This window comes from Lepisma saccharinum, chromosome 25, assembly GCF_977018435.1.
Source record: "Lepisma saccharinum chromosome 25, izLepSacc3.1, whole genome shotgun sequence".
NCBI classification, from domain to species: domain Eukaryota; kingdom Metazoa; phylum Arthropoda; class Insecta; order Zygentoma; family Lepismatidae; genus Lepisma; species Lepisma saccharinum.
In genome coordinates this window covers 35929507-36073685 of record NC_139253.1, presented here as the reverse complement: position 1 = coordinate 36073685, position 144179 = coordinate 35929507, and the positions used below count along the sequence as shown (strand labels likewise).

At 37.9% G+C, this 144179-nt stretch overlaps 4 protein-coding genes across 5 annotated transcripts in view; 2 read left to right on the top strand and 2 right to left on the bottom strand.

Moving 5' to 3' along the window:
- Window positions 1–41810, top strand: part of LOC145978833 (heterogeneous nuclear ribonucleoprotein U-like protein 1) — a 69765-nt gene extending 27955 nt beyond the window's left edge. Inside the window, exons 8-17 of the mRNA XM_083111711.1 lie at window positions 465–725; window positions 11613–11735; window positions 12847–12975; window positions 28978–29146; window positions 29661–29882; window positions 30415–30484; window positions 31149–31314; window positions 35218–35383; window positions 39030–39241; window positions 41185–41810. Of these exons, the coding sequence (XP_082967837.1) occupies window positions 465–725; window positions 11613–11735; window positions 12847–12975; window positions 28978–29146; window positions 29661–29882; window positions 30415–30484; window positions 31149–31314; window positions 35218–35383; window positions 39030–39241; window positions 41185–41298 (1632 nt within the window). The 3' untranslated portion in view covers window positions 41299–41810. The remainder of the gene's footprint in view (window positions 1–464; window positions 726–11612; window positions 11736–12846; window positions 12976–28977; window positions 29147–29660; window positions 29883–30414; window positions 30485–31148; window positions 31315–35217; window positions 35384–39029; window positions 39242–41184) is intronic.
- A 13924-nt stretch (window positions 41811–55734) lies between these two features.
- Dcps (Decapping enzyme, scavenger) lies at window positions 55735–78054 on the bottom strand. The gene is made up of 6 exons (XM_083111337.1): window positions 77709–78054; window positions 69988–70133; window positions 65065–65289; window positions 61386–61503; window positions 60742–60879; window positions 55735–55919 (listed from the first exon to the last, which is right to left on the bottom strand). The coding sequence occupies exons 1-6, from the start codon at window positions 78052–78054 to the stop codon at window positions 55882–55884; spliced, it is 1011 nt and encodes a 336-aa protein (XP_082967463.1). The 3' UTR covers window positions 55735–55881.
- Window positions 78055–98429: 20375 nt separating this feature from the next.
- LOC145979020 (transmembrane channel-like protein 7) lies at window positions 98430–143346 on the top strand. Of its 2 annotated transcripts, none has more exons than XM_083112089.1 (5): window positions 98430–98590; window positions 123024–123199; window positions 128083–128220; window positions 135735–135835; window positions 139157–143346. In XM_083112089.1, the coding sequence occupies exons 2-5, from the start codon at window positions 123025–123027 to the stop codon at window positions 141080–141082; spliced, it is 2340 nt and encodes a 779-aa protein (XP_082968215.1). In that variant the 5' UTR covers window positions 98430–98590; window position 123024; the 3' UTR covers window positions 141083–143346. The 2 variants fall into 2 exon arrangements, with proteins under 2 accessions (XP_082968215.1, XP_082968214.1); XM_083112088.1 differs by lacking the exon at window positions 98430–98590 and adding an exon at window positions 99085–99198.
- A 46-nt stretch (window positions 143347–143392) lies between these two features.
- LOC145978744 (histone-lysine N-methyltransferase SETMAR-like) lies at window positions 143393–143827 on the bottom strand. Its single transcript, XM_083111552.1, has one exon. It carries the CDS (start codon window positions 143825–143827, stop codon window positions 143393–143395), a length of 435 nt encoding a protein of 144 aa, XP_082967678.1.
- Window positions 143828–144179: the final 352 nt, after the last annotated feature.

Genomic DNA, 144179 nt, shown 5'->3' with positions numbered 1-144179 from the left:
CCAGAAAGTTGGTGTTGCTCCTGTTGATATTTCTCCACAGACATGGGTTGATGTAAAATAGTGTGAAATACATTAAACAAGTATAAAAATGCAAGTAAAATCTTAAGTGCTGCCTAGAATTTGTGACCTGTCCATCCCTGATAATATACAAGTTTGCGATTTACCATCCATAGGGTGTTGCAACAGATGCAATGGCACCAGTTGAATTCTAAAATTTGGTATGTGAAGAACTTTAGCACTTGTAGCAAAGAAATAAGTACAAATAAAGATACCTGAAGCTGCTTGTGATATTCATGTGTAAATTCATGTTTGCAAATCACCATGGTAGTATAAAAAATGTAAAATTGACGTTCCACCACACTTAATGTTGATTAAATAAAATATATTCCATAGAAGAAACATTTGATAATTCATGTTAAAATGCATTCACTATTTTATTACAAATTCTATAACTTCTCCCACAGGATTTAAGCAGCAATCCCATCATACTGAGCTACACTTTGAATGGCCAACCCCAGGGAGTCGCATATGAGATTTCACGAGAGGAACTTCAAGACAAGGCATTATTTCCCCACATCTTAACAAAGAACTGCAAATTCCAGTGCAATTTTGGTCAGGAGGAACCTTGGTTTCAACCACTGCCAGATTACTTATTTGTTGCGCATGTTCCATTGGAAGAACGGGTACCTGGTCCAAGACGTCCAGCAAAGAGAGAGGATTGTGAGGTTAGTATCTTTTATGCGAGTTTGGAGACATTCTATGAAAATAAAGTACTTTGGTAATTTACATGCATTTTAAAATTTTTTTATATATATATATATATATATATATATATATATATGTATATATATAAAAATCAAATAAGGTAAAAGGAAACACTCACCGGACAGTAGGAAAATTCAAAATTTTCGCTAATTTATAGCATCATCGGTGTGAGAAGAAACAGAAGACGGAACCGGAAGTTGGGGTCCTGCAGAGTTGCCAGGTCCCCATTGAAGAAGAAGCGGTGCGTAGAACGAAAAAAACACTGTTTCGTCACCAGGCTCGTCGTAAACTGTGAGTGTGTAGGATGAGTTGGGAGGGAGGGCGGGAGGGTGGGTGAGGGTTGGGCATTACTGGGTGGCCTTGTTCAGGCCAGGTGGAGTGGTTGCAGTCATGGCCGATATATAGGCCCTCTCCCATCTTTTGCGAACAGAGGTGTTGGCTGGTTGGGGTAGGAGGTGGATGATCGCTACCCGGAAGCAGTCGTTGAAACTGATGTTGTGGTGGTTGGTGTGGACGGCGACAGTGAAGTCCAGGTTGTGGGTGGAGGAGCGGTGGTTATTGATGCGGAGGTTGAGGGCCGTAGATGTTTCCCCCAGGTAAAAATCACCACAGATGTTGCAGGTGAGGATGTAGATAAGGTTTGAGGCATGGCAGGTCCCTTTGGGATGGAGGGTAAATTTGCCAGTGGCCGTGTGCACCTGGAGGGTGTGAGAAGTGATGAGGATGGGACAGGTCTTGCACCTGGGTCGGTTGCATTTATGGGCAGGGGGGTGTTGGATGTGTGGTGAAGGAGTGTTGTGGACCAGGATGTTTTGGAGGTTAGGGGGGCGTTTGAAAACCACCCTGGGTTTGTCGGGAAATATGTTTTTGGTTTCGGGATCACTGTGGAGGATTGGGAGAAGAGAGTGCAGTGTGTGCCTGATTTTGTTGAGGTGGGGATGATATTGGGTGATGAGTGCAGGTGGGTTGGTGGCAGCAGGTTTCTTGGTGGTAGTGGTATGTGAGGCAGCTCGTGATATTTGCTTGGTGACCAGGATGGAGGGATATCCACGGTTAACCAGGGCCTGGTGTAGGCGGAGGTTATAATTCTGGCGGGAGGTGGGTGAGGTGTTCAGGCGCTGTCCCCTGAGGGCCAGAGAGAATGGAATTGCTTTTTTGGTGTGGAACGGGTGGGAGCTGGAGAAGTGTAGGTATTGCATGTGGTTAGTGGGTTTTATGTGGATGGAGGTAGTCAGGTGTCAGGTAGTCAGGTGTCCTCCCTCGATGATTTTTATATATATATATATATATAAAAATCAAATAAGGTAAAAGGAAATATTCACCGGACAGTAGGAAAATTCAAAATTTTCGCTAATTTATAGCATCATCGGTGTGAGAAGAAACAGAAGACGGAACCGGAAGTTGGGGTCCTGCAGAGTTGCCAGAAGTTGGGAAGAACGGAAGTTCCGGTTCCGTCTTCTGTTTCTTCTCACACCGATGATGCTATAAATTAGCGAAAATTTTGAATTTTCCTACTGTCCGGTGAGTGTTTCCTTTTACCTTATTTGATTTTTACTTAGCCCTTTTGGCCCTCCTTGCTTTTATCCATATATATATATGGATATGCTAATTTATAGCATCATCGGTGTGAGAAGAAACAGAAGACGGAACCGGAAGTTGGGGTCCTGCATAGTTGCCAGGTCCCCATTGAAGAAGAAGCGGTGCGTAGAACGAAAAAAACACTGTTTCGTCACCAGGCTCGTCGTAAACTGTGAGTGTGTAGGATGAGTTGGGAGGGTGGGTGAGGGTTGGGCATTACTGGGTGGCCTTGTTCAGGCCAGGTGGAGTGGTTGCACTCATGGCCGATATATAGGCCCTCTCCCATCTTTTGCGAACAGAGGTGTTGGCTGGTTGGGGTAGGAGGTGGATGATCGCTACCCGGAAGCAGTCGTTGAAACTGATGTTGTGGTGGTTGGTGTGGACGGCGACAGTGAAGTCCAGGTTGTGGGTGGAGGAGCGGTGGTTATTGATGCGGAGGTTGAGGGCCGTTGATGTTTCCCCCAGGTAAAAATCACCACAGATGTTGCAGGTGAGGATGTAGATAAGGTTTGAGGCATGGCAGGTCCCTTTGGGATGAAGGGTAAATTTGCCAGTGGCCGTCTGCACCTGGAGGGTGTGAGAAGTGATGTCCTCCCTCGATGTGCATGTCCACATCCAGGAAGGTGATCTGGTTGGGGGAGTGGGTCCAGGTGAATTTTAGGGAACGGAAGTGGTTAAGTTGGTCCAGGAAGGCTGACAAGGATGGTTCTCCATGTGTCCAGAGCATGAGATGTCGTCGATGAAGCGGAGCCAGAGGAGGGGTTGGGTAGCCAAAAACTCTTGCTCAAGTTGGCCCATGAAGAGGTTTGCATAGGATGGGGCCATTCTGGTACCGTTTGAAAACCAAAATTTCCTACAGATCCGAGGTACAGCCATGGGTACCAGAATGGCCCCATCCTATGCAAACCTCTTCATGGGCCAACTTGAGCAAGAGTTTTTGGCTACCCAACCCCTCCTCTGGCTCCGCTTCATCGACGACATCTTCATGCTCTGGACACATGGAGAACCATCCTTGTCAGCCTTCCTGGACCAACTTAACCACTTCCGTTCCCTAAAATTCACCTGGACCCACTCCCCCAACCAGATCACCTTCCTGGATGTGGACGTGCACATCGAGGGAGGACACCTGACTACCTCCATCCACATAAAACCCACTAACCACATGCAATACCTACACTTCTCAAGCTCCCACCCGTTCCACACCAAAAAAGCAATTCCATTCTCTCTGGCCCTCAGGGGACAGCGCCTGAACACCTCACCCACCTCCCGCCAGAATTATAACCTCCGCCTACACCAGGCCCTGGTTAACCGTGGATATCCCTCCATCCTGGTCACCAAGCAAATATCACGAGCTGCCTCACATACCACTACCACCAAGAAACCTGCTGCCACCAACCCACCTGCACTCATCACTCAATATCATCCCCACCTCAACAAAATCAGGCACACACTGCACTCTCTTCTCCCAATCCTCCACAGTGATCCCGAAACCAAAACATATTTCCCGACAAACCCAGGGTGGTTTTCAAACGCCCCCCTAACCTCCAAAACATCCTGGTCCACAACACTCCTTCACCACACATCCAACACCCCCCTGCCCATAAATGCAACCGACCCAGAAATGTTCTGGGCCAAAAATCCCTCACTCCAAACTACTACCAGTGAAACCCCACCGAGCCTCCTTCAATTTAGCCCCCCCTCCTCCCAAGATCCACCCCCCCTGCCCACCAACCACCCCTTGGAAAGATACATCACTGCCCTCATTTCCACCACCTCTGACAGCTCATTCTTAAATAACTTTCACAACCAACCTAACCTCAATCCCCCCCAACAGAAAGCTCTCGGAGACCTCCGCAACAACCACAACATCAAAATCCTCCCAGCTGACAAGGGGTCCACCACGGTGGTCTTGAACTCTCAAGACTACCTGGCGGAAGCCAACCGCCAGCTGGCTGACCCCTCCACCTACAAACCCACCACAGTTGACCTATCCGCCGAACACCTCACCAAAATCGGGGACTTCATCCACACCCGTGGCCCACCTGAAGGCCTAACAGCTCGTACCACCGCCATGTTAATACCCGACAATCCCCGCACCCCCACCTTCTATCTATTGCCCAAAATCCACAAACCTGGCAACCCTGGCAGACCCATTGTGTCCAGCTATAACTCACCTACAGAACGAATCTCAGCCTTTGTTGACTCCCATCTTCAGCCTCTTGTGAAAGCTCTGCCCTCCTACCTCCGTGACACCAACCACTTCCTCCAGAAAATCAGCACCCTCCCACCATTGGCCCCAAATACCATCCTTGCCACCATTGATGTCACTTCCCTCTACACCAACATACCTCACTCCCATGGCCTCCGCTCCATAGAATTCTATCTCAATAGCAGACCCAAACCTCACAACCCCAGAACCCCAGCACCAACTTCCTGACCCACCTAGCCCACCTTGTCCTCACTTGCAACAACTTCACCTTTGAAAACCAAAATTTCCTACAGATCCGAGGTACAGCCATGGGTACCAGAATGGCCCCGTTCTATGCAAACCTCTTCATGGGCCAACTTGAGCAAGAGTTTTTGGCTACCCAACCCCTCCAACCCCTCCTCTGGCTCCGCTTCATCGACGACATCTTCATGCTCTGGACACATGGAGAACCATCCTTGTCAGCCTTCCTGGACCAACTTAACCACTTCCGCTCCCTAAAATTCACCTGGACCCACTCCCCCAACCAGATCACCTTCCTGGATGTGGACGTGCACATCGAGGGAGGACACCTGACTACCTCCATCCACATAAAACCCACTAACCACATGCAATACCTACACTTCTCCAGCTCCCACCCGTTCCACACCAAAAAAGCAATTCCATTCTCTCTGGCCCTCAGGGGACAGCGCCTGAACACCTCACCCACCTCCCGCCAGAATTATAACCTCCGCCTACACCAGGCCCTGGTTAACCGTGGATATCCCTCCATCCTGGTCACCAAGCAAATATCACGAGCTGCCTCACATACCACTACCACCAAGAAACCTGCTGCCACCAACCCACCTGCACTCATCACCCAATATCATCCCCACCTCAACAAAATCAGGCACACACTGCACTCTCTTCTCCCAATCCTCCACAGTGATCCCGAAACCAAAAACATATTTCCCGACAAACCCAGGGTGGTTTTCAAACGCCCCCCTAACCTCCAAAACATCCTGGTCCACAACACTCCTTCACCACACATCCAACACCCCCCTGCCCATAAATGCAACCGACCCAGGTGCAAGACCTGTCCCATCCTCATCACTTCTCACACCCTCCAGGTGCACACGGCCACTGGCAAATTTACCCTCCATCCCAAAGGGACCTGCCATGCCTCAAACCTTATCTACATCCTCACCTGCAACATCTGTGGTGATTTTTACCTGGGGGAAACATCTACGGCCCTCAACCTCCGCATCAATAACCACCGCTCCTCCACCCACAACCTGGACTTCACTGTCGCCGTCCACACCAACCACCACAACATCAGTTTCAACGACTGCTTCCGGGTAGCGATCATCCACCTCCTACCCCAACCAGCCAACACCTCTGTTCGCAAAAGATGGGAGAGGGCCTATATATCGGCCATGAGTGCAACCACTCCACCTGGCCTGAACAAGGCCACCCAGTAATGCCCAACCCTCACCCACCCTCCCGCCCTCCCTCCCAACTCATCCTACACACTCACAGTTTACGACGAGCCTGGTGACGAAACAGTGTTTTTTTCGTTCTACGCACCGCTTCTTCTTCAATGGGGACCTGGCAACTCTGCAGGACCCCAACTTCCGGTTCCGTCTTCTGTTTCTTCTCACACCGATGATGCTATAAATTAGCGAAAATTTTGAATTTTCCTACTGTCCGGTGAGTGTTTCCTTTTACCTTATTTGATTTTTACTTAGCCCTTTTGGCCCTCCTTGCTTTTATCCATTATATATATATATATATATATATATACAAATAATGAAGGAGACAGTAAACACTTACCACACGATTGGAAATAATTCAATATTTCGCGATCTGAGTCGCATTTTGAAGAAGGTAGATAAAAGATCGACGACACTGTGAGTAGAGGCACAGAATAATGACCGTAGCGTCTCTACGGTCAGTGTTGCCAGAAACAGTTGAAAGGAAACACGAAATACTTTAGCCAGTGTTTACTGTAAGGTGGGTGGGTAGTTTCGGGGAGGAGAGGAAAGAGTTACTGGTTGGCTAGGTTGAGTCCGGGGGGTATAGTGGCGTGCATGCCTGCTATATAGGCCCTTTCCCATCGCCTGCGGAAAGATGTGTCAGAGCGGGGGGGTAAAAGGTGGATGATGGCAACACGGAAGCAGTTATTGAAGGTGGTGTTATGGCTGTTGGTGTGGATGGCAACTGTGAAATCGGAGTTTTGAGTGGAGGAACGGTGATTATTTATCCTTAGATTCAAGGGGGTGGAGGTTTCGCCTAATACACTGCTCCACAAAACTTAAGCAACTCGAACGAAGTAGAACTAAATGAAAAGAAAATGTCAATTCACCAAGTTTAATGAACATAAGGAAGGTACAGATGCACAATGCAACACAAATGAACACCAACAATGCAGATATGGTGTACAGGGTGGCCAGAAAGTTCAACACCACTATAACCCTACATGAAAAGCTTGCATCTGAGAGGGCACAGGCTGTTAATACGGTGTGTAACCACCTCGAACAGACACACAGGCATGACATCTGTCCTCCATTCTGTGGATCAGAGTGGTTATCAAGTCTTGGGGAAGACGGGGCTATTCCTCTAAGCGGGCTGTCTGCAGTTCAGGAATTGTTCTGGTTGTGGATTACACTGCACTATTCTTCGCCCAAGAGCATCCCAAACATACTCGATTGGATTAAGGTCCAGCGAGTATGCAGGACATTCAATACGGGCAATGTCTTCTGTCTCCAGGTAATCGGACACAATATATGCACGGTGTGGGCGTGCATTGTGATCCAAAAAAAATAAGTTCAGACCAAATGCTCCATGGAAGTTGCAAACACGTGAATGGAGAATTTCATCCCGATAACGTTGAGCCGTCGAAGGTCCATGTTCCAAAATATGGAGGTCGGTTTTCCTATCCAGCATGATACCACCTCCAAAGGACGGCCTTCAACAATGAACTTAGGGTGATATCGTGTTCCTGGTTCTCTCCACACGAATATCGGACCAGAATCAGACGATAGGCTGTATCGAGACTCATCAGAGAACATTAGTAGTGCCCACTGGTCTTCTCCCCATTTGACATGTTCCTGACAGCATGTGTATTGCACACGTTTGTGCTCCCGTTTCAATGGAACACACAGCACAGGCCTCCTGGCATACAGTCCTGCTTTATTCAGCCGCCTACGGACAGTTTCACGACTAACACGTCGTCCCGTAGCTTGAAACAAATCATTTGCCAGTTGAGAGCAGGACTCTTGGAGGTTAAGTCTGGCAGTGATTGTGAGGAATCGGTCATGAGCTGCTGATGTCGTTCTCGGATGGCCTCCTTCATCACGTCTACTGAGAGTAGGACCATTTTGGAAGTAAAGCCACGACCTGACACGACACTTTTATTCACATTGAATTCACGTGTCACTTCCACTTGGGACTGACCCATTTCCAGTCGTCCAATTATTCGACCTCGGTCAACGTCACTCAAATGATGTCTACGATTCATTTCAAGGTGTCTACACTTGATATCCCACTCACGAACCACCACTTCACTGATTGAGGACTGGGACAATACTAGGCTGTGGTTTGCGCTGGCAGGCACAAGCTGTTAATCTTGGTTTATAAGATGCTGCTCACGCATTATAGAGGGTACTCGCACTGCCTGTGCTTCTTTATGTTTGTACATGTCTCATACAAGTGTTGAATGGGCACCACATCTCACCTATCCCACGTTGTACAGAGTTGCTTAAGTTTTGTGGAGCAGTGTATAATATGGTTCTTTCGCCTGGCTTGTCGAAAACTGAGTGGGGGGGGGGGTTGGTTTGGAAAAGGTGGTGGTGAGGATAGGGGTTGAGGGGCGTTACTGGGTGACCTTGTTCAGGCCTGGAGGTGTGGTTTCATTCATGGTCGATATGTAGGCCCTCTCCCATCTTCTACGTATTGAGGTGTTGGTGGATTGGGGCAAGGAGTGGACGATCGCTACCTGGAAGAAGTCATTAAAAGGAATATTGGGGTGATTGGTGTGAATGGTAACAGCAAAGTCCAGGTTTTGGGTAGAGGAGCGGTGGTTGTTGATGCGGAGGTTCAGGGCTGTGGATGTTTCCCCCAGGTAGAAGCTCCCATAGATGTTGCACGTGAGGATATAAATTAGGTTAGAGCTGTTGCAGGTTCCTTTGTGGTAGAGGGTGAATTTGCCGTTGGCAGTGTGGATCTGGAGGGTGCGGGAAGTGACAAATATGGGGCAGGTTTTGCACCTTGGCCGGTTGCATTTGTGGGCAGGTGCGAGTTGATTGTGGTGGACCAGGATCTTTGGAGATTGGGAGGGCGTTTGAAGACAACTCTGGGCTTGTCGGGGAAGATATTTCTGGTGTCAGGATCACTGTGCAGGATGGGAAGGAGGGAACATAGAGTGTGTCTGATTTTGTTGAGGGGGGTTTGGGTGATATTTGGTGACAAGTGCAGGGGGATTGGTGGCAGGTTTCTTGGTGGGAGTGTATGAAGCAGCTCGGGATATTTGTTTGGTGACCAGGGTGGAAGGATATCCATGGTTGGTCAAGGCTTGGTGTAAGCAGAGGTTATAGTTCTGTCGGGAGGTGGCTGAGGTGTTGAGGCGTTGACCTCTGAGTTCCAGGGAGAATGGGATGGCTTTCTTGGTGTGGAACGGATGGGAGCTGGAGAAGTGTGGGTATTGCATATGGTTGGTAGGTTTGATGTGGATGGAGGTTTCCAAATGTCCTCCTTTCATGTGCACATCCACATCCAGGAAGGTGATTTGGTTGGTGGAGTGAGTCCAGGTAAAATTGATGGAGCTGAAGTGGTTAAGTTTGTCTAGGAAGGTGGTCAGGGAAGGTTCTCCATGCATCCAAAGCATGAAGATGTCATCGATGAAACGGAGCCAGAGGAGAGGTTTGACAGAATGGGTCTCCAGGAACTCTTTTTCAAATTTGCCCATGAACAGGTTGGCATAGGATGGGGCCATTCTGGTACCCATGTCTGTGCTCCGGATTTGGAGATAGTGCTTGTCCTTGAAGGTGAAGTTGTTGCACGTGTGGACAAGGTGAGCTAGATGGGTCAGGAAATTAGTGCTGGGGTTGTGGGGTTTTGGTCTGTTGTGGAGGAAGGATTCTGTGGAGCAGAGTCCATGGGAGTGAGGTATGTTCGTGTAGAGAGAAGTAACATAATGGTGGCAAGGATAGTGTTGGCAGGTAATGGTGGGAGAGTGTTAATTTTCTGAAGGAAGTGGCTAGTGTCCCGGAGGTAGGAGGGCAGAGCTTTAACAAGAGGCTGGAGGTGGGAGTCGACAAAGGCTGAGATTCTTTCAGAAGGTGAATTGTAACTGGACACGATGGGTCTGCAGGGTTGCCAGGTTTATGGATCTTGGGCAGCAGGTAAAAACTGGGGGTGCGGGGGTTGTCTGGGATGAGCATGGATATGGTGGAGGCTGTCAGGCCCTCCGGGGGACCTCGGGTGTGGATAAAGTCCTGGATTCTGTTGAGGTGTGTGGCTGAAAGGTCGACTGTGGTGGTTTTGTAGGTGGAGGAGTCGGCCAGCTGGCGAGTGGCTTCCACCAGGTAATCTTGAGAGTTCATGACCACCGTGGTGGATCCCTTGTCAGCTGGGAGGATTTTGATGTGGTGGTTCTGGCAGAGATCTTGAAGGGCTTTATCTAGAGAGGGATTGAAGTTGGGTTTGTTGTGGAGGTTGTCAAGAAAATAAGCTGTCAGTGATAGTGGAGATTATGGCAGTGATGTATTTTTCCAGGGGGTGGTTGGTGGGCAGTTTTTTTTTTGTGGTACTGTCAACATTTTTTTTTTTTCTTTTCGGGACCAAGCAACCCTCCCCCACCACTCACAGTTTTTGACAAGCCAGGCGAAAACCATTTTTTTTTGTGGTACTGTCAACCCTTTTTTTTCCTTCGGGACCTGGCAACACTGCAGGTCATGCTTACTCTTCCCTCTAGTCACTTAATTATACAACGTCTCTCTACTCCTGAAGATGTGATATACCATCATGAAAATTTGAATTTTTTCTTTGTTTGGTGAGTGTTTCCTCTCTCCTCTTTTACTTTTTCTTTAGCCCTTGTGGCCCTCCTTCCTTTTATCCTATATATATATATAAAGCAAGGAGGCCCAAAAGGGCTAAATAAAAATCAAAGAAGGAGAAAGGAGACACTTACCGGGCAGTGGTAAAATTCAAAATTTTCGCTAGCTTAGTAGCATTATCTGTGTGTGATGAAAGAGACTGAACCGGAAGTTGGGGCCCTGCAGAGTTGCCACGTCCCCATCGAAGAAGAAGCGTTGCGTAGAACGAAAAAACACTGTTTTGTCACCAGGCTCGTCGAAAACTGTGAGTATGTGGGATGGGTTGGGAGGGATGGGATGGCTTGGGAGGGAGGGTGAGGGATGTGTGTTACTGGGTGGCCGTGTTCAGGCCAGGTGGATTGGTTGCCATAGTTCTGACGAAGTGAAAATAGTATAGGTACATGGGCTTGCTTTGGGATCAAATAACACTTGTTAGTTTGCTGAAATCTATTGACAATAATATTGGCAATTCTTGAGGAAATACATTTGATCAATGGGCCTATAGAAATTTTTCAGATAACACAATAAGTAAGATTCTATTTGATGAAATGATGAAAAATTATTTTTGTTCTTGCTGAACTAAATTTTCTTCTGTACCTCATTCCAAGGGTTCCATTATTTTATGCCTGATTTTCAAACATATCTAGGCACTCTTGATGACATACTGGTACAGATCCCACTTTAAACTGGAGGTCCAGTTCCGATTAGCATATCTGTCCATAAAGTGGACTTAAATATAAAAAAAAGAAGAAACCTCACCTGGATTGCTGTAATGAAACAAGAAATTTAGATCCTTCTTAACCATTGGAAACTTGTGAAAACACACAATACCGTGCGCCTGAATGCAATAAAATACAATGTTTTGGATTTATTCAGAAAAATTACAGGAATATTATCGTACCTGAATTTCATTGTAGAAAATAATTTGAAAGTTTTATTTTTTATAAACTGCATATTTGAATGTTTCTATATTTCTTCTTCTTTTTCAGATTATGATGATGTGTGGTTTACCTGGTGCAGGAAAGACAGTATGGGCTAATGAATGGTCTCAGAAAAATCCCGAAAAGAAGTACACGGTCTTGGGAACAAACAACTTCATTGATAAAATGAAGGTAATTATTTTCCTGTTTCATATTTAAAAGAATTATTGTCATATGTAATAATAAAATTAATTCATTGTGCAGACTATGAATCTTGATGGATACCTTTTATGTTCAGTTTGTTTTATGAGAACATGATGTTATTAATTTTAGTGATAGTTAGGGTTTTTTTGTCCTGAATTTGAAATTTAACCAATAGTTCTTTTATTTCATCAAAACCTGCTTTTACCATATAAATTTGTAACTTTTGGTAAAAAGGTAGAAAAAATCAGTGTTCCCACTGGATTAGAAAAGTCCAGGTAACCATGCGTTGACGATATTTTAGTACAAAAGAACCAAATATTTGTTACAGATGAGTAATAACTGATAAGGGGTAAAAATATCTACATCGATATATCGTACAGCCCAACTTCTGGGATGTTTGCCTTAATCGTTAACTTCACTTTGCAATTATTTGAGAACTACTTGATGTATTACTCCATTCTTAATAAATTTTTCCCTAATTTCAATTTCACTAATAATAATATTGGGTCTGTCCATTTTTTTAAAAAAAAACTTGTTTGTGTTGAAAATCATACTTCCTGACATAGTTGAATGTATTGTCCACTAATTTCATGAGCCGCTGTCATGTCTTTATATCTGCAAAAATAGTTTTTCAATATTTTTTGTTCACTAAATATTTCCGGTGCTAATTTTAGGTGACTCACCCTGTATACTAGAATGTATTGCATAGTGATTCATGCTGTTACCATTCGAGTCTTGTTTAAGAATGACACTCCAGCATAAGAATGAATTCATTTTAATCCAATCTTATTCATAATTGGATATTAATTAATCTTATGTCAAGTGCTTTTTAGGGAAAGCTGCCTCCTGAGAAAAAGGGGCTGATATCTGAAATATTTTTAGTTTTGTCTACCTCTATGATGGCACGAATGTGCATTGAATAAAGTTCATTCTGTTTACTAGCAAGTGTTATTCAACGCCAAGAACTTTAACATGTTAGTGCAGTGAATTTGAAATGCTCTGGAAAAATAAGAAAGTTGGTTTTGTCAAAATGAGAGGGAAATGTATTATTTAGCATCCCTTAGTGTCATTTTTTAATCGTAATTTTTTATTTGTTTAGGTTATGGGTCTGCCAAGAAAACGAAATTATGCTGGTCGCTGGGATGTTCTTATTGACAAATGTACAAAGTGCTTGAACAAGCTGCTTGATATGGGTGGTCGTCGGAGGAGAAATTATATTTTGGATCAGGTAAAGTAATTCACAATCCAATAGTGTGGAGGTGGATATGTTCAGCCTTCATAAATTGCTCGTCTTCTCATTATTGTTCCCAAATGACTTCATTGTCCATTTAGGTGAATTTTCATTTTTATGCATAGGTCCAAGGTTGGATTACCTATTATGTCTACATCTGGTTGATCATAAAAATATTGCAAGTAATAGTTTAAATGGTAATTCACCTAAAGAAATAAGTTTAAATAAAACTCTTTAGTATATACATTTTATTAATATGGGGTAGTTACTAACATATATATAGTATTTTTATGGTTTGTCTAGTAAATTTATGGCCAACTTTATGGTAATGAATGTAGTTTTCTGGAATAGCAATTTTTGTGAGAATTCTATCTATGCAAGAAAGTTTACCATTTACTTTGGTAAGTTTGTGTGCTGGTTTCTAGTTTTAATATAAATTCTAATGAAAATAAAGTAGTTATATATTTGTAATGGGTATAAGAAAATGAAAATACATATATGTAGGGAGACATGGAGAATTTTGATATTTTTTAGTTATAAGGGTACTTTTGTTATACTTAAAAAATATAATAGCATGTAAGTAATGGCAAAACAATCACAGTTTTTTAAAATATTTTTAATACATATTCAACTGTTTTAATTGTTTAGTTTTAAGGTCTTTGTTTTTCATTTGCTTAATTCAACAGTGTGCATAGTCATTAATCACAGAATAAGGGTATTTGTCGTACATTTTAACATTCGCTGTCTCTCGCAATTAAAATTTGGGCAGCTCGCTAAGTGCATTTAAACGTTCCTTTGAGATGAATTGATGGCATTATATTCAGGTTTATAATATATAATTATACGTAGATGGAGCATAAGAAAAAAGGTGGTACATTTTGTCTACAAAATCAGTGTGCTTACATCTTAACTAGTCAGGTGATCTTACTTATATATATGGTAGACATACCTTAGTATCAGGATGCCGTACCAACCGGTGTGCAATCACAGCGCACAACGGTTATTTTGACAAAATCCTGTTTCCCTGTTGGCTGGGTCAGGGAGGAGCGATTGGAAACTGCAGGCCTAATTGGCTGTTAACAGCAGGTCACTGCCATAAAGGCAGTCCCATGCTGGATCCTAGACTGTTTTGGGAATAATAATTTCATATATTTTTAGCTGATTCTGGATGGGAAGATTGGTATAATATTAAAAAGGATTCATCTGTGAAAAATGTATGAAAATACCCTGGTGGTCAAAGGAGACTACATATAATGAAAGTGAACTATAGACTAGTCTGATCATCGGGTTTGATTTAGAACAGTACTTTTTTTATTTTCTGAACGAGATCTATTCCTTCAGTACCATCCATTAGGCCAGTTGCTTAACATGGGAGACATATTTCCCTTTCCAATATGAACCAGTCATTCCAGTATCTAAGCTTGGTGGTTTCAGTTTATTTAGAATAGACAAAACCATATATTCAAAGTTGTCAGTTATTTATTAGAAAATCATGTTCCAGAGTGAAATCAATATTTTAAAGTATATGCACATATAAAATAGATTTTACTCCACTGGCAGTCCTGCTTGTGAAAGTTGTGTTTGTGTGTTTTGCGTGCTTCCTCTTGTTCTTGATTTCTAATCATCAGTCATCTTGCTTCAATTGACATTAAGATGCATATTTGCCAAAGTATTATTGCCTGTATGATGTGCTTCAGTTTTTGTCAATGTCCTGTCTGATATGCAGAATGCCTTTTCTTGCAAGATTTGGTTTGAAATTTAAAATAATACAGTAATTGATAATTTTTGTGGAGATGCCTTAGGAAAAAAAAATCAAGGAAATTTAGTATTCTCGTTGCAATATAATTTAAACATGTTCTGCTAAATTTCAAAATATATACGTTAATTAAAACAATTTTATTGAACCTGATAACATTTTTTTTTCCCTTGTGGCTCAATTTCCTTGTGTGCATTTTATCAGTCCGGATAAATATAACACCATTGAAAGATTTTGCTCAAATTTTAATGTGCAGATATGTTTTTCTTTATTTTAATACTGCAATTCATGCCTCTTGTATCTGGCGATGCCCCAAAGTTGGATTTCCTCTACTTTGACAGGAGTGCTGGACAAAAGATTGAAAGTAATGGCTTGGAAATTGATGACCTAAAAACTGTTGTTCCTCTTGAAATGAAAGCATGTTTTTTCTTCACAAATTGCAAGAGTAGTTGAACAATTCGGTAAAAGCAACTGGTTTGTGGTGTTTGGAAGCATATGGAAAAATAAAACAATTAAGTGCTAATATTATTTTTTACTCAAAAATGATACAAGAAATTGCAAAAAAATTGGCCACAAATATAGAAAAATACTCTAAAAGAAACCTGGAAAATCCCAAAAGAAGAATGCAAAATAGAAGCAAAGTTTTCTGGTTTTAACTGAAGGGAAACTGACTACTTAGAGGTTTATAGTGTCTACTTCGAATTAAGCGAAACCAATTTTGCAGAAGGGTCTTGTAAACAACTTTGTATTAAAAATTATCCGTATTGAAATACATTATAAATCCTATGTTATCGGCTGGGGAATGGGAAGAACTTCGTATTAACGAGGTTTTCCTGTAAATATTTATTCACTAGTTCCGATTCCTTACCTTCTACTTCCTCCTTTAAATGTACTTTTGTTGCGAATGTAAGTTGCTTGGTCGTAGTGAAGTTCAATTTATCGCTTTTTTTCTTCAAAACTGACAATCTCTTTTTGAGAGTGCATAGAGTAGAAGGAAAAGGAACCAAACACCCCATTTTTTAAAAGCCAATTGAAATTATATTTAAGAAATAAATACGACAATTTTCACTACTTTAAAGTACTTTGCTGCAGAACCACGGCACATCAACACTAATCTTCTTAACACAATCTTCAGTGATATTGTCAAAATTTATAGAATCTAACAGGAATGTAACAAATGCTTAATTAATCATTTCTATTTTCATCAATGTTTTCATTTCGTGGATATCTATGATGCACCACCACCATTAAAAAACACGTCAATAACCCAAAGGATTGTGAAATATTTTTTCATCTTTTCCAATAAAGGCCTCAGGCGACCCTTCTCAGTACCTTTTCAGTGAACACTTCAGAATGTCATGTCCTTAAATCAGCTATGGCACTTCCTTAGTTCCCCTCACAGGGCCGTAGAAACATCGCCTGTGTATTTTTCACTCTCACGTGCTCTCCTGCATTTCAGTTTGATTTTTAAATGTTCTTTTTTCCTCATTTTTATTAATTGTGAAATACAATAAAGATGTTCAAAATTTATACAATCAGTTTAACCAATAAAGGGATTATTAAACGAATGCTTTAATGTAATTATAATTTGGACTTACGAAGTAATTTTGCTTCTCTGTAATATGTACACAGCGTGACCCTTTGGTAAAAATTTTAGGGAGAGTGCTGATGAAAGTTTTGGAGTGTCGGGGAATGTTGGGGGCAGGGGCATTTGAATAAATCACTGTTACACTGCACTACTGCTATATCAGGGTGGCAACAGACCTGGAAAACCGGGAAAAGTCAGGGAATTTGAGGTGTCAAAAAAAGTCTGGGAATTTCGCCTCCATTGACTTCGAACACACTTTTGACGAAAATTGTTATAACTCGGGCACTATGGGAGCAATCTACTTCGGATAACTTTTGTTTTGCAACTAAAACATCAGCGCATGCAACGGTGTACAATTTAGAACATCGGACCGAGGAAGGGGGGCATGTCCCCCGATAAAACAAAAATCTGGAGTTTGCCCCCTCTTCTCCCGCTATTTTGGGGAGAAGGCGCGAACTTTAGTATCCTTTTCAAAGAATGGACATTTCTCAAGAGAATGAAACATGTTTTATGTTCTTGGGTGCAATACAAGTTTAATAATAAGCCTAAATGTGAATTTTTTTTTACGGAAAAATAGGTAATTTGCATTTTTGGAGGATAATTGTTATAACTTGGGCGCTAAGGGAGAAATCTACTTCGGATATGTTTTGTTTTATAGATAAAACATCATAGCATGAAACCGTGTACAATTCAGAACGCCGAACCTTGGAAGAGGGGTTTGGGGGTGCAACCCCCGAATTTCAATGGAAAAACAAAAATCTGGAGTATGCTACATTCTTTTCAAAGAACGAACATTTCTCAAGAGAATGAAACATGTTCCATGTTCTTGGGTGCCTTACAAGTTGAATAATAAGCCAAAATGTGAAACTGGTTTTTTACGAAAAATAGGTAATTTGCATTTTTGGAGGATAATTGTTATAACTTGGGCACTATGGGAGCAATCTACTTCGGATAAGTTTTGTTTTCCTAAAACACCAGAGCATGCAACTGTGTACAATTCAGAATGCCGAACCAAGGAAAGGGGGTTTGGGGGTAGCGGCTACCGAATTTCAATGGAAAAAAATATATAAAAATCTGGAGTTTACCCCCTCTTCTCCCGCTATTTGGGAAGAAGGTGCAAACTTTAGTATTCTTTTCAAAGAATGGACATTTCTCAAGAGAATGAAACATGTTTCATGTTCTTTGGTGCCATACAAGTTGAATAATATGCCAAAATGTGATTTATTATATATATATTTTTTTTTTACGAAAAATAGGTAGGCCTAATTTGCATTTTTGGAGGATAATTGTTATAACTCTGGTACTATGGGAGCAATCTACTTCGGATAAGTTTTGTTTTGCAGCTAAAACATCAGAGCATGCAACCGTGTACAATTCAGAATGCCAAACTGAGGAAGGGGTGTTGGGGGGCGCGACTACCGAATTTCAATGAAAAAAACAACATAAAAATTTGGAGTTTACCTCCTCTTCTCCCGCTATTTTGTGGAGAAGGCGCAAACCTTAGTATTCTCTTCAAAGAATGGACGTTTCCAAAGAGATTGAAACATGTTTCATGTGCCTGGGTACCATACAAGTTGAATAATGAGCGAAAATGTGAAACTCTGTTCGGAAATGTGGCATGGATATGTTGCGGGGGGGGGTCATCAATATGAATTTCCCAGGCTTGCTCCAGACCTGTGTCAGAGTTTCCACCCAAACATAAGAGTATGAAGTTCCGAAAAGCATATTTATTTCATAATCAGCACCATGATACCATATGGTATCATCGGGCCAGTACGACCTTACTCTGATGATACCATATGGTTGGTATCATCGGAGGAGTAAAGGTTAAGCCTCTAAATATTACGTGGAAAATGCATTGAATTATCATTTTTTCTTGTCCGTATGGGAGTATTAAGGGGACTTGTCAACAGATGGAGTGGGTAAGACCAGGTGGCGCCATCCGATAGTTGTCGGATATCGTAGTAAGGCATTTTGTTGGGCAAACAGAAAGGAAAAAAATTAGCAAGTGCATGCTCCCAACCTCAAATTTACTGCAACACTAGTATTGCAATGAAATTAACGCCACTCTGTGTCCTGTCTGTTTAAACTCATGAGAGATAGTCATTAATCTCTCACTGAGTAAGGTTGATGTCCAATACTATGAAATAAAATACTAATAATAAATCCGTAAATATTTTAATATCATATTTACTCGAATCATTCAATCATAACAGCAAATCACTTCCTTCAAGAATTGACTTTTCTCTGCCAGCCCTGCTAAATTTTCACTTTCCATCTACTGATTTATACGAGGGGTGGCCAGAAAGTAATTTCCAATTAGTAGGTACATTGATTTTTCGCAAACACCAAAACCGTGAATAATGGTAATTGCTGCGAGATTATGTTTAGGAATGTGCAGTGATGTCGGGACACATTTTTTGCCCATTCGAAATGTCGAAATAATGCGAATTTGGCAAAAATGCGAATTGTTGGCGTTTTTAGCAATTTTTTTAAAAGAAATGTCCTGAAACAACGAAAAATTCCATGAAATCCAACATCCTTGTCTTTCCTAGGCCATGTTTGTGTACATAGAACATGCAAGTTTTCCAACATTTTACTGAAGAGTAAACTATAGAGTTATACGTACGTGGAATAATTCCGACAGCCACATTAAATCATTTATTTCCCACGATTTTTTCAACTTCTATCAAAACCATTTGCATCACAGAGCAAAGTGGCAGGGTTCTAACAGGAGATCGAGTGCGTATCTACCGTCACACGGGAGCCACATCTTTGTATTGTCGCACGAGATATGTTTTGAATTACCAAGCTAAGTGCGCACTATCGGCATTTCTCGAGCGAGTAATAATATAGCTCAGTCCTTAGGGCATCTGACTACTATGTGAGAGACCCGGGGTCGATCCCCTGCAGGGGAGAACCGGCATATTTTCCACCTATTCAAATTGCTCCGGCGCTCACCCAGCATCATATGAAGCTGGTACCTTGAGGAAACTTTAAGGGATAAAGTTAGCCAGGAGTGTGGTGCTGATCACATCACCCCCTCCTTCAGCCGTGATCAAGAAAGTGTGGGGCCCTAACTCCACACCAAAATTCCGTTATCTAAAATCTTTACCTTAAAATTAATAAAGGGGTATGGAAAATAACTTTCCCAAAATAACTTTCAAGATATCAAACTCTCGCGAAGAGGCGTAAGCCATGTGACTTACAATTTGAAACAGTAGTTTAAAAACACGATGAAGGTATAATTTCAGATATTTGCCAGAAAATGCGCTAAAATGAAAATGTGAATTTTGGGAAAAATAACACCATATAGTAAAAAATAAAAAATAAGAAAATACAGCAATTTGAATAAAAAAATATCAAGGGCCCTACCGATTAGGCATAAATAAAACAAGAATATCAGTTGTAATTTATTGCATTAGTAACAGTGAGTCCTAACCAAATTTTCGGCATAATCACCACCGTTGTTCTGGCATGTGTTGTAGCATGGCACAAAATTTTGTATGTCCATTGTATATGTGTGTGACAGCAAAGAGTGGAACTATCTCTACCGCAATGTAGCTGTCAAATCCTTGCCCTGCCAGAAACCTCTTCAGTTAAACAAAGAGATGAAAGTCGGTACATTCAAGTGCCACTTCTTCCTGCCTGCATGTGTTTGTGTGTCGCTCTCCGACCACTAGTGCTGCGTATAAGCACCATTGGAGCTTTTTTCATGATGCCCCTCATATATGAAGTTTCAGAAGCTTTTATTATTAGAGTGTACCTGTTTTAATGTGTTGGTTAGCTAAATCAGGTACGTATACAATGCAATTCTATAAATTCCTTGCGTTAAATTTCTAATACTTGCATACCCTTTTCGTCAGCATTAATGGTATAACGCATGTCAGTTTCACAGCACTTCACTTGGATATACTGTACTGAAGCAGAAATCCCATTGATAATGTAAGGAAATATGACACTTCCTTTGTTCGATTCAGTTGTTTCACTTATATGCAAGAGTTAAGTTGTTTTTACAGAGTAGAAGCTTTATGCATTGAAAAATGAGTCCGCACTCATAGTTTTTGCAAGCAGAGGGTTCCAAACCTCAGTGGAAATATCAACATATAATACGGAGAATGTATAAGGAGGCTGATAAATTACAAATTGTATTTCTTAATCAATCACTCTTCACTCTTATCTCATTTAGTCGTAACTTTAAAAATAATCCAGTATTTTATTTTAAACTTACTGCATATGACAAAATTCCATAATCCTTCCTTAGCTTGTGAATTGTAATAATTTTCCAAATTCACTATTTTGCAGTTTGAATTCAAATCATAGAGAATAGAGAAATTCAGTCATTTTCATAGAAGATAATATTGGCACTTAACAAAACCATACGTGGATCTGTATGAGTTTATTATTTCTATTTGCAAAAACATCGATTTAGTTTAGTTTGTAATTGTCAGGGAAAAATGCAAATTTTATCCTGGAAAACCTGGAAAAGTCAGGGAATTTCATTTCTGCTTGTTTGTAGCCACCCTGTGTATGTATTTAGCATCAGCTGATACCTCCCATTCCACAGAGTGTGCACATGTTACCACCTTTGATTCATGGTTGCAAGGTAACACATTAACAGGAGCACACGTTCATACACATACAAGCTACATTTTTCAATATTTAGCAAAACTTTTCTAACACACAATTTTCACAATACTTTAAAGTGTCTTTTGCTTTAGAAATTGATGTGGGAAATTGCAGCGAAAGTTATGTTAACTCAAAATAACTTTTGTATTTTCAAGTCAAAAATAAAAACACTATATTTTACTTTAATCAAATATGTGGAATTTTTCTGTGTATTTTTGAGTAGTTGAGTCTACCTAGCACATTATTGTCCAGCGGAAAAAATATTGCTACAAGAAGTCTTAAAAATGTGTACAAAATATAGTCCGAAAATTCCATTTACACAAACTGCCATTTTGATGCCCGAAAACAAGATGAAATGACTGATTTATTTTTGCTGACTTTTTTGGCATTCTGCATCACCGTCCAGTGCCTTCACTGTTTAATCCTCATGATTTGTGTATTTACATTAATGATTTAGAACAAATTAGTACAATACAGCAAACTTCAGTGCATTCTGCATTTATGCGTATGTAGCATTAGTGTGCATTTTTCCATTATTATTTTTTGCCCAAAAAACTGTTGTGCAATATGTGGAATAATTCCGACAGCTAACATGAAACAATGCATGTTTTTCACTGACACTGCATAGAATATGTATATATCAAGAGCCGTAAATGCAAATTATGCCCACAAGTTTGTCAATGTTTCCAAGAAAATATAGTTCACAACTTAATTAAAGACTTGTGATTATTTGCCTTAAATTGGAATTTTTTGTGTAACAGCAAAGCAGTGCCATTCTTGCAGTGATCACGTGCACACTTCTCATCACAGAGGAGACGAATCATTGGCATTTGTGGTATGATAATTAATGGACTGTAACTTCCTCAAAAATTGTGTCCAGGTTGGATACTATATCAAACAGATGCCGGATATTCCTGGACACTGTACAACATGCATATATAAACAAAGGTAAATACAAATTACACCCAAGGATTTGTCAATGTTTCTAGGCTGACCTGGTAGCTCAGTGGTAAAGCAATGTCACGTTATGCCAGAGACCCGGATTCGAGTCCTGGTCGAGCCTGCATTTTTCGCTGAAAAATTCTATGAGTACATCTCCTGTGTGTGCCTAATTTAAAGAAATAACATCTCTGCAGGAAAATATTGTAAACAACTTCATTAAAAAATCTATTCCGCAGTGTGTATGTGTGGTTTTTTTTCCTTCTATTAGAACGTTTTGCATCACCAAACAAAGCAGTGCCATTCTGGCAGTGATCAAGCACACGCCTCCTGCCACACGGGAGTCAAATCATTGGTATTTTTTGTGTAAGAAATAATGGAAAATAACTTCCTAAAAAATTGTTTCCATGTTAAGAAACATGTCACGAATGGAAGATAGTGATCACAAACAGATGCTAGCGATTCCTAGTCACTGCATATAACCCGTATTACTAGCAGATATAAATACAAATTACACCCACAGGGTTTTCAATGTTTGCAGGAAAATATCATAAACAACTCCATTAGAATTCTTTCCACGGCGTAAAACATTTACTGTCATGTGTGTCCATTTTTTATATCCTTGTGGGTGTATGTAGGCTAGGCAGCCAGGTTGTATTTCTTTAGCATTAATAATTTTTAAAGAAACGTATAAGGGTGAAGTTACTGTTTATAAATATGGAAGGTTTGGAATGCTAAACATAGAGAGGGCAGGAGCTTGCGTGAATGTGCACACTTGTTATTGATAATTTTCACAGGAAGAAAATATTGTCTATTGTAAATTTAAAAAAAAACCTTGACTCAAAAATACTGGTACATTTCTATCTTACCTTGAACTGCTGGCTACCGTGCGAGTACATAATCTTCTTATTGTGTATCTAAAGGAGATTTTACACTGAAGCAACAAATGACACAACAAGACTTTAGCCACATAGTGTCGAGATTTCACACCAAAGCGTGGCTTGTCGCGTTCCTTCTGAAAGTTGGTTTCCAAGACTTGTCACTTGTTGCTTTGGTCTGAATCCGTATTTAATGCGTACAACTCCACATCCATATCACTTGTTGACAAACCAGCTCTTCTTACAATTTTGCATACCTTAACTCTTGTCGGAGGGTAAATGTACACCACATGAAATGTCAAATTTCTCATGATTTCTGTGTTGAGTGTTGACTGGTGCGAAGCAGTATTTCCCTTTCTGGGCCGTGCATTCTCAACATACAAGTGACCTCCCCGATGGTGCAGTGGTAGCGTCGTCGCCTTGTAGTCAAGGGGTCCCGGGTTCGATACCCGGTGGAGGCACATCGGATCCCACTTTAAACTGTAGATCCAGTTCCGATTAGCCTTGATGTGCATAAAGTGGACTTAAAACACCAAATCAATCAATTAACATACGAGTGTCAAAACATGTCATTGTCCATCACCATCTACAGGAAACACAAATTCACCCCCTCGTGACCCCCCCCCCTTTATCATTCCATTAGCACTTTTCTGTGAAAAGGAAACTGAGGACCCTGCAGGATATTTTCCTTGGTAAAACTTGTTTTCAAACACAAGAATTCAGAAAAGAATAATGTCAAAATTCTTGGAAAGATACCTAAAAAAATTGTAGATTGTTTAAAAACTGCCCCCCCCCCCCTGCCTGCCTGTCTGTCTGGCAGTATATTATGCTAGTAGCTACCCTTGAATGACTGGTTCAATTTTAACCTGAAGGGGCATTTTATACAATTGAAAGGAGAATTAAAATGTGTACTATTTGGAATTTTTCTCTGTTCCTGATTTACTAGCTGCATCAAGATACATATATTTATTTAATATCAGCTTGTTTCTAATGGCTACTTCAGCCTAGACCAGTATTTCTGCATGTTGCGTTTAAGTCTTTTTGAGGCTGAGATATGTCTGTAAATGCTGTTTAAATGTAAATTAATTTTAAAATAAGCTTTATTTATTTGAATATCAAGGTTAAATGTCGTATTAAGGTTTTGATTTTACATGCTTAATTGTGGTGACCTTACTCCCCGATTAGGATGAAAACAGTCTTTAATTCCTAATACATATTTCAATAAGTTTAATTATTTAATAACTGGAGATTACATCATTTATATGGAGTAGATTATAATTTAATGGTATTTTACAAATATATTTTAGGACCAGCACTTTGTATGTAAACTCACCATAAGGTACTTCATGTACTTATATAGATAGAAGTTAGATATTAGAAATACTCTCTTTAGATCTAGCATTCTTTCTTTCCAACTAATTGGTGAAGGAAAACTTAATTTTTCTCTAGGCTAGCTTATAGTTTTAGTCAAACTGCAACTTTCAGCACTTACGAGCTTATATTTAAGAATTTCTAATATAGTTAATGAAAATGTATGTTAAATTTTACACTAGTTGCTTGGTTTCTGATTAATAAAAAATGAACAAATTGCAATTAAAATTGCTCTTGAGGGGTATGTTTCAAAGGGATAGAACATAAGTTAAATTAAAGTTACTATGTGTAAATTTCAGCGTAAGGTAAAGTTATTATGTTTCGATTTGTTGTTGTGTATATATATTAGGAATAATTTTTATTCTAACCTAATATGAAACTAAGTTTGATATTGAAGGGTACAAAATCTGTTCTAGATAGAAGCTGGTCTTTTAAGAAACAGTTAACTTGTATGTTTGTATTTGAAAATAACTAGTTGGTCTGAGTAGTCAAGGAGTGAACACAAGACAAAGTGTTTAATCTATTTTGTGTGGTGTTTGCAGAGATAAATAGATTACATATAATAACTAATAAGCACTGAATTAATTTGCATTAAGTTCTTAATGCTAAGTAAGTCAATAAGGTCTATGTTACTTGCACTTTCTAGTGTGATTTATTAAACAAGTTTAGTCACTGATTTTTGTTTATTCTTGTTTTGCTTTATTGTATGTTTAGCTCGGATAGTCATTGTGGGAACATAATGAGTGGACAGCATTATAACATGTTAATAATAGTTATAATATGCAAGCAAGAAGAGTTCATAAACTGAAAAAATGTAGTATTTATTTAATGTTTCAAATATTTTGCTTGTTTTTCTATAGTGTAGTTTTAACAAATAATGTAAGGCTCTTTTCCTTGTCAGCCTTTGTTCCTTCATCTGTTGGGCATTTTCTTTTACATCTCATAATATAAAATAATAATCCGGTGCGTAACAGCCCATGAAGGGCCTTGGCTTGGCTGCCGGTCTCCCTCCCATGCTTTCCCTCATCACCTCTAAGCGTGGAGATCTTCAACCAGGATTGGAATAGTCGGGGGTCAGCCCAACGTATCCCCGGCCGTTGTAGTAGGTCTACGCGACTGGATTACGCTTACTCATTTGAAGCTCCCCAATTTCCTCACGATGGTGGGTTGCCACCGTCCCGCAGCCACCGTCCAAAGCAAGGTGCCTTCGACCACACGGCCATGGAGGAGGACTTAAATCTCATAGGTTGTTCAAACTGCTCTCTGCTTGTGATAAAGGAGTGTTGCATTGTCCTTTCATCTTCAGTCATAACGTAAATGGGTATACAGGTTTAACATAATACATTGAAACTGATGTATCACTTAATCACAGATTCCAAAATTTGCCTCAGTATCGTTGAAAGGGGGAAATCCCTTCATTATATCTTTCACCCATTCGTAAATAGCTACATGGCGATGGCTATTACAACAAATATACAGAAATTTCAAATACAGTTATTCATTCGACTAAATCTTTTTTTATTTATTTATTATTTTTTTTCAATGTATATTTTAATCCTGTTGAATTTCGGTAATATAAATTTAAAAGATCTAAAGCCAGTGGATCACAGCTCAGTTGAAAGTGACAGATATACATCCTTAAAGGCCCAATCATGGAAAATGGAAGGCACACTATACGTTTTTTTACAGCTTAAAATTGGGGTACACAAGAATATTTGATAATGATTTTGGTTTGTGTAATGATTTTCACAAGTTGCACAGAATGATAAGAATCGTGTTGAATGCTGAAAGTGTGTGGAATTATGTTTAAAGTTGAGATAAGTTAATTTGAGCATTTTAAAGGTGAAGAAATTATTAATTTGTGAGGAATTGTGTCTGGAAAAGTAGTCTGTGCGACATACCATGGTGGCTGAACATTCTTTTCTCAGGGAGAACATTGTATACATGTATTGGGGTAACCTACTTAAAAGATGTAAAGAGTAGCAGTGTAAGCCTGTAATAGTGTAATTACTATGCTATGAACACAACCTGTTCCGCTTCATCTACTCACATAAGCATGTAGGAAACCTGTTCAGTATTTGCTTGCAGACATGTCAAGAATTCAATTCATGTAGAAAACAATTTTTACAATATTTAGCTTACTCAATGAGAACGTGAGCCAAGTGTTTTACAGTAAAATTTATTTCCAAACATTTTAATGGAATTCTCATGATGTGTACCTAATTGACCGAGCAGAGTTGGCTCCTTCGTGGCACCACAGTTACATTGTCTCCTCTGGGCCCCTTCAGATTTATCGTTTAGCATACATGAGTCCTTCTGGACGAGAAATTTTCAGGTGTACAATTTTCAATTTTGACGTGATGTACAAAGAAAATTATAGCAAGAGAACTAATTGTTATAAAGAAATTAATTTTTCCCCTAGGGATGATCGGATTATTATCGTAGGTGAAATTTATACATTATATCTTCCAATAATGATAGTTTAGGTTAGAAGAAAATCCAAGTTTTACACAAATTCGTATTCAGCGTGTCCCTGTTGCCACCACAATAGGCCAAAGTGAATGGAAAAATGTATTTAGCAGTGGTACATTCCTACAACCATGCAAAATTGCATTTAGAATTCGCAAATACTACTTGGAGGGGGAAAAAAGACTGTATAAGGCATGCTGTGCCTTACAGGATGGCAAAACTCTCTTTGAGGACATGTAGTTCTCGTTCCCCAATGTTGGAAAAATAGAAACAGAAAATATGCAAAATTTTAGGAAAATCTTAATTTTTGGGTATTTTGAAAATTAGAAGTCTCCCACTGGACCCCTAATTACCACAGAGTAGCAGTATGACCATTACAATAGTGTTGGAATTAATATACGTAAAGATTTCTCTGGCAGTGTTAGTATTTGACAATCAAAGGAATATCATAAGAGTTTGGTACATCTGGTAATATTAGTGAATTGGAGCAAAACAAAACTTTCCGAGGGAGCACAGACTTCAAAATTGTGGAAATGTTTTATTTTGAATTATTTGAAAAGCATATAACATTTATGGACTCAAATTAAAATTTTCACTACTTGTTTTCTACTGTTCCACAACAGTTCATTTGCAGACCCATATTAACAGAGATGTTTTAACTTCGGCTAATTCATACTTTTCACCCTCACAGTTTGGACCATCACTTATGAATCACTCTGTATAATATACTTCAAATGTTACATGAAAATAGTTTTGTACTACTTATCCTGCATGTGCAGGTAGACAAATCTGATTATCTTTCCATTTTTGTCCAAGAATAACTAAAGTTTATGAATATTCCACTGGCCCGTCAAAGAACCTAATTGTGCACATTCATCTTCATTGCCATAATTAATGGAGACAAGTACTAAAGTAACAAAAAACTAAAATACAACAGTGCACAAGGTTTTCAGGCTAATGAAATATGAATGCCCGAGTGACGCCTGAATTAGGATCGCTGCTTTATTCCTCTTTGTACTTCAGCTGGCTTTCAGGTTGTTCCTTAGTCGTGAACATTTTCTATTCCTTGTTAGCTGTTCTCTTACAAGATGATATATTGCTCAAACTACATTCGGAACTGACCATTGGCATGCTTTAAATTATAACACCTAGTAGAATTAGGAATAACTGAACTCTTCTTGCTTTGTGAATTTCCTAGCATATTTTGTTAAAATGAAAGGTAAGATTTATTTGAGCACTTTGCAGCAATGACAAGAAGTGATAAAGTGGTGAGTACTTGAAGAGTTCATGTTCAAGGTTGAGAGAGCTGTCTGCAAGGTAAGTAAAATTTTTACTTTATATTCGAGGCAGATGACCGCAAGTGGAAAGTACAGTGTGAAGGTAAGTTTTAGGTGAAAGCCAATAGCAATAAGTAGCTAGCAGACAAAAGTAAGGAAATCGATTAGGTTTGTTAGCAAAATATGTACAAACATACTTCTACTGTACTGGAGGTTATTTTTAATAAGCATTCGTAAAATGAACAGGAAAATAAGGCCATGGGCAATTGTAGGATGTAATTTTAATGTTAGGGAAAAATGTAAATGGAATCCAAGATTTTTAGATATATATGTATAAAAACCTATTCTGCTCAAGAAGACTGAAGATACTATGGACATTTTGTGGAGTGCTCAGGAAAATATCATGGATAAATACTATGGATAGGAGGAAGACGTGGTTTCTGCACTGGAAGATTATCACCAGAGGATCTATATGCAGGATGTACTTCACGTGCATCTAGGATAGAGATTTATGTAATAAGACCATACTCCTGTAGTTTGAATATAGGTAGGTGATGTTACATGGATATATTTTGTACGTTTTGTGTAGGAGTGGATTGTGGAAGGAATTGTCGTCTACTTGGATCATAAGCAACAGCCTAGCAGCTTTAAAATGTAGCCAAAGAAATGGATGGTACATAGTACAATACGAAACTTATTCTTAGTAATAATTTAGGGTAATATCTCCCATGACGTTACAGATTGCAGTCACCACTGCTTTTATAATATTAGCTTGTAAGTGAACGAATACTAATTATAAAATCTTCCATTTCAATAAAGTATTATAAAAGGATTTCCAGACCAGGTAGGTTTAAGCTAGTCATAGTGTAAGATAAGGGTTGGGTGGGATGTGGGATAGGAGAGATAACGGCAAAAGAGAGCATGTCTCTCAGACACGTACTAAACATATGTTTAAGCCCTTATCATTACAGAGTTTGTTCTGAGCTGTTTCGCTGTTTAAGATGTGTAGAAGCAGTGCTGGGTCCTGGTGGCCCATGCACTACATAGTAGTCACCAACTTGGGACATTTATCATATCTACAATCCTATACAGACGAATGTCTATCCATCGGCCCAAAGACGCAAAATGAGGGGGTTTGAGGGCTTCATACGACGTGCAGTTGTAGTAGTACCAACAGATGAGGAGTTCAAGATACGCGTTGCCAAGCGTGAAAAGGAGGAGGGGAAAGATGTACCAGAATCGGCCGTTCTTGAAATGAAAGGTAACTATGGTGTATTTTCATGTGCTTGTGTCTTTTTTGTTGTTACTTGTTATTCTCACTTCTTACAGGGAGGCTGTCCCAAGGTTTATGCATGGGTTAGCCTAGTTGAATGTTCTGATTACTTGCTTTGATAAAGCATCACATAAGTAGCAAATTCTTTTGAAGGAAAGTTTTACATTCAAAGAGAAAAAAAAGTAGCATTCTGATGTCCATTTCCTCCTTAATCACTAAAATTAATTTTCTTGTGTACATGTTATCTAACACTTCCAGCTCATGATTTATTGTTTACTGATGTCTCAGGTGCTACAATATATTATGAGCTTATATGTTCAAATCCTTCGTTTGTATGTACGTGTCTGCATCAGTGCGTAACCTATTCCAATTTTGACAGGATGGATTTTGGTTCTCTTCCTGAAATTAATAAAAACTCAAGCGCAGCACTGATACAAACATAAATCTAGTTTTACCTGCAGCAAATGTAACTTTAAATTCAACTGTGCTGTTAATTTTATAGCAAACTTCAAGGTTCCTGAAGTTGGAGAGATATTCACTGAGGTGATGTATGTTGAGTTGCCAGAGAAGGAAGCAAGAGCTCTTGTAGAACAGTACAATAAAGAGGGCAAGGATGCAGGATACGGTCAGCAGCAATTCAAAAGGTTTAAGAGTGACAGCAGAGATGGCAAAGACAGTAGAGAAAGGAGTGGAAGCTTTAGAGGAGGATTCAGAGGTGGAAGAGGTAAATTATCAAATAATTATTATTATTAATTAATGGGAAAAGCATTTTCTTTTTCCCTCATGCTTAGATATGCAAATGCTCTTTTAAGCAAAACATTATACATTAACGTTAAACATTATAACCTAAACAAAACTAGGTATCAATTGTAACTTTAGGAAAGTACATAATTTCAAATTTCACACTTAAAGAAAGGCCAGGCATTAATCCATAATTTCATAGGTACTAAAATTTTACATGCTTCAGAAATACATACAAGTATGAAATTTTCTTTGGATAAACGTTTTACTTTTTTTTTGTTTTGCATGTGGTTTGTTTTCCAGTTTTTTTTAGTGTTAATTCTGACAAACCTGTAATAAGCAAATGCTGTTGATTACCCATAGCCTCTCATAGAACAATGAAAGATCATACTGTGTATTGTTATTATTTTTAAATTTAATTTACACAATTTTCAAGCTTGGCATAATTCCATGTTTATTTTTACATGGAAAGGTCATGAGAGACATTACACTTTCATTCTTTACCTTTATTTCAGGTGGATTGGACAACAGATCTCGTGGTGGCTGGCAGCCAAGAGGAGGTGGTGGTGGTGGTTGGCGAGATAGGTATGTACATTTCTTGGATTTTTTTTTTAAACATATACAATGTAATCTTGATGTTATGTTATATGTGGCTAAACAGCATTTTGTGCTGTACATTATTGTTTTTAAAGGTAATTAAGAAAAATGAAATATTCTTCATTCTGTTTGATTTGCCTTGACATTTAACGTGGAATTACAAAATCTTTGAAAAAATGTGAAATCCAAAATGTAATAAGGCCACAAAAAATGAATAATTTGGTGTGCACATTTTGGGATCAACAACAGTATGTAAAATAACATTTGGGTGTTAAAATGGTGGATACAATCCTAAATTTGATTTAGAAACTATTCTTACTGTACAAAATAAACATTTCTTTTCTAATAGCACCTTTATGTAGTTAGTATTTATGGTTATTCCTGTATAAAGTAGTGCATTAATGCAAATTTTACAGGAGAATTATAAAATTTTTCCATGATTTTGCATAACTAGCAGGATAAATCAGACTTCATAGTTGTCTGTAATTTTGTGTTGGAAGTTTATTTTGCAGTTCATTTCACATCATCTCCTGACTAAACATGGCAGGAAAACATACCTCATACCCTCCAAAAACATGAAATATGAACAATTCAGCATGTTATTGCACACTTCATGTTGTGATGGTCTTTTATGCTTTTTCCTTTTCTGCAGGTCTTACTCAGGTGGCTCACAGAACTACCGTGGAGGTTCCCAGGGAAGTTGGGGAAGAGGACGTGGTGGCCGTTCTGATTCTCGGGGATCTGGAGGATATGATTCAAGAGGTTCCGGTGGATATGACAGAAACCGCTCTGGTGGAAGGAACCAATCAGGAAGTAAAGTAAGTAGTCGTTACAATATTGAGTTGCATCTGTTGATTGGATAGCTTCAATTGTGAGAAGATAATCTTTTGTTGTCATCTTGAGACCATAAAAATTGGAACAGATAGACATCAGCAACCAGTAAAATTAAACCTGGAAAGGGCTATTGATAGTCACATATTTTTGGTAAATAAAAAGCAATATTTCGGCACAAAAACTGAGTCAATTTCGGGTTCGAAAGCGGTAAATAAAATAAAATATCGGTGTTATAGCAGTGAAAAATTGGATGAAAAGTGGTATATAAAAATACATTTTGGTTTTAAAATTGTGAATATAATCCTAAATTTGATTTATAAACTACACTTATTCCACAGAATTAACATTTCACTTTTAATAGCACATTTATGTAGTTATCAGAGTATTAAGTTTATTTCTGTGTAAAGGAGTCCATTTTTGCTTCTCCGATATTAACAGCAGAATTATTCAATTTTCCGGGAATTGCATAACTCTCAGGATAATTCAGACCTCAGAAGGTGTCGCGTCGGTGAATAAACACTACATTTCGTGTTTAAGAGTTAATTTCGCTTCTTGCAGTTCATTTCGCATTATTTCGTGACAAAACATGGTCACAAAATGCATCTCAAACCATTCAAAAACATGAAAAATTAACACTACAATGTGTTTTTTTTTTTTCAAATTTCGTTTTTTCGTCAAAAACTAAATATGCATGCCCCTAGCTATTGAAGTTTCCAGTTGAACAATCAGTTCTGCTAATTTTTTCACCTGACTGAGACCTTGTTATTCTGTCTTATGGTGTTTATAAGGTAAGACTATTTTGAGTGCATACTTACTTCACTGCAATGTGAAAGCTAACTTGAATTATTGTGAGGATGATGACAATGGAGGAAAATATTTATGCTGAGTTTATGTACAGATTACCATGCAGAGTAGTGGGTCTCCCTGCTGGATCATGTGCACCATATTTTTTATGCAGCAAAGGTCTTTCTGATTGTAGGTTATAAAACTGTTGCTAAGTCAATAAAAAGCAATATACATGTGTATCAAATGAGTCGCTCGTTGCTGTGTGGACCAAGATGGAATATCGTCTTGTGAATACAAGTCACCAATCTATGCAGCCCGTCCTTCTATCCACTATGTTTAGCATCTGAAATTTTTCACTTTTGTAACCACCTTGCTTATTCTGTAGTAGAAAAAAGCAAGGTCTGTACTCCTTTCAAATTAGAAGTTTTGCTGTATGCGTAGGAAAATGTCAACAGGATTGCAGTTCGAAATTTTGATGATGAGAGAAGCAAATGTAAGAGAATGGCAGAAGCAAGAAGAAAAGTTAGTAGCTCCATCCAGAAATGGTCTTTATGTGGGAAGCATTGCAAATATCCAGAAGTGGAGCAGGAGCTATATAACTTCGTCATAAATTTGAATCTCTTTGAAAGTTTTTTTCCATTATTTCTTGGGTGACATGCCAATCAATTTGGCTCCGGTGTGATAGGAGGTGTGCACCACCAGAATGGTGTCTGTTTTTTAATTAGTAATACTAAAAAATCCAACCTGGTTTGTAGAAATACCTGATAGTAAAGGTTTTAGTGGAAGCAATTTTTTAATGAAATTGTTACATTGTTTACCTGCACATATTGAAAAACCCATGGTGACCACAAACGGCAAGAAACTTCTGCCAGAAGCCTTCATAAATATTCCCCTCCCTTCCATGCGAAAGTCGATGCACCGGGCTTCTGAACAGGTTCTTTTGCCTGTGGTCCCAATATAGCACCTGTTTGTGATGAGTTTCTAAAGTGGAAACTATTTTTGAGGAAGTTATTTCACACACAAAAAAAATACTATGATTTGGCTCCTTTATGACAGGTGCTTGATGTAAAACGTTCTGATAGAAGGCAAACAAAAAATACTACCATTGAAGCAATTTTTAACAAAGTTTACAATATTTTCCTGTCAGCGTTGGCCAAACTTGTGGGTGTAATTTGTATTTATACTATTCAGTGTGCAGGAGTCTAGCATCTGTTCGTAACACGTTTCTAACTGAAATGATTTTTGAGGATTTTTTCCATTATTTCTTATGCAAAAAATACCGATTATTCGTTTTCCGTGTGAACGAAGGTACACTCAGTCACTGCCAGAATGCAACACTGCTTGGTGACTCAATAAGTTGGCTACATTGTTTACAATATTTTCCTGCGACCGTTTACAAACTCGAAGGCGTAATTTGTATTTACGCCTGTTGATATATATATATGTGATACATGCAGTGGCATGGTTAACACTAGGGATGTGACGAAGCTGAAAATTTACCGATGCCGATGTACTCACCGATAATTTTTGGAACCGATAAATTTGCTATGTACATTTGTATTGCAACCATAATCGTCAACATGACCATATATATACATATATACTGGTCAAAGAAAGTTTTGCATATAACAATTTTTATTTTCTGCATCACAGAAGTCACACATGTCAATACCTCTGACTAGGGCAATGAAAGTACAAAACACAAAACATAGAAGAAAATTCTGAAAGATATAACCAAAGAAACAAACGAAACAAAGTTGTTTTCCTAACCAAAGTAAAATGCAACAAAAGGATCAATAATTACCAAGGTGAGTAAACCTATCAGAAACCCCTCACCGTGTAGTCAGTAACATGTGTGGCCTCCACGAACCCGTAGACATTATCAAACATGATGGGTCATGCTAAAAACCAGGTTATCCAATGCATGTTGTGGAAGATTGTCCCACTCCTGAATGGCAGCGTGTATCAGATCACGTAGGATTTGTGGTGGATGAGGACGGTTTGCAATGGCACGTTTCAGAAGGTGCCAGTCATGTTCGATACAATTCATATGGGGGGAGACTGCTGGCCAGTCCGACTGATTGCTGTAATCGGCTTCGGCACATTCCTAGTGAAAACACATGTAGTTTCATGTTAGGTGTTGGAATTATTCCATGTATAACATGCACCACAGGCTCTTCTGATAAAAAAAGAAAAAAAAAGTGTTCTACACATTTAACTATGGTACATCAAATCCTGAATGGGCCACTGGAGTGGACTCTCTTTTTGAAGCTATGTAACATGTAGAAATACAAAAAAGTAGTGGTAATTTTGTTCAATTTTATATTCATTTCTCATTAATTATGCAGATTAGGGCATAATGTTTTCAAAAAACATTGACGAAAAATGTTCCCAAATTTGGGAGGGGAAAAAGATCTTGGTTTATTTTGAATTTCAGGTAATTTGTAAATCTTCAAGCAACTTGCAACACATTGGGCTTAGCTGATATCGTAGAGCCACATATTTATGTGTAATAAAAAAAGATCAAGCTTTTTGGTACAAAAAACTGGCCACATTTTTGGATTAAAAGTGGTACATAAAATGATATTTTCTTAAATGGTGAATATAATCCTAAATTTGATTTAAAACAACTTACTATGCAATGTAAACATTTCCTTAATAATAGAATGCTTAGTTATCAGAGTATTTAGTTTATTCCTGTGTAAAGAGCCCAATTTTGTTATTTATATTTTAACAGAAAATAAATTTTCAGTTATGCTGCTGTCTAACTCTCAGGATAATTCACACTTTGGAAACTATTGTTCTGGTAAAATAAAAAGTTTTGTGTTGAATGGTTTATTTTCCATTTTGCAGTTCATTTCATGACGAAACATTGTGGGAGAATTTACCTCACACCTTTCAAAAACATGAAAAAATGAACATTGCAGCATGTTATTACAAATTTTGTGTCCCATCAAAAACTAAATATCCATATCTCTACTTATCAATGTATGAATAAAGGTTAAAATATAATTATTACATTGTAAGTTTTGTTTGAATAGACTGAAGTAGTATGAGAAATTGTAAAGTTCTAATTAATTTTGGTTTTTTGTTTCATGCAGAACTGGGGAGGCAATTACAATCAAGGGAGTGGAAGCTGGGGAAGTGGAGGTGGTGGTAGCAGTGGAGGAGGCAATTGGGGCAGTGGACAAGGAAGCTATGGGCAGCAGAACTGGAGTGGCAGTGGAAGTGGGGGAGGCCAAGGCTACAGCCAACCAGGATGGAAAGGTAATTAACACTTGAGCTTTTACAGTATGATAACATTATACAAGGGAAAACCTTAATTTGTTTTTGTTTATCTAGTAGATTTCTGTATGTAAGGTTGCACAAGTTTGCTGTATTTTAGCACAGACCTATTGCTTATCTACATATATTTCCAACTTTGAATTAGTGCCTGTATACCTTAAGAATAATAAGTCTTTGTGGTCCACGTGCTGTCAACTTTTGAGCCACTGCGAAGGCTTTCCCACTCAACTGCCTGCAAACTGAGGCCATTGTCCAACTTTCTCCTCTCTTAGTAAACTTTCTGGTGCAGTAAGCATGCACATAGATATTGAATTTTCATTTGCCGAGAAATTTCTGTATGTTTTAGGCTAACAAAGGGCAAGAGAAACGACGACTCTTCACTGGTGCAAGTGTGTATAGGAGGTGCCACGTTTAAAATAACAAAAATGGCATTTTGAAGCTCATTTGATTAGTGTTGCAGCCTTGAGGTCATTTTGTGAAAAACAGTTGATACATCATGTAAATTTGAACTATATGCATGTACAAAGGCTGTGGTGACAACTTTCTCACCTCCTTGGTACACATAACAGTTGGGCTGAAAAGTTCGTAGGCTGACTCATAGATGGCGTTACTAGAATTAAATCCATGTGATTTTTACTTAGTAGTAACCTTCAAAAGATACGTGTATACATTTCACAGCTGCCGGATAATTAGTTCGTGAGATATAGCATTGTGAGTGAAGCAGCTTTTGTTATTGTGAAAAAATGGATAAAAGAGAATTTTGTGTGTTAATAAAGCATTGCTTTTTGGCGAAAAAAATACTGTTGAAGCCAAGGCTTGGCTTGATAAACATTATTCGGACTGCACCAGGAAAATCAACCGTTGAGAAGTGGTTTGCTAAATTTAAACGAGGCGAAATGAGCATCGAAGACGATGCATGCAGTGGACGCCCCAAAGAGGGTGTTACCGACGAAAACATCAAAAAAGTCCACAAAATAATTTTAAATGATCGTAAAGTGAAGTTGATCGAGATAGCTGAGACTTTAAAAATATCAAAGGAACGTGTTGGACATATTGTGCATGAATATTTGAACATGCAAAAGCTGTGTGCAAAATGGGTGCCGCGCGTGCTCACAATTGATCAAAAGCAACAACGTTTTGATGATTCGGAGCAATGTTTAGCGATATTCAACCGTAATAAACACGAACTTTTCCGTCGATATATTACAATGGATGAAACATGGCTCCATAACTACACTCCAGAGTCCAATCGACAGTTAGCCGAGTGGACTGCACGTGATGAACCAAATCCAAAGCGTGGAAAGACGCAACAGTCGGCTGGCAAGGTTATGGCATCAGTATTCTGGGATGTGCATGGTATTATATTCATCGATTACCTCAAAAAGGGCCAGACCATCAACAGCGATTATTACATAGCGTTGTTGGAGCGTTTAAAGGATGAAATCACGAAAAAACGGCCCCATTTGAAGAAGAAAAAAGTGCTGTTTCATCAAGACAATGCACCGTGTCACAAATCAATGAAAACGATGGCAAAATTATATGAATTAGACTACGAATTGCTTCCCCATCCACCATATTCTCCAGATCTGGCCCCCAGTGACTTTTTCCTGTTTGCAGACCTTAAAAGAATGCTCGCTGGAAAGAAATTTAGCACTGATGAAGAGGTAATCGCCGAAACTGAGGTCTATTTTGAGGCTAAAGAGAAATCGTACTATAAAAATGGCATCGAAAAATTGTATGACCGCTATAATCGTTGTATCGCCCTCGAAGGCAACTATATTGAATAATAAAATCGAATTTTGTCAAAAAAATATTTTTTACTATGTTAGCCTACGAACATTTCAGCCCAACTGTTATGTCATGCCTTCCGAGCAAGCTAATGTGAAAATGAAGTCTACGGAAACAAGTAGACTTGAGTTGTGATAGATCCCATTGGTTGTTAAAATGGCAACTGTGGACGTATCTTGCACATAGGAATATACATCATTTGATAAAACCATACTCGTCAATGTGTATGCTAAATTAAGGTTGTGCGACCTTATATTATGACCAGTATAGAAAAGGAATATTTCTTCAGAAATCATGTGGTTCTGTTTACATTAACTCTGTTCTTGCACTGGATGGAGAATAGAATTTTGTCACATGCAGACATGTACATCTCGGTCACTTGTACTATTTGTAGGGCCACACATTTATGGTGAATAAAATATGAAGATTTTTGTACCAAAAATTGGATGAAAAGTGGTATATAAAGTGGCATTTTGATGTTAAAATATATAATACAATCCTAAGTTTCATTTAAAAACTACTTATTTACACAAAATAACATTTCCTTTCTAATAACATATTTATGTAATCATCGGAGCATTAAGTTTATAGCTGGATCCCACCTTAAACTGTAGGTCCAGTCCTGATAGCCTTATTCTGACAAAACATGGTAGGAAAACGAAGTTGCTGATACTACTGGGAAATATCATCTGTAATGATCAGAGGTGCAGCCACGAATTTTTGTCAGGGAGGGGGGACAAGTACCAGGATAAACGTGCCAATAATAATAATATTATTAGTAGTAGTAGTCGTAATTTCAAAGACTTTATTATCCTCCAAATTAATGCAAAAAGGGTGGTAGAAGTCTGTGCTAGCATTTGTGTTGGAACAAAGGATCTGAAATATTTTTTCAACATGTTTGATTTCACATTACCTAATAGCCTAACTGAAAACAAATACACACATTGTATTTTTGAAAGACAGAAAATGCATATGACATGTATAACTTTCATGTACAATATATGGTTTACTCATACACAACATGGAGCAACGTAAAATACATATGTATAAAATACATATGTAACATGTTAATACTAAATTGTGTACGTATTCAAAGATTATTTAACCTTTAGTCGGCCAATGGTCCACTACTGGACCATCGTGCTGATTAAAAAGTTCATGTGCTTTGAGGACCTTTATACTTGTATGTGAGGTTGTAAATGCTGACAGATGTTGAGATAAAACTGAAATGTCATGTGGAAGAAAACCCATCCACCCAGGACCCCCCCCCTTTACTCCAAAGTTACATATGGAAGCTGAAGCAAATTTTAAATTTGTACTTATTTGATAAAAAATGTTATATATATAAATATATATTATATTTGACCAATCTACTTCGGGGAACTTTTGTTTTGTTGCTAAAACATCAGGGCATGCAACCGTTCAGGAATCAAAATGCCAAAGCCAATGCAAGCCATCATACATACAAGAGTTATATTTAGCATTCATAACATAACTTTAAATATAAAAGTATAAAAAGTACAAATTTTTAGACAAACTAATTAAAAATAAATTGTTTAATAACAAATACATAATTTTTATAAGACGACAAAATCGATGTTAACATTATTTTGTATTACTACATTATGAGCTTTACATATTTTAACCATTACGGAATTCTGATTTACACTGGTAATGATCCCATTTACTTTCAGTGGAATCAATACAACCCAGATGTGTCCATGACTGTACCTCACATCTTTCAAAAACATGAAAAATAAACACTATAGTGTCTGTTCTTTGACATTTCTTTTGTCGAAACTTAGAGATACGCATGTCCCTAATTGTTTGAAATTTCCAGGTTCCAACTACAACCAGCAGGGAACCTATGGACAAAGTGGATACGGAAGTCAGCCAAGTTATGGGAGCCAGGGTTATGGCACTGGTGGTGGAAGTGGCACTTACGGCAGTAGTGGTGGAAATGGGAATTACGGAGGAAACTGGAACCAGCAGTATTACAATCAGAACAGTTACGGTGGAGGAAGTGGAAGCGGAAACCAAGGATGGGGTCAGGTAATTAAAAGCTGAATAAAATGCATCATAGTTAATAATGTATTTCATGAAAAAGATACACGAGTTATGCCTTTTAAAAAGACTGAATTTTTACTGCTAATGTAATATGTCATTATTGAAAACTATTGATGAGACTATGTATTCAGCAGACCCATTTTTGATAAGAATAATATTCCAGGTATAAGTTTCATGAACCAAATTTTGAAGGTTGAATTTTTGGCATGGATTTGCATGATTCAGTGTTTCTATAATTAGCCTGTGGTATTGTTAGGAATACAAAGGTTATGGATCAAACAGATGAATCGGTACTCTTATCGTTGATTGCCGATGCAGCCAAAATCAATATATTTGTCAAAATTATGCCATTTTGCTATTTTTATGAATATAAAAGTATACCATATTTACATGTGTACAACATGTACCTTTTCCCCAAAATGCCAAAATGTTTGACCCAAAAGACTGTGGTTCATGTTATACACTGAATAATTACAACTGCTAACTTATTTTTCTTCTCCTAATATTGGATTGTTTTGCACCACAGAGCAAAGCGGGCACCATTCTGGCAGCAATTGAATGTGCACTTCCTGTCACACAGGAGTGGAATCAGTATTTTTGGTGCAATATTGGAAAACAAAACAGTTTCCATATTACAAACTTGTCACAAACCGATGCTAGCAACTCCTGGGCTCTGCATATGACATGTATATTTAAAACAGGCGTAAAAACAAATTACGCCCATAAATGCGTCAATAATCGCAGGAAAATATTGTAAAGAACTTAATTTAAAATTGCTTCCACCTTGTAAAACATTTACTTTCAGGTGTGTGTAGAAGCCAGATTGTTTTATTTAGCATTTATAAGAAATAAAAAGTGCTGTTTATGATATTCCACCTTCTGTTGGAATGTTTTGCATCATCAAACAAACAGCACCATTCTAGTGGTGGTTGAGTGTGCAACTCCCATCATATCATTGGTGTTTGTCATGTGAGGAATAGTGGAAAATAACTTCCAAGTGCTGCAAATCCATAACATCATTTTGTAGCTGAAGCTCCACCCCTATAAGCCTGATTCTTGGATGGAGCAGCCTTCATCTTTTCTTCTTACCGCCATTCTCTTATGGAGATTTCACACAGAAGGGACAGGTGGCACTTGTCACTTGAGGTTTTTTCAAATCAAACACAGGCTTATACAGCCTTTCATGCTGCTAGTGTCAAAACGTTGCTGCTGTTTGGGTTGTTCCCGAGTGGCATGTGTTGCTTGTCGCTTTGGTCAGAAATCTCCTTAACACTTGGCTCGTCAAAATTCTCCTTAACACTTGGCTCGTCAAAATTTTGAGCCATGGTTCTGTTGCCGTTTTCCTGCACGTATTGCAGAATTTGCAATTTGAAAGTTGTCCTCTTTCCCATTTTGATGTCGCTTCTACTACAGAATAAACAAGGTGGATACAAACAGAGCAGAGGGAGGCTGCTGCAATTTGTGACTCATGATATACACAGAACAATATTCATTCCATATTCATGGTCCACATACAGAGTGGTCACTAATTGCATAGGCATGATGTGTTTTCGCTCTTGCTGGACATAGCACCGGGTTTTATGACCTACAACAAAGAAAGAATTTTGTTGAACCTGAATTGTGCTTCACGTTATACACCTATAAATATGATAATTCATATACTCGTGACTTGAAAAGAAATTGTTGGAATAAGTGGTTTCATTCTTGTCAACTGGTTACGTAAAGCTCTGGAATATGTAAGTTTTATATTGGTACTTTTATCAGTCCACCCCTAACAAAAGTATAATTCAAGTACACTAATGAATTTGCTATCAGTACTTCATTGTCTAAAAATGTGAAGTTCATAGTAGTAATACTGATTAGAGGTTGACTCTCTCAATGAATAACATGTCTTGTGAATAGTTGACAAATTCATTCCTTCCTTCCAGGGAGGAAGCGGTGGTGGATATGGAGGATACAACCAAAGTCAGCAACCAGGATCTTGGCAAGGTGGTTATGGCCAAAGCTATGGCTATGGACAGCAGGGAGGCTACGGGAAGTAAACATACTCACAAACCCATACACAACAAATACATACAAAGATTCGGCTGTAACATTCCTTTCTCTACATCTGTTTCTTTTCTTTAAAAGTAAGACTCAAATTTCATCAGATACACATATAGATGGTCTATAGAACTGAAAACAAATTTATGTTGTGTAATAGTAGAGAGGTCCTTTTTACAGAGTTAACTTTTTTATGTGTAATGAAGTTTTTTTTTTTTTAACGAAGATGTGACTACATTGGAAAGTTAGCCAATTTTTCTTTAGTGGGTGATTTCTGAATGGATAATTCATTCTGTTAGATGCTCACTTGCACTTCATATATGTAAGTGATAGTATTGTTATGTTACATTGGCACCAGAATGCAGTTGTTTTATTGTCATGATATAATAATATATATCATAATGTAGGCATTATCTTGCATATTTTTTAATTGACAAATTATTTCTTAGTAGTCTTTTGTTCTTTATGTAAAAAAAACATTTATAGTAAATATACAAATCTTTACATGTAATGCTTTGTTTGACTTTTCCATGCATGTTACCTCATTGTCCCGTTATGATTTAATCGACTGTTTTATTAAAATAATTCTAGTTAAAATATGGTAAGAATTTGTTTTTTAAATAAGTTACACTTTTTAAGGAAAAATTAAAATTGAAGCGACAGGTGACACAACACGTATTGCTTGGAAATGAGCAAATCATCAGCAATGTTTCACACCATAGCAGCATGCCAGGCTGCACAAGTCTTTGTTCGATTGGTGAAATTCTCAAGTAACACTTGTTGCTTGGTGTGAATTCTCCCTTAGAGCTCTTGCATTTTGAAATTGTGGACTGGATAATGCAAAGTCCCTTTAATTTGAACTTTTTTTACATTCTCCAGCCAATAAGATTGGATTTTTAATGTACTTCAGTTGGAAAAACAAAAAATTCGAAGTTGTTTACAAGATTGACAAAACTGGTTTCTCTGACAGAAGCCAAGAAGAAAAGACTGAGCTTGGAGGTTATTTTACCTTCACCTTGGCTTGACTGGCAAGTTCTGAAAAGGGGGGGAGGGGGTATTGTCAAAATTTTCAGAGAAAAATGATTCTATGCTGTAAAACACAATGTTTTCAATAGCATGACTGAGATGAATTGAATTTTAAAAATGCTCTTCGATTTGAGTGTGTTTTCAATTACTGAAAACGTGCCATTAAAAGACTGAATTGCCACCTCCTTAAGCATTAGAATAGCAGAGAAGGGCTATTTAGAATAAAACCCACCCATTTTTATCTCCCTTTGTTGGTTGAGTCACTGCCTGGTGAAAGAAAATATTCTGAATACCTTTGTTCCTGCAATGTAAAAACATGGGAAGAGACTGGAGTTGTCGAGAAGCTGAATGCTTGTTTTCTTGTCTAACAGCAGTATGGAGTTGAGTGAATATAGTGCACCATTGTTTAATGTCTCCTATAAACAAAAGGATTGCGTGCCATCTTGGGCATTATCTACTTTGTGCAAACAGATTACAAGTTGTTGCTTTCATTTCTCAGGTATCGCAATGCAAGTCGAGTAAGAGTTATTGTTGGATGGCTAAACTATGAAGTTGCCTTTTATGTTGAATTTTAAATGGCATTCTAGAAGAAAATTCATGGAGGTGGGAGAAAGCATACTTTATTGTCCACTTTACCCCACCTGTTTTGTTTTTTTCAATACTTTTCGTTTCCAGTACAGCAAAAGCCATTTTAAACCAGAAACAAATACTAATAAAAAAAATACCAAGATTAAACAGCATTATTTATGTACATTTTTTTGTAGGTTGATGATAAAAGACACATTAGAACGGAAGATACCTAGTTGGTTTGAGAAGATATTGAATTTTATGACAGATTTGTGTAGTTAGCGTGGAAAGTTTTCCTGCTCAAGTGTTTTATGTCCACACACTTGGAGGAAAAGTTCATGGAGTGGGATGCTGCAAACTAACTTTCCATTAATGATCTTGTAATTTCATATCTTCATTGGATCTAAGCAGATCTCTGGTAGGTGTCTCGAGACTGGTACTCTACATAAAACTGAGAGAGAAAGTTTGGAACACTGTAGGTCTAGGAGGTATGAGAATGGACTGTTCCATATATGTAAACAGTATATAATGGACACACTTGTTTTGAAGGCAGACATGTACTCCCATATAGTGACAAAACATTCCCTAAGTTCCCCGAATAGAATCCCAAAACCAGTGTTATTTTTTAATAACCCTGTATTCCTAGATTTTACATTTTTTCACATTTTAAATTGTTGCTTTGGTTTCCTGAAAAATATCCCCGACTGCAGACTGCCTTTCAAAGGGATAAAATTCTGTAGATATAGTTCCCACATTTTGTCTTGAGAATGACTCCAATTTATCAAATTTACAGGAGAGTGGGAATACAATGTGTATTCATAGGAATCAAAAGTCAGTAAATTGGAGATACATGACTCCACCTTATTGCTAATGATTACAAGTCAAGATATGTCGATCTGGCTCCCAATAGAGTTCTTCAGAGAAGATACATTAACCCTTAGTTCGCCGCCGTAACACATATGTTACAAACAGCTTTAGATACAATTATCGAGGGTTTGCCACACATATTTGTATATTGAGGTTGAAACACTGACAGTTTGTTCGGGAACATAATTTCCTATCGTGTTTCGAAAATTCCAAATCCCCCCACCCCCTCCTTTCTCGGAATATGTCACATGTTTGGGCTCACCCAAACACGTGTTCGCTCTTCAGTAGACAGACACAATAAATGCTTGGTATTTACGATGCTGTTTTCCTCCAAGCTTCCAACACTGTGATTTAGTACTGATAAGGCACACATTCTTCTTTGTGTTTAGACCTGGTGATCGAGCTGAAGTAGTGGCGGGGGTGGGGGGTAGGGCAAGGAGAGAGGGGATTGGATGAGGTTTGGCAGTGTCAGCTTTCTGTCGCCTCTATGTTAGAAATGCAATGAAGCTTGACGATAGCCAGAGGCCAAAAGCATGAGTCTAAAGCGTGTGTCTATCCACAAGTATAGACAAAAGAAAGGATTGCAAAGGCTCCCTCCCTCCTCTGTTAGGACAAACAAAGGCCTCACCATAAACACTTCGTATCATATAACATCTCATCGATTTCCCTAACGCACAAACGTTTCCTTCCGGACATATTTCCACAAAGAGCCGTGTCAAAAGGGAGAAATAGATTCACAGTAGCTACACAAGATGCAAGTGCGAACGAAAAAAGCAAAAGTTCGGGTTTTCTCCCCAAAGTAGCTGGAGAAGAGGGGGCAAACTCCAAATTTTTATGATTTTTTCATTGAAATTCGGGGGATGCAGCCCCCGCCCGTAACCCCCCGCGGTTGGGGCATCCAAATTTTACATGGTTGCATGCACTGATGTTCTGCCTGCAAAACAAAAGTTATCCGAAGTAGATTGGTCCCATAGTGTGTTATAACAATTTTATGAATAATATGCAAATTGGCTAAAATTCGCTAGAGTATTACGTTTTGCCTTATTATTCAAATTGTATTGCACCCACGAACATGAATCAAGTTTCATTCTGTTGCGGAAGGTCCATTCTTTGAAAAAAAAAAAGAGCAAAAGTTTCGGTTTTCTCCCCAAAATAGCTGGAGAAGAGGGGGCAAACTCCACATTTTTATTTTTTTTTCATTGAAATTGGGGGGATGCAGCCCTCGCTCGTAACCCCCGCACGGTTGGGGCATCCAAATTTTACATGGTTGCATGCACCGATGTATTGCCTGCAAAACAAAAGTTATCCGAAGTAGATTGGTCCCATAGTGCCAGAGTTATTACGATTTTTCTCCATTATGTATACGAATTCAAATTTCCCACTCAAAGCCTCGGCGACACTGGGCTTACTTTCGTCAGACCGTGCAGCGTACTAAGGGTTAAACAAAACTGAAAACTGCATTTTTGGAATTACGTTCAGATTCTCATACAAGGATTTGATCCCTAGCTGACTCACAATTGTTACACAACTTGTTGTACTATATAACTGTAAATTAAATTATTTTCTTATAGTCTTTGTAGCTGAATTTTGGCATTTTTTAAAAGATACTTTGCAGTTATAACACCATTAAGCCTTGTTTCCATGATTATGAAAAACTAAATATGCTGACCAAGGCAGTAATTTTATTTTATTAAAAACATAAACTAACGTAACGTTTCAACCTTCTAGCAAGGTCTTCTTCAGACTCTGTATCAAGTACAAAAGTAACCTGATACAACAAAAGGGCAATATATATACACAAACATTACTCCCTCCAGACTATTTAGAAAGTTGTTAGGAACTTTCTAGCAGATGACTTTCACTTTGCCAACTTTACTTTCACCTAAAAGGCTAAACACAATTACTTCCATATAGAATGTGCTTGGACTTTTTAATCTCACGCTCTTTTCCCTTCATTTTTCTTCCTTCTCCTCTCCTCTTTTTCTCTCGTCCTTTCCACTCTTTCCAACATCTTCTTCCATTCTTTGTTTAACTTCAGTCCCCCATTCCAGTTCATTGTGTCTTCACCTTTTTTCTCTATTTCCTTGGCTTCCTTCCATTTTCTCACTAGCATTCTCTTCTCCCTTCCTATCTGCTTAGCCTCATCCCACTCTATGTCATGTCCTGTTTCTCTCGTGTGTTTAAATATTGCATTTCTCTCTCTCTTAAGTCGTACATCATCCCTATGTTGTTTCAACCTGTCTTTCAGCCTTTTTTTCGTTTCTCCTATGTACACACACTGACATTCTTTACATTTTACTTCGTAGATAATCCCTTCCTCTTCCTCTTCTCTGTTTTCCTTTTTCTTGTTAGCATTCCTCGCTATTCCTAAGATGCTTCTCCCTCCCTTCCTGTAAGTTTTAATTCCCGCTTTCCTAAGCACTTTGCATATCTTTTCTGTGGTCTTCCCCATACTCCTTATTCCAAACCTTCTCTCCTCTTTTTCTTTCTCTTCCAATTCTCCCCTGCCAGTTTTCTTACTTCTTCTGTTTATGTCCAGTCTATCCTGCTTCTCATAGCCATTCTTTTCCAGCTGTTTCCATAGGCTATTTATTTTGCCTTCTTTTTCACATTCTTTCATGCATATTTTCTTGATTCTGTCCTCCATATTCTTTATAAAATTTATTTTTGTCACCTTCGTTACATTAGTTTATGTTTTTAATAAAATAAAATTACTGCCTTGGTCAGCATATTTAGTTTTTCATACTTTGCAGCTGCCATATTTATTTACAGTATAATAATGACAAGATTTATGGTTTAACATGATCAGTATTTTGTACACAAAATGTTTATTTTTGCCTATAAAAATTATTGAATTTTCAGTCTAGAGAAATTGAAGTGTGTTTGCAGTACACATATTACATTTTCTTCCGTATGAGCTTCACCCCATCAGTACATATATTTTGTTTCCTTTCTTAGAGCCTAATAAATATCATTGAACATAATCACTTTCAACAAAAGTGATTCTGATATCTACAAAATCCTTGTGTACATTATTCTATAAAATATTTCTTAAAAGTCATTTAACCTTTAAACAGTCAATGTGTCACAAATAACCCATACAAAGTATAGGCAAAAACAGCCAATGGGTCATATATGACCCATGGTGCCAATTACAACATTCACGTGCTTTTAGGACCTTCATACTTGTATGTGAGGTAAACGCTGACAGATATCGAGATAAGACTTTGAAATGTCATGTGGAAGAAAACCCACCCCCTCCCCCTTTCTCTAATATGCAAATTAGCTATTTTTAGCCAAAATGCAGGATTGTACATATTTCAGCCTGTATGAGAACTAGGGACTTCAAACAAGTTTTACTTTGTTGCAAAAGGTCAATTTTTGAAAACAATGCAAAAGTTTGCGCCCTTTTCCCAAAATAACGGGAGAAGGGGGGGGGGGGCGAATGCCAACATTTTTTTTTCATTAAAATTTGGGGACTTGGCACCTCCCAATCCCCATTTTTCTCACTTGGACTTTCTGAATTGTACACTGTCGCGTGCTTCGATGTTTTTGCTTTCAAACAAAAGTTATCCAAAGTAGATTGCTCAGTCTCGGAGATATACTAATTTATTCTCTAATATGCAAATTAGCAATTTTTGCCAAAATGCAGGATTGTACTCTTAGCAACATCTTAATTGACCGCCCTGAATTCGTAAATTTGGCAACAGCGCTTCAGAGTCCACAAATAGTATCCAACTTAGCAACAGTTTTTCTTGTGAATTTCTTTCATTCTTTCACATTCCATGAAGTTAGAAACCCTAAACCAGTAATATAATACACAATTAAACAAAAATCGTGAATTGGAAATAGAAATGTTGATTTTTTTAAGACTATTCGTTCTGAAATAGAAAATAGAGGAATTTATGTGCAGTTGGAAACGCTGAACTCGTTCTCCACCAACTGGAGGGAATTGAAATCGCATATCAATGCAATGAAGCAAATTTCTCTCGATGTTAGGCAAAATTACAGGAAAGATAAATTGCACAATACCGGACGAATCTACAAAGTGCGTCTTTTCACGGATCTGTGGTGAAACATGGTTCGGAATGCCGGCAAAATGTTATTTCAACTTAGATCAACTTGTTTTACAGGCTTTCACGTTAGCAATCCCCTGGAGCAGTTGGTTAAGCGGTCTTCTCGTTTTGCTTTTTCGTCAAAAACGAAACATCGTAGGTTCAAATCTCACCCACTCCTGATTTTTTTTTTATTATTGTTATTTAAGTAGTACAAAGTGTTGTAATAATGTAATATAAGATTACATTAAATCACTGTAAATATTTATGTGATGCATACCTCGGAAATGTTTCTACACATCTTCTTGATTTTTCAGTGATTGTCAGGATTTTAGGCAAGACCTTTCTTTTCATTTAGCTGTCAAAAGCTATGTTAACACACATTAAGAATTAATATATCATAAATACATGTTCTTAAACAGCATGTTGTAATCAAGGTGTCCCCGTTTTAATATCAGGTGGAGGCTCATTGCACAGTGGTTCAGATCCCACTTTAAACTGTAGGTCCAGTCCCGATTAGCTTTACTGTGCATAAAGTTGACTTAAAACACCAAATCAACCAATACATCTCCTTTCAGAGTGGGCCTTCTACGATACTGTAGTCGGCCAGCATCCGAAAATACAGTTTTGCTTCGCGTACACCAGAGTATAATTTAATTTAATATTGCGACTATTTTTAATTTAAAACCACAGATTAAAGCGATAATAGTGTCCTGAAAAAGAACCTCAAAGTAGTCTTCACACAAAGTATTTTAATCCATTGCCAAACATTTCAGTTAAGAATGATATTATGCTTTTCCATTGACCGTATTTTTGATCAATACTGAATTTGCTAAAAGGACCATGTCAAGAAATCTAAATATGTAAGTTTTACTAGTAATTGCATTTAAAATGCACGAAACAACAGGGGAGGAGAAAAATAAACCTCAAAAATAAGTAAAAATGCAACAAAAACTGTTAAGAATACTGACAAATAAACTAAAGGCTGAAAAATGCAAAAGAAATGTAAAATAGAAAGTGTTTTCAGGCTATAACTGAAGGGAAACTGACATATCAGGTTTGGCATTGTTTTCAAGGGTCAGAAAAAAAGTTGATTTTTCCTCAACTTCTGGACACTAATTACTAATTAAGACCATTGAACAAGTTGGAGGGAAGGAGTCTACTTACTTAAATTTTTCTTGCTGGGGAACTTTTGGTCCCACATTTCCACTTTCTAATACAGAAAAAAAATCAAGTTCATATTTCGAAAATGACTTGCAGTTTTCCACCACGAAAATATGTTTTCATAGTTTGAAGTTCGTTAGTGTTATCTTGCAGGGTTTCCATTGTTTTATTTTCACACATATTTTATATTTCGTATGTTTAATTATCACTTTCCTCTCTCTTTTCATACATTCCTTGGGAAAAAGCTGAAGTTTCTTGGCAACCAGGTTCTGGTTCAAATTACTCCTTTTCGCTCTCCTGTTCCTACCTTAAAAAAATAACAAAAGACTTCGTAACTAAACAATTGATTGCTCGAAACACGGAATTTTTACACAATTTACAAAATATGACAAAACACCAATAGACATGTTCATCATCTTTCCTTTTCATTGTTTCTCGATTTTTTCTGAATTCCTTTCCTCGTGAAAATTGCCATGACAAAATTATAGACATGACATTATGTGTGAATTGGTTTATTCAAACTGGTAGCTAATCATAACATGTCCTACCGGGAGGAAGGGTAGCGTGCTTTATTCTCACGAGGGAGGTCGTAGGTTCGATTCTCCACCTAGGCAGGATTTTTATCACTAGTTTATCGTTGGATGTAAAGTTTATCCACCATGCTAAGTAGTTAACATTGGTCTCTATTTCACGAGGTGAAAGGAATTAGTAAGAGAAAGTTGTTTCGATGATAGGAGGAAGTCACATGCCACGTGGAATGTGCAGAATCAAGTTACGTAGAGCTAAGTCTGTAATGGTGGTATCGAATATTGCAAAGTTAGTGGAGAAAATTTGTTATATCTGATACTCGTACTTTCTGTTCAAAGAAGACAAACATTTTAGATACAAAGGCAGTGACGAATTAACAATCATTATGAGGTTTTGAATTTGTTTGTTTGTCACTCACTATATAAATACTTATTAGTAGTTTCTTATCGAATCGGCCTCCATCGCAATAACCATTTACTTATGTTAATTGGCGATTTACTATTATTTTTAGACGCATGGTAGATGGTGGTCAGGGGATTGACAACAGTCATTACGAAGGAATGTACATAAAATTACCAATCTTAGCAATTTGAACTTATTAAACGCTCTCCTTCGTTACAGTACTGCACTACTTAACATAACTGTATATCTTTTTTTTAGTATATTGAAATGAAATAATCAATATTTTAGGTGTCAGTGAAGAACAACTCTTAAGTGTGCATCGGATTCATTTTTTAAATATTCTAATATCAATGGTCTCTATTCAGAAAAAAAAAAAGAGGGTGGGATTTGAACCCGCGATCTTTCACGCTTGACGAAAAATAAGGAAAGCAGGGTGTAACCAACTGCTCTACGTTAACTTCATGACTTAATACCCTTAAAAACATGTTGACGTTTATGATGACTCCCACCTTTCTGTGTTCCAAGCACATTTTCTCGACAAGTTGTGAAAAATATTATTTTTTGAGAACTGTTCGATATTATGCAAGCTATTGTAAATAAAATGTCGCATAACTCCTCACAAATTTGCTTCTTTCTGCACAAACTTGATGGCGATATCCTCCAGGTGGAGATAAAATGTATTCAGTGTTTCAAACCCCTCTAATTTCAAGTCGAGGAAGCAGAATCGTAAAAATTCCTCAAGGTTGTTTTTCCAATTTATTATTTCTGTTTGATTGTGTATTATAATAGCGGTTTATGGTTTCTAAGTTCATGGAAAGTGCGAAATTGAAAACCTCTCACCGCAGCATTTTTAGTCTAGTGGAAGGACCAACTCAAAGTTGGCTACTGTCACTTGGAGCCGAAGTGCAATGTTGCTAAGTTTACGAATTCGTGACTTAGAATTCTTTCGGGGCGGTCAAATAAGATGTCGCGAAGTGTACATATTGCATCATATTTCAGCCTGTATGAGGACTAGAGACTTGAAAGGAGTTTCCCTTTGTTGGAAAAGGTCTATTCTTTGAAAACAATGCAAAAGTTTGCACCCTTATCCCAAAATAACGGGAGATGTTTTTTTTCTCATTGAAATTTGGGGACTTGGCCCCCTCAACCCCGTTTTTCTCACTTGGGCTTTCTGAATTACACAGTCACATGCTCAGATGTTTTTGCTTTCAAAAGTTACCCGAAGTAGATTGCTCAAATAGTCTCGGAGATATAACGTTTTTCTGAAATAAGTGTAAAACTTTAAAAATCGCGAGCAAAGGCCACAGCGAGAGAGGGGTTACTTTCTAAAACCGGCTCGGCTGTTTAAAGGTTAAATCAATCCACCGTGCTTGTTAGTAGTAAGTTATTAGTTACAACACTGCTTCATGTTTTTTAAAACCTACAAAAAGCGTTAGTTGGCTAGGTTTGAGTTTGTGCTGAAAGGCGGACAGAATTTGACTAAAGCATCTAATTACTGGACATCTGGGGATATGTTAAAGGACTTTCATCAACAACTTTGGTGGGGAAGGAGGATGAACTATTTGGAGAATCTCAACTTCATTGTTCTGGTAAGCACTTAAAGTAACGCATGACTTATGGTTGGGCATTGTGCGAATTACTCACAATTACAGATTAACACGTATTCTTAAATAATATTTTAAAATACTGAAACTTATTGTACTTACGATTGGCGAGTATATATTATTTCCAAACAACGTCTCGGGGAAACCACTGTTCCCTTCATCAGGTTCTATTTTGACTATCGAAAAAACACTCCATAACCACGTCAAGTACTTTCAAAAGCCAGGAAAAAGGATATAGTTATGACTGGTAGAGGAGGAATTTAGAAAACTTGCCAAAACCTGTTAAAACTGCCATTCCCACGCTACTATTTAAAACCGCAAACGTTAAAAAATCAATCTAAAAGAAGTATTTCAACTTAAAAAGTTAAAAATGGCATGCACCTTTATATATATTATATAAATAATATATAGTCACTAATTGTAAGTACAATAAGTTTTAGTATTTTTAAATATTATTTAAGAATACAGGTTATACTTAAAGTAAAAGAAACACAATATCAAATTATTCACTGGCCTGAGTTTTTCCCCGAAAATGAATTTCAGATGTACAGTCACCGACACTTCTAGGTTGTAACAATTCCATTGACTTTTAACGAATTTGTTACAACCAAGAAGTGTTCGTGACTTTTAGATTGAACTCCCATACAGCCAAACAGTCAATGCTCTCATCTTAGATGCAAGCTGTCCCAAATTTGATTTCTGGTTGCAGTCCCAAAATTCCAGTTAACTCATCATGAGAACAATTGGGAAGCTACTGGAAAAGATGAAGTTTGGAAACTTTGGTGATGGGGCATGATGCACTGATCACTCATCGCCCACTTTTACATACAGGTTGGATCAACTGGACAGGACATACAGTTTAAAGTGAGATACAAACAACTGGTGGCCTCCACCAGGCATCAAACCTGGGACTCCTTGATTGAAATCATATTTTTTTGACTGTGTTGGTGCATAGTTTGTCTACGGCTTCAATTCTTGGATCAGTGAATTAACGTAGGGATGAACAATTTGGCAATTTATTCATTCCACCTAAATCATTAAAGGCAGTGTTAAATAAGATTAAGAATACTGGTGTCGATATAACTAAAACTGCAAGTAAGGATCAAGCAATGTACGATCACAGCTTCTCACTTATTGTTTTCTAATGCAATAAAATTGAAGGAAGGTATCATGTGGTACATGTTGAAGAACAAATATCAGGAGTCCATTATTGTAGAGTGGGTTGGATAAGTATTATCAGCCAAATTTCCATTCACTTTGCTTTTCACATTACACAATGAGAGGTTCAAGAATTAACACAAAATGCCAGTGAAGCAGTTCGAGACCTCTGCACTAACATCAATGCAAGTTCATTACTTAAAAGCAAATAGGAAGCATTAGAAATATTAATGAAAACAGTCGTAGACAATTTGCAGAGTAATACAGGGTCCGGCATTGTATATTATCATTTTAATATATTTCTTACAGTAACACAATACAGCTAATGTAAAGCAAGATAGTGGTAATTGATAGATAACATAATGCCATTTGTAAAACAATAACACAACACTGTTCACTTAGTCTTATTTTTTTTTTTTAAATGACATCAGGTAGATAGCCAGCATTCCATGTTGTATACTAACGGAATCAATGAACAAAATTATCCACTACAGACACAGCATTGTGGGTGGCATTGGATGGACTTCTTTTCTAATTCTTCTCTTCAGGGCCTCTAAACCCTGCTCTTAAGGTACCCCCAGAGAAAGAAATCTCAGACAGTCAGTGTGTGCTGTGCAGCTACCATACATTACTTTTAAAATATGTCTGTACCACAAAAGCAGTGTGTTCAGGGGTCCAACGCTCCATTGGTACAGAAATGGCATCCCTCGTGCTCTTACCTAGCATCCTGGTTTTCAATCCGAGCCATAGGGAATACCAACCTTGGAAAGTGGTAGATATACAGCATGTCCCGCTTATACGTATAATAAAAGAAAAATTCATAACTTCTAAACAAACTGTCAGAATGATGTGATTGTGGTTTCATTTTAAAGAATGACTCAGAATTTTTTTTTTTAGCAACACATTCAGTTGTAGTTGTGCATGCGCAGTAGCCAGAATGTCTTGAAAACTGATATCAGTTTCTCAGTAGCCATTCGTCATGTGGTCGCCACAAGAAAAAGTGTTTCGTGTTTTAACGTTGTCTGAAGTGAAGTCTATGACACTTGTGCAGAAACGATTTCGTGCACGTTACGGTTTGGGTGCTAAAGAAGTTCCATCGTACATTACAACAAAGAAATTGGAAAAACAGTTACGCGAAACCGGTTCATTTCTAAAATCTCGTTAGAGACTTCCTGGATGAGCATTTCAATGGAAAATGGATAGGAAGATGTTCAAATTTTATTGAATGGCCCCCACGGTCACCCGACCTCACTGTGTGTGATTTTTTGTTGTGGGGTGTGTTAAGGACAAAGTTTACTGTACACCGGTTAGAGATTTGCAAGACTTGCGTGAAATAATTGTGGTTGCAGTAAGCAACATTACCCCGTACATGCTGCAAAACGTGTGGCTTGAGGCTGACAACCGGTTTGACATTTGCCGTGCCACTAACGGTTCACATGTGGAAGTGCGCTAGTTTTCTTGATTTGTAAAAAAAAATTCTGAGTTGTTACATGTTTGTACAAAAAATATTTGTAAATAAAAAAGTTGTGATTTTTTCTTTTATTATACGTATAAGCGGGACACGCTGTATATTGCTACACCCTGTACTTGTGCATTGCACTGTGAAAGATCCGAGTAAAGAATTTAAACCTACATTCACATTACTTTAACAGTAACATGTCAACTGAACTGTACTGGTTACAGAGTTGGGCTTCTGCAGGAAGAAAATGCTTTAAAAAGGTGCCATTAAATAGGGGGAGGGGGGAATTTGGAATGATGTAACAATATAAGTAGCCAATATAACTGAAACTGTATGTGGGGGACTCCACACATAAATCCATGCCTGCTTACAACATACTGAAAGTATGGTTTATTCATGGCACAAGAAAAAGAAAAAAAAAATAGTTGCACACTGAACACGCAGAGGATCTTCTCTTTTATAAATAACTTTTTGGAAAACTATTACTCTGTTCTTACTTTTATTATAAAAAGTACATTAAAACAACCAGTTAAAATAATCCCAGGTAGGAAACATGAAAATCATTAGTCATCTGCAACATTATAGGTAAATACCCAGACACTTTTTTTAAATGCTGCAAAGCTTCCTGTACCATGTTCTTACTCATTTCTACATTGTGCACATTTATATCTTTTAGCCATGTTTTTACAATATCTGTGCATTCACTGTGGTACTTATACAATAATTTTGTAGCACTTCTTGCCTCTAAAAGAGTTCCACTTACTGTTGTGTTGGAAGTTTCACTTCTGCTCAAGCCTCCAATCAAATCACTGTTTTCTTTGCAACCTGTGGCTTGATCATCAATGTAGCAAAACAGCTGAATGTTTTTATCCATTATGCGCAACAAAAGATAATGCTTGTTATTAGTGGATATTTGCACCTCCACACATATTCTGCAGATTACTTCCACGGACTCCTGCACTAGCTTTCTGATGACGCATCTGAAGTCTTTCAATGCAACTAGAGTTGTACACAAGCGCATCTCGCAGCTGTCCCATACTATTGTGCTATTCCATAATTTCACGGCAGAGCTTTTACAAGTACCCAACCACGAATCACACCTTTTACATTTGACAACGCACCCTTCAGTAAGAACATGTTGCATATGTGAGGTTCTCAGTAACCAAAACTTTGTGCCATAGAAACAGTCATTTTCTTTAGGTTCTAACATGGAACTAAACAATTCATCATGTGACTTCTGTCTGTGACAAAACCACTCACCAGCTGCATCTTCCCAAACCCTCGAAGGCATTGGCAACACACGTTGAAACAAAACTGGAGAGACTGTCAAAACATTGCTACAATTCCTGCATTCAATTTTGTAACTTTCTAATGCACAAATTGTTGGTATAGTATCTGCTTCATCACAAACTATATTGGGATTTTCCAAAGGAACTATTTCTGCTGATATCGAACCAGATGATTTATCAAGTGGTTCAGTCTGAACTCTAAAGGAGAAAGAACGTCCTGCAAACTGCAATCCTGAAATGGTCCCTGGAATCAGTTTACACTCGCTTAATACTATCTTATGATAAATGTGTAAACCTTTAGATGTCCATTTTACATCAACACCTGACCCTTCAACTTCTAACCGAAAAGCACACCCTTCACAAAATGTTTCTGATACACTGACAAATATATTACAGGCTTGTAGCCGTGGCCTGTGTTCAGCTATTACTGAAGTAATTGTCACCATTGTGCAGACTTGCAGTATTACTCACTAGCCGGTGTCTCAACCTTTTCCACCAACCCTGAAACATACCAAAAATTAGAAAAAGAAGAAAAGAGTTAAAGGTTAATAACAAAAGCTGTCAAGCAAATACAGCATAAATTACCCTTTGGTAGACAGAACCTCTTTACATGTGTAAGGGAGTGGAGACAAAGGACACATGCTGCTTTGGAATTAGCCAATCAGCAGCAACGTTTCACACTGCACTGGCATGACAAACTATACAAGCCTGGGTTCGATTAGTGAAATCCTCAAGCAACATGTGCCGTTTGTTGCTTCGATGTGAATTCTCCATAAGCCTCATCAGAATGGGAGGCTTTCAAATACATGCTTTCAAATGTGCAATAATGCACAAAAAATTTACTGTAAAATCTCATAATTCATGTGTCCTCCTGGTTTTGTAAAGTGAATGTCCAAAAACAATTTTTAAGGGCAAATTCCACTGGCAAACTGATTGCACACATTAATTAAGGTATAAATAAACCAATTAACATCTTCAAGGAACATTTACAATTTTTATATTGGGTCGGTATAATATCAGTATCAATAAATTTTCATATCCATGCTGTACCAGCAGTGGCAAAAATTTCATATTGTTCAACCCTACTATACTTTCTTTCATTCATCAATCTGACAAATATGGATTTCACGATTATAAATTGCCAATTTCAATATCTGTTTGGTGGTATTGGTTACAAAGTTTGCATTCTGTTCATTTTAATATTACAGGAAAACCTCGTTAATACGATATTGGTTAATACGAAGTACACTTTAATCCGAAGCCCTTCCCATTCCCCAGCCGATAAGGTATTATTTATAATGTATTTCAGTACAGATAATTTTTAATACGAAGTTGTTTACAAGACCCTTCCGCAAAACTGGTTTCGCTTAATTCGAAGTAGACACCTGCCTAAGTCGACAAGAGAAGATTGAATGTGGAGAGAGCTTGGACGTTATTTTAACTTGATCATGACATGTTTCCTTGTCCTTAGAGCTGCTGACAACTCGAGGGAAGCAGCCCGAAATGCCCGCTGGACATTGATATTCTTTGTCAATGTGCACGGCAGGTCAAGCTCTTTCCCCGCTGAATGCGCCACCTTGGAAATATTCACCAGTGCTAGATGGGAAATGCGAGATAAGATCGCACGAATGTTCCAAAATACAAGATGCGTGGCGCCTGGAAGTCTCACCCATCTGTCTAGCTCTGAGCTCGAGATACAGCAATTTCCCGTGAGCGACCAACTTTTGGCCTTGTAGCCGACAACTTCCGGTAACCACTTTCATTAAAAGCGTGTTCTTTGTGCCCTGTAGAACTTCATAAAAAAAAAAGGAAACTGTTACAGATAATCAAAGCCGCATAGGCCAACTAAAAATCGTCAACCCGCTTAATGCGTTGTCATCTAGGTATCCCGCAAAAGTTGACGTCGATCTTACGTATGTTGCAACTCCAGTTTCGTGCTTTATACATTACCCAACTGTGCGGGTCATAAAATTTGCGAAAACAGTGTTTTGTTGTCTGAGTGACTTCTCCCCTTTATCTATCAGCAAACGGGGGGGGGGGGGGGGGGCAAGATTTTCTTGCTCATGTGCTCCTTTCCTTTGGCGTCTAAAGAAAAGCAAACAGTTCTGAATACCTTCTTCAAAACGAACAAAAACCGTATGATAAGTAAAAGAAAAGTGACCCCCTTCCTTCTCCTACAACAGCTCATTATCCGCCACTGGTGTGCATGGTAATGTGATAATTGCAGAATTCAGGTCCCTCTTTCTTGTTTGAATGCAGCTGTCTGGATAGGAAATATTGCCCGTATTATTGTCTGTTGCATGGTAAAAGGTAATGCAAGGATCATTTTTTTTTTTTCACACTGCTGATAAAAGTTCGGTCTTCGACAACTGCCGATAACTGCAATGACACATCCAGTGCGAAGGAATAAGCGCCATTGTTTTGAATCTCGCAAAGCCCTATAATACCCGCTTTTCTTCAGAACCATTAGCATGCTGCTGTTAAAAAAAAAACATAAAAAAAAAAAACTGCAATGCTCAATGTGGGAATACGAGAGGAAAAGTTTTGGCGGGGCGAGTGTTTGACCTCCTAAAACCTACAATAAATTGACGATTAATCTGAAAATACGCAAGTTTCGTAAAGCTTGTTTTTAGTTCATTTTATGCTGATGAGCTAAGCGGGACTAAATATACAGTTTAAAGTGGGATCCAAACCAGAGTGATTATCGAGTGCGGCACTGTTTAATGTGTCCTAGGATACACATTCGGTGCAAACAGATCGCAAGTTGTGTGTTTACTTTTTCAGAGAGGATTACAATGCAAGTTGAGGAAGAGTTTGAACTGATCCCTGCAAAGGGGGGGAATATGAAGTTAACTGAAGCAAAGAATACCTGACTTTTTTACGATGTGTTTTAGACAGCCGAACCAGAACAGCCCCGATTTTTTTGTTTTGTTTTGTGCCAGGGAAAGGTTGTGTTCCCTCCCAAGAATCTTCTCTTACCAGTTAATCCTGTAACGGACAATGTTCTGGTGAACGCACATAAAATCCAATATTCATTCTGTCCGATTATCTCCCATCTCTTGCTCGCGCCAGTCAAGATTCTTCCGAGTTTCACTTCTTGCAATAAACGAGATTGTTTTTCTTTTCGTAGGTCTCCGTGCAAACGGGTTTCTTATGAACTAAAATTGTTAAGAATTTCGTGCAAGAGCAACGACTTTGCACAATTAAAAGAAAATGCCGTTTTTTAAAAGAATTTTTGCCACAACATGCATCCCGTGCATAACTGGTTGTATAACTACGCAGGATAAATGGTGTTAACCGTCTCCTTGGAATCTTTGTGTCCGCATTAAGCTCCGTGTTCTCATTTTGTGTAACATTTTTTTACACTTTCTTTAAAACGTACAATATTATTATATAGTACATATAAAGCTTATTTTCTGAGCTACCACCAAGTATAAAACATCCTTTGTGGGGGTAATTTATACTCTACTTTATTTACACCTGAAAACAGGCGCCATCTTGAAAAGTTTGGATAACTCGAAGTCGTTTAATACGAAGTTGACATTTTTTGGTCCCTTGAACTTCATATTAACGAGGTTTTCCTGTAAATGGAATCTTAGAAGCATTTATAACACATCTAGCAGTCTACGACATAAAAGAAGCAAATAAACATCCTTATGATAGGAATAAGCAATTGTATATATTCTGAGTATGATGGAAAAATACTTTTTTTCTAAGACTACTTCAGTACCAGAAACACCATGATATTATACTTTCACTTTTAATGTAATTCACAACTTAAGTTAGTATAAATACGGAGAAACTAGTACTTACTTTTATCCACGAAGCTGTTTTTTCTTTTTCGAATAATTTCAGTGGCCACTGCCACCATCCTCCTTGAAACTTGCTGTACTGTTGATTGGCGTGCACCTTTTGTTTGTAGTTCTCTGGCTGCTGCTAGGTGCGCTGTTGTTAACTGTGCGTCTCGGTCTGTGTCATCTGCTATTTCCGGGCGACAACTGTTGTAGTAGGGGAATCCAAGTGTGGTGCGCTTGCCCGCTATCGATGTTTAGCTCGTGCGGAAAGTGCATTATGGCGTGCGTTTCCTTGATGTTGGTGTCTACGAGCGTGTGGGCAGTGTGTTTGACTTGAACCTTTTGAATTTTGTGGCTATTGTATTTGATATGTTTAGCACGACCAGTAGTGGGTTGGGCTTTTTTTGCATCTGCTAGGTGCTGTAGGATTCTTTCATTGAGAGATCTGATGGACCTGCTGATGTAATGTGCCTTGCATTCACACTCTGCATCGTATGCACCTGGGTTATCAAGGGGGGAGAGGAAGTACAGTTTGTGTTTGTTCAGTTTACGAGTATCAGCTATTTTGGAATTGGGTTTGTGCACTACTTTGATGCCATATGGGAGAAGGACTTTGGATATGCAGTTGGAAGTGGTGGGATAGTAGGGGAAGGCAAACCATTTATATTGGCTGCTGGAGGTTGATTGTGGTTGGTTAGGGTGCGTGACCTGTATTTCCACTTTACTGCACCAAGTGGAAATTTGTGCTTCAGTGAAGCCATGTTTCAGGGCTATTTCAGTGATGGTGGCTATCTCCTCTCGTAGATCCTCTTCTCATAGTGCATCAAGCACTTCCCGCACAAGCTAAACATCGATAGCGGACAAGCACACCACACTTGGATTCCCCTACTACAACAGTTATTGCCTGGAAATAGCAGACGACACAGACCGAGACGCACAGTTAACAACAGCGCACCTAGCGGCAGCCAGAGAACTACAAACAAAAGATTCACGCCAAGCAACAGTACAGAAAGTTCCAACGAGGATGGTGGCAGTGGCCACTGAAATTAATCGAAAAAGAAAAAAACAGCTTTGCGGATAAAAGTGAGTACTAGTTTCTCCGTATTTATATACTACTGCGGCTCTCTTTTTCCCTATTATGAATTGAGTTAGTATGATCATACTAATGTGGAACCCCAATTTTACATTATCCCCCGCATTATACATTTATTTTTCATGGTCCTAATAGAATAAAACTATAAATTTTACCTCGATTTTACATTTTTCTGCATTTTAAGTTTCACCTTGGTGCCCTGAAAAATGTACAATTCAGGTTCCACTGTATTATGTTTCTTTTACACAATATACAATTATATAAGCAGGTACTATTGAGGGTCCTTTCTCTTACTCTCTCTCTCGAGCATTTTACTACTAGAGTATTAGAATATGAGTTTTCCCCACAGTGCAGTTTTGATTCATAAAACATTTATGGGGAATATCAAATCCTGAGTAGTATTCAATTTCCGAATACAAGTTTCATTATAACTTACCTAGCTTTTTATACTCCTGTAATAGTCCTTCACTTTCTTTTATCACAAAAGGAATTGTTATCTTCTGATAGTAATTGGGCATTAATTCAATGTTGTCTATTATTGTGCACAGCATATGGGACTTCTCTGTGAAAATACCTATAAAAGAAATAATTACTCAAATGTATTATTTATTATTACCCAAATGCATTATTTATTTTACCTATAGTTATACGTAAACATATCATAGAATAATAAGCACTTAAAATACATGGAAATATCACAGATCCAAATTATTATTAATAGAGATATTCATGTTTTATTCTTGACGCAATATGAAATAACAAATTGTAATATTCATTTTTCATGTTTTTTGAAAGGCGTGAGGTAAGTTTTCCTGCCATGTTATGCTATGAAATGACGCAAAATAATCTGCAAAATGTGAAATAAACTTTGATAACTACATAAATGTGCTACTGGAAAAAAAAATTATATATTAATAGGTATAATTTTCATAATAATGGATAATAATTATACACTGGATCTACCATTGCAAATTCTAGAAAATTCTTATTGTCAAATGTGAATGGTTTGAAGTGCTTTGAAGCTGTGGGTGGGTAGTCATTAAGCAATGATAATTTGATAATATTTGCAATATAGCTTACCTGGTGCATTGTAGCCGAGATTAGTGAAATGCACATGAAAATGATAGTAGGATGGTTGATAATGGACATACATACGAAGTTTGTTCTTTGGCAACTGGTATTTTTCTTCTATTGCTCTCTGAAACAATAAAAATGAGATATCAGTTTCTAGCATACATACAAAAAGTACATAATAAATGTACCTAATACATTTTTACTTATGGCACGTATGAATGTACGTTCCTCCATATTCCTGTGTGTGGTGTGACTTATATCCATTTATTGTGGCTTCTAGATATTCTGGCAGCTTACCAACTGGGTCAACACATACACTTGAAAGCTCATCTTATCTTGAAATAACATGTAAATTTCCTTACAAATAAGAAATACAATTTTATTAAAGTGTATTTGAAACACCTATATCACTTTGCGTGGCATCATCATTGTTCACAATTAAATCACACCAGTACTTTTCAAATCAAAACAGAAATAAGCAGCTATTTTCATTGCAATGATGAGGATGAGTTGTTGCTTTAAGTCACTTTATGCACAGTAAGGCTAATCAGGACTGGACCTACAGTTTAAAGTGGGATCCGAACCACTATTTGCCTCCACCGGGAATCAAACCCGGGACCCCTTGATTACAAGGGTATGACACTACCACTGTGCCATAGAAGAGGCTCGCAATGATGAGGATGAGTAAAATAAATAGATGAAGGGACACTCACAATGAACACCCATTCCCAAGCATGGACTCAAACCCAGAAACTTCAGTGACAAGACCGAAAGTTCACTACCAAGCCGGTTCCATAGGGTAGCCGACTATCAAGTTTTGAAGCCAATTGGGACTGGACCTACAGTTTTAAGTGGGATCTGAACCACTATGTATCTCCACCGGTACCCCTGGATTATAAGTAGACCTCGGATTTTAGGTTTTTAACCTATTTTTTCCTTTACAGGTATGTAAGAAATAATAAGTTATGTTAGAGTTTCGTTAAAAATGCAACAACTGATGAAGTTTTATAGTGCCTAAAAAAACTATTTTGCTTGTTAGAAACTATTTTAGGTTTATGCACCTAATTAAAGCCTTTTTTAGGTGTTTATATATAGTTTAAAAGTTTTAACAATTTTTATGTCACACAAAGGCATTTGCTTTGTTTGGTCATGAAAAAATTTAATGACGAACGTACCTAGTCATATCATAAATTCTGTTACAAAGTTAATAATGAACTACAGGCACAGTGAGCAAGCTAATGTATTAATATTTCGATGTTACAAAGATATAGGTCTTGCCAACACAGAGCACCAATCACTGTTCAAAATTGCCAACTCTGGCCTTCACACAAGCCCCAAGTCTCTGATGCCAGTCATCGATCGCAGCATGCACGGTCTCGAGGGGAAAGTCCACCACTGTCTTCACAAGAGAATGCTTGAGACTCGCAAGGTTTGGATGCCTCTTCCTACACACCATGCTCTCCAAAATGGACCACAACCTGTAGTTCAATGGGCTGAGGTCGGGGCTGCTGGAGGGCCAATCAGTTGGAGCAATGAAATCAGGAACATTCCTCTGAAGCCACTCCTGTGTGGTCTTTGCCTTGTGGGCCGGTGCTGAGTCCTGCTGGAAGCTCCACGGCTCATTGTTGAACATGGTGTGGGTCAATGATTTCACAAGTGGTCCAACACTGTTGCTTGGTACACTTTTGCAGAGGTCTTCACACCATGTTCACAGAAGTGGAGGTCAGTTGTGCAATCGTACGGAACCCCCCCCCCCCCCACCAAACCATCACTGAGGCGGGAGGCGTGGCGTGTTTTCACGAGCTTTCTGGGATGTCGAGGCATAAACACGGTCGTTTTGACTATTGTAAGACTCTTCAACCGTGAAGATTTTTTCGTTCATGAAAAGGGTCCTCCTGTGGCCACCATTTGCGTAACGTTGAAGGAGTCTCTTTGTTTTCTGCTCCCTCTGGACCTTAAGCCGTGGAGTGAGGAAGTGACCAGTACTTCGCCAATAGCACGTAGCCCTAGGTCACTTCCGAGCACACACGACATCGACATTTTCAAAATGTTCAGCTCTCGAGCCATCACTGCTTGTTTCCTGACAGGATTTCGTCGAATCTGTGCCACCACTGCTTTCACGAGCTTCTGGCTCCTCACGCTGAGAGGTCTACTTTTTTTGGGACGGTCCTCAATTGTCCCTGTCTCACAGTATCTGTTGATGGTCCGATGCACGAACATCCTGCTGATATTCAGCTTTTTCAGGGTGTTAAAAATGTCCGATGGTGATTTGAAAACTTTGTGCAGTGCGATTACTGCCACACGGTTCTCGTATACACCCCACTCCATTTGACTCACAGTGAAATTTACCTTTCCGCTACCACAGCCAAACACACACCGATACTGGTTGATGTTTGATCCAACATTGCAGGGTTACCTTGCCAACCAGTGTTGTCATCCCTGTCTAAACTTTGTAACAGAATTTATGATATGACTACGTACTCTCTGTCGATTTCCCTTCCTCCAAGTTCATGGTGATTTTTCAAAGCTCTAAATAAAGCAAAATGTCTGGTGCCACTGTTACCTGTACAATCTAAAGTTGTCTGATCTGTGTGGTCTTGCCCACTTTCGAGTCACTTCGGTGCGCTGTTGCACTCACACCTTGTAAACTAACATTTCCACATTGAAGGTTTCACCACTGACTGTTTTTGTTGAAAGATTATTTTCAGCACATAAGATGATCCTCACAGACAAAATTGCGGAGTTTGACTATGGATAACATAAAAAGATTGTTGCCAAACTATACGGCGAAGAGTGGATTTTAGTAGCAAATTTCCAATGGTAAGTTCTGCCATCGGTAGGCTAAGGCAACGCACGTAACGTTATGCAAGATAGTGCATATTTCAGGATATAGGTGTCCCATTTTCATTGCCGATGACTATACCTAATAAGCATTTTTCAGGAATTTTGAACTATTTGAAGCTTTTTTTAATCTACTTCAGGATTTTTCGAGCCTAACTTAATATTTTTAGGACCTATTTTAGGATTTTTACAACCTATTTTAAGGTTTTTCGACCCTTAGGATTTTTAGAGCATATTTGAGGAACCTAAAAGCAAATTTTTTAGAACCTAAAAATCCGAGATCTAATTATAAGGCACCTGACTGTCGAGTAAGAGACCTAGGTGTGGTTCACAAACAGCAAATTTTCCCTGTCCATGTACATGAATAAGCTACTCTGGGGCTTACCCAACCTCTTATTGATAACTCAAGCAATCCTGGGGTTTAAGGTAGCTGAAACATGGTACTGATAACATTATTTCCATGACAATGGTTAAGAGTATGTTGATCCATACCCACCCTACCCCTTATGGACCTTCATAGCACAGATGTCAGATTTACATTTTTATGTTGCTTTTGAATACTCATAAAATTCTCTCAATTGACTATATACCCCTTCTTCAGTGTTACGAAAATTGAAGTTGCAATATTATATTTTTTCAGATTCTTAACAATTTACAATAATATTTAGCCATGTGTGTACTTGGTGACAGGCTTTCAGTATCCCACAGTCCCTGTTGTGTAATGCTCTAACTCATATTTAGTTTATAGGCATGCCAAATAACATTAATTGCTTTCCTACAATCTTTGCATGAAGTATATTTTGGAAGCACTTAAGAAAAAGTGCAAAAAAAAAAGTATTCTTACCGTTCCTTTTTGTTTGATATTCTTCAATAATGGCAAATGATCACCAGTCAAATCACGCAGGGACCTGATTCCCTTTTTGTGTACTACTGCCACAAGGTATAAATTTTCAATTTGTTTCACATCCCACTTCAAATCAGGAAGCAAGATAAAACCTACTTCTGGGTCGGGATCCTCAAATACGATGCGGTCTGCTTCTGACTTATGCTCCAAAATATTATTAACCCACTAGAAGAAAAATAAAATTACATTAAATTTCTTTGATTATGCAAGTTATTTCGCAAAATATAAACATGAAAAGCCTTCATAATTTACACATCAAGAACTTTTCTAAAGTACAATTTTTTTCCCTCCAATGTAACAGACTGATGATGCAAAAAAAAGATATGAAACTAAACAGACAAAAATTAAAAATCAGGTTGACAATTTTGTATCTACTAGGATTTCAACAGGGGGCATAATCTTGCCATTTTGTGCTAGTATAAGATTTGAAACTCTGGGTGGTTGAACATTTTTCACTTGTGCATCTATCACTGTATAGAGCAGGGGTGTAGTGGTGCCAGGGTGCCGCTCCGGTACTTTTTTTTAACCCCTGGAATCGCCCTGGTTCTTTATTTTTGTAACAACTATTTTTTCCTTTAAAAGTCTATCTTAAAATATATGTAGGCCTATATCAGAAACGTATTAACTGATATAATAAAATACATCTCCTCTGTTATGATTCTAAGAGGCCAGTAAAGCAACCGTTATTTAGGCGAAAGAATCAATCAGCTGGCTGCATTGTGTCGACAATGGAAGTTAAGACCGATGCCGCCAGCATTTTCACTCTCAACAATGGATTTTAGTTGCGATAAGGCGGTGAAGCATAAACAAGGGAGAATTTGTGGCTGACTCTCACTTGCGTCTGTTCTTTTGTTTTTAGCATTTGCATTGTGAGTTTCGAGGTGATTAAAACATTTTTTCGGTTGCGCTCTGATTTTCTATTCAAAATGAAAAGAAGGTGTGAGAACAAGGTTACAAATTATTTCCAAAAAGTACAAAAAACAGAAAATAAAACTGTGAGTGACAATGGTAGTGATTCTGAGTACTGGATGTACATAGTGTTAATCCTTCGCCGAGTGTATCACACGTAACACCAACAACAACAACCTCTGAAAAGGAAACAACAGCGACATTCCAACATGAAGCCAATACAGGTAATGTTTCATGTTCTGATTTCTCTCTAAATGGTCTGAGCAACAGTGGTTGGCAAAAGCATACATGGTTGATAGCAAGAAATGGGTGTTTAGGGTGTGATGATTGTTGCTCCGTAGGTTATTTAGGGCCTGATAAAAGTCAGGGATTATCATTAAGTAAGGAATGAGTTAAGTGTAAAGTTTCATTTAATGGCACAAATAAAGAACAACAGTTGAAGTCTTTAAGAACCAAAATTTCGGCCCACCAGCTATCTCTAGCACATCAGAAGGTAACACAAATTCTTGTTGCATCTAAAAAATAGAAATTTGAAAATGCTACTTTAAAACAAGAGCAGCATTTGATTGATGCGACAAAAAATCTTCAATACTTCATACTATTTAGCTAAGAAGGATCGACTATTCGGTGATCATGAGGATCTAATCAATTTGCAAGGAAAAACTGTCTTGATGTGGGGTTAGCTCTTCATTCTTGTTATAGTAGTACCGAAATAATTAAACACATATCATCCGAAATGAAGAAAAGGTTAACATTGAAGTTAAGTTCCAAAGACAATAAATTTTCTCTCCTATTAGACGAATCAACAACTCTCGGCAGGGAATCAGTTTTAATCCTGTACATTAATACCGCCTAAATGGTAAAGACGAAATAGTTTTTCTAGATTTAGTAACTCTCAGTGATCAAAAAGCAAACACAATAGCCAATGAAATTTTAAATTGTGTGTATTCTTCTGGGTTAACAGACACATTTCTTTGGAAAAATCTCATTTGCATTGCTTGTGATGGAGCAAACACAATAGCCAATGAAATTTTAAATTGTCTGTATTCTTATGGGTACATTGTATGCTTTATTCAATCAATAACCAAAACAAATGAATGAACTGAAAAGAGTTGCAGCTTCTGTAAGTGTACAATTACACAAAATTGGCAGTGTTAGATTTGCGGTGGATTTCAAGTAGCTTTAGATCAGTTTCTACAGTATGGAATGCGTATGTAGCATTGGTGACTTTTTTGAAACTACTGCCAATGATGGTGCTAGATCACTGAATGAAAGAAATAAATTACATGGTATGTTATTATGCATGGAATCAATATAGTTCTTAAAGGATCTAGCTTTGATGTATGATGTATTGGAAGAGTTGGCCAATTTGTCTTTGCATCTGCAGGAGAGAAAAGTACTGTAATCGGCGCTGATAAATTAATCAGAAGAAGTATCAGAATTATTGAAACGTTTAAACAAAACCCAGGACAAAAAGAAAAAGATGTAATGAAAGCTTCAGAGAGCATGACTTACTCAGGACTTTGCTTAAAAAGTAACAAGAAAATAGTTTGCATAAAGAGACTGCAGTTCCTTACAAGTATTGTCAACAATCTCAATGCCCGTTGTTTCACCAATGATGCTTCATGTCGTATCAACACAGAGTGCTGAAAAAGAATGTGAATTGTATAATAAACTGCTGGTGGATTTTGAAGTTCTAAATCCTGACATGTGGCCGGAAGACTGTGAAAATAATCTGAGGTAAGGCGAAGAGAGTGTAATGAGAATGTGTTCACAATTTCGTCTTCCTAATGCAAGGACAATAGTAAATGGTTTCCGGAAATACTTAGACGAAGGGGGAAAGAAAGTTCCGAACACCCTGCTTCCCTTAACAAGTGCAGTTCAGTCAATACCATGCAGCACAGCTGAGTGTGAATGTGGGTTCAGTGCAATGAACATAATTGTAAATAAACTCAGAACAAAACTACTGATACAGAATGTTTCGTGTGCGATGTTTATAAAACTCAATGGACCACCTCTTTCTAAATTGAACGCCCACCTCTACATTACTTCTTGGTTAAAGCATCACCCTGCAGCTAATGACATCAGAACTCGACAGTGTGAGGAGGAGGAGAGGGTAATATGGAATTTTGTTACAGTTTCTGAAAAGTGCACTGAAAGCGATTATTTTTACAATAATATGTTTATTAAATAAGAAAATATGAGGTTTACATTTAAAGCTTTAAATATATTGTTCTTATTTTTCGCTGCTACAATTATTACCTTAACCTTTGATTTATCCTCTATTTCGTAGTTTATTTAATTATGAATATGCAAGTTGCATATCAAAATGTTCTTGTATTTTTATAAACCAAATTGGAATTCGGCATTTGCTGCATTATGGGAGAAATTGGAAGGTTACGATAATATTTATTCAATTTATGAAATACTGTGCTCTGAATATGTCTCGAAACAGGCACGTTAGTGACACGAAGATGTCTATAATGAGAAAACACCGAAGGGACCGCCCTGGTACTATTTATTTTACCACTACACCGCAGGTATAGAGGTATGCAAATGAGGTATGAGATTCCAATGTATCGAAAACTTCTAATTCAATTCAATTGAACGGTACATTATATTTAATTTAATGTGCGGAGTTTACATTTGCCATTTTGCATACTCAGACCAGAAATACATCAACAAACACAAGTCACAAATGTTACGGGATGTATCAATCTACGAAAAATTGTTAATTGTATAAGAATTTCAAGATATCTCATCTTGCAATAATCTTCTGTATGTGGTGCTAGCAAAGCAAACGAATTGAGAGAATTCAGTTTTATTTTCCATGCAGCTTTCTTCTTTTCCTTCCTCGATAAAAATAAAAGATAAACTGCAAAAAACTTGTCTCGGGGCATTAATAAATATTTATAAATTCAATGAGATTTGGATTAATAAAAGTCTACGGGGAAAAAATCAAGCAGAATTCACACATAAATTCAGAAGCCAATAATTCACGCATAATTCCCGGAATTCAAGGAATTCCCGGTGAGTAGCCACCCTGATCTAGTTTGCTGCACTTTATTACATTAGGTGTAGTGTAAGTGTATCTCGAGTGTCAGGCTGGTGGAAGAAAACTGCGTTCAACCAAGTAGATGCTGCATGCAAGAAGTGGTGTTCAAGTTCAGAAGAATCAACAAATGCCTATCTACTGCTTTGAAAGTTTATTTGATTAGTTAGTGAGCACCACATGCCCATACACCACTCTGGACACTGGTCCAGAATGTAGTGCAAATGGTGCACACACATGACAGCAAATCAACGTAACAGATGACTGTGTTGCACTTTATAATCAACTAGCCACGTGAGAGCAAAGAGAGTCGAAAAGTGCTGCATACTTGATGGAGTTAATGAAGTCAAGTCCCGTACCATGGCAGTGGTCTAAGGTGCTATCCTTTAGGTTCTGGCTACAGGACATGCAAAGGTTCGAGTCTGTTGGGGGAGGGGGGGGGGGGCATAATTTTTCTCTTAATATTTTGGCCTGTGTATGGGACCAGTGGCCACCCGCATTAGTGAGGAAATTGGGGAGCTACGAATGAGTAGTGTAACCCTGTCACGGAAATCTACAACAACTGGGGGTTTGTCATGCTGACCACACGTCACCCCCTAACTTGTTGGATAATCTCCCACCTCGGCAGGTGGGAGTGAAGCTGGTAGTGGGTAGGTAGGCCCTGACCCTCTCGGGCTGTTGCACCTCGGGTTGTATTAATGAAGGACAATGAGAATGTTGGTACTGCATACAAAAGCGGGGACTTCCATTTAACCTCCTCCACGATGGTCAAGCATAGAGAGTACTAGATAAACTCTTATCATTCATCTTCAGGAAAGTGATGTACAATAAGAAAATACAAATCTGTTTCCTCAAACAAGGTACCAAAGAGTGAATAAACTGTCAAGTTGCCACACTCTTACCTGTGTGCTAAATTTTCCTTTCTCAATGAATGGGAGAGTAATCGATTTATACAATTCTGCAGTTTCCTCAATTAAGTACACTGACTGTGCTTGATACTTCTGGATATGCTTCTCTGTTGCAGGGTATACAATTGTAGCATTTATATCTGAAAGAGATTTTTCATAACTTTAAAACACATGAAGAATGTTTTGATGTCTTGCTAAGATAATATTAAGAATTATAAGTTTGATAAGCATCACTGTCAGCAAATACCAAAAAAGTAATGAACTACACAATAGACTGCATCTCAAATAAAATAATATACGTAAAATAAAAGTTTTAGTCACAACTTTCTCAAATAAATTAATGCAAATGCTATTAATAAAATTAGTACAATAAATAAGGTTATATTACCATTTGACTCTTCAAATTCTTTTATACTATAAAAAGTTTTCATTATCCATTTCTTCAAAGATTTACGAAAACTAGTTAAACTCGCTGACCTTAACTCATGAGGTAATTTGTTACATAATTTATTATCAGAATGCTTACAGCAATTTGGAGATTTACATAATCTATGAAATTCATTATCATGTGTCCTAGTATTATACTTATGTACAGTATTACGCTCTGTATATTCTATTTTCTTTGCCAGCAAACAAAATTATTCTTATTTATTGTGAGCAAAATAGAATACACAAAAGTGGTAGAAATATAAGTGACGGGCTGTAAGAAAGACATTTCAGAGTTGATGAAGAACCTTGTGACTTGTTTGAAACTATGATATTGTTACTCACATTATTGGACCTACATGTCATAATTGTTCTAAAATAAATGTGTGCTTCCTAGCATCAGGACTAGACAGACAAAATCAACAAGCAAATCAAAGTACCTACCATTCCTACGTAATCAGTCTGAATGATACATGTTGCATGTCACTGAGGGACTAAATAAAAAATTAAACATCGGAGAAATTAATTTCTTTAGCAGCAGTTGTAAGAATATGTAAATTCCAGTATAATACATTAGTCACTGATGAACAAATTGGTCAAATATAAACAAAACAATACACTGGGAATCATTGCTGCATCACTGGCAACACTGTTGTGAGAGAGAGAGAGAGAGATAGAGAGAGCGAGAGAGAGAGAGAGAGAGAGAGAGAGAGAGAGAGAGAGAGAGAGAGAGAGAGAGAGAGAGAGAGAGCGAGTAAGTGTGTAAAATAATTATTTTGGGAGCGAATGCAGAATAGAGAGAATCTCCAATTTCGTTAAAATTTGGTATACTAACTAAATTTGGCCTTCTAATCACGAATTTGTTGTTAAAATGGGGGGGTCACATTTGGAAATCGTGAAAAAAGCTGCTGTAAGTTGAGAATTTTTTTTTTTAAAGCTTTATCGCATTGTTTTACGAACAAAATTTTAACTAAGCTTGCCTAACCTAACCTTACTGGAAATGGTTTGTGGGACTACCCGTGCATGTTTCTTGCGGCTACCTGTTCATAATGTACTGATCAGAAGGTCAAACTTAGTTAATCTACCAAATATTAATGAAATTCAAGATACTTTCTTACCCTCACCTTACAGGAAAAAGTTTTGTGGTGATATTAGTTAAATCTTTTTCCAATAAGCACATATTGTAACAAAATATAAGTTTTGTAGCACTAGCTTCCTCACTGCGGAAGATGCCATTTTTCTAGAACGCTTGAACACCATTGCCAAACCTACCTCTAATCAAAGTCCGCATTTCACATGCTCTGTAAGTAACAAAGGAACAGTGTGGCAACGCAGTAGACAGCGCAACGAATGCCAAACGTCACTTGTTCATATCATCAAACATGGTTGCTATGTTTCTGTATGGAAAATGATTACGGTAATGAAGAACGTAATTTTGCAACATATATAGACGTAAGTGTACAATTTTTACATGCGACCCCCAAATCTTAACTCCAGATACGTTACCAGGACTGCATATTTAGTGAGTATAAGAAGTAGGAAAGGAATTGGAGACATTCTCTATATTGTGCATTCATACCTTATCGTGACTATAAGGTCCTGGGTTCGATCCCCGGCTGGTTCAAATCCAGGAACTTTTCTAACGTTGGAAGCGGCCCCGGCACCCACCCAGCGTCGAATGACATGGGTAGCTGGGGAAACCCTGGGGGGTAAAGGTGGTCAGGACGTGATGATGATCACATCACCCCCACTCACGAACGGATGAAGAAAGTGTAGGGTGTTACCCCGACACCCCTATATGCCTTTATGGCATGGTGCTAAGCACAGGAGAGCATTAATGTCTGTTATACTGGAAGAGGGTTTGAAATATATAATGCCATTTAGATAGTTTGGAACACTAAATTGAATGATACAAGTTTTATTGAAAACCTTTGAGTTTAGTCTTGCATTATTTTCTTGTTGGCTATGGTATAGGAGAGCAAGCGCCTTCTCTCATACATATTTTTGTATTAAGGGGAACAGTGACAATTACGCACGAGTCGTGCATTTATTTCAATATCGTCGGAATGGGCACTACTACTAAAAAAAAACTTCACTATACAGGAGAGTATGACTTTCTCTCCATGTTGCATGTGGAAGCGGTTTTTGAAGGTGATTATGAAGCTAGATACGATGTTTGAAAAATATGATCAATAAGTATTTACAGGATCCTATGTATTCCTTATGGGAAATCAACTTCAACTTTAAGTTACCGCTAATCAAATTGGAGTTTCGACTTTTCCTACGACTGAGACATAGTTCAGCGTGTCCTCTTTTCCGTCCATGTACTATTGTCATTGGATGTTTCATATTCCCGAGAGAATGAATAAAATAATGGTCCCATAAGCGTAATGGATTTCTCCTTGCCTCCTACCGCCATCCTGGCAGTGTTGCTAAACCTGATGTGCATAAAAGAGCTAAATGTCACCTTAAATAGAGCTAAAGTTGACTTTCAAGGAGATAGATTAACGAAGGCTGCATAAAGTGCCTCCTAGGCATGGGCGGAGTTTGAGCTTTTGCTTTGGAAGGGGGGCAGACTCTGGGAGAAGCATATGATATTATAATAGGAGATATTCAATAACCCTCAGGTATTGAATATCCCCTAATTTATAAGGGGTCCGGAGGCCTTTCCCCGGAAACAAGAACTTAAAAACACTGGGTTTTAGGCCTTTTAGATTTGAAAATTTTCAATTTCCTCCCTTAAGTAAAAAAATATTAATTAGTATATTGGTTGTCAGTTTTAAAAGAAGCAAAACAGTACTTTAAAAAAGTTACGGTACAATAGTAAACTTCAGAAATTTTAGAAAAATTAAATTAAAAAGTTCTTTTGATGCCTCAGCAGTAACTGTTGACTCAACACAAAGTCATTTTACATTTTTCTTTCTTCAAACTGCACACAGCAATCAAATCGTCTAAGACCCGCTATTGCGGTGCAATTACCGTACATGCCAAACTTCAAGATTTGCGATATGGCTTCATAATAAAAATAATGTAGTAACTGAACTTAATCATGTGTTATATTTTTAGTCTTTTTTAAGTTGGGGGGGCAGGACCCCCCTGGCCCCTCCAGAACTCCGCCTATGCTCCTATGGTAATTTTAGGTGTCAGAGAGGTGGGGCACTGCTATTACCTTTATCTTTAAAGTGATTACAATTTATTCTTAGTTTTCACCGTCTAGATCTGGCGGCATCATCCATCTCAGTAATCCACCGATTGTTGCATGAAATTTAAAATAAATGAATCCCAGATAATAACATTATGTTATCCTTATGTCAGCCACGTCACTATAAAAAAGCAGCTGAGGAGGTAAGAGGGGGTGAGGCGACGCAGCCAATACAATCTCTCATCACGTGTAAAATATATACTCATGGCAAAAGTTGGTCCTTGTGAGCCTGAGCCAGTGATGGCATCATAGTGGGCCAGTTGGCAGGTGCCACAGTTCACAGCCAAACGAGTGCACGAAAGAAGCCAGATTTGGCTCCAAAAGAGCGAAACTGGCTACAGTGCTCAGCAGCTGCTGAAGAGATACGGACCTAGCAGAAATTGTTCCTCTCCTCCTTAAAGATCGTTACTCCTTGCTGTCGAAGGAAAAGGCTGAATGTACTTTGAACCATAAAAGTTCAAATATACATTACTACTTTGATCTAGTCAAAACACCTGTAACTCATTTATTTAGTCTCTTTTAACATTGCTACTTACTTAATCTGCATTGCGGAACATTCTATAAGGTGTAATTATGAATCTCTTGAAAATAATTTCAATTTTTCATATTACGAGTAATTATTGTTGTTCCTTTTTTTCGCTTCCATGACACACAATATGGCGTAAGCGTTCTGGATCATAGTCTTTTTGTCGATTTCGAGTGGGTATGCAGTGTTTCCAATAAAATTAATTTCTACTTACCTCATATGCATAGCGGAACATCTTTCGGTACTATTATAGTATAAGGGAAACACCAATAAATCATATTTTTTACATTGCTAACGTACTATTTTGGAATGCGGAACATTCCCTAGGGTGAAATAATGCATTTCTAACTAAGATAATGTCTATTTCTTACATTTACGAGTACTTACTGTTACTTGTTATTTCAATTCTGTAACACATTATGGAGGGCGATAGCGTACTGGTTCAGGGCACGTTGTGCGAGTGTTTTGTCGATTTATGCAGTGTTGCAACCTCGTTTACCGGAAAATACCTTCTTTTGTGCCGGGATTTGAAATTATGCTAATACGTCGCAAACCATTGACGTTAGCCTCACAAACCATTGACGTTAGCCCCACAAACCATTCATGTTAGCCCCACAAACCATTCACGTTAACCCAAAAAACCATTCACGTTAACCCAAAAAACCATTCACGTTAGCCCAAAAAACCATTTTCCGTAAGGTTAGGTTAGGCACCCATAGTTAAAAAAATTTTTAAAAAATTAAAAATACTTGACATGTCATGTTCTAGTGAAAACACGGCGAAGGCTGAAACACTGACTATGGGGTTGCGTCATCTTAACACACAGAACATTGTACTCTCGTGCAGAAAGCAAATGACGGCAGCAGAAACAGCGTGTCGGACAGAGATTTTCGCAGAAAACGACATGTTTTTGCATTAAAATGGATCAAAACTAGATTCACGAACTTCCACAACGCTACAGAAAATGATTTCCGTAAGTACTTTCTCCTGTAAATTTGAAGAAATCAGTTGCCCTTATACTATAATGTTACCCATTTTTCAACTAGGGGTTATTTTTTTTCAATGAAAAAAGCGTTATTTTTAACATTATAAATATTTATTGGTCGTCGCTAATTGGCGGCCAAATTTTGACTCACGTTGTCTATCGTCAGCTGATATGCAGTGTTTCCAAACTTATGAACCAATAAATGCTGCACAAACTTTTCACAAAAGGTTTTTAAGCAAAAATTGATCCACAACCCATTCATGGAAGGTTAGGTTAGGCAAACATAGAAAATTGAATTGGAAAAAAAAAACCGCTCACACATCATCTTGTAAAACTACCGCGTGGTTGTTTACACTAACACACTGAAGGTTATGTTAGGTTAGGCAAACAGAAAATTAAATTGGAAAAAAAAAATCCCGCTCACACGTCGTCATCTAAAACTACCGCGTGGTTGCTACACTGACAGGGGGTTACGTAATCGAACGCACGGAACATTTGATTCACGTAGTCGACGGTAATGGTGGCACGAGCTATCATGCAACAGAGATACATGAATGTCAAAAAATACCTTATTTACAGGCCGAATAACTTGCACAATTCGAAAAAACACATTTCCCAGCTTCAGTCTCTCCACAAGAACTAAATTCCGTAAGTACTTTCTCGTCTTTTCTCCTGTAAATTTCAAGAAATTTGTTTCCGCTATATCTAATCGTTACCAGTATGTCAAATATGAAGAAAATCGGAGAGGGGTCCGGTCATCTTAAGTCATACCCTATTGATTGCATAGTGGTTAACATTACGGCCTCACTTTTGATCGAAACATTATTATTTTTTACGTCGCTTTCTTCCATTCGATGAGGATGAGTGATGACATGATGAAGTATAGAATAGAATACTTTATTAGTCATTAGACAACATGATTGCAATAGACTTCGTCATAATAAGTATATAAATACTAATATAAAAAATTACAAAAGAAAAGAAAATTAAAAATACATATTAAAATATTACACATTCAACAATACAGTTTGCAAATTAAACTACATGTTTTATTACAGCGAAAGCAATTGGAAAATAGTACTCTATTTTGATTACAATACAAGTCATGTACAAAAACCCATTTTACAGCTCTGCGATGCATTATGAGTAGACATTTACATTTTACAGGCCCTGATGGAAGTGTTCTTCAAATTCCGTGACACTATATATACAATATCGTACTAATATATTATTAATGTGTTTATAAAACTGCTTGTTTTCTAAATTACGTATAGAAGCTGGTAGCAAATTGAATAATCTCATTCCATTATGTTTAAAATTTTGTTGAGTCTTGCATAGTCTAGCGTATGGCATTTCTATATTCAGATTGTCCCTTGTATTATAGTCATGTACATTAGAACGCAACCTAAAACTGGGGAGGTTTTCCTTTATGTACTTAAACTATGATAAATATTTATAGAGGGCACTGTCATAATACGGTATTCCTTAAAGAATTCCCTACATGACTCCATATCCTGTACTCCTTTAATACAACGTATAGCCTTCTTTTGCCATTTAAAGACTTCCTTTGCACCTGTAGAGTTTCCCCATAGTAAATTTCCATACAGTAAGTGTGAGTGGAAAAGAGTGTAGTACACAGAGATCATCATTTCCTCACTTACAGACCTTTTTAATTTCTGCAATACATATAAGACACGGGCAAGTTTCTTACATAGTTCCTGGGTATGAATTGACCAATTTAATTTTGTATCTAAATATATGCCAAGCAATTTTACATAATCCTGATTATTTAAGCGCATGGTGGGTTATTTAAGTAGAATAAGTGAGTTTCTGTTTTTGTCGTATTTAACACCAAGCTATTTGTTTTAAACCATAAAGAGGAAGCATTTAACATTTCTTTATTTTTGATACTAAGGTTAAGAATACTATGATCATTTGTAATAAAGGTAGTGTCATCAGCATAGATAACTGTTTTATACGGTAGGCAATTAGGTAGGTCATTCATATAAACTAAAAACAAAAATGGACCTAATACTGATCCTTGGGGGACACCAGACAAAACGTCTAGCTCATCAGATTTCTTATTATTAAATTTTACTATCTGTCGTCGATTAGTGAGATAAGACTTAAGAAGGGATAGTTCAATACCCTTTATTCCTTAATACTGTAGTTTTTTAAGCAAGATTTCATGCGCAACTGTATCAAATGCCTTACTTAAATCTATCAAAGTAGTACATGTATATGAGCCAGACTCGAAACCATTGATTATCTCATTTACGACCGTCTCTACCGCATTAATAGTAGATAGCCCCGATCGGAATCCAAAGTGGGCTACATTAATAAGTGAATTCTGTCCAAAATAAGGGGTCAATTGCTCAGAAAGAATATATTAACCACTCTGCCACGGATGTCGGCATACGACCTTACAATCAAAGGTTCCCGGTGGCGACACATTTCAGTAGTTCAGATCGTACTTTCAGTTTCAATTGTAGGTGCAGTAATGATTAGCAAAATGCCACGCACTCTGCACTGTAATTTTCCTAAGAACAAACCGGACAATAACGAATCATACTTACTATTAAACTCCGGGCTGCAACGACAATCGTAGCGTCCATAAATGTCGTTGTGAAACTTCTGGACTAACGAGTTCTTGCACGTCAATAGACCCTTTAAAGAATCTTCATTAAATGCTTCCTTTTCCAATAAAACAATTGCTGGTTCGTCACTACCTTCAAAAGTGCCTAGAACACAAATTGTCTTTCTATCGCTACTTTCGTTCAAGGTGCGTGTTAAACGAAATTCAGATAAACTATCAACATGAGCAAGAGTCACTTCTCTCTTCTCATCTTCGCACGGGGTCTCAATTCTTTGTCTTTTTGTCTCTCTCTCCAAATCGTTATTTTCTACTTGATTGTCAGCCATGGTCAGCGTTGCCAGGTCAGATTTTAAAAAATCGGGAGATCGTCCCCTGAAAAATCAGGAGATCTGCTTAAAAAATCAGAAGAACTAATAATAGCGGATTGTCAACGTTCTGGGAGAGGGTAGAGTGGGAAAGCTTTCCACTATCATTATTGAACGTTAATTATTAATTTTAGATGTCAAAAGATAAATTTATTACTTTATGTCAATACAAATTTTATTATGAATTTGCACTTCAAAGGGTACGATAACCCCACCCCCTTAATTGACCTAAGGTAAAGGTACAGTTTCCCCCAACCAGTGGCGTCGATCGGGTGCCAAAACTGAGGGGGGTTCAAGGATTCGGGGATACATATTTTTAAATACTCTACCTGATAACACCTTAGATTGCTTTTATTCAAAACTAGCCAAAGTTACAGGATGTAATTTTTTTAACAATACATTCAAAGCATACTCGCATTAATGGTAAAAGAGGAGGGCTATCATGCCTGAACCCCTGAAATTCCCTCGAATTAAAACTTTTATTTCAATCACGGAAGGTAACCAACCAGTATTAGACAGATTGGTTGATTGATATGGTTTATTTTACTTCGCATCTGCCACATTTGTCTAATCGTAAAGATGTGAAATTGATGAAGGGACACTCACAAAGAGCTCCCATGCCCAGTCCGGGATTCGAACCCGTGACCCAGTATTAGACAGTTCGCAGGTTTTTCTTCAACTTTTTTCCCAGTCACTCCAGACAATGTACATGTTAATTAAAGCAGCTTTATGCATTCGAGGATTGCCTGGTATAAAATCGGGAAAGAGAATTTCTACCGCCACGGTATTGATTGAGTATAAAGGGACATAAGAGCAATTGTAGTAGAAGTTACGCTCAGAAATAGCTTAAAAGAAAACAACGCTCTAAAAACATGAACTATTATTTCTAAGTTAAGAGATGATTAAGAAAAAATAAAACTGCAACGTATAAGTCTGCAACAGCAGTTTACTAAGCCGACCTCCGTGGCTGAGTGGTTAGCACAGAGTCGGTAACGCGTCTGACTACCATGCAAAAGGTCCCGGGTTCGATCCCCGGCCGGTTCAAATCCGGGAATTTTTCTAACGTTGGAAGCGGCCCCGGCTCCCACGCAGCGTCGAATAACATGGGTATCTGGCGGAAACCCTGGGGGGTAAAGGCAGTCAGGGGCGTGATGCTGATCACATCACCCCTACTTACGACCGGATCAAGGAAGTGTGGGGCTGTGGGGCGTTACCGCCACACCCCCTATACGCCTTCATGGCGTGGTGCTAAGCACAAGTTAGCACTTTACCTTCTCTTTACCTATGACATCAAGGATCCCGTCTCGGGATCGAATCTCGGCCTGGGCATGGTTGTCCCTTCATTAATGTCATCATATCATCACTCATCCTCGTCTTCGCGTTTAGCCAAAACCCGAAAGTGGAAGAAATGCGAAGAAAAATAAACCAAATCAATGAATCGACAGTTTACTAAGAGCCCTTATAACCATAAACTTTGGCTGCATTTGTAATGTGGACTTCCTTTTTTATCAGAGTTAAAAACCTGAACCTGTATCTAGCATTTGCTTCCAATAAACACTACCATAAAACTGAATACTTGTGTGGGTGGCAACATTGGTATTTAGTTGTAACCAGTTTCCAGTTGCCTCCCGTTTGACAAAAACCGCACCAGATGTGGAAAGTTAGGACACCCGTTTTGAAGTTCCCAATGCACAAAGGGCTCAAGAAGCCGCGCGTCTTTCCCAATATCATCAAGCCTGGTATGACCATATGACCCTCCACCCCCACATACCTACCTCTCTCTCTCTCTCTGCGGAATATTAATGGGTGCGTTCCGAAAGTCTTAACGAAACGAACGCATTCAACGAAAATAACTGGGCTCGTGAATCTGGTGAAACCAGTTATTTTACAGACTTATGGGACACGCTAGGCGAAAGCGCAGGCGCAGCGTTTTGTTTAGAGAAAGTTTCCTCATGGCGTCAGCGAAAGGGATGTCCTTATGGCAAAAATAAACTCTTATTATGGCCACTGTTACTCATTTTAATCACATTCTAAGAACGGTCAAGGCATACTTATCTTGTGCATGTTGCTTCATATCGCTATCTGTTAAAATTATAATACATTTTCCGAACTAGTGCAGTTTGAATCCATCAGCACGCGCTTTGTCTGCAAGGAGCAGACGATTTTCACGGAACAAACCAGCATCCTGGCCCGTGCGTTTGGTGAATCTCGTTCTTGCACGAAACGCACGGAATGCGACTTTTGGGACAGCATAATGAAACTCACGAAACGCACGGAAGCACTTATGGAACGGCCAGTTACCATAACTCGTTTAACGCGTTAAACTCGTGCGACTTTCGGAACGGGCCCAATGTGTCTTCGCATTCCACCAGCTGAATATGTAAATTTTAAATCAACTTTCGATATTTGTAAATAATTGTTCATTATAAATATTTAAGAAAGCAAAAAATCAGGAGATTTCCACATTTTCTTGAAACTTGTCAGGAGATCAGTAGATCATGCTGAAAATCAGGAAATCTCCTGCGAAATCAGTAGACCTGGCAACACTGGCCATGGTAAAGCAAAGCGACGGCGCACATGGCGCCATTCGAGCAGGAATATAAATGTTGTTGTCCAACACTAAACACCAAAACGACTGAACAATTTTTCGTTACTTCACAACACATTTTATTCTATATAGATAATAATCAATGTCAAGTGATGGTTAGGTTAGGCAGCCAGATCAGATATCTGTTCCAAAAAAGTATTTATAAATGTAATTTGCGATTTTCCTGTGGTGTAGGACAACTAATAAAATCCTCATTGAAAATTTTCACTACGAATTGAAGACAAATTGCACGGAATATGACTTCAATCATAGAGTGGAAGTGCAAAAGTGGCTTGAAAGTAAAAAACTCTCCATTTCAATGGAAAAATCAAATATTTACAATTTTTAGTAAAAAAGGAACACCTCCAATAGTTCACTCAATGTCCCGAAAAACAAGAATTCCCATTACATCCAGAGTAAAATATTTAGGTGTCATCTTGGATGAAAAACTAACTTGGAAGGACCAAATTAAAGCAATACAAGTCAAATCAGAAAAAGTGTTTAATTTGTTCAAAGCAATAGCAAATACTCAGTGGGGATGTCATCCTCGAGTTATGCTTTTATTTTACAAGAATTATTTTCGGCCTATGATAGATTATTCTCTACTGGCAATGTGTAACTTGACAGAAGGAAAGTTGAATTCCATTGATGTCATACAGAGGAAATTCTTGAGAAGATGTTTAGGCGTTATGAACAGCACTCCAAACGTAGTAGTATACATGGAAGCGGGTGAATGTTCCATTTCATGTAGACAGAAGATGTTAGCAGCAAATATGCTCTTCAAAGTGAAATCATATCGTGAGCATCCTTTCAACAATGTACTAACAAATATGATACACTTATATGAAACGGGAAAAATAACAAACAGAAAATCTGCTATGTGGATAGAATTGTATAATTCGTTTTGCCAAGAATACCAGGATGTTCTACAGATGTATTCACGGCCTGTTTTTTCATTAGATTATCCTCAACAGTCTCTGGATAATATTCATTTCCCTCGTTATTCGCACATATCGGAATATTTTACTCAATGGCCAAGTTTTTATTTCATATACACAGATGGATCTAAAAGTGAGTCAGGAGTTGGATGTGCAGTGTACGATCCACAACATAAAACAGACCTATTATTTCGTCTTCCACAAGACTGTTCAATATTTACAGCAGAATCTTACGCAATTTACCAAGCTTTAATATATGTCCAAAAATTAAATTTACAAAAGTTCTTAATACTTACTGACTCGCAAAGTGTATTACAGGCTCTTAAATCTTCTTACAAGAGTCTTTACAAATTATCCCCTTATATTATAAATTGCATACAATTAGTTCAAACAATACAAAAATCTGGAAAAACCATTGAGTTTTCTTGGATTAAAGCTCATAGTAATATTGCAGGTAATTCTCATGAAGATGAATGTGCAAAGAAAGCAGTGCGTCTTCCGAATATTACGAACTTATCATTATACTATACGGATCTTCTCCCTAGAGTAAAGAAGAAAATTCTGAATGAATGGTTTGATTGGTGTCGAAATGAACTTACAACAGTTGGAGAATCATACAGACCATTTGCTGAATTCAAAACACAAAAACCATGGTTTCATCATGTAAGTGCTACAAGAAATGTAATTGTATTAATTAATAGACTGAGAACGGGGCATTTGTACTAGGCAGCATTTATCCAAAATTGGAATAACGAACAGTAAGAAATGTGAATGTGGCTGGGAAAGTGCAGATGCACAACATATAATACTGGAATGCTCAAAATATAATAGAGAGAGAAATATCTTGTATAAAACTTTAAATAATCTAAAGGTTCAATTTCCAACAAATTTGTTAAGTTTAGTTGTTAATCCAGATGTGAGAATTGGGTATAGTTTGTTATCATTTTTAAGGAAGTGTAACATACAATTTTAAAAGGCGAAGTGTTCTTAAAAAAAAAATCTAATATCTGTAAAATAGGGGGGATGGACTGATAATATTAATGTAAAACAATTGTGTACATTTTATATGTGTATTGTTATGGACAAAAAACGGCATAAAAGCTGTTAGGTTCCAAATAAAGGAATGAATGAATGAATCAATCATAGAGTACCGGCTTGAACATAGGGTGCGTTCCGAAAGTCGTAACGAAACGAACGCATTCAACAACGAATATAACTGGGCTCGTGAATCTTTATCTTACAGACTTATGGTACAGTGTCTTGAATAACGTAGTGTCGAAAACTTGTTCCCGAGACAATGACAACATAGATGGCAATGCGATCAGCACAGCTGCCAAATTTCATATGAAAGTAATTCGGCTAGTTTTTGGAGTGTAATCATGGGCGTAGTTTGAGCTCTTGCTTTGGGCGGGCAGACTCTGGGGGAAGCATATGATGTACGTACCTGAGGGTTATTGAATATCCCCTAGTTTATAAGGGGTCCGAAGGTCTTCCCCCGGAAATTGAAAAAAAAAAAAAAAAACAACAACTTAAAGACACTGAGTTTTAGGCCTTTTAGATTTGAAAATTTTACATTTCCTCGCTTAAGTAAACAAATATTAATTAGTATATTGGTTGTCAGTTTTATAAGAAGCAAAACAGTACGATTATTGCATTTTGCATTTCATTATTTTTTTATTGATACACTACTCGTATTACATTTAAAAAGTTACGGAACAATAGTTAGCTTCAGAAATGTTAGAAAAATTAAATTGAAAAGTTATTTTGATGCCTCAGCAGTAACTGTTGAGTCAACACAAAACCATATTACGTTTTTCTTTCTTCAAACTGTACAAATCAATCAAATCGTCTAAGACCCGCTATTGCAGAGTAATTACCGCACATGCCATTATGCCAAACGTAAAGATTTGCGGTATGGCATCATAACAAAAATGTAGTAACTGAACTTAATCATGTGTTATTTATTAGTCTTCTTTAAGTTGGGGGGCAGGCCTCTCCTGGCCCCTCCAGAACTCCGCCTAAGAATATAATGTGTAGATTTGTTAGTCTTGAAAGGCGGTACGTGAAATGATTCATTCATTCATTCATTCATTGTTTTCTGCCTAATTGGCAGGTTTTTCACTGCAATCTCCAGCTTTCCCTGTTCTCTGCCTTACGCTTCGTAATAGCATACGACCCAGTTAATTTAATATCATCCATAAGCTGATATCTCTTTCTTCCACGGACTTTTCTTCCTTCAACCATTCCCTCCAAGGCATCTCTTAGCAGGCAGTTTCTTCTTAGACAGTGTCCTAACCAGTTTCTTTTCCTCTTCTTGATGGTCTCCAGTATAGATCTTTTTTCACCAACTCTTTTCAGTACGGCTTCGTTTCTTACCTTGTCCGTCCATTTTACACGCTCCATTTTTCGCCATGTCCTCATTTCAAAAGCTTCGAGTCGTTTCTCTTCATTTCTTCTCAACGTCCAGGTTTCTGCACCATATAGTGCTACACTCCACACAAAACATTTCACTAATCTCTTCCTTAGACCTATGTCCATGGGTCCACAAAAAACATTTTTTCTTCTATTGAAAGCTTCTTTTGCTATTGCGATTCTCATTTTCACTTCTTGGTTGCAGCTCATGTCACTGCTTATAGTGCATCCGAGGTACTTGAAGCTATCCACTTGCTGGATTCTTTCACTGTTTGCTCTCACATTAATATTCCTTGGTTTCCGTCCTATAACCATTGCCTTTGTCTTCTTTACATTAATCTTCATCCCATACTGCTCACAGCTGCTGTTTAACTCTTCTAACATACTATTTATGGTTATTTCATCCTCAGCGAGTGGAGTGATTTGCAGTCACGAGATGGCATTAATTTGGAAAGAAAAGTAAAATAAATTTAATAAATAAATAGCATGCGTAACACAAAAACAAACATCGCAAATGTGATTCCAGACGTCAGGTGTTGGATTGTGTACCAGAGTTTATTTTTCTATGTTATTAGAATATAAATAGTATCCAGAGAGATATTTTATACCGAGGGGACAAACCACAAGTGTCGCTTGGAAGCGAGCCGTTGGTAATCGATGCAGCCTTTCGAACCGTAGGGACACAAGCTCTTTCCTTAAGGAGATTTTAGATCAACGCTACACGCGACAAACGATACGGGGATTTCACACCAAAGCGACACGGGTCCTTCTGTCCAAGGCAACTTTCATACCGAAGCGACACGAGACACATGTCACTTGGAAACGAGCCGATCAAGAGCAACATTTCACATCGTAGCAGCATGACAGGCAGCACAGGCTAGCGTTCTGTTCGTGAAACCCTCAAACGATAAGTGTCGCGTGCCGCTTGTCGCTTTGGTGCAAGCGAACAAGACACTCATTGCATCGCGCATGCGCGAACAACAAATCACAGCAACACGTTGCGAGCTATTGCGGAAAAGGACCCAGTATGAGCGACACGTGTGGCTTATCGTGTCGCCTAGATCATAGGCGTGCGCAGCTCATATGATTAGGGTGCAAAAGCATTGATGAAAGTTCAGTTGGGAATCCAACTCCAGTCGACCGTTTAGCAGTACCTAGTACTTAGTTGTTCTTATTTCTCTCCCTGGTGATTTATAATGCAGTACAGAAAAGAAATTATGAACGAAGCGAGCAAGAAAATTTTCAGATTCAAATTTTTGCAAACTGAAAACAGTATTGATTTAATATGGCACAAACATTTTCATGGAGCGCCATGGCAGAAGTACTATGGGATGAAGTCAAAGATTTTTGCCTGTGGTACGTGGATGATATATTGTGCTTCTTGAGAGATGTGGTGGAAGTTGCGAGATTTAAATTAATAGTTAAATTTAGTTACACAAAAAATATGGAGCACACTTTGACAAGTTACACGGAAAATTAACGTAATAGAATGGAGCTTTTAACTCTAAATGCAGACAATCAAATTATTACATATGAACATGAAATGACCTTTTATATAACATTACTCAAAAATATCAGACACGGAAGTTAGGTTCGGAGTTCCTGAGTCACTTTGCAAATCAATGAGACTTCGGCTTCTATGGTACGGCGTTGATACAAACAATACATGCGAACATGGACATGAACCAGCTGAAGAATACTCTACCCAGACTCTGCTACATCGTGGAATCGTCCATCTTTCCTGGATGCGGAAATTTGCACAAGGTTCTTTTGCGGCGAAAATATTCCTTTGAGGTCGACCTCGTAGAAGGGTGGTTGCGACGATATCGGGCGCTTTCACTTTCACAGGACGTCGCGTATCCCTTCTTCTCACAAACGTCGGCTGTACGTTCTCACGCGTCGGTCCGGAATCTGTCTTGTGTATCGGGCATCTATCAAGCGTCGTCCTGGAATCATCTTTCTCTCTCTCTCGGGTATCGGGCTTCTGTCAGGCGTCGATCTGGAATCATCCTTCTTGGCGTCGGGCGTTGGTTGGCTTCGCGGCATTGTGCGTTGCCGTCGGCTGGCTTTGCCGGATGGTGGTGACGCAGCGTCGTTGCGGGTTTCGGGGAAGGGCGACGGACCCCTTTCTTTATCGTTTTATCCGCCCATGGTTATGATAGTTCTTGCCTCATAAAAACAAATCACCGGGAATGGCTTCACAGGACAAAACACACACTGATCACTTCAGATGCGGTCACTTGCTGACGGTCCGCAAATAAAACAAAGTCCGCGAAAACAAAACAATAAATGTACGTGAGTCTAGCGTGGCGATGCTCTCTCTACAAAAATCCTGACAAACTGTGTGTCAAACTCGAAGTCCTGGAGATTTATATGAGATTCAAAAATGTCAGTTGAAAAGACGTTAAGATGGCTTGGCTTCGGTTTTTGGGCGAAGTGCAACAACATCGGCTCTACTGTCTCGAGGCGCGGTCAAAGTGCGTGTCTTCAGGTTGGTGCGGGGAATTAAGTTCTCGCCTGCCTGGCGCTTATCTGGGAATCTGTGGTCTGCCGTGCAGCTCTGATGAAAAGCAGCTTGCCCTCCCGCGGCGAATTCTCTGTTAGTCCTGACGAGAATAAGTCCATCTTTTCTCCATGACGAGCCGCTTCGGTTGCAAAAATGTCATGTTCTTTGCCGTGTTGACGGTTCGTGCTGTGACTCAGAAAACCTGTCTCCCAACTCCCGATGTCTTGCTCGAATATCAATTTTACCATGTATGCATTGGAAATATTCAGATTACATAAACCAAACTTCACACTTTACACAAGTCACAATATGATTAAATAAACAAAATGATAAATATCGAACCGTGATTTTATACGTCACTGGATACCGTGACATATATATATATATATATATATATATATATATATATATATATATATATATACATACATACATACATACATACAAACATACATTCATACATGGTAAAACTCATAATCAGATAGATCATATTCTCATTGATAAGAGAAGGCATACTAGTATAATTGACGTTCGTACACATAGAGGTGCTGACTGTGCCAGTGACATTCTAGTAGATTATGACATTCCTTATCAAACCATGGCTTACTTTTTCTTGGTTTATGGTATCCTATACTTTCTTTAGCTGCTGAGTCTATTGCATTACGTATGTGCTCCCAATTCTTATTTACATCTGTTTCATTTATATTTTTATCATCATTTAAATCCTGCAAAACATCAAATCTATTTGACAGTTTAATTTGGTAATCTTTCTTAATTCTTTCATCAGCAAATATTCCTGTATTAAATTTTAGAAATTTTAGATTTTGTTGCTTATGATTTATCACTGTGAGTTTTTCTCTTAATTTAGCAATTACTAAATAATGGACACTGGCACAGTCAGCACCTCTATGTGTACGAACGTCAATTATACTAGTATGCCTTCTCTTATCAATGAGAATATGATCTATCTGATTATGAGTTTTACCATGTGGAGAAGACAAGGTATATTTATGGATATCTTTATGTTTAAATGTGGTACTTTTCACAATTAAATTCTTTGAGGTTGCAAAAGTAATCAATCTTATACCATTATCATTACTTAATTCATGAAGACTTTCTTTACCAATCGTGGGTTTAAATGTCTCCTCTTTACCAATCTGTGCATTACAGTCTCCTAACAGAATTTTCATATCATACTGAGAAAGTTTATCAAAGACCTGTTCTAACTCTGTATAAAAATCATCTTTAGTATTATCATCTTTATCTTCCGTTGGTGCATGTATGTTTATTAAAATAATTTTACACCATATACCCTGTAAAACTGCATATGATATCCTATCATTAATAAATTCTACTGTTTTAAGAGCCGAGATAATTCTCTTATTTATGAAGAAGGCTGTTCCAAAATTATGATTTTCAGTACCACCATAGAAAAAAGTATAATTTTTAGTTTTATAATTCCCTTCTCCTGGCCACCTAACTTCCTGGACAGCTACTACATCTAATTTATACTTAACTATCTCATTAACTGTACACTGAAATGCTCCAGGCCGGTAAAGGCTCAGAACATTCCAGGTGCATACAGTGGCGAAGCGTAGAGTTGCTAGCAGGGTAGGCACAAAAGTGCGATAATTTCCAATAGTTGCTTGAATCTGTAAAACAAAAATAAAGGGGGGGGGGTATGTCATGTCATGGAGAGTGGTTCAATGTCTCTTCAGGCCGCTTCTTTACTTGTCAGTGGGGGACAGTTTCAAAAGCGTTGTTACCGGCCATCAGTACGATAATTATGTCTGTTAGACGTTATCCCTTCCCGCCCACCAGATGTCGTCGATCTAGATTTTTGTTCATTTCATTGTTATTTGTTTGTATTTTCTCAACCCCTGAGTGATTTATGCACACACCTCCAGAAATAACTAGCAATCATGAGACATCTCGAAAATCCAACGAATAGTGGTCGTGCCCTGTTGTCAATTCTTCACAACTTTTTTTTTCAAATTTATTTATTTATTTTGCAATTGGGGTGAAAAGGGGAAGAAGAACCCTATAATTTTCGGGTCAGTATGACGTTTGTGCCGTGAGCAGACGACAATTCCGCACTTTCAGCGACTGTCAGTTTGGTACGAACTACTGTTGCCAATTTAATTAGCAAGATTTGCTCGCACCGAGGAAAACACCATTGTTATCTGTTGTCTAACCAAAGGAATGGTTGTAGTTAATTCCACTCTTGGCTTTCCAGATAAATGAATGCTGACACCTGTATGTGCAAATAAATATACGTAATTTAAATTTTTAATATTTTCGTCTCATTTGTTCTGATCCGTTATTCGTGAAGATGAGAATGTATGGAGAATGAATTTTTGTTCTGCCCCTCGTGTGAGTAGAGACTTTTACTACATGATAATAGGATACATAGGATCCTTGTTTGGGATCCTTCTATGATGTCAACACGACAGGTTACTTGTAAGTTGTAACATATAAACAGGTTATATATAATAAATGTAGTTGCTTGAGAGAATAGAATCCCAATTTTTAGGCGCGATTTAGCTCTTTTCTGCTAATCCAATGGGACAACACTGGCCTGTTCCGCCAGACTTCAACCGGAATAATCCAATAGCACTGTTTGTCCTAAACCCCCCCCAAAAAAAAATTTCTTGAATTGTACTCTCAAAGCCCCTCTCCTCTTGTTATCTCTTCAGGGTAAAAGAAACGGCCTACCTCTTCGTTTGTGTCGGCTGCATAAAAAATGTCTGCTTGCAATATCTATTCGACGACAGTGTTAACGCATTAAATAACGTTTCAACAACTTTCAAATTTTTCATATTTTGCTGTCACACTTGCAAAGGAAAATAGAGTTGAAAACATTTTAGAAATTATCGTTATAAGAAGGAAGCATGAAAGAACAAAAGTGGGTCTTACCTTACCGATAATTCACTCAATTAAGAACTCAATTGTTCTTGCATTTCAGTCCAGCACTTTTTTGCATAAATCTGATCGCTACACACGACACGAATCACAAACAAAGCTCTACCGCAGGGCTGTTTCAGTCTTATGGGAGATTGGTTGACCGTAGTTAGTATTCTGTGTTTCTACTGTTCCTCGCGAACCGGCTGAAGTCAAAGTCGTGTCCATATTCACGAACCTTTTCTTCTACTAAATTTTATTGCGAGAATGAGAGTAGAATACGTGTAATATTTACAAATAGTACCAGGAATGTACGTATTCTACAACTCTTTCATTTACACAATATTTAGTTTCTAATTTGGATAAGTAGCTTCATCCGGCCGACCAGTCTGTTTACATTTTGAAATTGTATCGTCTGATTCTTGTCATTAGAATATTATTTTGGGGATGCGGCAAGTGTTGCCTAATGTAGTTAATGAAATCGTAATTTAACATTGTATGAAATCACTGCGTAATACGTATCAAAGCTTTTTTCAAAAAGTGATAAAGAAGTATCGCCAAACGCGAACCAAATTTCGTTCATTTAATCTCTGTGGTACAGGCTTGCATTCAGTATCGAAATCGAACTTTCTGATTGTAATTGTGTATCATTTGTTGTTTAAAATAAAAACTCAGGAATTTTAATGAAATGGTAATAATATTATATACTGTTCTGTAAGGGCCAAGTTCCACGTGTATAACTTATTCTGTGATGTTATGCTTCTACAATAACTTATTTTTTAATTCCTCTCGTATTTTCTTGCTTGAATGGTTTAGGTGGACCAGGTTTGGTTCTCCTACTTTTATAATTATACACACGCGCGGAAATAATCAGATAATTAAACCTAATGATCCTATCCTACTTATGTTATGATTCTGGTAATTATGTCTATGCTCTACCGGCACGAACCTCGAGCTCCGACCGAGCCACGCTCCCTTGTAGCATCCTGAGCAGGAGGCAAGTTTTCACAGGCAGGAAACAAGCGAAGGAATCCCCCGTTCACGATAAAAATAAATAATTCTATTTCCAGTGAAAGTAAAACTACTTTGTAAATATAGGGCGTAACTAGCATTTTAATTTACATAATTTGATATGAAGACTTACTTTACAAATATAAGTTTTTTTAGACTTTCTGTTTACGCTATGGTGTTGGGTGAATCGACAAGACCATCAGCACTCTGACCAGAAAACGAAGTCAGAACTACAGTACTCCGTAATTTTCAATTTCCCTTAAGCCCCCTGCACACGGGGACAGTACTGGCGGCTAGAAGTGTCAGCCAGTGAAATGACCGGACAGTAGGCTTACACACGAGGACAGTAATGGTTTCCATTAGTGGCAGGCAGTAGCCAGTTTTTTTGTGTGGACGTGGTGAGTGCAACAGTCAGAGGATGTGTGAGAACATGGAGGAGGTTGATGAAGAGTTCGAGGAAGCTGTTGATCAGGCTGTAAGTGATATTGTACATTGTTTAAGTGAAGAGCTTCAAGAAATAATAACCAAAAAGAGGGCGTGCTGGGTTAAAGACTGGGTGTGTCGTAGAGATCAGCTGGGAGCTTCGACTACAATACTGCGGGAATTTGCCGAGAAGGATCCTCTGGAATACAAGAGAATTATGAGAATGAGTGTGGGGCAATTTAACGAACTGTGTAATTTTATTGAACATAAAATATCAAAAACAGATACGCTAATGAGATACGCAGTTCCTGCCCGTCCAAAGCTAGAGGTTGGCTTACGATTTTTACCTACTGGTGACAGTTACCAAACTCTAGCAATCATGTTTCGAATACCAGCCAACGCCATTTCTAGTTTTATGCCAGAAGTACTTACAGCAATAACGACAAGCATTACAAGAACATATGAAGGTAAGATCTCACAATTATTGCTTGCTAACTTGTTAATTTATAGTATAGGGTAGTAGAAAAATCAAGACTGGGCCTGTATCTTGTATCATTTAATAAACATTTGTAAAAAGAGTAACAAATTCTTAATAAGACTGGTGAGTTGAAAGTAAATAAGTGCAGAAATTTGCATATATTTTAGGGGTTGTCACTCTCAACAACTATGCTAACCATAAAAGAGGTGATTCAAAAAATATATCAATTTTCTTTAGTACAATTTATTATTAAATGTAATGTTAATTATAATGATTTGTAAAGTACACAAAACAAAATTTGTTTGTCAGGTAATGTCATTTCAATGTAAATGTCTGTAAACAAAATCTCCTTCAGCTATAAATTCGTTTTGAATACTATCGTCGTCATCAGAATTACCGACAGAATTCCTCATGGGAAGGTCCCTCAACTGAGCTGCAACATATTTTTAAAATATGTCAACCTCGTCGGGCTGGAATTTGTTTGAAGTTGACGGTCGACTCTCAGTTATTTTTTGTAATTTTGCAATCGCACTCTCAACTTTAGATAAGTTGCTTACACGCCGTTTTTTGGTATTAGGTGTGTGAAAAGTAGGCACAACTGGGGGTTGTGATGAGTTCTCTTCAATCGGTTTGTCGACATTCTGTTCACTGTCAATAGTTTGATTTTCAGATTCGCCAATTTCTTCATCCATCCCATCATCTTTAGCGCTGGTAGCTGGTGTAACCTGAAATTAAAAGACAGCCAATAATTTACCGAACTCACAACTCTCTATGTTTGTGTAAATGTGTTTGTACGCACTTGCAAATTTTAGTTTGTAACTAATATTTCTTTTTTAGGTTCCGCAAACATCGAAGGAATGGGTGGAAATACAATAAAATTTTGAAACGAAATGGCATTTTCCTTTATGTTGTGGTGCTATTGACGGAAAGCATGTGGCCATAAAACGTCCGCCTGAGAGTTGCTCTGAGTTTTACAACTACAAAGGAGGTTACAGCGTTATACTTTTGGCATTGGTAGATGCTGATTGTAAATTTCTGTACATAGATGTGGGAACCAATGGAAGAGCCAATGACGCAAGTGTATTCCGGTTGTCCTCGCTTAAATCAGCTATAGACAATAGTAAGCTAATTTTTCCTAATGACTACTTCATTTTGGGGGATGACGCGTTCCCTTTGTCACCGAACTTAATGAAGCCCTTTTTGAAAAGAAATTTGACATTATACTTTTGGCATTGGTAGATGCTGATTGTAAATTTCTATACATAGATGTGGGAACCAATGGAAGAGCCAATGACGCAAGTGTATTCCGGTTGTCCTCGCTTAAATCAGCTATAGACAATAGTAAGCTAAATTTTCCTAATGACTACTTTATTTTGGGGGATGACGCGTTCCCTTTGTCACCGAACTTAATGAAGCCCTTTTTGAAAAAAAAATTGAAATTATTGGAATGTATATTCAACTATCGTTTATCGCGTGCACGCAGAGTGGTGGAAAACGCATTTGGTATAATGGCAGCAAGATTTAGAACCTTTGGAAAAGAAATCGAAGTTGATTTAGAAACTGTAGATCTGATTGTACAATGCACATGTACTCTCCACAACTGGTTACGAACAACGTCACCAGCAACGTGCTTTGAAAGAGTAGGGGTTGACCATGAAGACATTGACACAGGAGTTTTTCACCCCTGCCAGTGGCATTCCAATGGGACAGAACTATCGTCATTGAGAGGAGCTCGCTCGACAAACACATATTCGAAAAGAGCTTCGGAAACAAGGAAGAAACTGGCGGAGTACTTCAGCGGAGAAGGACGAGTGTCTTGGCAGATTAAGGCTATTGGCATGTAATCAGCGGCACACCAAATGTACTTAGGCCCTACTTTGTTATTGACGAACTCTGTAAAAATCAAATGTTCTTAATATCTTACTAGTGTTATTGTTCAGTAAATCACAAAATTAGTTTAAAATGTTAATAGTTGATAACACTAACAAGATTGCAAAAATGTTTTAAAACACAATGGGTCCGTAGTCTTTTGATATAGTCTAGTATCTTATTAAATTACATATTCAGCTGATTGTTTTTTTTAAAATAGTTGTTATTATCCTTTTTCTCCTTATGTTTATAAATATGTTTGTTGATTCTGTTTCTATTTTGGCAACTAAGAAATTATATGACCTAACCTCTAGACAGGTGACAATTAATTGAATACCTATTTACCCTGGCAGACAGTTATGACCTAACATACTCTTACGTAAGGACAAACAAATCAAACTTACCAAATTCGATGTTGACTTCCTCGTGATGACTACATCTCTCAAGAAACTGTCGGCTGCAGTGAACCATGGTAGTTTCGGTACGTAGACGTCGTCAGTGCCCGCTCCACTTGCTTTTGATTCACTCACTTTCAGGAGTTCACCTCTGTACGTGGCCTTTATATCCTTTATACGGGCTCTCAAAAACTCAAGTCGGGAACTGCGACCCTTAGTCCTATTATTTCACCCTTTAACTTTATCATTGAACTCTCCCTATTTTCCTTGTTGGCATAATCAGAATGACGAACGTTCCATAGTAGTTCGTAGTTTATGTAAGTTTCTAAAAATGTACCGATATTGTTCGCACTCCATTTTACACTAACAGTTGGTTTTGTCTTCGCTTCTTCAGATTTTGAACACATTTCCGGAGTTAAATTTCGCAACGAAAGTAAATACGAAAGTAATCACAAAAGTAGTTCTTCCCTCAACAGAGTGTATCGCTCTACTGGCGGCCAGTACCTTTAAAGACACGTCCAATAATGGCTGCCTCTATGTCACGTGACCCTGTTACTGGCTCTCTGGCGTCCACTAAACTCAAACATGTTTGAGTTTGGTGGCCGCCAGTAGCCTACTGGAAAACTTAAGTTTCGTACAAAATGTGGAGAATGTACAATTGAAATAGAAATCTCTCTGCACGAACACAGGCTAATGTTTATATAAAATGCTGGTACATCACAAATTTCCAACCCTGGCGGAAATTCAGTGTTGCTGATATTCTGTTCGTGCTAGAGGGTAACACCGCGAGGCCGGCCTCTCGAGCACGTTATAAGCATACGTACAGTACTCGTAAGATTAGGCTACCCGCATATACGACCGTACGACTACAGCGCCTTGAATAACGTAGTGTGGAAAACGACCCAAGATACTGGTTCCCCAGACGGATGAGAAGCATAGATGGCAGTGCGATCAATGTCGTTGCTAATTTTCTTATGAAAGTAATGCGGCTTTGTTAGTTTTTGGAATATATTATGTAGATTTGTTTGTCTTGAAAGGCGGTACGTGAATTGATGGAAACAGTTATATTTGTGGAGTGATTTGCAGTCACGGTATGGAATTAATTTGCTAAGAAAAGTAAAATAAAATTAATAAATAAATAGCATGCGTAACACAAGAAGAAACATCGCAATGGGATTCCGGACGTCAGGTCTTGGACTGCGTATTAGAGTTTATTTTTCTATGTTATTAGAATATAAATAGTATCCTGAGAGATATTTTATACCGAGGTGACAAACCACAAGTGTCGCTTGGAAGCGAGCCGTTGGTAATCGATGCAGCCTTTCGAACCGTAGGGACACAATAGCTCTGACTGCACCGTTTCCTCAAGGAGATTTCATACCAAAGCGACACATGTTGCTTGGAAAGGAGCCAATCAAGAGTAACATTTCACATCGTATCGGCATGACGGGAAGCACAGGCCAGCGTTCGGTTGGTGAAACCCTCAAGCGATAAGTGTCGCGTGCCGCTTGTCGCTTTGGTGCGCAATCTCACTAAAGCAAGACACTCATTGCATCGCGTATGTGCGAACAACAAACCACGGCAACATGTTGCAAGCTATTGAGGAAATGGCCCAGTTTGAGCGACGCAGAAGCGACAAAGCGACACGTGTGGCTTATCGTGTCGCCTAGATCTGTTGTTGTAATGTGCGGTTTATCCTGTCGCCTATCTGTTGTTCGCAAGCAACGCTTGCTAATAGACTGAAGGCACCATGTCGCTTGTCACTTAGTTGGGAACACCCCCTGTAGCGCGTCGCTTCGGTCTGAACACCCTTCCTTTAAGGAGCTTTCCGACCAAAGTAACAAGTATCACGCGAATACGCCATATGAACGTGTCGTTTGCTGTTTGGACCCTCATGTGCAATGAATGCTATTTTACAGTCTGGAAGTGTGTGTCACTAGTGTGACAGTGTGAACATCCCGTGTCGCTTGTCCCATTGGTTTGAAAGTTTCCTTACACTCATGTCGATGGCACTAAGAAAGTTTTGTGGGGTTCCCCTTGTCGTTTCATGCAATCATCATTATCATCATCGACGCGATTAGTTTAAAGCGGAAGAAAGAGACAGTAAATATCAAAAATACAAATGCTTCAGTGTGTATATCTTTAAAAGAAATGATGATGATGATGATAATAATAATGAACCTAATTCATACACAAAAATTTAGTTGCCAAGAGCATTCCACGCGTATTTTTTCTCCCGTATTATTAACGAAAGTATGACGATAACAGGACGTGGTCGACTGTGTAGAATGTTCGTTAATATCTTCGCGACCACTGTACCAAATATCATAGCAATTATCACATTCATAGAAATGCTTCATGTAAAAGAATCAGACGTTGCAGCGAAAACTCCATTTACTTCCATTATAACCAGTCGAACACCAAGCACCGGGGTCAACACCAGCGCCTCTAGCGGATCATTTTCGAGTGGAACCAGCCAGAGAGCGCAGAACACTGCCGTTTCCCACACTACGTTATTCAAGGCGCTGTAGTACGACGGAATATGAAGAGAAGAGGCCCCAGCAAATGTGCCTCACTCCGTGGAAAGTTCGTATACTGGACAGGGTTATATTTTTTTTGTAATTATCATAAATGAAAATTCCTAACTCTTGCATTGAATTACATATGTTTTGAAGAAATAAGTAAAGACACCTTTAAAAGAGTAATGGTGTGGGTAGGGCCGGCCTCCTGGCCTCATAGGACGCTTCGCCACTGAGTGCATATATACCTGAGAACAATTGTTTGTTCCCTATCTCATGTTGAAACCAAAAGCCACACAAATATTGTCGCCTTTTCCGAAGACACTTCCTTCACACCATTGAATTCAATGTTATTATTTTCAAAACCGGAAGTACAGTCCCCGCCACCGCCAAGGAAGCACAGAAATGCAAACATCCGGTGAATAGCGCCCATAAGCAGACGAATACGATGCAGCTGTGCCGACACCAGCGCCTCTAGCGGTATCATATTCGAGTGGATCCAGTCAGAGAGCCCAGAAGGCGCTGTACTTATGGGACCTATGGGACACTCTAGGCGAAAGCGCAGGCGCAGCGTTTGGTTGAGCACAGGCAGGCTTTTAGAGAAAGTTTCCGTGGTTTCCACATGGCGTCCAGCGGAGTGAATGTCCTTATGACAAAAATAAACTCTACTGCGGACACTGTTACCCATTTTAATCACATTCTAAGAACAGTTAAGGCATACTCATCTTGTGCATGTTGCTTCATATCGCTCTCTCTTAAAATTATAATACATTTTCCGATCTAATGCAATTTGAATCCATCAAGAACGCGCATTGTCTGAAGGCAGCAGACGATTCTCACCGAACAATCCAACTTCCTGGCCCGTACGTTTGGTGAATCTCGTTCTTGCACGAAACGCACGGAATGGGACTTTTGGGACAGCATAATGAACCTCACGGAAGCACTTGTGAGACAGCCAGTTACCATAACTAGTTTAACGTGTTAAACTCGTGCAACTTTCGGAACGGGCGCATAATAATCTAATAATATAGGTTAAATTTAGGGGTGTGCGGAACAGAATTTTTTGGGTCGGGACGAAATATTCGCCATTTCCCGACAAAGTCGGAAAATTTTCGGAAAGGGAAATAAGTTCCAAACATTTACAATGCAGAAAACGTTGAGAATTATCGACTTTTTAAAATGTTCAATCGACATATCCCGAGAAGACGGGAATTCATTTCCCGAAGTCGCGATCGGGACGGGAATTATTTTTTCGATTCCGGTCCCGACTTTTCGAGATCCCGCATACGCCTAGATAAATTAAATCAATAGCGTGCCCAAGGGAGGTTGGTTGGGGTCAAAAACAACCAGCAATCAACAATAGAGAACGTCAAATAAATCACATACTCTCTGGTCAAATTCAGGAAAAGAAAGCAAAAATACAAGAATGACCACTGTAAAAGTAAGGAAAGAAAGAAAGAAGACATAACATTCCCTAACCAAAAACGTATTCTTTTCAAATATATTGTACAGTGGGATCCACTAGTATTACCGTGCAAATTGTCCATGACTATTTTCATTAATTTTTTTCTCTTACATCCTATGTGTTTTTTAGCGATGGATTTTTATGCTTTCAGGTACAGAAGTTGTCAACAGCTTGTTTTGAGTTTTCTTTTAATTCTTGAAGCTCTTATTGGGTCAAATAAAGTGCACGAACATGGTGATGGACAATTTGCACGGTGATACTTGTAGATCCCACTGTACAGTGTACACAAGAATGTTGTAATAAACAAATTGTAGCCACTCTATGATATTTCGATTTCCACTTTGTCAAGAAAAAAACAACTAATTAGCTACATTTTGCAAAGCATCTGATTTTTATCTTGATTTTCTTACCAGTGGAATAGACATTTGCACCTTGGTTTATCTTTAAAAAATGAATCGATGCTGATAACAGTATGAAGTGCGTAATACCGAATTATACATGAACCATAATTATGTCTCTTACGTCAGTATACTTGTTTATCAAATCCAACTAGAAATGATAAGGGGAGTGGCATGCAAAGAATTACGGATCCAGGAATTTCTTGCAAGCTGAAGATCATTGTAGTGTAGTATGGATATAAAATCCAAAATATCTTTATTGATATAATTTAATAATATGAACAAATAGGTCTAAATTTCGGAGTTAGGGTCAAGGACCGTAAAGAAAGCAAAGAAGGACGCATCAAGATGTTTTACTTTCAGCGATAATATATGACGTCAGTAGCAAAAATTAAACGATTTGATTGGTTCTTGGGTGGATATGGCAGATGACAGAAAAGTACATCTGTGTTGATGTAGATTTCGATGTATGTGGGTGTGTTGCTGATATTATTATGCTGGAACATGGATATATTTATTCAAGTATGAATACATTGAACACAGCTTGAATTCATTTGGTTACGATAAGAATCTGAAGGGGAAAAAATATATACAGGTGAGAAGTTGTATGCTTCTGTTATTCGTTATGAATGTCTGGTTTGACGTTTGGGCATGTATATGTTGAATTGTTGATGTTCGATATATACTTACCGGTTATATACATTGCGATGTATTCTTGATAGAAGTTTTACTTATTTCTTGGGAACGTGTTTTAAGTAGATTTTTACTAACATAGGATATATCTGGAATAAGTTAACGGTTATGATTGGAACTGTAATGGTATTTTTTTGTTCTTTTACGCCGCTTTCTGCCACTTTAGGCCAACCATAACGATGAAAATTAGTGATGAGTAGATGAAATTGATGAAAGTACAATCATGAAGAACACCCATGCCCAGGCCGGGACTCGAACACGGAAACAATGGTGGGGACTGTAAAGGAGAGAGAGAAGGGATTGTATGGTCACAGATGTAGCTGTAATAAATAAACCCCTATTTTCTCTGCCCTATGCAACCGTAGTTGTAGATGGACGTCGCCCTGGTCGCCAAGGCAAAGGGTCACCAAAATGAGAAAAAATTGCAATGGAGCCCCGTGAAAATATTGGGGCTGAGGAAAAAATATTTTTTAAAAATTTTCTTGCTTTGTTCGCAGTACAACTCTTTATGTAAGTCACATCAAGTTACAATGCTTATTACTTAGAAACAAATGTTATATGTAGTTTACCAAGTAATGGTTATTATCATGTGCAGGGCGTTTTAAATATCGAAAGCATTCAAATTCAGAAATGCACTGGGAAAATAGTACCCACAAGCAAAATTGCTTGTTAAGTATGAATTTTCAATTGGCCCAAGTTCCTTTTGTTTTATTGCGATTTCATCAATTAGAAATGCAATGTTAACATGGTTAAACGTAGGACTTTTAGCGATTACTTAAGATTTTGCTCAATATATTCTTCCTTAGTTAGCTCAGGCAGGCCAGGTTTGGTTCTCTTAGCATTAAAATAAAGTTCCTAAATGCATTCTACTAAGGTTCAGATTTACATTAATTCCCACTAGTCTACAATACTTAGAGTCCGTTGTCAACAGAAAATTTATTGTCCTTTGGAAGCACTAATGATTGCGTAAGGTAATTCTTAAGTAATTTTTTTCAACATAAATATTTTTTTTTTCGAAATCCAAACAGTGTTCATGACTTTAAGGAAGGTTTAAATTTTGTGTCTCAATGATTGCTAAAATTCTACGATAATTAGTCTTCCTGCTAGGAGAATTTGATAAAAATTTAGTATCCGCCAAACGTCTGAAATTCCTTTATTTTCTTGTTTTTCACATTGGTACTCACGTATTCTGCATTGCTAAGGATTGTTAAAGGTGGGATTTGTTTTTTGTTTTTTCACGACAATAGTATCAATTTTCCACATATCGAGTAATTATTGTCCGTTGGTTTTTCGGTTGCGTTACACTCAATATGGTGGGCAAATCTTGACTAGCGTTGTATATGATCAGTGGTGTGCAGTGTTTCCAACCTTCTTCACTGAAAAATACCTACTTTCGTGTTACTGATTTTGTATTTTTTCCGGGTTCGAAAACACCACAAACCATGCACAGATAGCCCCACAAACAATGCACGTAGCCCCACAAACCATTCATAAATAGCCCCACGAACCATGCATGGCAAGGTTAGGTTAGGCATAGTTAAAATTATCATCTTGAAAATTATGTTATTGCAAATCAACGGCATGCTTGGAAACACTGACCGGGGGTTACATCATCGAACGCACGCAACATTTGGTTCACGTAGTAGAAGGACATAGAGCAACACCTTTCGTGCATTGGAGAGACATTAATCTTGCAAAATACATGTTTTACCGGCAAAATAAATTAAGTGATGGGAAAAAACACTTCCACGACCTTTCAAAAGTGTACGGAAAGTCAGTTCGGTAAGTACTTTCTGCCGTAAAATTGAAGAAATACGTTTTGCGGATACTAAAATTTTACCGAGAATTTAAAAAAAAAATCATAAAACAATCGGAACCGTTACCTAAATAGTAATGCATTTTAAATTACCCAGCAGAACACAGAAGTAAATGACGCCAAATGTACATTTGGAACTTTTTATCGCAGAATAATAGTTATATCTTAGTACAGGTAAGATGTTGAAAGGGTGTGATAGTCCACATACTTTAATTGTAAACATTCTGTTACAATCTACAATTTTTTCAGTATGCAATGTTAATTGGGCATTATCTATTGTGTAGTGCTTTTACTTTTACCTATTCTAACACAGTTAGGTATTATTTCTGATACGCACAAGAATTGATTTCAGGATATGAAAGTTTTATAGCCTCAAAACAAGAGATTGGCTGGCACTAGCATCATATGCCAGAAATGTAAGTTTAAGGCTGATCGAACCTTAATTTTCATATATGATATATGAATTTGGAAGGGATGCTGTACAGAATCGGAACTTCAGACTTTTCAGGATGGAATTTCATAATGTGAATAAGAACAAATCAACACACACTAAGGGAGATTTTATACCAAAGCCACAAATGGTACATGTTGCATGTCACTGAGGATTCACCAATCAAATTCAGACTTATACAGCCTGTCATGCAACTACGGTGTGATAGGTTTGTTTCCAAGTGGCATGCATCATATCGCACTCGCACACTTCAGTGTGAAATTCTCTAACACAATAGCGATATATGATATTCTTCAACCATATTGCATTTTGATTGTTCTATTAATTAAGTTTTTGGTGACATCAGTGAGATTGATCAAAGTTCTTGAAGTAACAATTGGGTTTTCATTATACATTAGAAAATGTCATGTTTGTATTGTGCTGCTGTTTCAATAAGCACATAAACATTTATTCATATTTGCACAGGTGCGAATTACTCACTTTAGTAAACAATAAGTACCGTATTTATATTTTATGAAATACTTATTGTTTACATAAACATTATTCATTAGTTTCAAGGAACCCCATCTTTTCAGATCTGATTGGAAAACCAAGATATTTCTGATTTTGAAACAAAGGCCTCAAAGTGAGATATAACCTAAAACATTTTCAAAATACTATTTATGTGCTGCTTGTTGAAATTGTTGATCAGCACCAAATAGTGAAACAGTGTATTCATATATGAAGAATTATCCAGAAATGTGATTTACACATGACACTTTAGTTTCAAAACTGAATTTTATATTGTACACTCGAAACCTTTAACCTGACGTTGTCAGTTCTTTTAACTATGAAAATACTGATCCAAAATGTATTTTATTGCAATTGTAGGCCATTTTTTGAAACCAATATTCTGTAGGTGCACTCAAGACTGCTTTGGATATCGATTGTCCAACTTAACAGTGACAAGGCTAAAATTAATTCTAGAAGAAGTAAACAGCTTACTCTTCTTATTGATATATAGTATTGGAAACTCTTGATTATTCAAAGTAAAATATTATGCAAGGGAAAGCTGGATTAATTTAAAGATTGTGGCAATTTGTAATTTCCTGTGGCTAGTTATTATGAAAATGCAACATTATATTCTCATTTAGCTATTTTGCACATTCTAGAAACTTAATTGCATTGTAGTAGTCTATAATTGTAATTTATTTTTATGGCAGTTCTGGTTAAAAATTGGAACATGAAAATCTCATGAAATTTATCTGTGCTTAGCTTCCATTCAAATATTCTCACATTATTGTCAGGAATTAGCTGTCACACCTTTAGGTCTCTTTAAACATGAACGCAAATTATGAATAAATGCAATCAGTGCATCATATTTATTATAACAATTAGTCCCTTCAGCAATAGAATTATTTTTTCCATGGGATGGGTTTTATGTGGAACATAGGTTGTGAAAACATGATTGTGTTATGACATGATTTCAGGCAGTCGTCAACTCCATGCAGCATTTCAATTCGCAACAAAATAGTGTAAGAATATGGAGGTAAGAGGGTTTGAGAAGTTGTTGCATGTGTAATTTATTAGAGGAAATATATTGCTTGATGTGTATTAATGTACTGCATGTCCAGATAGTAAATGCTCGGTGGCTGTGGCGATATCTGGAACTAACGATGGCATGAGAAATTATTTGCAACAAGTAACAATGCCACTTCACATTTACAATATGTGAGTTTTGTCACATTAATGTAGATGGGAGAGAATGTGTTGCCACAGAACTCTAGTTCTGAGTTGTAGACTTTAAGTCTATTTCAGCTTGTAAAAATAAACTAGTGTATGCTAACAAAGTTTGCAAGATTGCCGACGACTGTTAAGACAAAATTTTAAGTTAGTTTGTTGGAGTGATAAAGTGGGAAAGTGTTAAAACCTGGCTCAGTTGTCTGAAGATCGCAGGTACTAATCTCTTTAGAGCCAATTATTTTTTTTTATTAAGTAGAATTAGTGTATTGTTAACATTTATAAGAAGCAAAATACGATCAATCTAATTCCTTGTCGATAGCACTTACGATGTGTTTTTCATGTAGTTTCTCCAATACTAAATTATTTCTAACAGGAGGCAATAGGGTGGACAGAGAGATATTGGTGAAAATCTTAACCCTTTGAGGCCCACCCTGTGAGGTAAAATATGAGTTGATTGTTTTAAATAAAATAGAATAACAATGACAACCCATATACCCAGTGGCATAGTAACATATTGCGAGGTCTTGGGTGAGATGAGAATACGAGTCCCTAACCTGTTTTTAAATTTGAAATCTCAATTTGACTATACAAAATCTTCAGAGATATGTCAGCAAATTATCATCTATATATATAAAAATGTATATATGTGTGTTTGTTCAGCAATAACTCTCGAACGCCTGGAGCGATTTCAACCAAACTTGGTACATGTATCACTTGCAATCTCGAAAGAAATACTGTGGGGGTAAGACACCCCTGGCACCTCTAGGCATGGGGGTGGGAAGGGTGTGACATGTAAAAATAATCGAAAACTACCTATATTAGTGTGGAGTCCATAGTTTTCGGGGTCACTAAGGTGAATAGTGACACTCCCAATGCCGTTCAACTCCAAGTTAATTTTACACTATAGTTACAATTCATTATTTTCCTGTTTAATAGAAGATTGGGATAAATAAATACCTGGGCAATACCGGGAATCAGCTAGTATTAATATAAGTTATTGAAGAAAATTATAATTAATAATATTACTCACCCTAAAAATGTCTTTCTTTGTTTTCCGGGAGCTGAAATATGAAGCTGTAGGAAGGAAGTAAGAATTGCTTATTAATCCATTATTATCCATTGCCTTCTTGAGTTGCAAACAACCCAAGCATTTAAGTGCCTTGCACTTGCTTCATGCCAGTTCGAGGTGCTTTATTGTTATCATATTAAAATCGGGAGTGCAAGGTAGAGCGAAAGAAGAAAGGGCAAGACAAATTGCTTTTTATTCGAGAATTGAATAAATGAGGAAAAATGTCCACAGAAGCTATTGTGAATTTTTGCGAAAATGTTACACATGAGAAATATGACAATAATTTTTAATTTTTCCAGGACCCCTTAGGCTTAGAGCCTGTATGTTATGCCCCTGATTTGACATATTATAACGTTTAACTAGAATTTAAAGCCAGATAAAAACAGAATGTTTTCATTTTATTTCCTACAAAATTTAGCCTTTTCCATCTTTTTTCCCTTCACTTCTATTTAATACATATCAACCCCATGAGACAGAGGCCCCGAGCAGTCGCTCACTTTGCCCACCCCTTGATACACCACTGAATATACCTCCTTTACAACTTCTTGGGCACCCTGCTGCAAGAGAACCAAGGATGATGTCATACTGCTGAGAAAACCTTCGTGTTCAGTGTGTGAATTGTGGGCTCAGACAGATCATGAGGCTTGCCAATCATAGAACTGCGCATGCTCAGCTTGCAGTCTTCTTGGGGAGACTGTTGAATCATACACAACATGGGCCATCCTATCTGTGACCGAATTCTAAATGTCCACGTTGACAATATGTAGAGTTAATAAGAAAACATTATGTTTCGTAGTTTCGAGGAACACTAATTTACTTATTATGAATAGCAGATAGGATAGTACAATATAGTGTCAACACATGGGTAGGAGCATATAAGCAATAAATCAAGAAGGATGGCGTAGCCCGGTAACTATGATACCTGCTCACCACATGAAGGGTCCACTTTTCGATTCTACCCCATAGCACTGCTTGTTTTTTTAAGGATAGAATGCCAACTAATGCAAGCCTGTTAAAAATTTTATTGCATATTTGATGACAAATGCATTTATTTTTAATAGAAATTGCAAGTAGTTTTGAAAGTGCTCAATACAAAACTACTTTAATAAAGTTGAAGCCATAAAATGAAAACATGAATAAAATAAATGTAAATGTAGATAGTGTATTTTTGAAATCTAGTGTTTGCATAGAATTGATGTAACTATATTATTTTCTTGTGCATCATGGGTTTACTGATGAAGCTATGCTATTAAATCTTGCCTCTAAATCCATAAACAGATGCATACGTTAATGTTGTAATTGCTAGTAGCCTCATGGCAAGTTGTCATTTCATAAGTTGATGTCTCTTGCAATTTTCATTTATATTTCTTCAGTTTCTATTAAAATAATAAATGATTTATGTTGTTTTATATCTTCAAAAATTATGTAGTTTTAGGCATTGTATACATGCAGTGAGCGAATAAGATATCGAATTTGTATCACTGCACTCATCATTCCCTATCCACATACATACATTTCTTAAAAATTGAAAGAATATCATCACATCACCCCCACTGAGCTCCCCACCTGACAACCACAACCCTTGCTTACAAAATTACTAGCCTCTCCACTGCATGGAGGTTTCAATTGTGGATCCACGTGATTGAACCAAGGTGTGACGTCATATAGTCATATATATCGTGGATGCTACACGTTGAGGCAGAGACCAAACTTCCACGACCCTTTGGGTAACATCCCATTGCAGAGCGATCAAGGAACTAACTTCCTGTGTGTGAATTCTATACCAGGCAAAATGGGCTTTTCTGTGCATGATCCCTACTTCCCTACACTTCCCTTAAATACGTAAACTTGCATTTATTGTCGAATATCATATAAAGTCATATAATAGTTTTTTTACAGAAGCCTAAGTGGACAAATGAAATGCTTTGTGAACGTGACGTTGTGGTAAAGTCAGTACGATAACTTCCCAACATACCAATGGTCCTGGGTTCGCCTCTCGTCAAAGGCAGTTTTTTTTTTTACAGTGCAGTGTCAACTAGTGTATACCTAGGATGGAATTTAATTTCACATATCGGCACGACTGTTATTTTTTAATGAAAATGTAATGGGTTTGAAAGTAACTATTCGATATTGAACTTCTTACAAAATGTGGAAAGGCATGTGAACGAGACATACAGTTCTTGCTTTGCATATCACGCAAGATCAAGGATCATTTTAGCAGCCACGTTAAAAATTCGAGCTTTTATTGCAAATATTGGTTGAGTTATGAATAGAATTTCAATTTTTAAAACAAAAAGTAGCTAAGAACATATTAGTTTATATAAGTCAACCTAATTAGTCCAGATCTTAACATTATAATTGTGTTGTAAAATCTGTAGCTGTATATAAGAATCCGACTGGGTTCTGAGCCTGTGTATAGGATCGGTAGCAACCCACCATTGTGAGGAAATTGGGGAGCTACGAGTGAGTAATGTAACCCGGTTTCGGAAATCTCCTATAACGGCTGATGGTTAAATGTGCTGACCTCATGTCACCCCATTAACGGTTGAAGGTCTCCACACTTCTATGTAGAATTGTGGGAGGAAGACTGGCAGTCAGGAGATAGGCCAAGGCCCTTCGAGGCTGTTGTGCCATGGGTTATTTATTATTTATTTATTTAAGAAGAAAAATCTAAGGTGCTTTTCGAAATTCGCAGGTGAAATCTTGGATTGAAAATGCATGTGGTATGCACTTCCCGCATCCCATCATCCCATGTATTCGAGAATCTGTAGTTGCAGATTTAAAAAAAATCACTGTCTAAATGCGGATTCAAACACACACATGTTGGTGCCTCGTTGGCAACTAAAAAAAAAAATAATTCTGTAACTGAGCTCGAACATTCATCCTTCAGAGCGTGAAGCCGTAACTGAGCTCGAACATTCATCCTTCAGAGCGTGAAGCCGTAACACTAACCACTCACACCTACACCTTCTATTGGTAGGTATTTATTTACTTATCATGTAAGTTTTTGAATTGTTTCACTACTGGCAACGTGAATTTGTTCTAGCTTATTTTCTTTCAGACGTAGTTGTTTTTCCAGACCGATACATTTTTTTACCTTTTTGCCACCCATGGAGATCCCTATGGAATACATTATTGGGACGTAACTCTCAGAAAAGAGAATATCTTAGTTTCAAAAATCTTGAAGTGGGAATGGTGTGTTCAGTCACACATTTGACCTTATTTTTTTTTCATATTTGAGGTTTTGCTTGCAACGCCACCATCAACGAGCATTTTCTTTCTTGACGTATAGCACAGCTATGTTGGCTGATCAACTATAGCTTTAGTTTCAAGCAACTTTTTAACCCTAGCTTACCCGAGGGGCAGGCCCACCACCTCTATTTTTTTATTTTTCAACTGAACATTTTTATAAAAAAATGGAAAGAAATTACATTGTTCCCTAGGGTGTTCCCAATATTTCTGTATTACTTTTGATCATAGAAACATAAAAGTAATCTGAATAGAAGGCAAAATGCTCTGGGTGGACCTATCAGACACCATCTTTGAATGCGTGTCATTCAAAACAAGCACACAAGTGAGAGTGTACAATTGGTTGGTAATTATGGTAATTTTTGTAATTATTATAATTAATGAAAAACTGCACCTCTATGAACAAAAAACGATTAATGAAAAATTATTATGGGTTTGGTGAGTTTTAGTAAATGGTAAAATATACGTGTGACACTTGTGCAATAATTGGTTATTATTTCTTATTAATGATGGTAACTTTTGTAATTATTGGAATTAATGCACTTATATAATAACAAAGGAAGCAGTGATTCAATAACAAAATGGTTTCTTTAATTTTAATTATACAAAAAGTGTGAGCCTATCAGCTCTCTCCCTCAGGTAAGTAAGTTTCTCGTACAGCATGGATAAGCTAGGGTTAATGTAACTATTGGTTTCATTTTTCAGCATAGTACGCTGTAGCTGTTAATTTCTATTATTTTTCGATATTTCTTGTTGCTACCATTCACGTGGAAGTTCCTTTTCTGTAACAATGGCTTGGCTTGAAATTAGAAAACAATATTGAATTTGAATCTGAGAACAGTTATAGATTGACATTAGATTAGTCTTAACCTTAACTCAGATTTAAGCTGCCTCAGTGCTCTGTGCATGACCTGCGCCAATACAAATTCTGGACTTCCCCCCTGTTACTTGCCTGCCCCCTCACACTTTACCTCTGCACTCGAGGTTTGGTGCACTTCGTACTCGGCTCTGATTTGTCTAGGGGTATCTTTCTTTGTACGACAATGCACGTGGGTTGCTACAAGTCAACATAATTATATAATTAACCACAAGAGACAACGGATAACCTTTGCGAAACCTTATTGATCAGGGGGATAAATTACCTTGTCCAGCAACTGTGAAATTAAGAACTGAAGTTTTGGATATTTTCTAAAGTTTAATTAACGTAAATTAAAATATATACAAGTCGTATTTGAACATTCTTTTCTCTAAATATCGGCCCAAAACTCTAATTTTGATGTTGAAAATCTCTATTGTTTGTACCTGGATGCTTTACATTTCATGAATTACATCTGGAGTACGCTTGTCACAAGGTAGACTCGCGTTACTCCAAGAAACGTCATAACAGGTGCGAGGTTGCCCGACGTGTACATTTCTCAACTCTCCACGGTGACAAGGCACTAGGCTGCCCGGCGCACCATAATTACTTCAAAATAACATCCAGTACAAACTACCTTTTTACCTGTAAATTGGACACCAAGGCACTAGCTTGCCCAGCAATCCAATCTCTTACAGCATCCGTTGCGGGAGATCTGTTCTCCGATCCGAGCTGACCGAAGCAAAAACAGCCTCTCCCTTCCAAGTCTCAGTTCCAACACCCAACCACCCCCACTGTCATCTGGGAGTTTTATATAAGTTTGGTTCGCGTCTGTTGCCAACGGCCCTTCTTTCAAAAGTTTTGATTTTTAACAGCTAAACTGCCCGCCGTTTCCTTGAACGTTCGAAACGAAGAGAGAACATCGAGCTACATGGAATATATACAAACCTAAAAAATGAATAATAGATAGTGTGACACTAAAAAAAAACACATACATATATTATACACGTAATTACTTAATTGATTAACATATTAATAAATATTTCAATAAGGAAAAGAAACACTGTTGCCCTGACATGGGGGCAGGGTAACAGATTCACCCTCCCCAGTGTTACAATTCAATCTGAAATTTAAATTTCAGTCTGTGTGAATTGTCTTCAAGTCACTGAGAGAAGTTAAGCACTGTTTCTGAAAAGAAAAAGTTCACTGAAAAAAAAAGTAATTTTCACTACACATCACAACCGTCTCTCTGAAAAGAAGTGTCTCGATTTCACTGCAATAAATATCCTATTTCCACACGGATTCTTCCTCCAGAATTCTGGAACCTCCTGGACATCTCGTTCATCTGGTCATCAGGACTGCTGCCAGGTGCAGACGTATTCAGCTCCTCCACCTTCCAACGAACATGTAAGGCTCCCGCTCTAGAGTCGAATCAGCCTCTCCTCGGTCCATCCGAAGAACCTCTGGCTCCTTAGTCACCTAGTCCTTGCATCTGGGACATCCGCGGTACTCGGTTCGACTCCTGCGAATTTCAGCTTCAAATACTTTCCAGGACTTTATCGCTCGATCACATTTTCCATCTTGAAGGAATTTTTCACATTCCTTTCCCTTTTCAGGCATCGAACTGCCACCCTTTAGCACTCTGTTAGCGAAGAAGATCTCATTTCTTTATATTCATAATATTCTTCTCCTTTTATCGGTAAAAGGTTTACAGAACATAAAATCCAACAGTCCATAATTTAAATCTTATATTCACGTGAAATAAATTTATCAGGACTCTAATGTGTAGCAACAATAAATCAGGAACTTAATTAACTACTGTACAAATAAGAAGTCGACTTTTCGGCTACTTTTTCATCAGTCATTTTTCACTGCCCTTCTACCCCCTTGAGATGGATTCTCAGGGTAGAATTTAGGGACGAGTGCTTTCCCTCACACTTCTCAAATTTCTTCTCGGAATGACCTTCAGCTGGTCACTGTTACCCAGAACTCTCTTCCCCTCACCCTCCTTTTCCAAAACAACATTATTTGTAGTAGTGAATTTCAGAATTCTGTAGATCCCTTTGAACTTGGGGAAAAAGCGTGCAGTTTGCTTATTAAAAGCAGACAAAATTCTATGCTGTTGAAGCAATACTTGATCTCCGACACGAAGATTAACCTTTCTTCTGCCCTTATTGTAGGCCTTTGAAGCTTTTTGCCTCGTCTTTTCTTCTTTTTCTCCTGCAAATTCGAAAGCCACGCCCATTCTTTGCTTTAACTGTATGACATAATCCATCTGTTACTCTGCCGTGACGTCCTCCCTGGTTCCATCTTCCCTCTGAAGCTCTTTTTTCTGAGTGTCATGCGGCGTGTACAAATCACGTCCAAAGAACAAGAATGACTGTTTCAATCCAGTCATCGAATTCGTTGCATTATTGATAGCAAAACTTATCGCGTCCAAGTTTTCCACCCACGATGCGTGTTCCTTGCAGAACTTTCCAAGTGCTTGGTTGATTATCTTAATAGCTGCTTCTGATTTATTTCCCTTCGGTCTATATGGCGTAATATAGACAGGCTTGCAATTCACAGAATGCAACTGTTGTGAATACAGTTTGCTTCGAAATACACTCTGGTTGTCACTGACAACGTATTTCGGGAATCCTGACTGAAAACAGTGCTTCAAAAATGCTTGCGAGATCGTCCTCGCCATTGTAGTTCTAAGTGGTGTGAAGCTTATGTGCCTTGAGAACTCATTTTGAATGACTAAACAGTACTTGTAGGCAGTGGTCCAAAAATGTCCAGAAACGCTTTGTATCCAGGTGCAGTAGCTTTCCTCGAGTTCATAAAGCCTGTCTTTCTGCTGTTGTCAGGATTATACTGAAGACAAGTGATACAACTTTTGCAATAGTTACTGACATCTTTGACTACTCCATCCCAAGTATAATTCTCTAGGACCTTAAACAATGTCTTTCCATATCCTAAGTGCGCAGATAATAAATCATCATGTGAAGATTTAAGTACTTCACTCTTCAACTTCTCTGGTACCACAGCTTCAATCTGGAGCTAAACGGTGGATAAAGTCCAGTGTTTTCGTCAACGAAGCGGTAAAGCAGTCCATCATCATCAAGACAGGAATGTTGCAGATAAAAGTCAAATTTTCTCTTCTCTCGAGAATCCTTGATTTCAACTTCTTCTCCATTTAAACATCCAATTAATTTCGACAAATAAGGATCACTCTATTGTTCTACTTTCCACATTTCTTTATCATTAACATCTACAGGCGGCGAAGTTTCTTTCTGTCCGTCAGTCTGTCTTCCATTTACAGTGTTGCCAGCTGCATCTGTAAACATGACTTCCGTTTTCCTTTTCTGCTTCCGGTAAAATTTTTGATACACTTTGCCTTTGACTTTAGGAATTATCGTCCCATCCAGCATCTCTAATCTGAAATATCCTTCAGGCTCGATATCCTCTATCGGATAATTTTCTTCTGCATCGGAAGATCCAATGTAATTCTTCCTCTCAGAGAATCCCACTTCAAGCATCTGCTCAACAGCCTGATTCATTAATATCTTCTTTTGCTCAGAAAGTGGCCTTGGTCTCGCTCGGAACGGCTTGTCGTTATTCACATCCAAACGAACCTCGTAATCCTTTGCTAATCCCAGTTTATCTTGAAAAACAATATGCCTCCTCAGTATGGCAATCAATTTCGTCTCGTTTTTCTCTGAGATATCGGTACCCACCATCAGCATGGCAATCCTTGTCTCTTCGTCAATTCCATCAGCTTTGATGTCGCTGCTATGTGTCTCCGCTCCGCAAGCAGAAACTTTCTCTCGGACTCCTTCGACTCCATCCGTGGTCAAACCCAGTCTCATAGAACCAACAGCATCAACACTGTTACGTGTTGGCGGCGAATCAAAAGGCATGATTTTCGAAAGATCAGGCTCAATTGCCCATCCATTAGGATGAATCATGGGTACAAGTCCCAGCTTAGCCATTAATGTCCTTCCAGGGCCTCCCCGATGGCGCAGTGGTAGCGTTGTCGCCTTGTAATCAAGGGGTCTCGGGTTCGATACCTGGTGGAGGCACACAGTGGTTCGGATCCCACTTTAAACTGTAGGTCCAGTCCCGATTAGCCTTACTGTGCATAAAGTGGACTTAAGACACCAACTCAATTAATGTCCTTCCCAATAACATTTCATGATTAGCATTAGATAACACAAATATCTGATCCTGAGCCTTGTGTCCGTGAAACTTAATATTGACGATTCCACATTTCCTTCCGCAAGTATTACTTTAGTTTTACAACCCTTCAATTTCACTCCATTTGCCTTCATCTTCTCGAAGACCTCCAAAGACACAAAGTTATTGGACGATGCCGTATCAATAACGCGTGTACTCCCACATTTGCGACGTTGCATAAAATGATAGGTTTCCTTATGTCTTTTACATTTACATTGTGTGGTGAAAAATTTTTCTTCTGTAATTTGCAGTTTCCACACCACGAACTTGATAAATTCATGGCGACTATACGTGTTTTTTGTTACTTCCTTCCCACGTTCATTCATCTTGTTTTCCTTACGGTGATTTGAAGCTCTGCAACCTTTTTGTCCACAAGTGTAGCATAATTTATTTCTCTGGCAATCTTCCTTCGAAAAGCGGTTCTGTTAGTTTTCATCCCTCACCGCAAGCCGCGAGGGTGGAGGGCGTGAAGCCACATGTTCAGCCCTTAGGCACGACTTTCGGCCGGTCAAAACCAATGCTCACAGGGTCCAAGAAAATATCAGATTTCTTTCTTCCCCTCTCCTCTTTGCATTCCTGATTAACAGACTTTCTCAGCGCCCAGCTGTGAATTTCATCTTCAATAAACGAAATACTTGAATCTCTGCCTTTCCAAAAACTCCGCTTGCAGTTCTAGCGCATATTCGCTCATTTCTCTCATAGAAGTGAATGCTTTGTTGTACAAATAATCCTTAAATTCTGGATTGCAGTGCGACTTCACAAAGTCAATTCTCTCCTGTCCAGAAGCCAAATTCCATATCCTGTCAAAATGCCTGTCAACTTTGTAAACATATTCCGCCAATCCCTCGTTAGCAAGTTGAAACCTCTGAGACAATTATCTCTGTGATAATTTATGCCTGAATTGTGAAAAATCCGAATGGTTCCGTGAACAGAAACCACTCCCTCGCTTCATTTCTCAACGAAAGAGGAATAAACTGCTTCAGAAGATCATCTTCAGAAATTTTCAGCATTCTCGCGTAATCTTGAATCCTATCCAGATACGAAAAAGCATCTTCCTTCCCTACATTTCCTTCAAATGTCGGAAGTGGCAAACGAATTTCCTCCATTGTCACTTTTGGAACGCACCTCTGTTCCTCAACAACAGAAAGTTCTGACCCGGCAGGGCTGGACTGGCTCAAGTTACCAAGCGACATTCTTGTAACTTCCCCTTTTCTGTTTCGCAAGATCATCGGTTCGATCCTCGTCTGTTTCTCTCCTTAACTTTCAAAGCAAAAATCTCGTTCAATATCCTGTGACAGGCCCCCAAATAATTATGTTACTTGCCTCCCCCCCCCTCACACACACTTTACCTCCGCACTCGAGGTTCGGTGCACTTCGTACTCAGCTCTGATTTGTCTAGGGGTATCTTTCTTTGTACAACAATGCACGAGGGTTGCTACAAGTCAACATAATTATATAATTAACTACAAGAGACAAAGGATAACCTTTGCGAAACCTTATTGATCAGGGGGATAAATTACCTTGTCCAGCAACTGTGAAATTAAAAACTGAAATTTTGGATATTTTCTAAAGTTTAATTAACGTAAATTTAATGTATATACAAGTCGTATTTGAACATTGTTTCTTCTAAATATTGGCCCAAAACTCTAATTTTGATGTTGGAAATCTCTATTGTTTGTACCTGGATGCTTTACATTTCATGAATTACATCTGGAGTACGCTTGTCACAAGGTAGACTCGCGTTACTCCAAGAAACGTCTTAACAGGTGCGAGGTTGCCCGACGTGTACATTTCTCAACTCTCCACGGTGACAAGGCACTAGGCTGCCCGGTGCACCATAATTACTTCAAAATAACATCCAGTACAAACTACCTTTTTACCTGTAAATTGGACACCAAGGCACTAGCTTGCCCAGCAATCCAATCTCTTACAGCATCCGTTGCGGGAGATCTGTTCTCCGATCCGAGCTGACCGAAGCAAAAACAGCCTCTCCCTTCCAAGTCTCAGTTCCAACACCCAACCACCCCCACTGTCATCTGGGAGTTTTATATAAGTTTGGTTGGCATCTGTTGCCATTCTTTGCCAAAAGTTGTGATTTTTAACAGCTAAACTGCCTGCCTTTTTCTTGAACGTTCGAAACACGAAGAAAGAACATCGAGCTAAATGGTTTTTATACATGGAATATATACAAACCTAAAAAATGCATAATATATAGTGTGACACTAAAAAAAAATACATACATATTTTATACACGTAATTACCTAATTGATTAACATATACTGCTGGACAAAAAAAACCGGACACTTGCATTTTTTGTGATAACGCAATGGGTCGATAAAAGCTCTGGTACAAGGGCTAACTAAATGTTGCAGAAACTGAATTAAGTACGAATGCATAAACAAAGTCCGAGCCTATGAATGGTGCATATGGTACTACATGATCTGCCGAACATTCTCTAATATACCTGCGAGCTGTTATTGCAATTCAGATGTCAAATATTAAAGTGTCCGGTTTTCATTGTCCAGCAGTATATTAATAAATATTTCAATAAGGAAAAGAAACACTGACATGGGGGGGTCCCCCTAGTTTTGCAGTTCTTTCAGCAGTTTCATCTGATCTCCATTCATTATGATCATTGCAATGAATCAAACTGTGTAGAAAATTACGTAAATTAAGAAAAGTAGCTTGCCTAAATCGCAGAGAGTTCTGCACCATGTAAGGTGAAGCAAGAGATTCTAGGAGTGAATTATTTTTATGCAATCCTGGTCAGGGCATAGGTAGTTTCATTATGTTTGTTCATCGTCCATTTCATGTTCATCATTCATCGCAATTGTCGTAAGAGGTGGAAGAGTGAAGTAATATAATCAAAATAGAAATAAAATATGAAAAATGCAAAAAAAGAAAAATATAATAGCTGAGATTTAAAATTCTAGTCATACAGTTTGACTCCATTGTAGTAGCTGTTACTTTATTTTTTTGTTGTTGTGCTGTAACACTTTTACTTGTATTTTTGTTATATTTCATTGCTTTTTGCCACTTTGGCTAATTGTCATAATGAGGATGAGTGATGATTAGATGAAAGTGAATGGACACTCACAAGGAAGACGCATGCATATGGTGGGACTCGAATCCAGGAACTTTAGGGGTGAGATGGAAAGCCAATCACTTTAACAAGCCTGCAACAAACTTACTTAAGTACATATAGTTTTAGGTTGCAATGTTTATATATTGTAGAGGGTGGTAGGGTGCAAGCAACACACAGTGCTTGCTCACCAACACCCATGTAAGCTCTATGCCAAATGTCCAGGTTGACAGAGAACAGAGAGGTCAGGTACCCCCAGGTAAATAAGCTCTTTGAGCAATTATGTGGGTCTCTCTTTTATGTGATTGACACTGAGTAGTGGTGAACAGACTGAAGACCCCTTATTTTGGGCACCCCTGGAAGGTGAGTGAATGTGTGCCCTCTGTCTATAATCTCTCATTTTCTACACCAGAATAAACCTCAATGTGGAATAAGTTTTGGGCTTTGTTTTTTCTGACTTACCTTTTACTAGTTCAGTATTGGTTCTTCTGGAGGATATGCAGTGCATGCAGCTACGGGATTCAACAAACAAGCATTGTGGTATCTCATAGCGAATGTTGTTTTCTCAGGAGACTAAAATCTAAACATTGATAATTTTCTAAAATGCAGAAGATTGTACAAGCTACAATTACTTATGCATGGCTTTGTGTTTCTTCTAAGAAAATGTTTTTTGCTGTTCAGGTAGACCTAAAAAAATTGAGTGCAAGCATTCTATCAATCTGTTGGTTTGGCACTTAACTCTTTCTGGGAACATAACATTCCCACAAGTCCCACACCGTGGCTGTGCATTCTAAGGCACAAGCTTTGCAGACTCCATCTGCAGGATGCGTGCATGTTCAAGTTTCTTGGGGAAAGCATAACGACTTTTCTCCAGAGATTTTGGCCACCCACCACTGTGAGAAAATTGGGAAGCTACGAATTAGTAGCATAATCTGGTCATGATAAACCTACAACAATGTCTGGGGGTTCGTCATGCAGACCACATGTAACTGGTTGGATGATTGCCCACCTCGGCTGGTGGGAGTGAGGCTGGCAGTCTATAGGTAGGCACTGCCCTCGTGGACTATTATGCCATGGGTTATTTAACATTCCCACAAACTACACTGCACACTATTGTGTGTGTGTGTATTACTTGACATTAAAAGTAGCATTAAGCAATGTACCATCACGAGGAGTTAGACTGGAAGAACTGTGTGATGTTGATGTGAAGAATTTGTAAAAATTGTGCAGAAAAAACTCCGACACAACCAAATGGTTAGCATTCTCACCTTTTGGGTTTGATTTTCAGTGGGAGCCCCAGAATTTCGGTGTTGGCTCAGCATCGTGAGGACAATTGAGAAACTTGAAAAGATAACTATCTCCATCCTCGAAAGCCAGAAAACAGCAGATGGGACTCAATGTGCTGACCAATCGCCACTCAATGAAGAAGGCACTCTGGCAGGTCCTGGCCCTTAGAGGGCTGCTTTGTTTGATGAAATATCCAATTCAGAGATTGCAACAAAAATGTTACCTATAGTTGTATTTAAGTGAAGTATATTTTTTATAGTTTTTGTCAAGCTATTAAGAATATTACAGCACATTTAAAATGGAAAGACTTCGCTTTACCCTGACCCCTTTAATGTATCTGCTACTTCCCTGTTTTTGTTTCACAAGAAATGATGTTCTAGGTAGATTTCTTTAAAAAAAAATATCTTTATTCAAATGATGAAATTATATTTAGCTTTGTGCTAACAAATATTTTTCTTCATATTATCACTTTTTTTTTTAACAACACATCTTCATCCATCCATTCTCACACTAGGAAATTATTGAAAGCTTTGTGTATCATAAATTTCTAAACTTGAATGCTAGTTATCATAAATATTGATTTAGTAATTTTGAAAGGAAAGTTATGAAGAACTACTTCCTGCCATTCCAATAATAACGGAGTTATTTTGTAAAGATGTTGGCAGGATCTGTGTATGGTTCAATAAAAAGTGGTGCCTTTGGTTGATAATACCAATTTGACAAAGGTACAATATTTATAGTTTACTTTAGTGAAAAAGAAAATGATCATCTAGCTTATTAAGGCCAAATATTTAATAAGAGCATGTTTTATTTGTAATCCTAATAGAGTAATAGGCTGTCTAAAGCAGTAGTAGACCTTTAGAACATTTATATTTGCAGCTTTAACTTTATTTTTTGCTACCATTGTAACATGAAAAACTGCAGTTTGTTTTGGCTTTTGAATTATGTTCCTACATTTGTAAGATCATTCCTGCTTGTTTTGCAGAAGTTTAATGTATGATAAACTGCATGGTTCAGTGTTTATGTGATGTTTTAAGTAAAGAGGTGTTTAATAATGTGAATTAATATTAGCAACTTTTTCAGGAAAAATAGAGGAAAAACTGTATTCTTCACATACCAAATTGGCTACACCATTGTCATTTTTGTTTCTATGTAATGCTTAATATATATCTCTTTACTTGATCAAAAAATCATATAAAAGTATGTTGTATAACATAATGTAGATTTGTTTCAGAAAATGAAATGTCACGACGACAAAGTTCAAAGCAAATGACAAACACCTGCCTTAATTCATGCGATCAAATATTTTTGGTAATACCTGCTGCCATTATCAGGTGATTTATTGAAGCTGTTAATTTATTTAAAACACGTAAAATGTATTTAAAATTGGAACATTGAAAGTGAAAAAGAAAGTTATTCACTAATGTTGTACAAAATGCCCATTGCAAAACTATTCTGTTTATAAGTGTTATTCTGAGATCTAAAGAAATTCTCTCAGAAAAATGTACGTATTACTGTCAATAAATACCATTAAAATCCGTGACGTGCGGTGATGTCGACACTTGGGGTAGCAATGAGTGGCGTGCCCAACGGGTCATAATCCCCTCCCCATTTTAGGACCCAGTGTTCCTAAAAGAAGAACGTCAAATACAGGAAAAATTGCAAAGTTAGGAATGACTACAAAAAATTGTACACATAACTTCCACCCACTTTCGAAAATCAAAAACGATTTGATTTGACTACTGAGCCAGAGATGCCGGGTTTGAATCTCGGCTTGGCAATGGGTGATCTTTGTGTGTCCCTTGCCCTTCCTTGCCCTTCATCAATTTTATCATATCGTCTTCGCGATTAGCCAAAAATGGTGGAAAGCGAAGTAAAATAAACCAAATCAAACAATCAATCAATGAATGATTTGATTTGATTCGCTTTTTTATACATTTGGTTAATCGCGAAGATGATACGACAAAATTAATGAAGGGACAAACACAAAGAACACCAATGTCCAGGTAGGGGTTCGAACCAGGAACTCCTGGTGTTGTAGCATGCTGTGGTAACCACTCCCCCGGTTGATTTGACGTTTCAAGTCCACTTTATACACAGAAAGGCTAATCGGACTAGACCTATAGTTTAATGTGGGATCTGAACCACTATATGCCTCCATCGGGTATAGATCCGGGACCACTCTCCCACAGAGGTTGGCCGACAACAAACATGTGAGGGAGGCGCTAACCATTCGGATACGTGTGTATCGGTAAAGCAAACTGCATTTTTCCTGAGTAGTAATTTTCAATTGAATTTTTGAAATACCATCTTTATGTATGATTAACGTTTTTTCAAAAATTTTGCATTGCTTGATTCCCCATCTCACGATCTCGTTACTGAAGGATCCGGGCTTGAAGCCTGGCCTTTGCATGAGTGTTTCTTTGCAACCACTCTTCACCCATTTAATTTAATCAACATTCATCGTCATGACAGAAATTAGGTAAAGCGATGGAAGATAATTTCCTCCCAGTGCATCTGCAGGGCACTATGAAATCAGGAGCCTAGAATTCTCTGTTTATGATTGTCCCTCACGACTTTCCAAGCTCTTAACTACTTATTCCGATTAAATCTATACAGCTAGAAAAAGCGATGGGTAACAAAACACACCTTTAAACAAACCTTTTTTTCTACTTTCTTCAATGATATTCAATTGGCTTTTTGAGTTCTGGGATACATTTTTCATTTCTAATTTTCTCATTATTCACTGCAGGCAGAGTACAACACATAAGAACAAGAATGCACGCTCGTCACGAATCCCGGCCTGAATTGTTCTTTGCGAGGTCCCTTCATCAATTTCATTATTTCATCACTCATCCTCATTTTCGCGATAACCAAATGTGGCAGAAAAGCGAAATAAAATAAACGAAACCAACAACAAGAATTAGAACGCACGTTCACTTGCTCAAATAAATACATCCGTATTTATGATTGTTTAGCTTATCCATTTTTTTATTGGAGGCCAAGAGATTAGTATATTTAAATAAAACACTACTAAAGTGAGAGCAAGAGAGAGCGTGAGCAAATATTTGTTATTTAATCATTATATATATTCCATATTTTTAAAAAAAAGCATAAAATTTTTGTGTGCACATAAGACGTTCCAATTGCATAAATAATAAAAGTACATCCCATTTTATACATACATATTGTACAACGTGTAAAAAGTAGTGTAAATACAGAGGACAGAAGTACTGCAGAAAAATTTCCCCTTAGTTCTTTAGAGGATTTACAAAGAAATCGAAGGAAAACCTATCCCCTATCTGTCCTATAGGAGATAGACTGGAGGACCTGAAAGCACGGGCTTTCAACGATTGGAGCGGTGGCGAGGGGGCAAGGGAGGTAGAGGCAGAAATCTTCCTTTTCCCTTCGAAAACCCGTTTCTGCCTGGAACTGTGAGGCAGAGAAAGAGCGAGCTAGGCCGCTGAACGCACTGAGGGTCGAGAAGCACGTGGAAAAAAGTGTTGCATATGAACTGTGGCTTCAACAAAACAATAAATATTGTGATTTGAAAATAATTAAAGATTTGAGATTGATTGATCTATCTCTGCTAGACTAGCTACTCCTCAGTGCACGTCACTGATTAAAATATGATACAAACATTGTGAAATTCAGGGTAATTATTCTTCTGTCATTGCTCCTCTTAAAATACCACTGAAATACTTCCTTGACAGTGTTGGTAAAGTAGGGATAAAAATTGGCACAGTTGTTTATTTTCAATCTTATTATACAGTGCGTCCATTTCGATCTTCAGCCGAGAGATCGGGAGAAGCGTGGCGGTCGGCGCTGACGGAGATGCCGACATTTGCAGCCTGTTATACCTGCTCATTTTTATGGACTGCAGACATTTATATAAATATTGCAAAACGAGTTATAATTTATCATCTGTAATTCATCCAAGTTCTGCCCTTATATACACAAAAAAATGTGCAACACTGTATCAAGATTACGCTGCAGGCGAAACCGTTAAAAGTGAATGGTTTTCGTGAGCTTCCTTGCAATCCGAAATCTCCGAGCTCAAGTTTTTTGTTCCTTCGCGACTAGATGAAGACAGAGCTGTGAATACAGTGGCGAGCAATGTAAACCAAGAGTGTGTTAATTTCGTACTGTGCGCAAGAGAGTTATTCTTGGTTACTTGCAGTTACTTGTTTGTGTTATTGCAGTGTGTATGTGTGTTGTGTCAGTTAGACGATTGGAATGCCAGCCGCAAGGTTCACGTTAGAACAAAGATTTATTATGTATGACACGTACATGAAAACAGACTCGTGTCGAGACGTGTGTAGGCAATTTGTACAGAAATTCCCAGGCGTTTCAACTCCACATAGAGATACAGTTAGACATCTTGTCCTTAAATTACGAGAAACTGGATCGTTAAATTTTAAAACACCTAAGCAAAAACGACGGATTCTAACCGAAGCAAAACTCGATGATATTGGTGCAGCGTTAGAACGTTCTCCAAACAAACCTCTAAACAGTGTTTCAAAAGAGGTGGGCATGTCAAAATCATCAGCACATACAGCCACTAAGCTACTAAAATTAAAACCGTAATCTTATAACACAGGTTAGTGCTCGTTTTGCAATATTTATATAAATGTCTGCATATGTCCATAAAAATAAGCGGGCATTACAGACCGCAAATGTCGGCATCTCCGTTAGTGCCGCCCGCCATGCTTCTCCTGATCTCTCGGCTGAAGATCAAAATGGACGCACGGTATATGTCTATTGGTTGTTGAAATCAGAAGGGGAATTCCATTGTTCCACCCCAACCCTCTGTGGTCTGAAAGCTGCGCTAAAGGTTTCAGTAGTTATTGGGAAGCATATTATTGTTAGAACCCTAGCATTAGGGATGTAAAAAAAGACATAAATCGAAATGACCTAATCATGGATAAAGACCTGAATACTGGTAAGCTTTTGTAATAAAAAGTTCAAATCGAGATACTGTGACAGGTACCTCTCTACGAGCACCACTTTCCTGTCATCTGCAAGTTAGGACTCTCCTACACGAATGCCACCTTCCCATATTCAATATTCAGGACACTCCTATACGATAGCCACTTTCTCAACATGACATTTTGGACGAAATTAGAACCGGAAATTTTAATTATATTTCACTTAAAAATAATGCCAGAGAAGGTTATAATCTCAGAAGATTTCTAAAAATTAAAAGATAATTTTGGAATATTACTGATAAATTATGGAAAGCCAGAAGAGCTAATATCTAAATTATCACCTTAGCAACATTCAGATGAATACTGCTTAGCAACGCAATCAGCATACTCCGGCTATGTAAGCGCGGCGAAATTTCACAGAAACTAGACATACTTGTACTAATTAAGTGCAAGATATTCTTTCCAAGGAAGTTCTGTCACAGGTGTTCATTTGTGTGCTCTCCACCCCAACTGTCCCGCCAACTGGGTATTGACTCGTTGGTTGAAGACATCGCTGTCTTAAGATTATTACGGAAACTGATGAAGATGTATTTACCTAAACCTAACCAGGACCTTTCGTTTGGTCATCACCAGCGTCTTCAGCAGTTAAGGTGACCCAGGGTATTCACTCATGTACCTAATTCTCACCGCTAACAAGACATTTGATTTATTCACATGAATGAGCAGCATCGATAAGTTAATCAAGCTATAAGCTAAAGAAGTGTGTTCCTGGAATAGCGGTACAACGTGAGCTGGCGACGTCAAGATTTCAAAGGCAGCAACTCAATACAAATTATTGTGGATAACAATCTGACAATTAAATATAAATCTGTTCGAGGAGAGAACATAAGATTCCTACCTGTAACTTTTTGGCAATTGACAAGGTGTTATCTTCAGCCTTAGACAGTTGGTCCGATCAAGAAAGGTAAACGATACCTGTGATGTCCAAAGGAGTCAGACATGGGTACGTGACAACTGTCAATAAAGTAGAGTGATATATCATCACTGGCTATCCAGTTTCCAACTTTTGAACTGTTTTTACAGTGTTTGCACTTACAGCAAACCCTGAAAAAGGCAGGAAAATCTGCTTGTGATTGAAAACTTGGGGAATTATGAAAATACATCGAAAAACATAGAAAAGTAATGAAAAATGTAATAAAAAAGTAATGTTCTTTGCTTCTACCAGAATTTGGGATAGAAAATATATTATACTTTTTTTTTTCATGAAACTTCTTTTTAATGGGATATATTCCATATAAAAATGCTGTTATGGTTTGTTTTTGTTAATTTATTTTGAAAATGTTGATTAAGCTTTACACACAAAACTTGGTTATCATGATGTTAAAGTGCCCCAGAATGATCCGGAAATTTATTAAAAAAATTGTCTGGAAAAGCCAGATGCCGAAATGAGTGTGATCCTGTTTTCATCATCTTCCACATATTTTAAATAGCTTAACAGTAACTTCCTATTCCTTCCTCTGGTAACAGCAGATATCACCACAAATATATTTCGACTTGAATTGAGGTTTGCGGTATTTGGCTTTTGCTGTGGACTTGCTGTAAGTGATGGCACTTCAAACATGCTGACTTTGTTTGTGACTATTTAATTTCTTTACAGAATGTCTGGAGGGGAAAGAAAGAAACGAGTTCCTCGAGGTCAAGGCTGGGAAGAAGCTGGGGCAGAATTTTATCAAGAAAGTTATCCATCTGAAGTGGATATTGAAGTATTACAAAGGGATCCATCACGTATAGCAACGTTACTTCCCAGTAAACAAGTACAGCATACATTAGCAAGTTAGTAATGTTTAATTGGATATTCAAGTTAATATGTAATTTCTCAGATTGCATACAAGTTTTTTTTTCTTTTTTAAGAGATAAAAAATACACTTCTTGCAATTGATTGATTGATTGGGTTTATTATTTTTTACTTTGCTTTTCTGGTACTTTCGTCTAATTGCGAAGATGAGGATGACTGATGATATGATGAAATAGATGAAGAGATTGGTTGTTTGATTTTGTGTTTTTAGTCCACTTTATGGGATCCGAACCACTATGTGCCTCCAAGGTGAAGAGGCACTCGCAAAAAAAAACATACTCAGGCTGGGATTCGAATCTGGGACCCCTGGCATTGTAGCATACTGTCCTAACCACTCTGCCACAGAAGTTGGCACTTCTCACTATTGTTCATAAATTAACGTAGTTTGAGGATCATGAACTTATTAGGTGTCCTTTATTTCTGAAAAGATTAACATTCTTAGTTTGAACTTTAGACCACTGTATTAAAAGTCCAAAACTAAGAATAAATGAATCACCACTGATCAGCTATAAAGAAGAAAAAAGTATAGATTAACAGTTTTTATCTTAGAGGAAAATAGTATATTCGTAAGAATAACATGAACAACAATCAAGATTGTTATCTATGACCTCTCTTCAAACATGTGACAGACAGTGCATGTGATGATAGCTGTTGTAAATATTGGCCTAAATAGGATTGTGTATAATAGATTTATATATTATGTGTTTAAAGTTTGTATGAGGTATAAATTATCGTTTATCTATTTGTGGTGGTTGTGGTACGTTATCAGTCACATACAGATCAGATTAGATATCTTGATTGAGTACCTGCATTTCAGTGTGTAGGTCCAACTTTACAATTGACATTTATCATGAATACACCTAAATGTAAGTAGCATAGTGTCAGTAATTTAAATAAATACAATTCCTGTAAAAAGAGCATAGAGCTTCTAAAACCAAATCACATCAATAGCACTTTGAAAAGCAAGGCAGAAAATCAAGATGCCTAGAACACAGATGTGTCAAGCTATAACTATTATAAATTCAATGTAATTGATATGCAAGTTTGTTTTTATATTTTGCCATAGTCTGTTGATATAAGGTTTGTTTCACTCTATTTTCCTGTAGTTTACGGTTATTACAAGCATAAGAAAACAGTTTTTTCTTTGTGACGTTTCAGGAGAACACACGCTCCTTTCATCAGACATTTATTTTCATTTTGACTAAAGATACAGTTATAACAATGGTTAGTAATTTTTAAACAAAAAGAATCTGTTATATAATGGATGTTGTCAATGTTACATTGTTGTAATACTGGTGTAGGTATTACGAGTTCGAACTTTCCACTTCAAAAAATTTGGCACTATATTGTTTAACTTGCATCTTCTCAAAAATCTGATTCTCTGAAGTGTCGTTTGAATCTTGATTTGATATTTCTGGAATGTACGTACCTCTCTCCCCGTAATAGATGAATAATAGTTTTTCTTGTATGTACGCATTGCTTGCATGATAGAATTATTTTCCTGTAGTTTACGGTTATTACAAGCATAAGAAAACAGTTTTTTCTTTGTGACGTTTCAGGAGAACACACACTCCTTTCATCAGACATTTATTTTCATTTTGACTAAAGATACAGTTATAACAATGGTTAGTAATTTTTAAACAAAAAGAATCTGTTATATAATGGATGTTGTCAATGTTACATTGTTGTAATACTGGTGTAGGTATTACGAGTTCGAACTTTCCACTTCAAAAAATTTGGCACTATATTGTTTAACTTGCATCTTCTCAAAAATCTGATTCTCTGAAGTGTCGTTTGAATCTTGATTTGATATTTCTGGAATGTACGTACCTCTCTCCCCGTAATAGATGAATAATAGTTTTTCTTGTATGTACGCATTGCTTGCATGATAGAATTATTTTCCTGTAGTTTACGGTTATTACAAGCATAAGAAAACAGTTTTTTCTTTGTGACGTTTCAGGAGAACACACGCTCCTTTCATCAGACATTTATTTTCATTTTGACTAAAGATACAGTTATAACAATGGTTAGTAATTTTTAAACAAAAAGAATCTGTTATATAATGGATGTTGTCAATGTTACATTGTTGTAATACTGGTGTAGGTATTACGAGTTCGAACTTTCCACTTCAAAAAATTTGGCACTATATTGTTTAACTTGCATCTTCTCAAAAATCTGATTCTCTGAAGTGTCGTTTGAATCTTGATTTGATATTTCTGGAATGTACGTACCTCTCTCCCCGTAATAGATGAATAATAGTTTTTCTTGTATGTACGCATTGCTTGCATGATAGAATTATTATCCTGTAGTTTACGGTTATTACGTCACAAAGAAAAAACTGTTTTCTTATGCTTGTAATAACCGTAAACTACAGGAAAATAATTCTATCATGCAAGCAATGCGTACATACAAGAAAAACTATTGTTTCACTTTGTACAGAGATTTTAATTTGTACTAATTAAGTGCAAAATATTCTTTCCAAGGAAGTTCTGTCACAGGTGTTCACTTAATTTGTTGGTGTTGTTAGTGAAAATAGGCTCAGTATTGACAAACAAATTTGTGTGGGAATTTCAAACTTTTTTAGTATACTTCTAGTACCTAGGATAAAGAATTTTGTTTTCTTATGTTTGAAATTAAATATTCTTAAAACCTTGTCTCCCCAAATGTTCATGATTTGCTTTATGAAAATTGCTTTATGTTCAGCAGTAGTGTTCCATTTTGTTTTACCAGAAAAGAGGAAGTGTCATTTGCGAGGTGTGGCAGAAAAGTAATGATACTGGCAACACTGCACATGAATCCACTATGCTGCTGCCTTCCCCTTCACATGGCAGTTAGGTTAACTCCTGTCGTTGACTCAGTACAAGTTTGAACTTGCTACAATTGCTGTGCAATTGTTGAGAGCGTCTGAAGTGAAGTTGTGTTTGTGAGGTGCGTTACGAAAATGGACTGGCAAAAAGTTTGAGCAACGTTTCGCCATCAAATTTTGTGTAAAGTTTGGCAAATCCGCTACTGTGACTTATAAAAAGTTACAAAGGGCTCATGGAGAACATTCTTTTTCCAGAGCACAAGTGTTCAGATGGCACAAGTTCTTTTTAGAAGGCCAAGAACAAGTGGAAGACTAACCTTGTGCGGTAAGACCTTCAACCTCAAAAACGGACGACAATGTGGAAAGAGTGAGGTCTCTTGTTAGGTCAGATCGTTGATTGATGTTGAAAATGATCAGTAGTGAGTTAAATTTTAGCACTTGGATGCTGCACCACGACAATGCCCCATGTCACATGGCAGTCTCCATCAATGAATTTTTGGCAGAAAAAAACATTCATGTGGTTCCTCAGGCTCCATATTCACTGGATCTCAGTCCCTGTGACTTTTTTTTCCCCCAGCTCAAAAACCACTTGAAAGTGCCCGATTTTGGAACTTTGGATAACATCCAGAAGAGCCTAACCGACGAGCTGAAAGATATTCCAGCAGATGTCTTCCAGCACTGCTACGAACAATGGAAACAAGACCTACGTCGCTGTGTGGCTGCCCAAGGGAACTATTTTGAAGGGGATAACCTTGATTTGTAAAAGGAATAATATTCATGGTTAAAAGAAAATCAGTCTCATTACTTTTCTGCCACACCTCGTAGTTTTGTAGGTGGCTTCAGTGCTGTTTGTTCATTTTCCCTTGCTACCTTGTTAGCAGGATTTTTCCATGGAATTGCAAGCAGGGTGTATTTTTTCAAGGTGTGCAAATGGGGTCTACTTTTCCCTATAATAGAGTTGTACTCTCAAAAAAAACCTCCTTCAGTTTGAAGTTATCATGTGTAACGGTGTTGATGTGATTTTGTCTTAAAGAGTCCGTTTCCGTCATCCCTGCTACATTATGTAAAATTCCCCACCTTGTAAATTTCACCAGAGGTTATTTCCTCGATTCACAATTTTACTGACAGAGGTCTCTGCATTAGCCCCCACTCTTCCTCCTTTGGCTAGCGCAGCAGCAAACCAGAACACTCTCAAACGTCTGACTTCAAGCAGGCGCTTTTCAACGTCAGACTTCACGTGAGACTTCAACGATGTAATTCACATTCGAACTTTGCTTGTCTGACTTAACATTACTATTTTAGGACTCAAGTTGTACATTCAAAGATAGTGCTCTATTTCTATTTCTACGCATCTCGCTATATTATATATATATTCGTGACTAGGTTATCATTGTGAATATGCATGGAAGATCAATGTACTTTGGGCAACTGCTACATTTTATAGTTTTTTTAAAATATATCTTTTTAACGTTCGCAAGTATTTAGTTCCTATATTTGAAGAATAGCATAGTATGGTGTTCTAAGGACCTTGGAAAATGCATGGACACGAACTGCAAATGTGCCTTTTCGACTATTAGCGGAGTTTTTGATGTAGAAGGAAGTTTTCCACAACGACCATCCAGACCAGTTTGCAGCCAATGACCTGAACATACCACGAGGTGGAAAGGAGAAGATGGAAGTTTCCAGACCTTTACCGATGCCTGTTACTGATGTTTTTGACTGCCCTATCCAACGCTATCGATTGCCTGCATACATGTTTCAAGGGACACCTCCTAGCAACACCTTTATAATAATTAACATAAATTACTGAAAGGAAATTATACGTGTGAAATATATATTTTTAGATTGGTATTCATTCTCCATGGGGTGCCCCCTTGCCCCCACCCCCACCCCCTCCTGCCCACTGGATGTCCATGCAACTATTGCTGCATTAGTATTTGCATGTTCTCTGTATTTAATATCAATGATAACTGCATGTGCCTTCTTTCTATTTTATCATTTTGATACTGTTTTTATTGCTGTGTAATTATTTACATAATGCTAATTTATTTGTAGCAGCAGCACATCGTCAGAGAGGAGATGTCAAGCATACTCTGCGGAGGAGAACTTCCACTCGCACACAGTATCAAAGTACAGCAAGACGTGGATCTGTACCCAATGATGTACATGTGGCAATGTTACCTGATCTGACAGGTAAGTTTAGTTAGAAAATAAAATATTGCAACCAAAATACAATAAACCTGAATTTCATTGAAACAGATCTTAGTGGTGGGTGCTGTATTTAGTGATCAGGTACCAGCGGTTAGGTAAATTTATTTCAAGTTCACTTTATGCTTTGACAAGCTAATCGGGGCTGGGACTAAAGTTAAAGTAGGACCTGAATCACCAGGAATCAAACCCAGTTGTGTCCTTGTACATGATTAACATGCAGCTTGTATATGGACAACAATAGCTAATGTTGGTGAGATCTGTCTTCCATGATCCATATTTCTAATTTTGAATTTCAAATAGAACATGGTATCTATGCAAATGGTAAGGTTAGACCATTTGCAATAAAGTGTGGCACCATCTTTTTGGGAGAGAGAAATGAAAAACCTTAAAAGTGCATCAGATATTCCACTTAAATGTCCTGTAACTTGGCAACAGTGATACTCATGGTTTGAAGAGTCACTGACAGGTGGCACCATGACAAAACATGACAGGCTGGTATGACTGTAGTGTAAAGATGATGGCTCTATTCCCAACATGCACCATTACTTGTTTTCTGGGTAGTGAAGGGATCAAAGCCATCAAAATTCATCGACGAATGAATGTAAAGTATGGTTATGGACATGTCTGTCAGCAGCAAGTGTATAAATAGACTAGGAAGTTCCTAAATGACGTTACTTTAGTGACAGACTCACCAGGTCAGACTCATCGAATAGTGATGACAGAGGTCATTGCAGCAGTAGAAGCCATGGAGAAGCAAAATAGGTTTGTAACAGTGGTTGAAGCAGGAGATGGAACTTGGACCCACTACCACCAACTGGAAATTATGAATATGAGCAAGTAATGGCCTTATAGCTCCCCACCTAAACAAAAACAATAAAAAAAATCCCATACAACCATTGCTGAGAGAGGTTATCCTCTCTTTTTTTGGGATGGATGAGGGTTCATTTTGGAAGACTCATACCCAGATAGGGAAACAATCACCAGTGCAATGCAACAATGCAAGCAGGTGGTGCACAAGTGGCTATGGTCCAATAATAATAATAATAATAATAATCCAGGGTACGCATCTGGAAAACAGGGAAATGTCAGGGAATTTGGCTTATCAGGAAAAAAACAGGGAATTGTCAGGGAGTTTTGCAGATCGTCTGGAATTTACTTGCATTTTGGAGTCTGCAAGAGAGTTCTTGTGATTTCACTCCCATAAAAGATTGTTTAGAAACTTGTTTCTTTTGTTCTTATGATTCTCAGTCTTGTGCAAAATTATGGTTCCTTGGAATTTCTGTAATAAATTTTCACTTTTATTATACTAGATATTAGAAAGAATATCAAAGTAAAACTTGCAGTCCAGATATCTGATTGATAACAAAAGTACATTGACAATATATGATCATTATTATCGGAAAGGATGGTGAAGATGAGGTTGTCGTCTATTATTTTATAGATCTTAGTCTTGTTGGCATTTCCTATAGAATTCCTATATGAAACAAAAATTTCTACGACATTATAAATCTGCCAGAAAATGAAATATTGTGTATGGTTTATTAACTTTTTCTGATGTTTTTATATTGTGGAGAACTGTTATGGTGATATAATGTACCTCTGTTACCTTAGCCTGAAGGCTAGATGCAGGCAGGTATCGCGACTGAAATCGAACTGAAATAAAAAGAAATAAAAAAACCTGATTGCGACGTACTTTCAGTTTTCCTGAACCTGAACTAAAATGGCACAGTCAAGTTTCTGTCTCGTGGAAGTGAGCGTGGAATTTTGGTTCAATTTCGGTTCGAGCTGTAATTGGCTTCTACATAATTTCAGTTTCGGTACCCGGAACTGGTTTACTGTGAGGCACATTAACAGTTCACTGAAATGAAATTTTTGAGAGGAAGATTCAGTTTGGGAATACAAAAATGTTTAGGCTCAGGTTATAGTTTCGGTCTTCGTGTAATTAAATACAGCATATTTAGTTCGGGTTTGATCGATGTGGAATAGAATGTGAACCAGTTCAAGAAATAAGTTTTCCTGCATGACGAGGTTGAAGGTTTTCATACCTCCCCCACACGATCGCTGCTTTGTTTCATGATCTGTTGCTTGTAGGTTACTGACGTCAGTGCTATCGGCTAGCAGATTGGTGTTTTGCTGCTTGCAAGAGGGAAGGTGGGGGAAACCACAGTGGAATGCCTGGCAATCGCAAGCAAGGTTCGCTGCGTGACGACATGAATTACACCCCGTCATGATCTCTCATCCACACAGGCAAATCGTTGCATTTTCAATCAGATCCAGTGTTGCCAATTGTATTCGAATAACAGTATACCAACTCTGGTTAGGGTGTTCATTTTTAAACTTATGCGTACTGTTCCGTTCTTTCTGTCGTAACAAGGAGCATTTTAAAAGATGTGTTCTCTTACATAGACACAGTATATCCATATTGTGCGTGCTTGTGAGCTGTGACAAAAAAAAAAAACAATGGAGAAATCATTTCGAACCACTCTCGGTTAATCTTAATTCATAACATCCCAGCTCGATATCATGTATAATCTTGCACTGTTGAGAAAGACGTTTTGCCACAGGAAGTGGCGAGATTGCTACCTTGGGTAAAAGTGAGTGAAGGTCAAGCAAAAGTCACAAAAGGAGGAGGAGAATCATGGGACAAGTGGCTTTTTGGTTGACGATCGCTAATAGGTGAAGATGAGGGAGACAGGTTCTACACGATATCGAACAGGGTGAGTTATCATTATTCCTCTACCTGCCATTCTCAGACAGAAGGGTTGGGATAAAACAACTGTTATGTCATTTAGTTAAGTTAGATCAATTACCTCGTATCTGGCCCCTCTCGGGGCCATCGGGGCAAGCAAGTGGTGCAATTTATGGGATGAGCTACACCCCCATTGGTTTGGTCCCCCGTTCTACAGGGTAGAACACTACCATATGAATTACAAGCTGTCTAGAATTTTGCAAATAATACAAGTACATAAGCTCCTTATTGTTAGTTCCATGTATCAAAAACGTTGGAAATCATGGAAGGCTTATAATAGAAATAATTGAACGTAGGAAATCATTTTCATTTAAACCTCTTCAAGAAGAGAATGGAGAAGTATAGAAAAAAGAATTACAAAAAGTTTGTGTAAAACAAAATCAAGTATTTTGTTTCTGTGTGTAATTGTAAGTAACATAGATCAATTGTTCATTCATCTAAGTATACATTTCAATTTCACTTTTCCTGTTCATGTTTGAGTTTTTGTTAAAGTCCACTTTATGCACAGCTAAGCTAATTGGTACTGCACCTACAGTTTCAAGTGGAATCCAAGCCACTGTGCCTCGACCAGGTATCAAACCCATGACCCCTTGATTACAAGGTGGCGACCTTACCACTTTGCTGTTGGGGAGGCCATATTCTCGCAGCATGCATATTTCGGCTTTCTACTTTTCAAGTAAGTTAGTCATAACCACCACACCCATGGGCGTTGGGAGAGGGGGTCAAACTGGTCGGTGGACCCCCCTTCCTGGAAATTGACATTGTTTTCATTTAAAAGTACAAGAAAGCCGAAAGGTTGTTACTCTTATTCTTAAGAACAGAAAAAAAGTTAGTATTCAAAGAGAATAATCAAAGTTAAAATTCATTGGATCGAAAACATTGAGTGAAAAATACAGGAACAAGGTTATATTCTACCATTTCAGCCAAAGAACAAATCATTCCACAGTTTTCAAAATTCTAATAATTACAGTTGTAGGTGAGAGGTCACACAACACACTTTATATAAAAAAAACTAACATTTAAAGCCTTTTCTTGAACGAGATGTGCAAAGGTTAATATCAAAATGTATTCAGATACTAACTGCATAATATGAAAAAAAACAATTATTGGAAAATACTTGTGCTGGTATTCACTCGTTTGGTGGATAGAGTCTCCCCATTTATATAATAATAATAATTATTATTATTATTTCAAATAAAATTTATTTTTGTTAATTTATAATATTTATTATTGTATAATAACATTTATAACCATGGTTATAATACTTATTATTTATCTACTATTCAAATTTTATCACTTGCCTGACCCCCCTTCAAAAATATCTGGTGACGCCCCTGACCATACCATTTTTCTTTTTTAACATTTCACAATTTAATTAGATTTCAATCAATCAAGACATCGTTTCCAGTTTCCTGGATTCAGAAAATTAAACGTTGTATTTGTCTTTTCCAAATTGCCACAATTTTCTTAAAACCACGTTACCATATATAAGCAGCATATCGATTTCCAGGTTTCTGCTTCAAAAATGAAAATGCTAAACATGGCAACCCGGCATTTCTCTATTTTTAGCTTCGCTCTTTCATTGCTTTCGTCTCCATTGCAGAGTGGATATGACAGCGTGCTACGATGTTAGTGGTGGAATCCTGGCCTGGACATGGATATTCTTTGTAATTGTTCCTTCATATCATTACGCATCCTCATCGTCGCGATTAGCCCCAAGTAGCCGAAAAGCAACGCAAAATAACAACAATTGATGATTCAAATTAATAAATTGTTTCTGCAGTAGCGTAAATAACCATTAAATACTCATTTTACTTCATAGCTTTAAAAATATAAAAATAACATGATATATCATTAAACAGGCCTATAACCACCATTCCACTTTTGAAATTTATACTATATTTAAAATTAAAACAAAATTTGGCAGCCCTGCATGTTTGGTGTTGTAAAACATCCCTATTTAGTCATATATACAGTAGCATTAATATCCAGCATACAGATTTTCAACTTACTTGTTTAAAAATAATAAGGTTAGATATGACAACCCAGCATTTCCAATTACTAAACACTTTTCTATTTGGCTGTATTCACGGTAGCATAAATAACCAGCATTCTAATTTTAATATTTCTGTCTTCAAAAACTGAAGGGTTAAAATTGGCACCCTGCATTTCAAATTACTTTAAATTCTCTCCTTTAACTATATTCAAAGTAGCACATATAACCAGCATATTGATTTTCAAGTTTCTATCTTGAAAATTAAAAAAAAAAAAATGAAGATATATGATAACCATGGCACAAGTGGGTGTTTCGAATGAAATGGCTTGGTATTTTGTCCTCTGTACACATTTCTAACGGTGGAAGCGGCCCCGGCGCACACCCAGCGTCGAATAACATGGGTACCTGGGGGAAACCCTGGGGGGTAAAGGCGGTCAGGGGCGTGATGCTGATCACATCACCCCCACTCACGACCGGATCAAGAAAGTGTGGGGCGTTACCCCCACACCCCCTATACGCCTTCATGGCGTGGTGCTAAGCACAGGGGAGAACTTTACTTCTTTTACTTTACACATTGAATCACTTTTCCTTTGCGCGCCTCACAGCTTTCTGGCATTCCGTAGGTCAAACCAATCCTCCACAGTAGTTTGGCCAATTTCAGTTGCTCGAACCATTATCCCAAACTCACCTCCGCCGTGGCATGGACTGTTATCTAAAACCGATATGTCGAACTGCTTTCCCCGAAACTGGTTTCTGAAGTGGTGCGAACCAGACTGCTCTTGCATAAGGAGCTTCGAGTTTCAGTTCATCTGGGCCGGAGTAGAAATTGCCAGCGTCAATTCGAGTTACAGTCCAAATTACCCATCCGATTTTGGTCAGCAGCGCTGAAGAACTGATAAAGTGAGGAGTGATTCAGTTCGACCCGATCCAGAACTTGAACTGAAATGAATTTCAGTTGCAATGCCTGGATGCAGGTAATTGTAGCATCCAATACATTTGATGCCGATTGTAATTTTACATTTTACTCTTCGAATTTTTATATGTTCTTGTGTGGATAGAACGAAATTTGCTAAAAAGAAAGTTGTGAAAGTGAACATTCATAATAATTAACGAATTACATATTTAATTGAAAAGCAGAAGGTTCAAAAGCAAAAACCACGATGAAAAACATGTCTGAAAAAAAAAATTCATTTTTGGGCTGGAAATGTCAGGGAATTTCATAATCAAAAAATCTTAGCAACCCTGCTTTAGTATTCAATACATTTCAACATAAAAAATATTTAACATTTTCATTTGACACACTGTCATAATTTGAGCTACTAAACATTTTGGTTTCATTGGGCCTTCCATTAGTAGACAATTTTATAATTTTATGTAAACTGAGTTAATTCTTCTTTTAACTGATGCATCGCGCTGCGCCGCCAAGGGTCCCGGGTTCGAATCCCGGTCGGGCTTGGTTGTTTGTGAATGTCCATTCATCAATTTCATCATTTCATCACTCATCCCCATCTTCGCAAATTAGCCAAGAGGCACAAAACGCGAAGTAAAATAAACTAAATCAATCAATCAATCAATTTTAACTGATGCCAACACCTGTCATTAACCCATTTTAGCAAATTTAAAATTATTGTAAATACTTTTATGTAATGGAACATAAACTTGGCATTGTAATATTCCTTTCTGTTTTATGTTGCTTTTCTACCTCATGGGTAGGGAGACAAATTTATGGTAAATAAAAACTGAGGAGAGTGGTAAATAAAATGTTAGATCAGTGGTTAAAAAAGAAATTGGCACACACTTTTTCATTATGAGAGGAAACAACGTACAAAAGAGCTATAAATTGATAAACTACTTCATTTTTATATACTGTACACATGCACAAGTACTTAGCTGTCCAACCAAAAAGAAAACATCAACACAAAATCACTTCATTTCTAAATTGCATATCTCAAGTGATTTATTCATTGTATGTATTTAAAGGATATCCTTGCTGTCCAACAAATAAAATAATCACTACTGCACATACACAAACACATGTTAAAAATCACATGATGATAAACAAAATTCATTCATGACTGAGCACCAATGACACCATTGTTTCCATTGATGTGCAGGAACAGACTAATCTTATCGCTGCTACAGCTAGCAAGTTCATGAAACTGGAAGTTGAGTAGACATTCGGGGGAAGAAAGGAATGCAACTTGACAGGGAACGAAGTTTTCGAACTGAGATTATGTGCATGGGAAATCCCAATTTGCATCGTCTTCCTGATGTGATCGAAGGTAAAACGTTCTTCAGCTGCTAGTGGTAGGAAACTTTAGGCAAATGTTTCATTACAAATCGACAGTTTGCGCGCGCAACCTTGATTGCCAGTTTTTGCGTGTTTTCTACTTAATTTGATGATATTTCACTGTTATTTCACGAAAAAGCGTTCATTTCGTGGAAAAGCACACATTTAGCATTACTTCGTGAATAAAACTCATGCATATTTCATCATTGGGGTTCATGAGGGTTCAAGCCTATATCCTCTGGTTTCATAGCATGGCAACCTGACCACTTTGCCATTTGTGCCACCTGTATTGAAGTCTTATCAAGCCAGTCACAGAATTCACCACAATCACATTTTGAAAAACTTATCATTGACTCAGAACAATATGATCTGATATCCTTATCAGTTCTTGTGTAAATGAGTATTTGGGCAGATTTCCTTGTTTATCTCCTGTTATTTATTGTGTTTATTTCCTTGTGTAGAGAATCTATCAAATGAAGAGAGAACATGGGAAGAAATAATGCAGATAAAGGCAATGCCTGTGAATATGGCACAAAAAAGAGAATTGAAAGCTAAACTGCAGGTAAGACCCATGACAGTTTTCTTCTCTGAATCTACAATTTTTTTGTTTCTTTGTTGTTGATGCTGTGTTGTCACTTTCTTCTGTAAGAAAATTCATTAATAACTCAACTGTCAGTCACTTTAAAGACTTGATGGTAACATGAAGAAGTAATTGCAAATGTTTTCAGTTTGTTCATTGGCCATGAATTAAAATTAGTTTTTGTTAGGTGTAGATTTACTTGATTTGAACATGCAAGTAACATAATGTACTGAAATTGATGTAATTTAAACAGCTCAGCTGATACTTGAATTTCCATTGTTTACTGGATTGGTTTGTGCTATTGTTGTGCTAATCCTGTGTTTTGGAATTTCCAATACATGTTTCATTAATTTTTTATTCTTGAGAGAGAAAATATAAATATATTAATAACTTACGTTTTGCGAGTATCTAGGTAACTTCTGGGACATTTCGGGATGCAACTGCTCCCTTCCTCAGGCTGCTCATGTTTATTTTATGTATAAATCATAACCACATTGACCTCTCCATAGGTACAGGATATAGGATTGGTAAAAGGTGTGTGGTTAAAAACTATAAAAAATCTAAAACCCATTACAGGTGCATGTCACACTACCATGCTGTTTCCCCGATTAGAAACTGCTCCTTGGAATGTTAAAACTTTTAAATCAGTTTCTACAATAGTGATGCTGTCAGTTGTCTTATGCCTGTCATGTTCTGGCCAAGGAGCAGTTTCTAATCGGGGAAACAGCATGGTAGTATGACGTGCACCTGTAATGGGTTTTAGATTTTTATAGTTTTTCACCACCCCCTTTTTACCAATCCTATATCCTGTACCTATGGAGAGGTCGACGTTGTTATGATTTATACATAACCTAAACTTGAGCAGCCCGAGGAAGGGAGCAGTTGCGTCCAGAAACGTTGCAGGAGTTACCTAGATACTCGCAAAACGTAAGTTATTAATATATTTATATTAAATTTGTGAGTAATTCGCACAACTTTCATCATGAATTTGAGAGAGAAATGTGTATATGTTGAAACTTTAGGTGAATAACAAAATATCAACCACAAGAAGTACTTTTTACATGGGTGTTTGACATAACATGCATGGATCTGCAAATTTTAGTAGTACTGTTCCTGTTGATGCATTTCTTAATTTGAAATGTTTGTTCTTCTGTAAGGAAATTCCAATGTAACTCAACAGACAGTCATTTTTAAGACTTGGTGGTAACAAGATAGATTGTTTATTTCTACATGTATGAAAGAGTGAATGGATGTGTAAGAAGTTACAGAATTGCATGTCAATCTTTATGAAGTTGACATAAGTTTTGCCCATTGTGAAAATACAGGGTGTCGGGGAAAGAACTAGTGAAAAATAAATTATCATATTTCTGATACTACTGCCATGAAATCTGAAAGACAAACCCAGATTTTTTGTATCCAATTTGTTTAAACAAAATACAGGGTCCAGCAACTAAACATGACTGTTTTTAATTGCAAATAAAAACAAAACTCTTTCATGCAACAAAGTAAATTGAATACATGTTGTACTACATCTCAAAGCATTTTACGAAAATAGCATGAGTGGCAGTTTCATGCATTTTCCTGACAAAGACGGTTCATTTTATGAATAGCACACCTGTGAGGCACGGCAACTGAATCTGACTGTTTTAAAATTAACACTGAACAGAAGTTGCTTGAGGTAACTACATTCACCGTACTCTGCATGTTCCTAGTCGGAATATCATTTTACTGTGGGTAAGGTACTTCAAGGAGATGGCATCAGCAATGAAAAGTGAATATTGGACATCGTATGGTTTGAACTCCTGAGAACATTGAACGAGTTTGAGTCTCTGTTTTCAGGAGTCATCCAAAAAATGAAGTGTCTGTCAAGAAACTGCATGAAACTGCACTCATGCTATTTCCCTAAAATGCTATGAGATGTAGTACAACATGTATTAAATTGAGTTCATCACATGAAAGAGTTTTGTTTTTATTTGTAATTAAAAACTGTCCAGTTTAGTTGTCTGACCCTGTACTTCACCCTGATACATATCATCATGGGGAAGCTATACTTTTTTCCCTCTGTTATGACAGCACTGCCTCTCTCCTGAAATGACTGCTCCCAGTGCAGAAGTTCTGTCTTGTTCATCTGAAAATTGCTCTTGATTGATCAACTGCATTTCAGCCAGACATCAAATGTGCTATGCCTTCTTCTGTGAAGTTCACATCTTCTCTCCCTCAGCCAGTCGAGACTCAAGTGTGAGTAAGGGGCATTCACCTTCTTCGCCTTGCTACAAGCATGTGAATGCTACACTCTTGCTTCCACTGCATCCAACAAAGTTCTTGAGTTTCTCTTTTCTATTTTGTAAACTTCAAGACAATAAGGGGTGCAAGGGGTGACCTGTTGAGAAATCACCCAAATGTCAGTATAATCATCTGTAGGACTGTGTGTTGTTCATGTACGAGGGGGTATCAAAAATCAAAAAGTTTTGCCTGTTGAGGTATAATTTGTTTAATAATGGAAAGATTGAAACAATGAATATCCTCAAAACCAGTTTGGAAAAATTCCACAGAACACTCCCTGCCCCACCGTTTAGAAATGTTTTAACCTCCTGTAGGTCATCGAATCTCATGCCACGAAGCACAGACTTAGCTCGGACCTTATGGTATCCCAAACTCTCAATCATTGCATGTCCTGACCCATAGGACATGTGCACTACATCAGAAATTTCCTGGATGGTGATGTGTCTATCCTCTCGAATGACCTCATCATCCCTGTGGTGGTTGTCGTCAGGAGGTTAAAACAGCTCTAAAGGGTGGGGCAGGGAGTGTTCTGTGGAATTTTTCCAAACTGGTTTTGAGGGCTGGATAAAATACTGGCACAAATGCATCAAACGTGATGGCAAATGTGTGGAAGGGTAACTCTGAGTAGAGGACACTACAGCCAAACTATATGTATGTTCATTGTTTCAATCTTTCCATTATTAAACAAATTATACCTCAACAGGCAAAACTTTTTGATACCTCCTCGTATGTGCTGAGTGCCCCCTTTACAGCCTCAGCTTTTCACTAGGTTAGGAGAGGCAGATATTGATTTCAGCTATGGTAAGAGGCTGGATCCATTATAATGTGACTGGTGCAAATAGCCTAAGTGCTGAAGTGCCCACAATTTTAGTTCTAATCAATCAATTCAAGACAATAATTGCAATAGTTAGAGTTATGATGCTTTCGTTTTCACAAGTTTTTACCTGGACACTCTGAAGGTATGTTGAAATATTTAAGTTGGAGTGTAAATATTCTGAAGTTATTTTGTTTACCTTTTAGAGAGCCACAAAATTAAGGCTACAGGGATTTGAACAATTTAAATGGCAGAGAAGAAAAATGTGGCAGCAGATGAGAAGCAGGTGGAAGGAGATATTCTCAAACTTGGAACTTTGGCAGCACAGCCTGAAAAAGATTGAAGGCAATTTCGGCACAGGGATCGTGGCATATTTCTTGTTTGTGAAGTGGCTAATGTTTCTAAACTTGACAATATTTTTGCTTGTGTTTGCATTCATTGTCCTTCCGACCATTTTGTTAGAGCCTTTAGGCTCAGGTGCATACTTCAATTCCAGTGGGTGCTATTCCCAGAATGCATCTGATGTGGAATGTTGTACAGCAAAGTACATCAATCAGTCCAGTGACGAAAATGTTGTTTTAGATGTAATACAGGGTACTGGATGGATGGAGAAGACTTTACTCTTTTATGGTTTCTATTCCTACGATATATTCACAATCGATGCTCAAAAACACCTATATTACGACTTGCCACTTGCATACATTGCAACAACCGTTATCTACTTTATTCTTAGCTTGGTTGCAATAGTGAAGTCTGCAGCCGAAGGTTTCAAAGAACGTTTGTTGGAAGGTGAAGGCCAATTCTACCAGTATTGCAATTTGGTCTTTGGAGGATGGGACTTCTGTATCAACAATGAAAAAGCAGCAAATATCAAGCACAAGGCTCTGTTTAACGAGATAAAAGGATGCTTGGAAGCAGAAAGATTGGAAGAAGAGAGACAGAGCAGATCAAAGGAAGAGAAACTAAAGCTTGTTTTTATCAGGATCATTGTCAATATAATTGTATTGATTATCCTGATAGGTGCAGGTGCATTAATTTTTTATACTTTTAAGTTCCAGATTAGAGAGTTACCAAATCACAAAGAGGGTACTGTACTCTCGCAACAGCTGGTTACATTGATACTTGAGTACTTGCCGTCTCTCACCATCGTCGGACTTAACTTATTCCTACCAGTCTTGTTCTCGTTTCTAGTAACCCTTGAGAAGTACAGTCCTGCTTTTGTAATCCGCGTTAATTTATTCCGAACGATATTTCTACGCTTAGCTTCTCTTGCAGTTCTTATGGGGTCATTTTATTTAACGGTGGCTTGTAAAGCGGAACTTGGGGAATGTGCCAGCAAGGAGTGCAACACTCCATTATGCTGGGAGACGTACGTCGGGCAGCAGATATACAAGCTTGTAATCCTGGACTTCGTAACAGCCATTGTCATCACCTTCATCATTAACATGCCCCGAATGTTGATTGCGAAGCACTCCCGTAGCAAATTGGCCAAACTTATTTGCGAGCAAGAGTTTGAATTGTCAAAACATGTTCTCGACGTTGTCTACAGCCAGGCTTTGTGCTGGCTGGGAAGTTTTTATTCGCCTCTTCTCCCAGCTATGGCAACCATTCAATGTTTTTTTGTATTCTACATTAAGAAGTTTGCTTGTTTAGTAAACAGTACACCCTCATCCACAGTGTATCGAGCATCAAGGTCTAGTTCATTTTTTATGGTTGTCCTCCTGGTATCGTACGTAGTTACAGTGCTTCCTGTTGCATATTCGATTGCTGAGTTGTCTCCGTCGAAGTCATGCGGCCCATTCAGATATCGGGACTCAGTGTGGAGTCTGATTGTCTTTACTTTTGAAAAGCTTCCAGACTGGATCCAATCAGTATTATTTTTCTTCGGCACTGCAGGTTTTGCAGTCCCTGCATTTATTGTTCTCGTACTTGCTTTGTACTATTTTTACGCTGTGTCAGTAGCTAACAAGCACATGGTTTGTGTATTGAAAAATCAACTGATGCTTGAAGGACACGACAAGCAATTCCTTCTGAATAGGCTTAGCGCTTTCATTAAGCAACAACAGGAACACCAAAAATTAAACCATCCTCATGAGGTTACGAACGTAACAGATATTTCAAATGACAGTTAGGAAAAGTTTAAACCTTGCAGCAGTGATATCCATGAGAATTTTTAAAAATCAGGTTTTGTATTATGTAGCTTAAATTTTTATACCATACTTATTTAAACTAATTGAAATGACTGATATCATTCCAGACTGTTCGTAGAATGTGTTCTTTCAAGTGTGCATGACTGATTAGTATTGTCATTATTGCTACTATTATTATGAAAGCACAATCTCTTTGTTTCCAAGATTGGCTGTGATTTTTATTAAATTTCTACATTGCAACAGATTACAACAGGCACACAGGACATTCTTGTTTTAAACTCATGCATGTTCTGCAGCGAAAATTTAAAAGTTTAGTGTAAGGAATATACATATATATATATATAAAAAAACTTGTAGTTGTGGAACAGGGTTTGTAAAACTAGCTTCTGTATAATGAATTGTTGAATTTATTAACTTGTGTTGCACTATATGTTGATGGAACGTAGTAATCCTATGTTCTTATGTGTGATTCTTAAGTGAATTGTGCAATGTAGGAGAGTTAAATTATAGTACTGTATAGAAATATTTATATGTATCTTTCTAATTGTAAAATAGTTGTATAATATTTATAAAAATATTATTAGAATTCAAGATATTTATATGTTGAGGTTTGGCTCATGCTCATTGATTTTTTTAAAAAAAATGTATTGTCAGTTCTTTTTAGGATGTTATTTGGTGCCAGCGAGTGGGATTTATGGTATGAAGTGGATTTTGTTGTGATAGTACAGTTTGTGTGAAAGTTAAGTGACAATATTTTGACATAAATGAAGTGTTCTTACAGTAGATTGCTTTGCCAAAGTTTCAAACAAAAAGAAAAAAAATCATTCAGTAATTGATCTAGTCAGCTTGCTCTGTGAGAAGACCCTATGGTATGTGATTTGCTGCTAGTAATGTTACTCAACTTTGCTTTTTTCTCACGACCGCACATACACTGAAATAATTACGGTGCCAAAGCAACTAAAATATGATATCTGTTAACGTTGTGTAAAATGACTATTGCATGAGCTTGTCAATAATCAAGATTCACTAGTACGAATAAGTTCTTTTATGGAGAGAGATATAAGTACAAAATGCATTAATTGTATACTGTTAAGAAAGGAATATTAATAATAATTTGATCTTATTGTCCTTATTTTTTTTCTTTTGGTTCAACCAAGAACCGCCATTCAAATATTTTTGACAAATATTCATATTCTGTGTTGACAACAGTGTAAATATCTGAGGGTTACGCAAAATAATTAATATGGCATGGTCATATGAATGACAAGATTTTCAACTCTACTTTTGAAGGTGACCACATTTATACTAGCAGTGGTGCATACTTTAGGAGTAATGTAGGTCTAAAGCTTAGGTTCCAATTCAGTAATGGTCCTATATCCTTACTGTGTTATTCTTTATAAATTCGGTGAAGGTTAGGTTTGACCTTTGTAGGATTTCCACCTCCCAAATGCTTCAGACAGCAAAGATTTACAAGCATGATGACTTCTGCAATCTACTTTTCATGACAATTTCTCACATATTAATGGTTTCTGCAACTTGAAAAAAAGGTGCAGATTTGTTTCTCCAAACTTTCAACTTACTCCCACACTTCTTCCCAGTATTATAAATGCATTGTCAACCTGTGCAATTTGTAAAAATCATTACACAATAGGAACCCAGCCCACGAATGTCCGGAAGGGTAGACCATGCCACCCCCTCTCCCCAGAAAATGAATATCAGCCTGGAAGTACGAGTCAGTAATTTGTATTAATTATTACAAGGGCATTACTGAAACAGGATGACTTCACACCGAAGGAGTGGTTTTTGAAGGCACGGGGTAATGGCATCCCCTGGAAAAAAATTTTGCATACGTCTATGTACAGACCATAAAATTTTATCTCCAATATATCAAATATCACCGAACAAGAGGTTATAAAAGCATTCGTTATTGCACAAAAGATTGTGCCAGATGCTGTAATACAGCGTTGAGCATGAAAAACCAGCCTGCCTCATAATCACTTGGTCTGAAACAAAACTTTCTCCTAAATTAATATGCTTCAAAAACAAGAACAGACACAGATACGGTGGGAGGGGTGACATAACATGATCAGATGGGGAGAGTGGTGGAATGGGAGAATGTAGAAGAAACAATAGTTTAAGAATGTCTGACAAGATGAGGCAGGCTGGTTTTTCGTGCAAAACACTGTACAATGTACTAGGTCATTCAAATATGGCCGGGACTGATTTTTTTTTTTTTTTTTTTTTTTATACCAAATCCTTTATTGTCAAATACTTATTTGCACATTTCACCTTTCAAAGTACTCCCCTCCAGAGTCCTTCCTTTTTTTCCATACATTTAATGCCCTTTTCATAAAAGTTTTTCGGTTGGCTGCGTATCCACTCCTGAACACTGCTGATGATGGCGTCGTTATCTGCAAACTGCATGCCTTCCAAGTCTGATTTAAGCCTTCCAAACAGGTAGAAATCACTTGGGACCAAATCAGGACTGTATGGCAGCTGTGGCAGAAGGTCCCATTTCAATTTGCTGAGGGTTGCCATTGTTATTATTGGCTGTATGAGGCCGTGCATTGTCTTGAAGGACTTTCCGCCTCTCTTCCGCGTGGATCGGATCTTTTCCTTCACTTCTGTGGTCAGGAGTTCTGAGTAATAAGCTGCAGTGACTGTTCTGGCATCTGTAAGAAAGTCTACATGGATAATTCCCTGCCAGTCCCAAAAAAACGTTGCCATCACTTTTCTACCAAACGGGTCCTCCGTGCTTTCTTGGGTCTGGCAGAACCCTCGATCATGCAGTTCATTCTCCACGTGTTCTCTTCCCTCTCTGAAGTACTTACACCAGTGAAACACACAGGTTCATGAGAGACACTCTTCCCCATACTGTTGTTTGAGTCTCTGCTCACAATGCATTGTTCCACGCTCCGTGGCACTTTCTGAGCAGGTTCTAACCTGCATGGGAGGGAGGGTGGGGGTTGTGGCTCTATTCTCCCAAGGATGCATAACTGCTGCGCATGGCAAGGTGTTTGAAAAAAAATCAGTCCCCATCATATTTGAATGACCTAGTAGATACAGTGATACCACAAGT

Coding starts and splice junctions, on each gene's coding strand:
- Dcps (XM_083111337.1), bottom strand. CDS start 78,054: ATGGCTGACAATCAAGTAGAAAATAACGATTTGGAGAGAGAGACAAAA. Junction 70,134..77,708: donor TTGCAGCCCGGAGTTTAATA/GTAAGTATGATT, acceptor AATCTCTTTCAG/ATATAAATGCTACAATTGTA. Junction 60,880..61,385: donor TCTCGGCTACAATGCACCAG/GTAAGCTATATT, acceptor TTTCTTTTATAG/GTATTTTCACAGAGAAGTCC.
- LOC145979020 (XM_083112088.1), top strand. CDS start 99,116: ATGGAGCCCCGTGAAAATATTGGGGCTGAGGAAAAAATATTTTTTAAA. Junction 99,199..123,023: donor TTCGCAGTACAACTCTTTAT/GTAAGTCACATC, acceptor ATTTCTTTACAG/AATGTCTGGAGGGGAAAGAA. Junction 135,836..139,156: donor AATTGAAAGCTAAACTGCAG/GTAAGACCCATG, acceptor TTTACCTTTTAG/AGAGCCACAAAATTAAGGCT.
- LOC145978744 (XM_083111552.1), bottom strand. CDS start 143,827: ATGGCAACGTTTTTTTGGGACTGGCAGGGAATTATCCATGTAGACTTT.